Raw genomic sequence first — 144,179 nt, 5'->3', positions numbered from 1 at the left:
GGCCGGCGACAATCAAGGAGCGGTGGGAAGGCAAGGCTGAGGTCTGGGTGAGGAGAAGATCAATAGCATAGTCAGGCAATGCAGAGGTCTGGGCTTGGAGAGAGTCAATGGCGTAGTCAGGCAATGCAGAGGTCGTGTCCGAGAAGGCAATCCAATGAGGGGCTGGGAAATCAGGAATGAAGGAAAACAGGAACTGGAGCTAGCAGGGATCAGGAACCAGGAACGTAGGAGAATCACCAGGAGGCAACGAGTACTCGACCAGCATGGCAACCTGTTGTAAACGCGATCACTGGAAGCCGAGCCCGGCCTTAAATACCGGAACTTCGGCGATGTCATCATCCAGGGCCGCTGCCAAGTTCCTGCCGCAGGCCCTTCATAAGTGACACTGATGTGCACACGTGCGCCTAGGGAGGGGCGCGGGGCTGAACGGCGGTGTCTCTCCACGGAGCACAGGGGTCTGTAGCTGAAGCTGAGGCACCGGGGGCGGCCTGAGGACGGAGCCGGTGGCCCACCGCCACCAGAGATGAGGAACTAGGCCCTGGATTCGTGAGAGAGAGGTGAGGGGGCCGAGCCATGGGGCTGCCACAGCTGGCTCACACAGCAGTACCCCCCCCCCCCTTATGCCCCCCCTTGGAGGTCTGGGTTTGCCCAGATGGGCATGATAAAATTGAAGGAGGAGGTTTTTATCCAGGATGTAATGAGCTTTTTCCCATGAATTCTCTTCTGGGCCGTAACCCTCCCAGAAAAGGAGGTATTCCCACCAGCGACCCTACTGCAAACATCAAGGACCTCATAGACCTTATAGGTAGTGTCGGATTCCGCAACCAGTGGAGATGGTTCGGGAACTTTTCGTGAAGGCCAAGATAGGACCACTGGCTTCAGAAATGATACCTGGAATGTATTATGTATTCCTAACGTTGGTGGCAGCCGAAGCTGGTATGTAACTGGTCCAACACGACGAATGATTGGAAAAGGTCTGATGTACCTTGGTGCAAACCTTTGGGAAGGTATTTTAAGACGAATATACAGGATGCTTAACCAGACTTTCTGGCCAGGAAGAAACTTAGGAGCAGAGCGTCGATGGGTGTCCACAGACTTCTTGGCCCAGGATGCGGCTTGGCGTAAACGAAGATTTGTCTGATTCCAAAGTGCCTTGAGGGCATCAGCAAGCGATTCTCGCGAAGTCTCGGCAGCACTTTTGACATCTTCCTGATGGAATTGCAGGTCGTGAGAAAATATCAAGATGTCGTCTAAGTAGACAATGACACACTGGTAGAGTAAATCACGGAAAATATCGTTCATCATGTTTTGGAAGACAGCCGGGGCATTGCACAAGCCGAAGGGCATCACCAGGTATTCAAAGTGTCCATCCCGGGTATTAAAAGCGGTCTTCCATCCATCGCCAGAGTGGATGCGAACTAAATTATAGGCTCTTTTGAGGTCAAGTTTGGAGAATATCTTGGCTCACTGTAATCTGTCGAATAGCTCCGAGATGAGTGGTAGAGGGTAACGGTCCTTTATGGTGATCTCATTCAGACCTCTGTAGTCAATGCATGCACATAACGTTTCGTCCTTCTTTCCCACGAAGAAAAATCCTGTGCCAGCAGGAGACTTAGAAGGTCTTATGAAGCCTTTCTGGAGATTCTCCTGGATGTACTCTGACATTGCTTCATTTTCCACTACGGAGAGGGGGTAGACCCTTCCTTTGGGTGGTTCCGTATTTGGCTTCAAATTAATTGTGCAGTCGTATGATCTGTGTGGAGGCAACACATCAGCAGCAACCCAGGCAACAATGCTGTAGTTGGCATGCATGGTATTGGAGAGACTTCCATCAAGCATTTGCCATGACAATATGGACCCCAAGGTGGTCCAGTTGAATTCTGGCATGTGTTTCTGCAGCCACGGTAGCCCAAGTACCAAAGGGTGCATGGCCTTCTCTAGCACAAAGAAGGAAATAGTCTCAGTATGAAGAGCACCGGTACATAAGCTCACTGGTTCAGTAAGCAGGGTTACTTTACCTGGTAAGGGCTCTCCATGAATAGAGGACAAAAGTAATGGAGACATCATAGTGGTAGGGATCCACAAATGTTCCACTAGACGTTTCAAAATGAAATTTCCCCCTGCCCCAGAATCCACTAAGGCAAGGGTCTGATATTCTAGAAGTCCGCAGATTAAGGATACAGGAAGAGAGAGTAGAGGAGAGGGTGCAGTTAGACCTAAGAAGAGTCCTCCCACATGACTTAGGTCTGCCAGTTTCCCGGACATATAGGGCATGTTTGTACAGCATGACCAGCTTGTCCACAATACATGCATAGTCCCAACCTCTTTCGAAATCGTCTCTCTTTAGAAGTCAAATGACTGCGACCCAATTGCATTGGTTCCTGTTCGTCAGCAACAGGACCTGGGTGTGTAGGCCTGGGTAAAGACTTGACATGAGTCTCTCCCTGGAGTGGTCTTCTGGGACTCTTGACCTCTTGAACCTTGTCATGAAGTCAGCAATCAATTTTTGCTGCCAATTTCATCAGTTCTGCTAAGGTCTCAGGCATCTCACGTGTCACCAGTTCATCTTTCAACCGGGAGTTCAGGCCTTCAAAAAATAGAGTTTTCAGGCACCTTGGTTCCCAATGTAATTCAGAAGCCAACATCTTGAATTCAATGGCGAAGTCTGGTAAAGGTTTATTACCTTGTTTTAGATGAACCAAAGTTGATCCTGCTGTCGAGTACCGGGCAGGGTCATCAAAGACTGACTTAAAACAGTTCAAGAAACCCAGCAAGATCATTCAGGATAGGGTCATTGTGCTCCCACAGCGGTGAGGCCCAAGCCAGTGCTCTTCCGTCCATATACGAAAGGATATAGGTGGTCTTGGCATACGCTGTGAGGAAATGGTCAGGTTGCAGAGAAAAGTGCATGCAACATTGATTAATAAATCCTCTACATTTCCAAACTTCACCCGCAAAGCGTATCGGAGCAGATAGAGGCACTGTAGACTTGATCGTCACTTCCGGCAATATAACTTCTTTACCTGTGGTAATCGGTGTATTCATCTGTGCGTGTAACTGATTAAAGGCAACAGTCAAGTTGTCCAACGAATTCTGTTGTTCGGAGATTCGCTGGGCCAGGCCTGGAATGGCCTGTAAAGCGGTGAGCTGAGCCGAATCCATGGAGTTAGCAATCTGTTATTGTTTTGAGGTGTTGGAGTGGATTCTTGGGTACTGCAGTGATGGCCACTCCCATGGGGAGGAGCCCCGTGAGGAACCGCAGTACTAGGCTAGACTCCTTACATGCAGACACAGAGAATTTGTATTTATTATACAGCTTGATGATATTGCCCGGGTGGGCAGCAGTGAAGGTAACCCAGTAGAAGTAGTCCAGGGGTCCTCAGCAGAGGAGACCAGTCTCACACTTGAGTAGATGATAGGCAGCGCAGGGAGGCAGAGGCAGGTCCCGGATGGAGACTCTGAGAGCTGAAGCTGAAGCTGAGACAGACTGAAAGAGTTAGTACTCACTGAGTAGTAAGCTGTATTGATGAAGATCCTGGCAGGCAGAAGCAGATCAGATGCAGGCACCAGAGTAGGGAGAGCAGGCCCTCGAGGAGCAAGTACCGGTTTCCCAGATAGGTACCTGAAAGAGAACAGAAGGGCCCCTGAGGAGCGGGTACCCAGGTTAGTGAAGAAATATCCCGAAGGGCAGAGAGAGCTTCCTGTGGCAGCTGGGAAGCGGCAGAGCAGCTTAGACCAGAGGCAAGCCAATCCATACTAACTCAGTTTGTTAGCAAACGAAGGGCAGGCTAAATACCAGGATGTGATGACGTCACTCAGAGGGGACACCACTGAGGTTCTTGCCATGACATGGATATAGACGTGGGTGGCCTGCGCGCGCGCACCCTAGGAAGCCCTCAGGAAATTATGGTGAACGCCGTCACCGTTGCTGATCCGGAGACGCCGGAGAGAGTGGCATCAAGACGCGGCAGCAGCCATCTTCCCAAGGTTTGAGGAGAGAGAAGGAAGAAAGGTAGGGCACAAAAGTCGAAGCCATCTGAGACCGACCGAAGCAACATCCACTAAGGACTAGATTTAAAATAGTTTCCTCTCTTGTTGGTTCTTGTACCAGCTGCTCCATGAAGTGGTCACTTATTTCATCTAGGAACTTTACCTCTCTGGAGTGTCCTGATGTAACATTCACCCAGTCAATATTGGGGTAATTGAAATCACCCATTTCTATTGTGCTGCTGATTTTGTTAGCTTCCCTAGTTTCTTATAGCATTTCATTGTCTATTAATTCATTCTGGCCAGGTGGATGGTAATACACCCCCCCATTACTATTTGAATTTTATTCCCTTTTTCACCTGGAATTTCTATCCATAAAGATTAAGCTTTACATATTGGGGTGGATTTTAAAAGCCCTGCTCGCGTAAATCCACCCGGATTTACGCGAGCAGGACCCTCGCGCGCCGGCGCTCCTATTTTGCATAGACCGCCGGCACGCGCAGAGCCCCGGGACGTGCGTAGGTCCCGGGGTTTTTTGAAGGGGGCGTGTCAGGGCGGGGCCGGATGACGCGGCGTTTCGGGGGCGGGGTCCAGGCCTCCGGACCAGCCCCCGGGTCGGATGACGGCGCGCCAGCAGTCCGCTGGCGCACATAGATTTACGTCTGCTTCTCGCAGGCGTAAATCTAGGGACAAAGGTAAGGGGGGGGTGGGCGAAAGAAAGTTCCCTCCGAGGCCGCTCCGATTTCGGAGCGGACTCGGAGGGAACGGAGGCAGGCTGCGCGGCTCGGCGTGCACAGGCTGCCCAAAATCGGCAGCCTTGCGCGCCGATCCAGGATTTTATAAGATACGCGCGGCTATGCGCGTATCTTATAAAATCCTGTGTACTTTTGTTTGCACCTGCTGAGCGAACAAAAGTACGCGATCGCGCTTTTTAAAAAAATCTACCCCATTGTTTCTTGCAGAACTTTTATCCTGTTTGACTCAATGCTCTCTTCAACATATAGTGCTACCCCTCCACCAATTTGATTCATCCTATCATTCCGATATTAATTATTCCCTGGTATCACAGTGTTCGATTGGTTATCCTCCTTCCACCAGATCTCTGAGATGCCAATTATATCTATCTCTTCATCCAGTCTGGGCATCAAGTGCGAGGAGTGGATCATTTCTTCCCTCCCTCCCTCCCTATGGCATGTTTCATTTCGATGTGATGTTTCAGTGTTTTGTCGCAGTTCGGAGGCGGAAACCCGAGCCCAGAATATTGTTGATTGTTAATAAATGTGAGTTAAAAGGGGGCATTTGGAGGAGGGGGGAACTTGTGTAGTTGGGGGGCTGCTACATGAGACAGCTAATGAGCAGTGGGGGTTGATTTTCAGGCTATTGACTTACCCTCGCTGGGGCATGGCGGGGTAAGTAATTCTGGAGGACTGTTTAATTCTGCGTCTACTGGGGTACGGTGGTGTGTGAATTGGGGGAGGAGGGGGATGGGTTAAAGAGAGATGACGAAGTATCGTTTCATTGTTAGTGTCATGAGGGCTCGGGTTAGGTTGTTGCTTAATAAACTGCGGCCTTTTGTAAAGCCAAACTGGTGTTATGTATTTTGTGGAGGAGGTGGGAAGGTACAGAGGAGCAAGTCTCGTATCTCTATGCTACTCTCCTATCTTAGTTTTTAAACTTCTAGCATTTGTATATAGAAATTTCAAAGTATATTTCTTGTTTGTATTAACAGCTTACTCATCAATTGACAGGGGTAATTTGGAATCTTTCTGCACTTTACTTAAAGGCACCTGATCCCTTTGGCATTTATTGCAACCTCTCTACTGGGATGCCCTATTTTCCCTGCTCTCTTAGTATCCTTCAAAGATTCATCATTCTGAACCATAAGCTACCTTTCCTGCAATTTTACTTAAGTGGTATGAGAAACAATTTTTTTCTTCCTTTGTTTGTGAAACCCTATAAAACTCTTTTATTATATTTTGGAATATCTGTACTATTGCTTTGCTTGATTTATGTCTTCAGTAAAGTATATTTTTATTTTGGAACAATACTCACTATGTGGACTTCTTTTATTGAGAAACTGTATAGTGATTCCCTTGGGTCTTGAAGTATTATACTTCTCCCCCCCCCCCGCCCCACCTCCGCCATCCACCAGAGATCCTGATTCCAGGGCTGTGCCGAACAGGTCAGTGCTCTGCAACATCTGAAAGTGACCCCTTAAGGGAGGAATCTGAAGAGAACGGGTTACATTTAGCAATGTTTGATTTAGTGGTGTATATATATATATATATATTGTTCTTTTACATGAAGTTCACTGACACTATCATTCCTCGCATAGTCACATGATAATGAATTAACCAATTGGATTCCTCATTCCAACATTACCACAGCTACCATCATCCGCACTAAGAAAGGTACCATGGCCATCTCAAGAAAATTGCCTTGGCTTTGCCTGCTTTGACAATTTGACTCACAATCCACAGTCTATTTCCCAGTTCCTCTTCCTTGTTTTAGTGAAAATTATACCAATGCTTAGAGTTTTAATGTGCGATTCTCTCTGTTTTTTTGTGGCTCATGTGTAATTGTGTAGCATGATACATTGTGAAAGGAAATTTCTGCCTCCAGTCAGTCTCCTTCAGAGCCCAGTTTTCCAGCAAGTCCTCTGGAAAGCATTTTCTAAAGCAATTTCTCAAGAGTTAGGGCAAAGTTCTCAATATCATGTCATACCTAGGGAGAATGGATTCTCAGGTTGTAATATTTTTACTAAGTGATCATAAGAATAAGCCAAAGGTTTATTTGTCTGTATTACTGATCTGTTAATCAGCTTTTTGCTGATAATATTGTAGCCCTTTTTATGTGATTGCTTAATTATTGTATTTTTTATTATCTGTTTTGTTTCTGTTTTTTTCCTTTTACATTTTGTTCATTGTTCCTCACTTTGGGCTATGAAAAGCAGGCTCTCAGTTCAATAACAATTAGTGTGAACTTCCATAACTGTGCACAAAGTTAGATTTGTACACTGTTACATGCTGTCTTACTTTCATTGCTAAACGCGAGTTTTAAAATGAGACACATCTTGAACTGAACCGATAAGTAAAGGCAGACAGAGGCTTGTTTTAGGCAGGAATATTGATCTCTGATTTTCTGACACCATGTGGCTCCCTTCCGTACTAATGCTAGATCTTGTTCCCATTAATGAAATAAAGGTTTACCTGCTGAGACGCGCTGACACGACACCAAGTTAAGGATGCGTGTCCTGGGGAAAAGTAATTAGCACACCTGCATTCTTGAAAGATTTTCAAAGTTGGCCTTTGTGAATATGTGTTAAGTGTCTATTGAGGCTGGGAAAATTCCCTTCCTGAGCTGTCTGCAACTTTTCTGTGGTGGCCTCCGCAAAGACAAAGTTCAAAAAGGCGAGCATTGGAGCTTTAAAATGTACCAAGTATACACAAATTTCCTCTTTGAGACTTCCGTTTCTGTTCCTTGAATCTTTTCCCCATGCAAAGGGATCATACAACTTAATTAAAAACATAAAACAAACAAAACTAAGTCCTCAAGTAATAAGCAAGATAGTCTTAAATTCTACTGAAAAAATTGTACTGCATTGGGCAAGAAAAGTGAACAGTGACTTACTTCTAGCAGATATAACAGGGCCAGAGAAGGCTTGCTTCATCATTGTTTTCCAAGTTCAGAGCAGGGCTTCAAATTCTGAAAACAAGAAATGTATATAATGGTCCCTGGACATTTATTTAATGATCCATAGAACTTTATTAAATGAATGCAGAAATTAAAGGCTTTTTGCATGAAGAATATGAGGTTCATATACAGGTTTATAGCATAAGCCATTAACCGACTATTCCTTGTTTCAAAAGAAATTGAAGACTATGGGATATCTGAACAAAACTTCATAGGATGGAAGCAGGAACCACACTGACTCCAGCCTTCCTTCATACAACTTTCAATTTTATTATAAGAATCAGCATACGAACAATAGTAGACCTCTTCACTCCCACTTTAACCAGAGAGGGTTCAGGAGCTTCCTTGTCCTGGAGAAGCGGGGCCTCCTGTTCCTAGCTGGGCTCTACCTCTTATCCTGCCCAGTAGGATCCCGCCCTCAGAACTCTCTCTGTCTATGGGTTTAAGGTGAGGCAAGCATCTAGCCTGGTCTCACAGAAATTAAGGAGGGGTAGTAGGGCACTCCTTTACATAGATATTATTCTCAGGTTTTTGGGCTGCGTGTTTGGGGGGATGGGATTTTGGTTTTGAGTTGTTTTTAATTGTTGTTTAAGATGATTGTTTTGTGTTTTATGTAATCCATTTAGCATTACAGGTCTGATATAGATGGAATATACATATTTTAAATAAATAAGGGAACATAGCTCTATTTATATAACAATTTATTCATATGATATTCAGTTTAGTCACATAATATTCAATATAACATATACTCTATGGGGCAGATTTTCAAAGGGTTACGTGCGTAGGTTGTGCGCATAACCCGAAAACCTGCTCCTGCGCGCGCCAAGCCTATTTTGCATAGGCTTGGCGATGAGCGCAAGCCCTGGGATGCGCATATGTCCTGGGGCTTTGAAAAAGGGGCAGGAAGGGGGTGTGGTGCCAATCTGGGGGCGGGACCGAGGCCTCCGGCACAGCAGCCTTGCCTGGGAACGGGGCTCCCCTAGGGCTTGGCGCGCACAAGGTGCACGTGTACACCCCCTTGCGTGTGCCAACCCCGGATCGGATTTTATAACATGCGCGCGGCTGTGCGCGCATGTTATAAAATCAGGTGTACATTTGTTCGCGCCGGGTAGCGCGCACAAATGTACCCCACGCGCAGGTTATAAAATCTGCCCCTTAATTCATATTTATCCCTTTTCAGATGTGCAGAGTCATTTTCATGATGTCACCAGCATTAGGATTTGGACAGAAGAAATGCATGAAGCACGCTGCTTTTGAATACCTTATTTTCAAATCATGATAAACATTTTCTTTTTTTTTTTTTATGAATATCTCCCAAATTTCTACCTTTATGGCAGTTGCTATTCAGGTATTTTCTACTATTCACTCTCCAAAAACAAAAAATATTTGTTCAAAGCAAGTTGATGGAGTCTAGTTGTTTTTGACCTAGCAGTTTCTTCCTACCTTTTTGGACTTCCAGCTCAACTGGAAACAGGGCTGGGATCTGGCATAATGAGCCTTCCTTCACAATTAGTGGGGCACATATCCCCATTTAGGTCAATCACATTGGTTCTCTGTTGGTCATCAATGGAGTATATGTGCCCTGTATGGCAGAGGTTTACACATGCAATAAAATGACCAACCCAGTGTTAAGCCAATGAGGCAAAAGCATTACTGTTTGTTTTATGCCAACTAATATAGGCAGCCTCTACATCTTGGCCTCTACATCAGAAAAACAGTGGCTACTTGTGTGGAATGGTCGAATCAGTCATCTGTTTTACCAGCACATATCTGCTACCAGCCAGCTCAAATCACAGAAGAGTTTTATTACTACCATAGTATTTTTCAACTTAAATCTGGAGAGCACACAGCGCTTATTACGGGCGGCATGACTGCAAGTAACTTCAGCAGCAGCTAACAAGACTAGAAGTAGTGGAGATTCTTCCATTGGAATCAGAAGAATCACAGGCAATCTGGCCACACCTAAACCTCTTCAGAGGTACTGAATGCTGCAGAGCGAACTTCTAGAAATGAGGCTATTTTGTCCAGCCCCAGAACATGAACTGTATTTGTGGCAAAGTGCAGATTATGCCTTGCCTACTCTAGTGCTGTCTGTTAGAGGAGCTATTATACACAGTTGACTATTTAAGCACTATTACTGATTGTGCGTCATTGAACCAAGATGATATGATAAACATGAAATGATGATAAATAACAGTAATATGAACACGGACGCCTATGAATGAAAAAAGAATCATCCCTTGAGCAATGGATTCTTTTGTTGAATTGTATTTTGTAGAGTCTTACAATAAAGTCAATACAAGCCATCAGTCAAAAAATAATGGGAATAAGGGTTATGGACAAGCAGATATATTAGAGACCTATCTGGCAATAGTTTAAGTGGTTCATATATGGCTTTTCTTTTGGCAACAAAAAACACATTTCTTTCATTGTCCAAACTTGTGTAAAAGTCAACAAAACTTGTTAGATGTCTGCTATTACAGAACAGCAGCAAAATATACTCAGTGCTTGATCTAACTTGCAATCTGAGAGGGCTATCCATACCTGGCTGTGCAGCTATATATATTTCTCTTCAATGGACAACTCATTCTGTAGCTGCTGTGACTCTGCAAGTATGTCCTGAATTTCTTGTTCCTCAGGAATAGGCGAGCTTAGCTGTTTGAACATTTGTTTAGAGAATAGAACCCAAAACATTTTTCTTGAGATGACACTGTCTCCATTTCTCAATTTTGCAGTCTTAAAGGAAAGTCCTAGGTGCAGGCTGTAGCTATTGGAGAATGATGTCAGGTTGAAAACCACCCAGTTATTGAATGAATGGCTCATGAGTTATATAAATCTTACTTGTGTCTCCATTCTCCATCATTGTTTTAACAGTGAATGACAATGGTGTTTCTATATCAGGAGCCCTGGAAGGTGGTGTCAAAATTTCCAGTCAACTCAGAGAATAATACAGAAGAGTGGCTCCTTCTTGAGCCAGACACTTCTATTTAAAACAGACTCCTATTCTGATTAGTAGAAATTATGCCTTGTATAAGATGAAATTGCACAAGAGTAAATTAAAACTTGACTTTTCAGTTTTGCAGTAGTGTTACTGGAACAGCATGTGTACCAAATATGGGTTGGCTATGGTACTGAGGGGGCTGGGTTATTTCTTACTATATTGATGTCTGACAGTCATAATTAGACCTTGTTTTATAACTGTCCCAGATGGGAGGGGGGGGATCTGTATTTAACCACAATGTATCCTCTTCATCATTACTATAGGCAATTCTCATCCCCAAGAGCTGCAAACAGGTCTGATTTCAGGATATCCACAATCAATGTGAATGAGATATATTTGCATGTAAAAGAAGCATTCCTTATGGTTATCCTGAAAACCAGACCATTTTGCAACACTTGAAGAGCAGATATGCCTCATCTGCTATAGGCATTCTGAAAAGTCTATACCTTATGGGGTCTATTTTATTGATAATTGCGCAGTTGTATTTCTTATTGGGTTCAGCAAGTTGGATTCTTTGTCTAATTTTATGTTTTCTTGTGGGCTGTAATTGTTGGTCAGATATCACTATGGACTGGATTCATCATTCTTCGCAGAATGATGAATCCCGCGAAAAAGGAGGTGGGGGTGAAGGGGGAGGGCCTGCGAAAGGCCGCAGCCATTCGCACCGTGGCGGTGCGATTTCGTTGGCCGCGGTGAGGCCGGCTGCAGTTTTTCGTGCAAATAGCGTCACCGTAAAAGGTGGTGCTATTCGCCACGCTACTTCCGGCGAGAATGTTCCTCACATTAACGCCAGCAACGGTGCCGTGGCCGACTCCTCCCCCTCCCTGCCCCGACTCCTCCGCTCCTGATCATTTACATCCTATCGCACGCGAAAAGGCCTTTTTTGCATGCAATAGGGGTTTATCGCATGCATTAGGGCCTTATCGCGCCTTAACGCACACGATAAACCTTTAGAAAATAACCCCCTATGTTAGTTATTCCAAAAAACCTAATAAAGAATACAGATCTGTATTAGGATTTTTGGAACCAGTTTTGAGCATTTGCACAAAAAGAAGGGATATAAAATGAATTAATGAAATGAAAATGTGTATACCCTGAAAGAGAGGAGGTGCAGGAGAGATATGATACACACCTTCAGATACCTGAAAAGTTTTAATGATGCACAAACTTCACACTTTTCTGTCAGAAAGAAAACAGTAGAATTAGGGGTCACAAAATGAAACTCCAGGGAGGATGACTCAAAATCAACATCAGCAAATATTTCTTCACAGAGAGGGTGGTGGATGCTTGGAATGCTCTTCCAGAGGAAGGGATGAAGAAGAAAACAGTCAACAAATTCAAAGGGGCATGGGATAAGCTCTGTGGATCCCTAAAGGCTAGAGAATGGAAATGAAGAACGGGATGCATGGGGTAACCTGCATGGAGCAGCAGTTTCTGCCCTTAACAGAAGTCATGTGGATCACTAATCTCATTCAATAGCCGTGATGCATTTGACACAACTGCAACCTCATTCCCAGCTTTGATGGCAGGGGTGTGTGTGTGTGTGTGTGTGTGTGTGGAAGGGGAACTGGATAGAGACAACAACCAACATGGGCCCTGACTTTTATGGTCTGGAGTACTGACACACAGACATAAGGAGAAATGCCCAGGACGGCTTCTACAGCCAAGTCCCAAAGCAAAGAACACCAAACAGCATTGTCTGAATTATCAAGAAGGCTTCTCACCCAGTAAAAATGTTGCTAGCAGTAATTTATGAATTTGACAGTTGCTTGGCTTTGATTGAAATATTACTACTCTTATCATAAGGCTTGAGGACAGCTGCACAGAGTGTCAGTTACTAACCTTGAGAGAAATCCGGGGGTATCCTACACGGAGCAGCAGATACTACCATAAGAAGCTCACTGGGCAAACAGGATGGGGCATCTACTCCTTTTCTGCCATCATTACTATGAAATGAAATCACAAGTGTTCAGTCATGGTTTGCTTTTCAAGTCTCTAGAAACACCTGGAACATTTAACCATTCCTCCCAAAAATACAGAAACAAAGTGACCCACAGAAGTATTCTCTTCTTATCACTTAGCTTTTTCTTTGTAGGTTTTGATCCAGTGGGTATCAGCTGCATGTCAATTTTTTGGTATTTATGAAAAAAATACCTATTTTAAAATTCTATTATTATGTTTTGAAAAAGTAGTTTATATGAATGTCAAAGTTGACTGTACAAATAAATTAATGTTTGAAATTTTGAGATGTAACTTCTTATCCTATGCTTATTCTATGTTTTTCTACTTGTTTCATTGTAAACCGATGTGATGTGCAAATGAACATTGGTATAGAAAAGCTATAAATAAATAAATTGTTTTCAATCTCCAGAAAAGAAAAAGAAAATCACACTTTCTACTTTAATTTTTTTTTCTTTTTAGCCTAGCAGTTCCCTCATGTTTCTCTGGGCAACCTGGAAACAGTCTCTACCAAGGATGGGGTACCAAGAGCCTTTTTTTGCCCAAGGGGTTTCTCCATTTTTGTTTAACCTAGCCATCCTATCTAGCCCAACCATTGTAGAGAAAGCATAACTGTGCCCCCCCCCCCCCCATCAAGATTTGCCACTAGGTGGCGCTCAACTCACCAGCAGCTATTAACTCTGTCTGTTTGGGAATCAGACTTTGAACTCCCTCATGGCCACACTCTGCACTGCCACTGAGCTATGCCTTAGATATTTAATTTAGTTTTCAAATGTAGATACCATGCCAGTAAAAAACATTCAAAAAAAATATACTGATTTCCCAATTAAAATGCACAGATGGCACATGCTGTGGAAAGGCGCATGATGCCAAGCATTAAAGGAAAATTGCTCTTTCAAAACTGCTAAATAGCTAAGTGATTCTACCCCAAGCGATTGTTTTTGGAAGACCATGTTCCACTACTTCCCTTAAGAGTATTTTGACTTAAAATTGGATGCTAGTGTTAGATAATCCCGCAGTCTTTTCTTATCTAGGCAAAATAAAAACAATCCATTCAGCTCTTATGTTATATTATCTAGACTTCTTCAGTTCAATTTTCACCAAGCCAGCCCAGCGTAAACATATATATATAATCCAGATAAATTTGCCCAAATAACTTACGCTGGAGATGGACCCTTGGCCTGTGCAGGATTGGTACAGCCCTCTTGTCGGACCCAGAGAGCGCCTGCCACCAGGAGGCGGAGCACACAAGGAGACAGAGGCTAACTGGAGCTTCACCAATAACAGTCTGAAGTTTCCGCAGGTTGAGCCCTTGGGTACCCGCATCGCCTGGACTTAGGTAGGCCTCTGGTGGTCTCCCAGAGAGGTAGCGGAGGGGTGTGCCCACCACGAGCAAGGGTGCACGGCTGATGCAGGGTGGATGGACTAGACCTGAACTGGAAGCTCCGGAGATCTCAGGGAGGCAACAGTTCAGGAAGGTACTTCGGGTGAGACAGGCAGCGCCTGTGGGTCTAGCCAAGTGGAAGCCGCAGTTGATTTCCAAGCAGGTTGGTCTGAGAGTCACAGCAGGCCAGAAGAGAGAGTCCGAGTGAAGCGCAAGGGTCAGAGCCAGAGTATCAGTCCAGGAGAAGTCAGCCAAAGCAGGGGTCAATACCAGAATCAGTCCGGGCGGGGTCAAGCCAAGTGAGGGTTGGTTCCAGGCGGCAGACACGAGAATGGTCAGGCAGGCAGTGGTCAGTACCAAAGGTCTGTCCGAAGAGGTACTACCTGAGAAGGATACAGGAACACACAGAGCCACTGGGAATGGAGAGACACTGGAACATGGAGACGCTGGAACAGGAGAACACTTGGAACATGAAGGCAAACTAGTACACCAACGGTGTCAACCCGATTGCCGAGGCGGCCGAAGACGCAGAGCTCCGCTGCGAGGCCTGCAGAGACGAGGATGCTGAGGAAGGATGTGGTGAGTGACGGGAACATCGGGATTGGTGGCAGCAGCCAGGCCAGCACTTGTGGAAGGCAGCGCGAGGTGAGCAGGCCCGGTCGCGTCACCCACGCGGCCGGGACGCACAACAATAACTTTAGCCAAATATTCAGCAGGACAATCTCTAAAGTTGCCCGAATAAAGTTCTGAACAGGAGCTGGTCCTTTTACTGACAGCTGTCAGGGAACAAGCAGAGGCCAGTAAAGTGGATGAATGAATATTAACTAATGGTACAGCTCTCAGCATTTACTACCAGCATTGACTATTCAAGACAGTGGGAGAAGGAAAAAACCTCTGCTCCTCCGGCTGGGCTTACACTGCCTTTCTGGAGGCCAGGAGGTGGGGGTGGGACATTCAAACTGGGCCAGGTAACTTGAAACTATGAAACTATGCCCCAGTACACAGCTGGCCTGCCCCTTTTTAGCTAGCTAGGTGGCTTTAGATGTGTAATGGCCTATCCAGGTAAAACTAAGCCAATCAGCAGGGAGGGGATAACCCTGGGGGACTGTCCAGCTGAGTCCTGAACCTATCCAGACAAACACTTTTGAATACGGACCTCCTTGTTATTTTTACAAAAATCATCATTACATCCTTCTGGAACTATCAAACCCAAAATAGGATCCGCTACTCCAGAAAATGCCTTAACAGTGTTGAGGAGAGGGAAGAACTATTTCACTTGTCTTACATTTAATATTCCTATCAATACCTTCCAATATGGTGCTAGCTGTTTTTCTTTTTTTTTTGTGTGTTTAATAATATTACAACACAGATGACACATCTACAATTAGGTGTGCTAATGCCTAGATCCTTGTCTGCAGTAGTAATGCTTCGTCAGCCATTCGCTGTTTTGTATTTCTGTATTTGAGTTTTCTTTCCAACCAGCTTATGCCCTAAAACTTGAGCAAATCTTTTTTAGCATACATGAAGCAAAAATTTAATATGCATATTAAAACACTGATTTATGTGTGATGTACTAATTTTTTTTAGCAAACTCATTAAAGAATAGTCTCTAAAATGCATGGAGACTGTTAGCATGTACGCTAACCCAAATAGTGTAGAGTCTCTGCACTATATCCACTTATTCACTAAGTAGCATGTGGACACTACACTAAACTGAGCATGTGCGGTCCTCTTTCGCTCATAGCACCACCCTTTGCTGCAAACCTCTATAAAAGTAAGCCTATCACATAGGACTGGTTGTAACTACTGAGGGCAGAAGCGAGGGAGGCCCTGAACCTGGGGAGAGGAGGTGAAAGAAAACAAAGAGACTTCAAGGAAAGGAAAAAAAACCATACCAAAACTGCATGCCTCAGATGTCTGCTCAGGAGGAAGCGGATGGAGAGGAGATGGAGATGGAGAAAGTGTAAGGAAATTGGAGCAGGGAGATAATGACATTATCCTGGAGGCTGTGCCATACACACCCAGACCAACTCATATATCATCCAGACAGGAGAGTCTACACAGAGGAGATAGACTGACATTAGAAGGGTCCTCAGCCTGCCCCAGCAAGTCCATTCCATTTTTGCCTGAAAGAGAAATCTGTCAAGCTCTGTATTTGAGCATTGCCCCATCTACAAGCATTCTGTAGTAGTGGTGGTGGGGCAGCAATAGTACAATGACACGCTCCATGAGGGCCTCAGGACCATAAAGGAAGTGCTCCAGATTCAAACAAAAAGAATGGTTAACATCAAAGAAGCTATTTATGCCTTGGCATATTTTATTAATTAACTGATTTTATTCCTATTGCAGGTCATCGATAAGTACCCTCTCCTTAAGCATCTTTAAATAACTCTAAAGACTCAGAGATCCGGCAGCGAGATGGGAGCTATCCAGTCTTTTGTACCAGCACCTACATGCATGATTATCTAACTCATTCTTATGTGACAAAGGACTCCATCGTGCCACAAACCTGCCATGTCGATATAATTTATACCGTGATATCACAATGTCCCATTGGTTACCTTTTTTCCACCATGTCTCTGAAATGCCTATAAAGTCTATATCCTCATAAAATGCAATACGTTCTAACTCTCAGTATGTTTGTGTCATTCACATACATTTTAAAGTATGATTTTTATTTGTATTCACAATCTGCTTATTAGCAAAAGATAAGGCAGAGTAGAATCGTTTCACATCTGTGTGCTCTTTACATCCATCTGAGCTACTTCAGCCTTAGCCACAGCCTCCAGCACACAAAGTTTACTTCTACTCCTGAGGAGCAGTAAGTATCAAAAAAAAATCTGGAATAGTAAGAGATAGTTTAGGGATTTGGGGAGGAGAGGGGAAGAGGGAGGAAGGATAGGGTTAGGGAACTGAGAAAGGCCTACCTGCATCGCCGTACATATTTTTTAAAAATCCCCCTGCTGCATGCATGACAGACAACCGCTCGCACATGCATGCGCCGATTATAAAATCAGTCGCGCATGTGCGTGCATATATCGTATTTTATAACATGTGTACGGCGGAGCACGCATGTTATGAAATCGGTGCGTCCACGTGCGCACCCCGGGAAACGCATGCGCGCACCTTTTAAAATTGACCCCAATATGCGCAGACATAAAAACATAAGAACATGCCATACTGGGTCAGACCAAGGGTCCATCAAGCCCAGCATCCTGTTTCCAACAGTGGCCAATCCAGGCCATAAGAACCCGGCAAGTACCCAAAAACTAAGTCTATTCCATGCTACTGTTGCTAGTGATAGCAGTGGCTATTTTCTAAGTCAACTTGATTAATAGCAGGTAATGGACTTCTCCTCCAAGAACTTATCCAATCCTTTTTAAACATAGCTACACTAACTGCACTAACCACATCAGACAGTAATAGTTTACCCTCCAATAAATTTGATTGTGAGATAATTATTCTTTCCTAACAAGTCCAACTTACCACAAACAGATTCTGTTTCTGCTGTCAACACTCCTTCAGGACTCATGTTTACTAGGTTCTTACCTTCCAATGTATCTATGCTTCTAAGGAAATTCTTTAAAAAAAAATACAACAAAACAATCTCTTCTGAGAGATTCACACTATATGTAATTTAACAATTGACCCTCTCAGCTAATTTCCCTTTTTGTTCTAGCAATACTTGCCTTTAATACCTTTTCTGATCAAATATTGGCCTGGATTTATCAAAATGCACTAAATATTGCATGTGATAGGGAAGTGTTTTATGGTAATAGCCAGTTTATTGCAATTTGTGCTAATACCTATGCAAAGCACTATCTTAGTGCAAACTGAAATAATGTTTTCACACTTTGTGATAAGTGCTAATTGATGTATTTCCTACATACAACCACTGGGGTGGACCATAGAGAGAGAGAGAGAGAGAGAGAGAGAGAGAGAGAGAGAGAGAGAGAGAGAGAGAGAGAGAGAGAGAGAGAACCTAACCATAATCCCCTCACAGTAGATAGGTATTTATATCTCTATGGGAAGCCCACCTAGTCACTCGAGGTGAGGTTTAGGTATTAGTATAGGGGTTAGGGGCCACTTTGACATTCAAAGTGAGACGTACGAACAGAACGGTGCTCTCTTCGGAGAGCACTCTCTTTGGAGTGAGGAAACTCACCCAAAGATGAGATTTGTGCAATGTTCTCTCAACCTAGCTTGATGTAACATGAGTCCTGAAGGATGTTACATCAACCTAGCTTGATGTAACATCAAGCTAGGTTGAGAGAGCATTGCACAAATCTCATCTTTGGGTGAGTTTCCTCACTCCGAAGGTCATCAAATCTTCACAAGAGAGCACTGTTCTATTCGTACGTCTCACTTTGAATGTCAAAGTGGCCCCCTAACCCCTACAGTAGTATCTAAACCTCACCTCGAGTGACTAGGTGGGCCTCCCTTAGAGAAATAAATACCTATCTAGTGTAAGGGCATTATAGCTAAGTTCTCTCTCTCTCTCTCTCTCTCTCTCTCTCATAGATTGGCTGGCTCAGCTTTACACAAATGAAAAAGGTATAGTTAAACCTGTGCAATACAGCTTCACAAAACCATGAGCCCATCCCAATATCCACTCATTTGCATCACACCAAACATTATGGTGCTTTTGCACGTGTTAAAGGCATTTTTTTGCATGCGAAAGCACCATATAGCACTTTGATAAATGACCCCCATTATTGGCTACTTGCCAAGAACCAGTTCTCTCACCTTCTCAGATCAACAGAAAGATGTGTGCACATAATACCCACATATACTGGATGCATGCTAAGAGACTGTGATGAAGCAGGGGCTTCACACACTCTGAAGCAACCTGGAGAGACAGGGCAGTTAGAGACTCTGGTAAGCAGAGGGAGCTCTGAAGGGAGGTCTAGAGAGAACACTGCTTCAAAGGGGAAAGAAAAATAAACAAGAGTTGGCTAGAGGATCTGAAAGCCAGAAAGAACAGAAAACACAAAGCTGCTGGGAAATGTAGTTTGGAGACCTTTGGCAGAGGACCAGCTAAGGCAGTGGCTCCCAACCCTGTCCTGGGGACCCCCCAGCCTGTCGGGGCTGGGGGATCCCCAGGACAGAGTTGGGAACCACTGAAATAAGGTGAAGGCAGCAGCCACAAAAAGCTGTGCTAACACTTGGGAGATATAGATGAGGTTAGTTAGAAAGATGCTGCTTGCAGTGTGTCTGTTCAAAGAGAGGGAGCTCTGCCTTGAGTCACACAGAAACAGAGAGGGAAAAGGAAAGAACTAGGCGAGGAGCCAAGAGGGAAGATGTACCTGGACCCAAATGCAGAAATGCCCACAGCCTGCAGTTAGGGACTTAAATCTGCAAAAAGAGAGAGTTGGGGAGTAGGTACTACTACATGGTCCCAGGAAGGAGAGCTGGCCTATGGCTATCAATATTCCAGCTCTACTGCTGTCTCTTGTTTGGAGATTTATTTATTTATTATTTTTCAAGTCTTTTCTATACCGTCGTTTGGTGGGGACCGTCACAACGGTTTACATCAAGGCACATAAAAGTAATGATACTACAATTTGTCCGAGATGGACAAAACTTGTTTCTAGCACAGGAGCTCTTGAGACCACACAGATCTTTCCTTTAGATGTCAAGCTACAAAATTTCCTTCTCTCGATATCTTAAAATGTTCCCATTGACAGTTTGATGATTTTATGAGCATGGTGAGCACTATCATGGACTGTAGAATAAAAACATGGGATGGAAGTTATAGTACAAACACATATATGCATACATTTTGCTAATATTGAGGAATGTCTATCATTTTCAAAACATTTTAAAAAATATTTTCATAATCCCTTCTGTAGTTTGTAATGATGGCAGAAGATTTGCATGAAATAAAATGTGTGTGCTTTTCTCAGCAAATAGTGTGTGCTTTTATCAACAAATAATGCAAGAGTTGCAGCTTAACAGTGCATCAATTTGAGTTTGTTCTGTAAATATATAATTGCCTGTGGCAAATCACAAGGTTAAATATTCAGTGAAGTCAGTTACAAAAACATACTTCAGAAAAATGCAGTAGCTTACCTGTACTTTCAAACTGTCTTTTGGATTCCAGACCAGGGACTCCCATACTTAATACTTTTTTCACGGTTGACTTGATAAGCAATCAATTCATCTTTCAACACAATTTAAATATATAATAAAATGAACAATCAAGCTACAGGATGTATCAAAAAATATTTACAAGTCGGCCTCTCACTTGGCGTCTTAGATCTGTCTGCATAAATGCATCATTGACATACCCTAGCCATAACCTTTCAGTCTTACACAAAGTATTATTCCCTTCATTATCCAAACAATGTTTGCTACCTAGAACCGTTGTTGAGCATGCCATCCAAATAAATACTGTGCATATTACATGGAAATGCTTGTATTATTAAGAACATTGTAAATAAATATTGTAATCTCTCACCATAGGAGGTTGCGAGTTTGGGAATGGTATTTATATTTCTAAATTATTAATTTTTATAAGTATCTACCACAATACTGTGATAGTTGCTGCCAAAATCACAACCTTCTATGATTATTATTTTATTTACAGAAAGATCCTTTAAGATGTAACTATAAAACATTTGTTATTAAAAACAAATATACATAAACTGAAACTACCAACTCCTATATAAGGAATAGGCATCAGAAAGAGTATTGCTCAGACAAATATATAATCCACAGGCTCTTGCCCACAATGGGCTTCAACCAGTATCATCATATAGCTGTTGCGTCGTCGGTTGCAGATGGCTGTGACTGCTCTGCCTTACCTCTTTTCTTCCTTGTTCCTCCTCCTCCTTGGGCAAGATGGCTGCCTCCGGTGCCGAGTGCCGAGGGCCTCAGCATCTCCAACTTGGCATAGGCATTCCAGTCCGCCATGCTCACTCCCATGGCCTCCTAGGGCATGCTCGCACACATCTCCTACACTCAAATACACGTCATGGTGGGAACCTCGGAGGCATCCCCACCGCATGACGTCAATACCTCCGGGTATTTAAAGCCTCCGCTTCGCTACCACCTTTGAGTTAGCAAGGACTTCGGTTTATGCTACTCTGACTGCTCTAAGCTGCACGCTTAGACACAGCTCTACACTCCAAGGGCCTCGCTCCTCTAGAAGTTCTAGGCACCCGATCATCAGGAGTCTCTCGCTTCCAACCACCCTTCGGGGCCTCTACTAACTAAACAACTGCTCCTCGGGGGTCTCACTCTCTTATTCATTTCAGGATCTCCGGACTATCAGGTACTCACTCCTCAAGGGCCTACCAGTCTATGCATCCTGTACCACGGACCTTCGGTCCCACCATCTCACTACCAGGAAGACACCTATACTCCTGTGAGTACCTCTACAATCCGGTGCTCCAACTTCACCTACCAGGCTCGCGGGTTCCCACCTATCTTGAACATCTGGGTGAGATTCTACATCCGAGACCATTGAACGTATTGGCCCTTCGTGGACTTCAGTGCCTTACCTTCCTGCTTCATACCATCTACCTCCAACAGTACAATAAAGCTTTCCATTCATTCCTTGTCGCTATCTGAGTTCAGCCTATTGCTGTGGTTTCCCCACGGGGCTTCTCGCCATGGGCGGAGTCATCTCCACAGCGACTAAGGGTCCACAATGCCACAAACACAACAGATTGCTAACTCCATGGACTCGGCTCAGCTCACGGCCCTGCAGGCCATCCCTGGCCTAGCCCAGCGGATCACAGAGCAACAAAGTCTTTGGAGAGCCTAGCTACTGCCTTCAATCAGTTACATGCTCAACTGAACTCTTCAGCTCCTCCTGTGAAGGAATTGCTGTCTCCAGTGGTAACCCTCAAGACCACTGCACCTTTATCTACTCATACCAGCTTCATGGGCAAAGCTAAGATGTGCAGAGGGTTTGTTAATCAATGTAGCATGCATTTTTCATTACAGCCTACCCTCTTTCCCACAGAAGTTTCTAAAACCACCTACATCCTATTGTTCTTAGAAGGACGAGCCCTGGCCTGGGCTTCACCGTTATGGGAATGTGAAGATCCTATCCTGAATGATCTACCAGGATTCCAAAAGCTTTCTAAGTCTGTTTTTGATGACCCGGCTCACCAGACTGTCGCTGGATCTGCTTTGCTCAATCTTCAGCAAAGTAACAAGCCACTTACAGACTTTGCAATTGAATTTAAGACTCTAGCATCCGAACTACATTGGGACACTGGATGCTTACGTGCCATATTCATGGAGGATCTCAAATCTCGCTTAAAGGACGAATTAGTGGCTCGTGATATGCCTGATACCCTTGAGTCCCTGATGGAACTGGCTAGGAGAATTGACCGCCACATCCACGACCGAACTCAGGAGGCTAAGAGTCCATGAAAGTCTACGGTGGAGGCTAACCGTCCTAAACCTGTGCCCATTGCTTCCAGCTTACCGTCTGCACCCTTAGAGGAAGAAGAGCCTATGCAATTAGGCCGAAGTCATTTAGCCTCCAAGGAGAAACGATTTTGCAAACGCATGGGGTTATGCATGTATTGTGGCCAATCGGGCCATGCAGTCCAACCTGTCCCATCTGTCCGGAAAACTGACGGGCCTAGGATCTGCAGGAGGACTTCTCCTGGGCCTCACCTCTCCTACTCCTCCATTATCCTTACCAGTATCTCTGCTCTGTGGAGGTCTTGAATTTCAGACTCTCACTCTCATCAACTCCGGTGCCGGAGGTAATTTTATTCTAAAGCGCTTAGTTGAACATCTATGTATTCCTACCATACCAATAGCGAAGCCTCTGCTATTATCCTCTATCCACAGAGAACCACTTCCTGGAGAAGTTTCATTGACTACTCAGGCCATTGGCCTGTGCACTGGAGCTCTACATTCAGAATCCATCTCGTTTCTAGTATTAGAGAAAGCCATGCATCTGGTGGTATTGGGGCTGCCATGGCTTCAAGACCATATGCCACAATTTAATTGGGCCACATTGGAACTGTCCTGGTGGGGGCCAGATTGTCATGGTCGGTGTCTTGCGGAAGTTTCACCGCATATCTGCATGCCTACTACCCCATCATTACCTGGCTTACCTCCACAATACGCCTTCTTCCAGGATGTTTTCTCAAAGCAAGCAGCTGATATTCTTCCACCGCACAGAGGGGCGGATTTTCAGAGCCCTGCTCGCGTAAATCCGCCCAAAACCGGGCGGATTTACGCGAGCAGGGCCCTGCGCGCCGGGAAGCCTATTTTACATAGGCCTCCCGGCGCGCGCAGAGCCCCGGGACTCGCGTAAGTCCCGGAGTTCTCCGAGGGGGGCGTGTCGGGGCGTGTCGGGGCGGGCCCGGTCGTCGCGGCATTTCGGGGGCGTGTCGGCAGTGTTTCGGGGGCGGGTATGGGGGTGTGGCTACGGCCCGGGGCGGTCCGGGGGCGTGGCCGCGCCCTCCGTACCCGCCCCCAGGTCACGGCCCGGCACGCAGGAGGCCCGCTGGTGCGCGGGGATTTACGCCTCCCTCCGGGAGGCGTAAATCCCCTGACAAAGGTAAGGGGGGGGGGTTTAGACAGGGCCGGGCGGGTGGGTTAGGTAGGGGAAGGTGAGGGGAGGGCAAAGGAAAGTTCCCTCCGAGGCCGCTCCGATTTTGGAGCGGCCTTGGAGGGAACGGGGGTAGGCTGTGCGGCTCGGCGCGCGCCGGCTATACAAAATCCATAGCCTTGCGCGCGCCGATCCAGGTTTTTAGCAGATACGCGCGGCTCCGCGCGTATCTACTAAAATCCAGCGTACTTTTGTTTGCGCCTGGAGTGCAAACAAAAGTAGGCTATTCGCGCGCCTTTTAAAATCCGCCCCAGAGTGTTTGACTGCGCCATAAATCTGAAGCCTAATTCAGAACCTCCCAAAGGAAGAGTTTACCCTCTTTCAGTAGCTGAGACTAAAGCAATGTCAACCTACATACAAGAAAATCTACAAAAGGGATTCATCAGTCCCTCCAAATCTCCTGCTGGTGCAGGCTTCTTTTTCGTAGGGAAAAAGGATGGCACCTTACGCCCCTGCATCGACTACAGGGGTCTGAATGAGATTACCATCAAGGACAGGTACCCCCTGCCCTTAATTTCTGAACTGTTCGATAGGCTCCAAGGAGCCAAAATATTCTCCAAATTAGACCTTAAGGGAGCTTACAACTTGGTACATATTTGGGAAGGAGACGAATGGAAGACTGCTTTTAACACCCATGATGGACACTTTGAGTATCTCGTCATGCCCTTCGGTTTGAGTAACGTACCTGCAGTCTTTCAAAATATGATGAACGACATCGTATGGGACTTACTTTATCATTGCGTAGTAGTATATCTCAATGATATATTAATCTTTTCTCAAGATCTGCAATCTCATCAGGAGGATGTTAAGAAAGTCCTAAGACGCCTGCGTGAGTACCACCTATACGCAAAGCCTGAAAAGTGCTAATTCCACAAAGAATCTGTACCCTTCCTGGGCTACATTGTTTCTAAGAACGGGTTTCAAATGGTGTTGCGACCGTCGCTGCCCGATGTCTCCACTCCACCCTCCTTACCGCCTTGGCGACTCTCCCTTGCTGTAATGGAAGGATGGCTGCCGCGGCGTCATTCTGCAGACTCCCTCCAGCGTCCCCAGAGCGGCTCGATGCTGCAATCCGCCATGATTCACAAGAGCCTAAGAGCGCTCGTGCGGAACGGCCCCGACTGATGAAGCGAACCTCAGGGGTGTCCCCCTGAGATGACGTCATCCGTTCCGGATATATAAGGTCTTAGAAATCGCTAACTAATCGAGTTAGCAAGGAGTTAGCAAGGGGGTTCACTACCTAAGCTACTCTGTCTCCTCAGACTTACCAGAGGTACCCGCTCCTCGGAGGCCTCGCTCTCTCTTTGTTTTTCAGGTCACTGTCAGGAACTGGTACTCGAACCTCGAGGGCCCATATTCCCGGACTAGTTGCTGAATACTTATTCTGCCTGGAAGTCATCGCTGCCTAACACACCAGTGAGTTACATTCTCTCTCTCAGATGTTTCCCTGGAACTAGGTACTTGCTCCTTGAGGGCCTAACTCATTCCAACACCTAGACTACTTCTAGAGACTATTGTGTGAGTGTTACCATCAAGGTTCTGTTCCTGAACTCTGTATACCCTGCCTACTCACTATATTCAGTTTCTCTACAGCTCAGTTATCCAGGATCGCCTTTCCAGTACCTGAGGGATTACATCCCTGCCAGGCACTTCCAGCTCATTACTGCCACCTTTGGTAGTTCAGTATACTGTTTAATAAAAGAACTAGTGTGGGTCTGTGTCCATACTCTGAGCCTAACCGGTGGTCCCTCTCGGGATCTTCCCCCAGGGGCGTGGTTATCTGCCACCGGCCCAAGGATCCACCCACAACCCACAAATGGACCCCAAGAAATTAGAAAGTAGCTGGGACTGGCCTCAACGCAAGGGGCCTGAAGGCACTGCGTTGCTTCTTGGGCTTTACCAATTACTACCGATTTTTTATTAAAAACTACTCATCATTGACAGTCCCTCTAACTGCTATGACCAAGAAGGGAGCCAACCCTGCCAATTGGTCTCCAGAAGCCATCTCAGCCTTTATGACTGAATTAAACCTAAAAAGATTTATCAATAACACCACCAAGGATGGCTTCTTTAAATTACAAGTTCTAAAACGGCTGAGACTTCTCCATTTCAAAGACTACCGTTCAGTTCTACAAGCAATCATTTTCTCAAAAATCGACTATTGCAATTCTCTTCTACTCGGCCTCCCAGCCAACACCATTAAACCCTTACAAATGCTTCAAAACACCTCAGCTAGGATTCTGACTAAAACCAACAAAAGAGACCATATCACCCTAATCTTGAGGAACCTACATTGGCTCCCTATTAAGTTTAGAATCAAGTACAAAGTACTAACAATAATACACAAAGCCATTCACAAGCTCATTCCACTGGAGCTCAACATTCCTTTTCAACTACATATTCCCTCCAGACCAGTGAGAGCAGCATACAGAGACACTCTCCTTGCCCCACCCATCAAAACCTCCTTAGGAAAACAAGCTCTGTCTTCAGCAGGCCCTGCTCAATGGAACTCTCTACCACCTGAACTCCGGATGGAACAATGCCCAAATACCTTTAACAAGAGACTCAAAACCTGGCTGTTCAAACAAGCTTTTCATACTACCTAACAGGCTATCTTTCTGACTAGCATTCCATCTCTGTAGTTGATCATTAATACTGATGCACCTCGCACCTTGACCCCAAGTTAATCCAGTATGCTCTTAGATCCTGAGCTAGGATTAGTCTTGGCTCCATGTAAATAATCGTTTTTTATTCTATTATTTGCAGCTATCCTTATCCCCCTGTTCCGTTGATCCATGTTATATCCCTTGTTTAATGTATTCGCATTCTTACATGCTTGTTACTGTTATAATGTAAACCGAAGTGATATGTAATTTTGCTACATGAACTCCGATATATAAAAATGTTAAATAAATAAATAAATAAATAAAATGACGTTCAAAGAGGCTTTTCAGAAGAAGCAGTGTCTCTGCCACCCTGACCCAGACCGTCCTTTCTTCATTGAGGTTGATGCATTAGACGTTGGTGTGGGGGCGGTTCTAGGTCAGTATAGCGAATCCAATGTCCTCCATTCTTTCTCCTTCTTCTCAAGGCAATTCTTGCCAGCCGAGAAAAATTATGGGATCGGAGACAAGGAGCTTCTCGCAATCAAGCTGGCTTTTGAAGAGTGGTGTCCTTGGCTAGAAAGTGCACAACACCAAATAGTAGTGTACAATGATCAAAAGAATCTGGAGTACCTTCGATGTGCTCAACAACTCAGTCACCATCAAGCAAGATGGTCTCTGTTTTTCAACAGATTTGACTTCCTTCTGAAGTATCGTCCAGGAGAGAAGAACACTCAGACTGATGCCCTATCATGATCCTTCTCCCCTCAGGATGTGCCTGATGAACCCCATCATATTATAGATCCCGAAAGAGTGGTCCTCGCAGCCACCCACACGGTACCTACCAGGAAGACGGTGGTGGCCAGAAATTTAAGGAAGAAGCTGTTGAAGTGGACACACGATTCCCATCTACCAGGCCATCAGGGACAGGGTTGTACCCTTGCAATGTTACAAAGATACTATTGGTGGCCAACCATGAAAAAGGACATACAAGCCTATGTGGGTTCCTGCACTGTTTGTGCTAAGCAAAAACCACCAACCGGGCGACCTTGGGGTCTATTACAACCTCTACCATCGCCGGATGGACACATATAGCAAGCAATTTCATAGTAGACCTACCTGAATCCAACGGAAATAACACCATTCGGGTCACGGTTGCCGCTTCTCCAAAATGGCACATTTTGTAGCACTACCAGAATTACCCACTACTACAGAGTTGGCGAAACTCTTTATTAAACACATCTTCCACCTTCATGGGATGCCTAAGCGTATCCTGTCCAACAGAGGAGTGAAATTTACTGCAAAGTTTTGGAGAGCATTGTGTCAAAAATTTGACATCGCCTTGGACTTATTTATTTATTTAAGGTTTTTCTTTACCAACATTCGTCAGAGATATCATGCCGGTTTACAATGCAAAAACAGGGAGAAATAGAAAGAGAAATCAGTTACAAAATAATATGGATCTGCAAAATGGGAGAAAAGTGCGTTCAAAGGATGGGGAAATAGTGCTAGATGCATAGAGAAGTAGGGATAGATGCATATATAGGAGATCATAAATAACTAAAAAAACTAAGACAGCATTTTACAGCAGCAGTAGAGTTATAACAGTATAATCAATATAACAATATAATAGTAGATAACTATTTACAAATCTTGTGTCAATGTCTTGATTGGCGTAGGGGAGAGGCGTGTGAAAAATTAGATAGGGTGTTCAATACGTTATGTGTAAATAGATTGTAACGGGCAGGAAACATCCAGGGTGTGCAGAAGAGGTTGGTGGAGATGATCCAATGGACATTAAGTTGCATGTGATTAGGGGTAGACTTCTTTGAATAACCATGTTTTGAGTTTTTTTTTAAATTTCTGTGCGTATTGCTCCAGTCTGAGTTCAGGTGGCATGGAGTTCCAGGCATAGGGACTAGCAATGGATATGGCCCGCTCTTTGGTAGACTTGAGGTGCAAATGTTTCGGAGAAGGAGTGTGAAGGGTACCTTTATATAACTTTACTTCTGCCTACCATCCTCAGTCTAATGGTCAGACTGAGGATGAATAGAACGCTGAAACAATTCCTGCGATCCTATGTCAATTCTAGACAGAACAACTGGGCTGAATTAATGCCTTGGGCAGAATTTGCCATCAATTCACATCCTGCTACCTCGATGGGGTCTTCCCCTTTCCAACTTGTCTACGGAAGACAACCACTAGCTCCTCTGCCAATTCCATTGTCAGTGGCCTCACCTGCTGCCCAGTCTACCGCAGCAGAGTTAGCCCATCTGTGGAAACAAATGAAGGAGCTTCTCCTCAAAGCAGGACAAAAGGCAAAAAGAACCTATGATGCTAATCATCAAAAGGCACCACAGTTTCAGCCTGGAGACAAAGTCTGGTTAAGCACCAAGTGTACCTTCGACTTAAGCTTCCTTCAGCAAGATTTGCACCTCGCTATGTGGGACTCTTTGCCATCCTTCGGTGATTAGGGAATCTGACGTACAGTCCAAAACTGCCTCCATCAATGAAGATACACAATGCATTTCATGTATCTCTATTAAAGCCAGTGCTGCTCTCCGAATTCTCCTGGAAAACACCAGAACCTACTAGTCTGGATACTGAGGATGACATTGAATATGTCATGGACGACATCTTTGACGTATGCAAAAGAGGCAAGACATGGGAATAGCTCATCTCATGAGAGAAATATGGCCCAGAAGAGAACTCATGGGAACCACTGGCCAACATTACAGATAAAAAGATGATACATCAATTTCACCTGGCACACCCACGAAAACCCAGACCACCTGGAAGAAGTCTTGGAGGGGGCCCTTTGAAGGGGGGTATTGTTGTGTCCATCGGTCGCAGACAGCTGCGACCGCTCTGCCTTACCTCTTTTCTTCCTTGTTCGTCCTCCTTGGGCAAGATGGCTGCCTCCGGTGCCGAGGTCCTCGGCGTCTCCAACTTGGCATGGGCATTCCATTCCACCATGCTCATTCCCGTGGCCTCCTAGGGCGCGCATGCGCACACATCTCCTACGCTCAAATACACGTCATGGCAGGAAGCTCGGGGGCGTCCCCACCGCATGACGTCATTACATCCGGGTATTTAAAGCCTCCACTTTGCTACCACCTTTGAGTTAGCAAGGACTTCGGTTTAAGCTACTCTGACTGCTCTAAGCTGCACGCTTAGATGCCACTCTACACTCCAAGGGCCTCGCTCCTCTAGAAGCCCTAGGCACCTGATCCTCGGGGGTCTCTCACTTCCAACCACCCTTTGGGGCTGCTACTAACTAGACAACTGCTCCTCGGGGGTCTCTCTCTCTTATTCATTTCAGGATCTCCGGACTATCAGATACTCGCTCCTCGAGGGCCTACCAGTCTATGCATCCTGTACCACGGACCTTCGGTCCCACCATCTCACTACCAGGAAGACTCCTACACTCCTGTGAGTACCTCTACGATCTGGTGCTCCAACTCCACCCACCAGGCTCGGCATTGCCCGCACCGTGGGTTCCCACCTATCTTGAACATCTGGGTGAGAATCTACATCTGAGACCGTTGAACGTATTGGCACTTCGCAGACCTCAGTGCCTTACCTTCCTGCTTCATACCATCTACCTCCAGCAGTACAATAAAGCTTTCCATTCATTCCTTGTCTGCTATCTGAGTTCAGCCTATCGTTGTAGTTCCCCATGGGGATCCTCCCCATGGGCGGAGTCATCTCCACAGCGACCAAGGGTCTACAATGCCACAAACACAATAGCTGAGCATAGTGTTTTCACATCATTCCCATCTCCTGTACTGTTTATTAACTTACTTTATTCTTTCTCATTCCCATACTGTCGAGCAATTTCTAATTAATAGGAAAGTCCTTGTTGGCCAAAAAAACCCACTCTTTTCACATCAAAAAACCTTCCCAATTGCTCAGCATTTATTCCTTCCCGACACTGACAATGTTTCTGCACTTTCTGCCTGCTTCAGGGGCAACAAAATAATTCTTCCTCAAAAGCTGTACATGGCTCACAAATCATGTACGGCTTTTGAGGAAGATTTATTTTGTTGCCCCTGAAGCAGGCAGAAAGTACCGAAATTTTGTTAGTGTTGGGAAGTGATAAATGCTGAGTGATTGGTGTTACGGAAGTGGATCCTTGGGCTGAAGGGGATGGAATCACCAATGGGGAGGAACCCCACAGGCGCCCACCGTCGGAAGGCGAGGCTGGAGAGACGTGAGACCCCACTGGGATTTCACCACTACCAGCCCTCGTTCCCCTCCATTTGAGCCCTTGGGTACTGGGGCCGGCTGGATTTATGTGAGGTCTCAGGCAAGTGGTGATTCTTGAAGACTGGCAGGCAAGGGTCTTGGCAGGTAGCATACCTCGTAGTCAGGCAGGCAAGGGTCTTGGCAGGTGGCTTAAGTCGTAGTCAGGCAGGCAAGGGTCTTGACACGAAGCAGGCAGAAGACAGGAACTGGAAAAAGCAGGCGATGGTGTGTCCAAGGACAACAGGAGCCAGGAGAAGCCAAGGCAAGGCCTGAGGAGCAGGCCTTGTGTTAAATAGCTGAAGGCCTGGGAGGAAGAGTCCTGACCCCTCCCGCAGTGACCCCTGAAAAGGGGTCACGTGGCACGCGCGCCTGGGAGACCAGGGGTCAGGAGGATTGGTGTGGCGGCCTGGGAGGGAGGCTGCGGCGGAGCGCGTCAGCCATGTCTCCCGGCCGCGGTGAGACCTCCGGGGCCGAGGAGGCGGGACTGACCACATAGGTGAGTGAGGAAGACCGGTTGCGGATCTCCGCAGCCGGCTCTCACAACAATTGGAAAGGTTTTTTGATGTGAAAAGAGTGTTCTTTTGCCCAATAAGATAATTGGTCTTTCCTATTAATTAGAAATTGCTTGACAGTATGGGAATGAGAAAGAATAAAGTTAGTTAAATAATATAGGAGAAGGGAATAAGTAAATGACATGAAGATAGTGTGCTCAGCTATATAATGCTGGTTGAAGCCCACTCTGGGCAAGAGCCTGTGTATTATATATTTGTCTGAGCAATACTCTTTCTGATGGCCATTCCCTAGATAGGAGTTGTGGCTTCAGTTAATATATATTTGTTTTTAATAATTGAATCTCCAAGGCTTAGATAGCTCTTTGTATTTTTTATTTAATCATAGTATTTTTTGATTAATTTTACTATAACATATTTGTCCATAACAAACAGTAGACGTAAGTGTCATTACTCCTAGATTTATCAAGCTACAAGAAGCACATGGCCTTGAGATTTCTCTTAAAGGTGAATTTTCCAAATGTTTTGCACATTAAAATTATTATATATGTGTATATATTATATAGCCTTATAGTGTATTCAAAATTATTATATATATGTATATATAGCCTTATAGTGTATTCAAGCCTGCTGCAGCCACAGGAATAGTTCAGGAATATAATAAGACTTGACCAACTTAGTTATGGTATAGATATTTATTTACAGTGCTTCAAAGATAGAAGAATCAAGATAGTAGGTCACCTTGCATCAAGCACAACTAATAGGTAAACTTCCACCGTCTGGGTATATCATGAAGTCCAACCAGCTTCTTGGGGCCTCCTCAAGCCTTTCTAGGCTTAAGTTCTTATGGAAGGGTGAAGGGAACCTTATTTTACCCAGAATTCCTTGCAGCATTCAGCCTTAAGCAGGACTGGGTTAAAACCTTGAACCGGGCTCCTTAAGGTAGAATGAGGGAGTTGTCAATACACTCCATCACATACCCTACCCACTCAGCTCAGCCATGTCCAGTCGAGCATCCAGACATGCCTGCAGCACCCCCTGAATCTGTCTCAAGTGCCTCCCCCCTCTGGCTGTATTGACCCCGACACTCTTGAGTTCTCTCCAAGAGGTAGGAAAATGGGGATAATCTCTAACCAAGACTACTGGGTATGGAAGCTTGGACAGGATAATTGCTTCTAAAACAGTTTGTCCTGCGGCAATCATCAAGAAGACATGGGAAGTTGAACACTTTTGTTCATCCCCATGTATACATTTTACTCTATTTTCTTAGCATTAATATGTCCTTGAAAAAGTAAGTCCTGGCAAACGAGCATTTTGCTACAGTCGGAATCTACCACGGCCTGGGTAGAGGCTCCCTCCAGTTCCATCTGCATTATAAAGTCCTTAAGTTGTGCACGTGGGCCAGCCACAAAATTGCAGCTTTGGAGTTATGACAACTTGTGATGTCAAGCGTGTTCCCACTTGTCATTAACATTCTGGGGTTCTATCCTCTTTCTCTGTTCCTTCTCATATTGTTCTGCTAACTTGCATTCGAACTCCAGGTCCTTAAGCCAAGAATATTCATTAGAGATGTGTATCGTGTGATCGATCGTCTTAACGATCGATTTCAGCTGGGGGGGGGAGGGAATCGAATCGTCTCAGTTTTGTTTTTTTAAATATCGTGTAAATCGTAAATCGGGGAGGGCGGGAAAACCGGCACACTAAAACATAGAAACATATAGAAACATAGAAACATAGAAATGACGGCAGAAGAAGACCAAATGCTACCTTTGCCCTGTCATATGACAGGGCAAAGGTAGCGCCGGCGCCATTTTGGTTCCTATCCCCCGACGTCACGAGCATAGGAGATCGCTCCCGGACCCCCGCTGGACCCCCAGTGACTTTTGGCCAGCTTGGGGGGGCCTCTTGACCCCCACAAGACTTGCCAAAAGTCCAGCGGGGGTCCGGGAACGACCTCCTGGAAAATTGGGCATCAAAATGGCAGATGAAATTTAATGTGGACAAGTACAAGGTGTTGCACATAGGGAAAAATAACCCATGCTATAGTTACACAATGTTAGGTGCTACTACCCAAGAAAGAGATCTAGGCATCATAGTGGATAACACATTGAAATAGTTGGTTCAGTGTGCTGCGGCAGTCAAAAAAGCAAACAGAATGTTGGGAATTATTAGGAAGGGAATGGTGAATAAAACGAAAAATGTCATAATGCCTCTGTAGCGCTCCATGGTGAGACTGCACCTTGAATACTGTGTACAATTCTGGTCGCCGCATCTCAAAAAAGATATAGTTGCGATGGAGAAGGTACAGAGAAGGGCGACCAGAATGATAAGGGGAATGGAACAGTTCCCCTATGAGGAAAGTCTAAAGAGGTTAGGACTTTTCAGCTTGGAGAAAAGACGGCTGAGGGGGGATATGATAGAGGTGTTTAAAATCATGAGAGGTCTAGAATGGGTAGATGTGAATCGGGTATTTACTATTTCAGATAATAGAAAGACTAGGGGGCACTCCATGAAGTCAGCATGTGGCACATTTAAAACTAATCGGAGAAAGTTCTTTTTCACTCATCGCATAATTAAACTCTGGAATTTGTTGCCAGAGGATGTGGTTAGTGCAGTTAGTGTAGCTGTGTTTAAAAAAGGATTGGATAAGTTCTTGGAGGAGAAGTTCATTACCTGCTATTAATTAAATTGACTTAGAAAATAGCCACTGCTATTACTAGCAACAATAACATGGAATAGACTTAGTTTTTGGGTACTTGCCAGGTTCTTATGGCCTGGATTGGCCACTGTTGGAAACAGGATGCTGGGCTTGATGGATAATTAATACCACAAACGTTCCAGGAAAGTATACATGTACCTCGGCTAGTGTCGCGGGCACCTCTGGAGTTCTCACCAGCGAGATGTGGTTCCTTCACTCACAGGGCTGTCATCCCTCTAGGCATCGCTGCAAGGCTGAAACGGCTGGGCTCTGCTGCAAATTCAGACGTTCTGGCAATTCTTTAAAACAGTTTAGGAGTCAACCTTTTGAATGAGGTTTCCCATTCTGTCTCTGACTGGCCCTCCTCCAGTCAGGTATTTTTCCTGAGCTCTCACCGAGATGCAATTATCAGTTCTTCCCCCTCCTCCACTGAGGAAGGATTCACAAACAAACATATAATAGTTTATCAAAAATCCAGGTCTTTTTTCCTTTCCTAAGATTGTGCAGAAATTGCAATTCACTATTGCCTCTGCACTGAAACCGAAATGTCTGTAGTCAGGCTTCTAACCTTGCACTGACTACCCAGCGTGGGGATCCAGCATCAACTCACCCCTTCTCCCCTATAGTTGTGCTCCCCGTCCTGTCTCACCTCTATCTCTTGCGGTAATCAACCTTGTCCTCCTTGTAGGTGTGTAGTGAAACCAGGTAACACCAATGCTGCAGGACACACTCACTCCGTCTCCATGTCAGACGCAGATGAATCCTCGGAAGGCAGCTCCCAGTCCATCTCCTCCTCACTCTCCATGCTACTGCTCTCTGAGCTTTCTTCCTCACTCCTGGACCCACCCTCTGCTTCCCACAGCATGCTCTCAGCTGCCTCTAATTCCTCCAGATTACCCTCGGCCTTCACCTCAGCCTCCTTCTGGTTAGGAGCCTTCCCCTGCCGCTCTGGGATTCTGGGAACTGTAGTCCACACAGGGTGTCTCCACGCCCCCTGCTGTTTCCCCTTGGTATCTTTGGACCACTGCTTAACGGGGACCTGTAGAATATCCTGCCGTGCTAGGAGTTTGTCACTCTTCTCCTGACACTAGCCATGAAGATAAAGCAGTGAGGGCATCTGACTATTTGTCATACATATCGTGGAGAAGAGTGGCCCTCCCAGCATTGACCACTCCTCTGAGCTAGTGTTTCCAGCAGCACGCAAGCAAAGGACAAGCAAGAAACAGTTACATAGCCTAGACCCAACCACCCCCTCCCTGTCCCCCACCCCCCTTCCCTGTCCCCTGGGCCCTCCATTCCCCCATCCCTCCCCCTCCCCCCACCCCCTCCTCCCCTTCCTTCTACTATTCCTAACCCCATGAGATGAGATCACTAAGACACTATTAGCCCCCCACCCCATCCACCCAGCCCCATTTCCCGCCCCCCCCCCCCCCCCCCCCCCCCCCCCCCGCTTGAAGGAAGTCTCATGGAAAGAAACAGCATGACTAAACAATCCAAAACCAACCCAGAACACAGTAAAACAGAGTGTGTAAAACCAAATGTTGTGCTTAACAGTCTGGCCCCACAGCAAAAAACAAACTCAGTGGATGGTCGGCGAGTTGTTGGAAGGGCCCAGAGATATAATGAAAGTCTGCATGGGCAAAATGAAACCACGCTAGGGCTCAAAAAACAAAGCCAAAAGTTAGCAAACGTGGAGTGAGACTAAAAATAAACCTCACTGTCCTCCCCGTGCACCATCCATGCTGAAATTAACCAGAGAACTCCGGGCTCCGTTTCCTTCTCGCGCGCATCAGGGGACCCCAGGGGACTTGCTGAGGGCTCATCAGCAATGTAATCACGTTTCGCCCCCTCCTCCGAAAACCAGCACGGGCCTCCTGAGGTGTCACTCGGATAGCACAAAAGCCCAGTGTTGCATCTGTCGGTCTTCGGCGGCTTCGCCCCGCCTACCTCTCTCTATTTGCGGATCCTCCCGCTCACCTTGGACTGATGGTTGCTGCGGCGTCTGCTTGCCGTTCTCTCCGGCGTCCCCGGACCGGCTTTGGTGCTGCCTCCCGCCATTCTTCTTCAAGGTAACTCTAGGGTGCGCGCGCGCACGCCGCCCTCAACTTAACTCTACGTTGGCACGAACCTCAGGGGCGCCCCCCTCTTCTGACTTCATGTCTTCTGGGTATATCTGCCTACAGTATTTGCTAGTTTGTTGAGTTAGCAACAGGATTCTTACAGATGGGATTCGCTCTCCGTTCCTAAGCTACTCTGCCACTCCAGCGCTATCTGGAACTCTTACTATCCTTCGGGGTCTCTAACGGGGTACCCGCTCCTCGGGGGCCTCTTTGCTTCTTTCAGGTGCTAACAGGAAACCGGTACTCGCTCCTTGAGGGCCCATGTTCCCTGAGTCGCTGCCTGCAACCTCTACCCTTCTACTTGGAAGAACTAACCTACAGCTACCATCAGTGAGTACAGAAACCATCTCTCTCTACAGTACTGCTTCACTGGAACCAGGTACTCGCTCATCGAGGGACTGCTCTCTGCTCCAGTGCCAGACCTCTCATCTAGTGGAATCTCTGTTACTGCTAAATGAGTGCAACACTACCGAGTCTCTCTGCTCTAAGGGATCAGGTACTCGCCCCTCGAGGGTCTGCTCTCCCTGTCTCGGAGCTCTCCTATTTCAACATCGGGACTCTGAATGTTGTTCTCATTTTCTGCTCTTAACTCTCAGTCTCTTTCCACTACAGCACTGCCCTGCAGAGGATTCGCTGTTCCAGCGTTCTGTGTAAGACACGCCCAGCCGGGCTCTACAACCACTACTCACTACTGCCACCTTTGGTGGTTACTCAAACCTGTTTAAATAAAGATTCAATTCTGTGTTGTGTGTCCAGAGTCTAGCCTGACACCCTGGTCCCTCACGGGACTGCCTCCCATGGGCGTGGTAAGCTGCCACAGTGTCCAAGGATCCACCCAAACACCATTAACCATAACACCCAGGTTGCGCAACTGGGCACAATAGGGGAAAAGCGTGCGCCTCTGAGCGGAGAGGGCCACTGAAAAGTCCTGGAAGACCAAGATCTTCTTGCCATCTAATAATAGGGCTTTCCCCCCCCCCCCCCCCAAATACTGCCTGCAAAACGTTGGCCTTGTGAGTGAAATTTAAAATTTTCGCGATAACGACACGGGGGTGATCCTGCTGCAACTGCTTAGGGCCTAACCTGTGAGCGCACTCAACTTGCAAAGGGCTGCGCACCGGCGAAATGCTCAGTTCCTGGGTCAGCCACGTTTCCAGCAGCCTGGGGAGTTCTCTTTCATCCAGGGATTCTGGCAGCCCTACAAATCGGAGATTTGATTGTCAAGACCAGTTCTCCAGGTGTTCGAGACGATTGGTGTGTTGCGCTAGTGCCACCTTTAGAGCTGCTATCTCCGACTGTGAGGCCTGGAGGCCATCTTCAGTATCCGTGACTCTCTGTTCAACTCGGTAAGAACATAAGAACATAAGAAATAGCCATGCTGGGTCAGACCAAGGGTCCATCAAGCCCAGCATCCTGTTTCCAACAGAGGCCAAACTAGGCCACAAGAACCTGGCAATTATCCAAACACTAATCACGAGTAGATGTGACTCGGTTATTTACACTTTCTAATAATAGAAGGACTAGGGGGCATTCCATGAAGTTAGCAAGTAGCATATTTAAGACTAATCGGAGAAAATTCTTTTTCACTGAACGCTCAATAAAGCTCTGGAATTTGTTGCCAGAGGATGTGGTCAGTGCAGTTAGTGTAGCTGGGTTCAAAAAAGGTTTGGATAAGTTCTTGGAGGAGAAGTCCATTAATGGCTATTTTTTTCTTTTTTTACTTTGCCAGTAGTGATGGTAAAGTTATCACAATATGATAGGGTGTCCGGGTTTAAATTAAATACAAATAAATCTGAAATATTAAAAATATCTATTCCAGAAGGACTATCAACCCGACTACAAGATAATTTTCCCTTTAAATGGATTAGACAATATGTGAATCCCTTAGGAGTAAGGGTGATGCGAGATTTCAGGCCTTCCCAGAACCTTAGGATACACATTAGACGTTATCTACTCCTCTGATTACCTGGACAGCATGGATACCAACTCTAACATGTGGACTAACTCTAATCCGAACTATCTCTAGTCCGGAATTTGTTATTTCTCCTTTTAACTTAACTTTATCTTTTTTCTTCCAGCTACCTAAGCTTCCAAGTTCACGGTCCTCGTTTAATGTAACTTTGTTTCTTCCTTTACCTAGTTATTTTTTACCCCTGTTCGATGTAAACCGTCCTGATATGGTATTTATCCATGAAGGTCGGTATAGAAAAATGTTAAATAAATAAATAAATAAATAAATAATCAATTATACTTAGGGAATAGCCAGTGCTATTAATTGCATCAGTAGCATGGGTTCTTCTTAGTGTTTGGGTAATTGCCAGGTTCTTGTGGCCTGGTTTTGGCCTCTGTTGGAAACAGGATGCTGGGCTTGATGGACCCTTGGTCTGACCCAGCATGGCAATTTCTTATGTTCTTATGTTCTTACTGATGCAATTAATAGTAGTGGCTATTCCCTAAGTAAACTTGATTAATAGCCGTTAATGGACTTCTCCTCCAAGAACTTATCCAAACCTTTTTTGAACCCAGCTACACTAACTGCACTAACCACATCCTCTGGCAACAAATTCCAGAGCTTTATTGTGCATTGAGTGAAAAATAATTTTCTCTGATTAGTCTTAAATGTGCTACTTGCTAACTTCATGGAATGCCCCCTAGTCCTTCGATTATTCGAAAGTGTAAATAACCGATTCACATCTACTCATTCAAGGCTTCTCATGATCTTAAAGACCTCTATCATATCTCCTCTCAGCCGTCTCTTCTCCAAGCTGAAAAGTCCTAACCTCTTTAGTCTTTCCTCATAGGGGAGCTGTTCCATTCCCCTTATCATTTTGGTCGTCTTTCTCTGTACCTTCTCCATCGCAACTATATCTTTTTTGAGATGTGGTGACCAGAATTGTACACAGTATTCAAGGTGTGATCTCACCATGGAGCGATATAGAGGCATTATGACATTTTCCGCTTTATTAACCATTCCCTTCCTAATAATTCCTAACATTCTGTTTGCTTTTTTGACAGCTGCAGCACACTGAGCCGACAATTTTAAAGTATTATCCACTATAATGCCTAGATCTTTTTCCTGGCTGGTAGCTCCTAATATGGAACCCAACATCGTGTAACTACAGCAAGGGTTATTTTTCCCTGTATGCAACACCTTGCACTTGTCCACATTAAATTTCATCTGCCATTTGGATGCCCAATCTTCCAGTCTTGCAAGGTCCTCCTGTAATGTATCACAGTCTGCTTGTGATTTAACTACTCTGAATAATTTTGTATCATCCACAAATTTGATAACCTCACTTGTCGTATTCCTTTCCAGATCATTTATATAATGTAAAGCGCTTCTCGTAACCGGCTATTGAGGTGGTGAGGTCGAGGAGTTGATTTGATATTTTTTTAAATTATGGCTCCAGGGCCTCTACTAGGGCAGCCTTGATGTCGGCCCAGTTTGCTGGTACAAGCGACTCCATTGCTCCGATATCTTCATCGGACAGCGTGTCTGTAGGCCGCAGTCTCTCTCTATCTTTCTCTCGCTCTTTTTTGGCTGTCCGTGTTGACATCTCCTTCGGTAAACAACACTCTAGTGTATTAGGAGCCAGATGCTGTTTCCAGGGACCCTCGGAGGAGCGTTGGCTGATATAGATGGGGCTGGATGGGCAAATCGGGAGCCAGGAAAGGAAAGCTACATCCACTCCCCTTCACAGCATCACATAATCACCTGAACGTTTTTAATGATGCACTATCATCAATTCTTTTCCATTTGAAAGAAATCAGTAGAACTAGGGGTCACAAAATAAAACTTCAGGGAGGACCACCCAAAACCAACATCAGGAAATATTTCTTCATGCTGAGGTTGGTGGATGCCTGGAATGCCATTCTGGAAGAGGTGGTGAAGACGAAAACAGTGAAAGAATTCGAAGAAGCATGGGATAACCACTGTGGATCCCTAAAAACTAGAGGATGGAAATGAAGAAAAGATTGCATGGGGGCTAACTTGCTGTTGTGGCAGTTACTACCCTTAACCAATAAGCCTACATACTGTTGATACAACTACATCATTGCTCTCTGCGTCAATGGCAAAGAGTTACAAGGAATTGGATTCAGACAGTAACCAACAAGGGCCCCGACCTTTACAGTTTGGGAAACTGATAAGCATGGGGTAATCTGATGGTGTGGCAGACTTGCTTGCTGGGCAGACTGGATGGATCATTTGGTCCTTTTCTGCTGTCATTTCTATGTTTCTATGTTTTACTTTCTTCCCTAGAAGGTCCAAAGGCTGCAAGTCAGCACAGGTACACCCAAGAGGCCATTGAGCAAGTTAGGAAGGCTGAGAAGGCCACAGAGCAAGGCAAGAAGGCTTGGGAGGACACAGAACAAGGCAGAAAAGCCTGGAAGGCCACAGAAAAAAAGCATAAAGGCCTGGAAGACCACAAGGCAAGACAAGAAGGCCAAGGAAGGCCACAAGGCAAGGTAAAACTTGGCAAAGATGACCAGGTCAAAGAACCGAGGTGACTCAATGAAGAGGCAAGGGGAGAATGGACAGGCTGGGTTAAGTAGGACTGGAGTCACCACCTTATGGGATCAGCAAGAGGGAAGCTAGAGTGGTTATGAACAAGGCTTGCTGATGCCTTCTGCTGGGGGGGCAGCATAGCAGGTAGAGTCATGACAGTACCCCCTCTTTTAAGATCCTCTTCTGGGTCCCATTTGCCATGGAGGTTGTGGCCAGTAGGTTGGTTGTTCAAGGCAAAGGCAGAAACGTTAGGTGTCTGACCAGCAGGTACTGTGTTTCCTGGGGTCATATGTGGCATAGTCCAGGTTTTTTGGGGAAAAACAAAAGATTTCTTGGAGCCAAAGTGCTAGACTAGAGTCTCTTTGGAGCAGGGTGGCTGAGTCAGAGTCTCTGTGGCACTGGGTAGCTGGAGTAGACTCCCCCTGGAGCAAAGCTTTGGGAGCAGGCTACCCCTGATGTGGAGTGGGTGGATCAGGCTCCTCCTGGAGCAGACTGAGTATATCAGGTTCCTTCTGTAGCATAGTGGGTAGAGTGGGCTCCTCCTGGAACAGAGCAGGTGGAGTTGTATCCTCCTGGAATGGATCAAGTGACGGGCTCCTCCTGGATTGGAGTAGATGGACCAGGTTCCACCTGAAATAGAGCGGATGGACCAGACCCCTCCTGGAGGGGAGTGGATGGACCAAGTTCCTCCTGGAACATATCAGATGGACCGGGCTCCTCCTGGAGCAGAGTCACTGGGCCAGGGTATCTCTTGAGAGGACATAGTGGACCAGAGTCGCTCAGAAGTGGATCCACTGCCGGGACTGACTCAGCTGGCTACAGAGACTGAGCAGGAAAAGCTGTAATCAGGGAAACTGAAGGTACTACAGCAACTGGAAGAAGGCAGTTGGGGTCACCACAGAAGCTGCAGACAGAGCTGAAGCCAGGGTTCTGGGAAAAATTATTGAGGCAACAAGGAGTGGATTCTGAAAAGCTGGCTTGGATTTAGTTTCCTAGCGTGGTTCAATCAAGAGAGATCCTGAGAGGACAGGTTTGGGGAAGGCAAATACTATCATCCCTGGAGTCAGAAATGACCTTGTTAAGGTTTTACTGCAGGCAGCTGATTAAACCAGAGTTCCAGAGACTGAATTAATGACATCTATCTGAATTAATACTCCTGCAGTCTGACACAGAGACACTGGAGCAGGATTTCTTTGTACAGGTATTTGTCTCGAATAATTTTGGCTGGCCTTTTCTACCATAAGGGTTTCCTGTGCTAGTGTCTGAGTCACAGGAGCTGGTTTTAAAACTCCTGCAAGAAGAACAAAGGGCATGCTAGATCCTGAAGAATAATTTACCTTTATAAGTGCTGGTTTAAAATTGCTTTGGGCTGGTTTTAATTGTACCTAGTTGTAGTATGGTTTTCAGGGGAGCTTCATGAGTAGCAGATTGCAAGCTCACAGACACTGGTGTTTATAGTTTGGCTTGATGATTACAGGAACCTACCTCTTCAGAGGTTTGCTATGCTGTGACTAAATCCTGTGAATTGAAAGTTGGTTTGGTAGCAAAACAAAGTGAGCAGACTTGTTCAGGAGGGTTGTACCCCAATCTGCACTTTGAACATTTCCAGCAGGTAGGGTTTAGGGAACCATATCCACTATAGTCTGGAAACAACAGTGGATTCCTACCAGGCCATTCCAGAAAGGTATGCAGTATGGAAATGCTTCTGGACCTGAGGCTCCTAGTGAAAATGTTTCACTAGGAACTGGGAATTATATCTTGTGATCTGGCTGAGGTACAGCACAACTGTAGCAGTTTTCTATTCAGGCAGTAGAACAACATTCCATACACTCCCACAGGTCAAAATTAGGGAAATGATAGTTGATGCATTCTACGAAATATGGAGAGTTCCAACATTGACATTCATCACAGACTTGATAAAGAGCAGAAGTTGTTGCAGAATTAGCAAACTTTTTCCTTGGCATACTGGGCAAGGCAGGACAGGGAGTCCTGGACCCACTTCTGTGGGAGTTGTTTGGCCTCTTCATTCTGTCAGAGGTAAGGCAGGCTGGGCTGGGATTTCCCCCAGCAGGAGTAGGACCAGACTGGGTCTTCTGCCTATACTAGCCACCTACCCCACAGGTTGAGCCCTAGGGTTATGCTAGCCAGCAGGACTTAGATGGAATTGAGTAAGCTGAATCTAGAAGCATGGCTGGAACTGGAACATGACACAGACTGGGAGCTGGATACAGGCACAGGCTGGAAGCTGGATATAGGCACAGGCTGGGTCCAAGGACTAAGCTAGAGTTGGAGAAAAGGCTGGACAGAACAAGATAAGACAAGAGCAGGAAACAGGGACCGGAGAAACAAGACTAGATAATAGGGATGTGAATCGTGTGCCCGATCGTTTTAACGATCGGGTTCGGCTGGGAGGGGGGGGGGGGGAAATCTGATCGTTAGAGATGTGAATTGGGATTGGTTCCGATTCCAATTCACATCACTAATTTTTTTTAGTGAGGCCCGCGCCGATAAAAAAAACCCCCACCCGACCCTTTAAAATCACCCTTAGCCTCCCCCACTCTCCCGACCCCCCCCAAAACTTTTTACACATACCTGGTGGTCCAGGGGGGCCGAGGGCAGCGATCTCCCGTTCCCAGGCCATCAGCTGCGCTAAAAAAAATGGCGCCGATGGCCCTTTGCCCTTACCATGTGACAGGGCAAAGGTAGCGCCGGCACCATTTTGAATATTGACAATACGGCCCGAATGCAGGAGATCGCTCCCGGACCCCCGCTGGACCCCCAGGGACTTTTGGCCAGCTTGGGGAGGCCTCCTGATCCCCACAAGACTTGCCAAAAGTCCAGCAGGAGTCCAGGAGCGACCTCCTGCACTCAGGCCATATTGCCAGTATTCAAAATGGCGCCGGCGCTACCTTTGCCCTCACTATGTCACAGAGGCCGAAGGTCGGGGATCATAAGGAATGGGGTGAGAATGCGGAACGGTCTAAGGGACCAAGTGAGAGTAATAGCAGGAAGGATACAGCAAACTTACAACTTTGTTGAGATAGCAACTATATTACATTATATATTTACAAAAACTGTATGACAGTCAAAAGCCCTAGTGGTTGCAGCAAATTGTTGTGACAATGTATAATATTTGGGTTTACCAGAGATGGCTATAGGAAAGTTAGGTGGATAAAGGGTTAAATAGATGGAGTTATGGAAACTGGTAAGAGTGCAGAGACTAGGATGGGATTAAGTGAATGCTTGTTTGAATAACCAGGTTTTTAACTTTTTTTTAAAGGTGTTTGGACAGTGTTCCAGGCGTAGGTCTGGTGGCATCGAGTTCCATAACGGTGGCTATGATGTGGATGCTTACTGCCAATTGCTGCTCCAGATCAGAGGTTAAGGGGCTAATTTACAGGCCGATACAGTAATCTGGGATTTAACAACCTGTGCACTGGATTTCAGTGCACTTTTTTGATGCCCAGATTAATTTTTTTTTAAACTCCTGATGCAGCAAGCTAATGCTATGCAAATGCATCAGGAATTTTTTTAAAAGTGCATTGAGTGTTAAAAGTATGTTTGGTGCAGGCCGAATGCACATTTTAACTCGGAAGGAGGGAGGACTGCATCCCTGTCAGGCTGATCATGCCATTAGCCGACGCTACTACCACTTACCCTGATAAATCTAAGCTTATCTAAGTGGTGAGGCTGCGCCACTTACCTGGATAAATTTCTACTTGTCCGGGTAAGTGGTGGCGAAACAGGGAAGATTTGTTTAGTGCCGGCCCAGCAGCGCTGGAAACTTAGTGTTAGGATCCCCGGCTGTGTGAGACCCAGACCGGGTCCCCTCACCTGGGCAGGCAGGAGGCCCGTTCCTGCTCCCCCCCCCCCCCATTATTGCCTCCCGCTGCCGAACACCACTGCAGCGGCCTGCTCACGTGGCGTCTCCACATGCCGCTGATGCTGTGCTCCGCGCTCGGCCCCCTAGGCGTGCACATGCGCCTTGCAGGGAATTTAAAGGGACCTCAAAGTTAAGCTTCCAGTGCTAAGAGTGTATATTTGGCCAGCACACCTCTCTGCAGCTGGGAGTCCTACTTAATGCCCTCATGTGCATGGGGGTTTCCATGCGAGGTCTCTAAGCAGTACTCCCATTTTTACCTGCACATTTTCTGTGCACAAAACTCCTTGCTGCAACGGTAGTATGATTTACCTGCAAAAAACAAATGCACAACTGCAAGGAAAACTGTGTGCTGGGCCAAACGTATGTTTCTGCATTGGACTGTGAGATCATGAGAAATTTACCTGATAAGCCCAGAAATTTGGAGTCAACTTGAACTAAAATTTCACATTTAACTTGCTTAAAAAATTCCAACTGACTTCACTCCAGTGAACCCAGGCATATTCAAATTACTTTAGAAATGCAGATTTCATTTTTAATCACTTATAATAGATTTGGCAATCCAGACAAAAACCTGAACTGACAGAAATTCATTGCAGATGGAATTCAAATTGGAAGGCATTCAGCCCACTAATTCCCAGATTTAGTGCTAATTTATCTGTAGAAGTTGTAGGTAGGTTAAAGTCAGTGTTCACTTTTACCTATACAAGTAGGCATTTAAGATTCTTGTTAGATCAGCCAGGTTCGAGCATTGCATTCTATTAACTCTCCAGTGTATTTTGGCGTACCCCAGGGGCCATAAATGTATGTATAGCTTTCTCGGGGCTGGATCCACACACAATTCTCTTTTCCAAGGTCCTGTGTCCTTTGTTGGTGGGAGAAAGGAATTCTCCTTCTAGGCCCGAAGTGACAGGGGTACCTTGATATCTCTTTCCCTGAGAGAAGTGCAATTCTTTTACTGCTGCGACTACTGTAAGGTGCCAAAAATACACAGGAGACTTGGGTTGAGTGTCCAAACATAACTTTACTGAGAGGAAATCATAAGAGTAAATGGCATAGTTCAAAGCAGTCCTTAGCACCACAGCTGGTATTTTCAGTTTACAGCCTTTACCTTATCTGTACAAGAGTCTCTTTATTACCAGAGCAGAAAGTCACTCACCCTCCAGGGCATAGAGTAAGTGAGGTTCTCAAATGGACAGGATATCTGTGTGTGAGCAGGAAAAACCCGTCCAAGCTGACAGAAAATGGATAACACGGTCTCAGCACAGAGAGTCCCAACTTCCTCTCTCCTTAGGGGTAAAGACTCCAGTTGGATGTCCTCAACAGATCTCAAATTGGTCTTACTTTCAGATCCCCCACAATCTATTTCAATCTATCAAATCCCACGATGGAAGGGATCCACACTGGAACATACCACTCTCGATATTGCTTTCTCCAAAGAGGGAAGGGGGCAGCAAAAACTCTTTCCCAAAAATGGATCCAAACACCAGAAGATCTCTGCAGCAGGTCGCCACCATTCCTCTGTCCTCCAGGAGGTGCCAGGGGGGGGTCAGGGCTTCCCTATCCAAGGCTCCCCATGGAGACATTTTCCCACGACTTCTCTCCAGGCAACACTCAGAGGTTTTGCAGGAATTTTACCAAGAAAAATCCCAGAATCCCAAAGTGAACCTGAAAGCCTGCCAGCAGCCAAGATGTGGACTGCAGAGGCAGCTTCCTTGACCTTGCCCAAGAACTGCAGGCAGGTGGTACCTGAGTCCAAGGGTAGGCCCCAAAATCCAATGAAGTAAAAACTCCACCACCTCCTCCAACTTCAAAACCCTCAATCTCTCAGAGAGCTGCTTTTTTATCGTCTCCAGAGGATGTGGCCATCCCAGCACCCTCAGAGGGAGGGGCTGTACAGAATGGTTCCTCCCCTTAATTCTAAATGACCTGTCCCTATCTAAAGGAGTTAAACTAGGGTCACTACTGGGTTATTACACTCGTATTTATCCTTAATTTTTAATCGCTGCAGGATTACAAATACAAGAATGCATTGGAAAGTAACTAAACTTCCTGATTATCAAAAAAATTTCACGGAACCACTGGGCCTTATTTTCAAATTTGAAAATAGAACATATCATGTTATTCTAAGCTAATACTTCTAGGATTACTAATACTTATAGAGCATGCATCCCGAATCTGACAATTTATAATCCTTCTAAATCTGTCTTATTTTACATATATTGCCTGATTAGATTTAAGGATCAGGCAAAAAAAGCGCAAAAACCATTTTGGGGACAATTTTTCACTAAGTCATCTAATGGTTTTTTTGTACTTTGTAAAAAAAAAAAAAAAGTCAATGAAAACAGACAGAGAGAGTAAAAAATGTAATTGCCCCCTTTTTTTTTTTTTTTTTTAATGCCCTGCATGTCCTTTCTAAATTGTGAGATGAGCCAACTGTCAGGTAGTACTCTTTTTTTTTTGGAAGCTGTGCTCTGCAGTTGAATGGGGTTGGTTTTCAATCTGCCTGCTAAATCACCTGTAAAAAAAATACAATAAAATTAGGCCTTATAACCCACCTGGTCAAATGCTTCTCATAAGCACATTACTGAGAAACTTTTGTTTTCTGTTTTGGTTTTAAATCATCGCTAAAGAGCATAAGAAAGAAGTTATGTTCTTCCTGTTATATCAGGCCTGGGGGATGTGATGCTGTGCATAAGGAAACAACTTTTGATGTGGCTGGCGTATAGCATGATTATATAGCATGACATAATAATCATTCAGCATGCCTGAACAGAAAGCTACAAAAAAAAACTTTAAAAAACACCATATAATAGTGTTTTTAAACTCTTGAAAACTTTTAGATGATTTACTTATTTTTCAAAATATCTTTTGGACATTCATTTTTCTTAGTCTTGAATTTGGGTAGATTGAAACTATTGTGATTAAGAGGGCGATGGACTTGAAATGAGGATGTCGGTGTTGAGAAGAGAAAGTTGGAGAGATAAGATGATGATTAAGAAAGCACTCTGTGATGTTCAGCTGAGAACTGCAAAACAATATTTGATATAGTAATGTAAAGTTAGGATAGTTCATGGGGTGATTTTGCAGATTGGCAGCCCCCATGTTCCATAAGTGTAAGCCCCATGAGCTGTTTAACCTCCAGTTGCCAAAATATCAAAAAACAGTGCTCATTTAGCTGGTAATTTTCAAATGAGTAATGCATGTACCTGTAATATACTATCGTAGCAATATTCAAAAGCCCATTCATGCACTTATGTGTGTATGCAGATTAAAATCTATTCACAATTCAATAGCATATATCGTATATATTTATATGCAAATGAGGTCATTTTAAAAGGCATTACATGTATAAATGTTTCCCGTGGCTATGCACAGGTTAGGCAAACTGACACTCGTAAAATTGAGGATCCATTTCCTAACCCACTGACAGCCACCTCTCTTCGGCCAAGGAGGAGTTAGGGGCGCACAATTGTCCCTAGCACCTCCTTTTAGTGTGACCCCTCATATGCATGCTGTATCATGCACCCAGGAGAGGGGGCTGTGAGCAAGTTGCAAGAGTGGGCGCCAAAAAAAGACGTGCTTTTTTAGCATGTCCATGCTTTATCGTCTTATAAGAGCAGGAAACATGGTACCAACAGAAGCATGAACAGCACAAGGAACTATGGTGGGGCAAAGCAGAATGAACAGTGTCAGGAACAGGCCACCGTCAGAGGGGTAAAGGACACCAAAAACAATGGCATGAAGACTCCAAGGAACCATGAGAGGAGCAAAGCATTACCAATGGAGGAATGAACACCTCAAGGCACTGTACGAGTGGTAAAGCAACACCAACAATAGCATGAAAATCAAGTGACACCGTGAGGGGGACAAAGCAGCACCAATAGTGTCATGAACTGTCCAAAGCAGCAAAAGAGGAGCAGAGGAGTCCAACAACATTAGCAAGAATACCTCAAGACACTGAGAGAGGGGCAAAGCATCATAAACAGCAGCATGAAGACCCCAAGGCAACAAAAGTGGGAAAATCAGCATAAATAGTAGCATGAACACCCCAAAGCATGGACTAATTCAGTACCCCTTAACACAGAGTGAGGGGTAAGGCATCAAGAGGAGAGGCATCACCAACCAGCATGCCTAGTGAATGGGTATTCTCAAAGGCAGGCATTATCAGCCTACGTCGTTTACAGCTGGGACCAGAACTGGTGGAAACTTTTTGGTCTTCTTTAAGATTAAGCTCTCTCTGCTGGCTTTCCCTGAATTCCTATGTGAGTGGCAGGATGCCTGAGTGCACAGGCTCTCCAAACCAATGCCCACACATTTTGCCTTCATCACCGTGCTGTGGTGTTGCCAGTTGTCGCTCTTTCTGCAGCTGCCTAGTAAGTGTGTCTGCAGAGAATGTGAGCTTGGGGGGGGGGGGGGGGGGAGAGCATATGAGAGTGAGATCTTGAGTGTGTGAGGGAGTCTGTGAGAGAAAGCGTGTGTGTGTGTGTATGTGTGTGTGTGTGGAAGGGAAGAAGACAGTAGTAGAAGAAAGACACTGAAAAGGAATTAGGAAATGAGCAACAAGGAAAAAAATAGGAAAAAGAGACCAGGACCAACTGATTAGAAAAATACAAAGATCAGACAACAAAGGTAAAAAAAAAATTATTTTGAGATGTTAGATATGCCATCTTTGGGAATGTGCATTTCTTATATTTTTGTATTTTGCTCTTTCTTCAGTATTCCACTGTTCAGAGACTTTAGTTTCTCAAGCTTTCTATTTTGGTTTTATCTGCATGTTTCTGTTTCTAATTTGTGGTCTCTTATTTCTATATTAGGTAAAGATTGGTCTCTGTTTTGCCTGAGTGTGTGAAATGCAGTATTTCTGCTAGTGTGTAGCTTCTCTGTAGAAGTAGTCCAGATTGCTCTGTTGTTCCCATAGGTGATGTATTAATGTTCTAGGGCCTGGTGTAGTATTTGCATTGCTGATTTTTCATAAGGTTGCTGTTATTTGAATCCTGAGAGTCAGTGCTGTGACTGTAATGTATGGCAAGGTTCTAGATGCCTCTTTCTTTGTAAGAGTTTGTGTTACTTCACAAAATAGCAGTGGAGGGTTATTTTTTGCTGAGGTGACACCAGAATTTGAAATGTTTTTTTCATGTTAGTTGTAATGTGAATTGCCCTAGCTTTGCACTGCACCTGTTCTGATGATTAATTATATTTTATTGTATTTATGAAGATTTCTGGTTTTCTGCAAAAATGGTTCATGAAAGAATAGATTAATTTTTGTTTTATTGCATGATTGGATCTGATTGTTTTCTATACTTGTGCATTTCTAAACTGCAATAAATATTAAATAAATTCTGATTAATAAGGAATTTTTAATGCTGGTAACTGCTTGAAATAATTGAGGTAAAATGTTTTAAAGTTTCATGCATGATGCATAATGACTGTTGCAAATTATGTAGAAAGCCATTCTAGGGTGCAGTATATGGCATTATTTAACAATAAAAAAACAACTAGTAGGTCTCAGACCTGCATGCCTTCAGCCCACCCATGTTAACCTTTTGCCCATCCAAAAAATCAATTCTGGCTACGCCACTGCCTGTTGCCTCACTGGGGGAAGGGCCAGAGGGTCAATTTGGGAGGTGGATTTCCCCTTTTCTGCAGCTTTCCTGCTCATACTGCTGCTGCTGCTATGAATGGAGGATGGTACCATCATCCTCTGAAACTGACACTAGCAGAGGTTGTTTTTATAAATGATGGAGCATACCACCATTTGAAAGATGGCCAATTATCTTTCCTCCATTGATGGTCTTTTGACAGTGAATGCATTCTGCAGAATGTTTATTATCCATAACTGTAAAATGCCTCCACACCTCTGATGCCTTGTGGGATCCCCTCTCTGGATCCTTAGGATCATGGGATTGGGGTTGAGGGTGGACCAGGAGGTAACGTCCAGGGGTATCTCTCATACTCTTGACTGCCTGTTGTTCCTCGGCGATCTTGGCTGCAGCAGGATTGCTTACTGCCTGCAGTTTCTCACCAGATATCACTAGGTTCTCAAACCTTCCTAAGACTCTATATATCACCTTCCTCTAATTCTTCAAATCCCTCACATAATTCATCTGACTCAATGAGTTCTGTAAAGATCTTGTAAGGAAGGTTGACCCTTATGCTGTGGTGTGGTTGACACAGTCTAGGGAGCTGAACCCCTAGGCCCAGACTGACAGTTGACAGGTTTAACCTGGGACTACACTGGTCTGGAGCTTCACCTTTACCAATTCTTTTCCCTGCAGATTGAGCCCTTGGTCTCCCAGGGCAAGACTTAGGCAGTGATCTCACAGGGCAAAGGGAAAGGGCCTGAGGTCAAGCTAGGTCTGGGCAGGCGACGATCAGAGAAAGACATCAGAGGCAGGCCGAGGGTCAGGGCAGGCAGCGAGTAACTTGGTCCAGATCCAGGCAGTGGTCAGAGGCAGGCAGCAGACAAAGTGTAGTCAAGGTCCAGGTAGTGGTCAGATGCAGGAAAGACTGAACAAGTCAGGGTAGGCAGAGGAGACAAGGCAAGGCAGACTGGAGAGAGAGGACAAGACAGGATGGATGAGACGAGGCAAGGCAGGCTGGACAAGATGAGGCATGGAAACAATACATACTATACACAAGGCAGGTGACCTGTTACAGAGGCAGGGATGATGTCATTGGAGGGTGCCTCAAGAGAATTCTTGCTACAAGGCCTACATAAGGCGCGTGTGCACAGGTGCATAAGGGGGGGTGACGGTAGCGCTGATGTCATTGGGGTGGCTGCCATGAAGAGCCCATCTGCATGCGGTAGCATTCTTGCCATGCTGGGAGGCCAGAGGAGGTGCTGGGGTGGGTGCTGCCGGTTGCAGGATGACCCCATGACCGTCAAACAGTATAGATCAGCTGCAGACACAGGTCAGAATGGAATAGGGAGCACTGCACTGGTTTTGGCTGATGCCCTCCTTCTCCTAGCATACCAATGCTGCTGCAGCCCTCTAGTGAGTCTGCCTTTTCTTGCCCCTGTACCATACTAACAGTGGAGATGGGAAACAGGGTACTAGGCTTGATGGACCCTAGGTCTGATCCAGTATGGCAATTCTTATGTTCATAGATGGTAACTTTCAAACTGACATGTAGGCACACATATACAAGTGTGTCGGTACGTACCCAGATAAGAAGTCATTTTATAACATGCACATACATGCGCACTTATGTTATAAAATAGCCCCAGAACTCATATATGTGTGCCCAATTTTGCGAGTGGGCGCACTCAGATGCGTAAAGTTGGGTTTGAGCCCGGAAGTGGGAGAATTCTATAACAGTCGTGTATCCACTAGTTTAACCAGTTCGTCCACTAGTTTGCCCAGTCTATAGCTGGATCCTCCAAACCCCCCTGGTTTGTTAGCCTGAATCCCCCTCAGTTGACCCAGACTCCTCAAACACACCTGAGAGATGCCTACAAACATTTTTATTTGGACTTACACCTCCTTATTAGCAGAGGTTATGCGGCACTAGACCTGGGCACACAGATAGATACATAAGCGCACATCTCTTGGCCCACCCCAGAATGCTCACACCCCACCCATGCCACGCCCCTTTTTTTGTCTGATGTTCTGTATCTTTTCTGCAGCCATTGGCACAGCATCAGTGAATGACTAACAGCACACTTTGCTTTCTCCTGAAAATATATATATTTTTTACATTTTATTTTATTCTAAATATTTAAGCAAGGACCTTCAGAATCACTGCCACCTCTCTCTGAGATCCAACAGAGGAGTGACTGAGAACAAAAGAGTTCGTAGTTTCACTTTCATCTAAAAAAAAGTGAAAAAGTCATGACATGCAACTCCCGGCTGGGATAAGCTGGTTGAAAAAGTGCTGAAACTTGATTTGCTGTTCGTTTCTCTTCCTATCCCTTAACTTGCTCCACTCTGGCTTGAAGTTAAAAAAAAATGCATGCTTTGCATCCCTCATAGATTTTATTAGGACTGAACGAAATAAACCATAAAGGGTTCGTATTTTGGGGGGGACTGCAGCCAGTTGGTTCAGTTGACCTGAAGCAAACCAAAAAAAAAAAAAAATTAATTCATTTGTCATGTTTTTCCATTCAGATCGAAATTGATGCACATCCCTCGTGCTCATGCCATAAATGAAAGAGACGATTCTTGAACTCTGCAGTGAGAACAGACAAGACAGAATATCAAATTACACTAACTTTTCCAAAGTCAGTGCATAAAACATGTAAACAAAACAATTGGACTGTCAGATATTTCGATAAAGATCAGGTTCATATGCAAGTGTTGACAGAAGAATGCATTTCTTGAGGTATCTGAATCCATCACTTCCTGCTGAACAGGACAACCTTAAAATATTTTTATGAAAGTACAGAACTGAAATATGCTTAAACAACTTTAATGAAAGTATGAATGAGTACAAAGAAAGTTTTAAAGTGGCTAAAGTATGTGAAAACAAGTTCAATCAGAAGCTTCTTGAGATACAGCGCACAGTGATTTGTTAAACGTAGCCGCACGTATCTTATAAAATCTGGGGTCAGCACGCACAAGGGGGTGCACATTTGTGCAACTTGCACACGCCGAGCCTGGCGCGCGCTGCCTGTTCCCTCCGAGGCCGCTCCGAAATCAGAGCGGCCTCGGAGGGAACTTTCTTTCCACCCCATTTATTTTAGTAAAGATACAATTGCTTCTTTGTTAATATGGAGAAACTGGTTCTGTTTGTAGGGGAGAAGGAGAGTAGTGGGAAAGGGCAAGGCATCTTTCAGGAATCAGTGCAACATCATTTTTATGGAAAAACTATTGGGTTGCCAATGTAACCCCTCTTGGTTTGAGACCACATAACTGAAGGGTCACAGCAAAGTCTTTCTCCTCCTGGGCGGCTGGAGCCGCGCCGCTGACGCTCCCTGTGGAGGAATCCTCTCGCCAGGATTCCCTCCTCCTCCTCCGCGGCTCGAGTGCCTCCGCCAAAGTCCTTCTTCGCAGCAGAAAGCCGCCACAGCCGATCTCCTCTTCTTCGGGGCTTGGGACGCCCCGGTGCAGCTCCTCTTTAGCGGCAGGAGCCACCTCCAACTGTCTCCAGGCTTCACGACGCTGCTGAAGGCCCTAGCTCTGCCCATCTTCCTTCCTGGTCTCCCAGCCAGCGGGTTGCTGACGCGCCATCACCCGTCCCGGGGGCTGGTCCGGAGGCCTCGACCATGCCCCCGTGGTCGGCACCACGCCCCCGGTCCTGCCCCGAACCGCCCCCTGACCCCGGACACGCCCCGGACATGCCCCCTCCCGCCCCTTTTACGAAGGATATTACGAAGCCCCGGGATTTACGCGCGTCCTGGGGCTGTGCACGCGCCAGCGGCCTCTGCAAAATAGGCGCGCCAGCGCGCGAGGTCCCTGCGCGCGTAAATCTGGCCAGATTTACGCGCGCAGGGCATTTAAAATCCGGCCCACTGTTTCTTTACCTATGGTACAGGGTCTAATAGCTCGTTTATGTTCTTATGTTCTTATTTACCTTCCTCTGAATCAGTGTCCAGGCAAAAACCCTCCCCAAGAAGGGTGGGAACATTTTCTTCTTCCTCTAGCTTGTGCTAGAAGGGAACAATAAAGCAAAAATCCCTCTCTCTTCAGATGGTCCAAAATATCTTTCCAAAGTAGCAGTTTCAGCCCATTGTTGACTGGTCATGGGACAGCAACCACCATCAACCTCCAGTCCTTCTAGCAAGCGGAAAACTGGTCCTTGTGTCAGGAACTAGTCCAAAGACAGAAAAAATCTCCAAAATTCAGACAATATGATAACCGGTAAACTGTGAGGCTCACCCAAACCTCCTACTCAAAAAAATCTCCTACCTTGCAAGGGAATCTCACTGGGAACTCCAAGCAGCCACTCCAACCCCTTGGTCAATCAACTGGAGAAGAAGAAAGACCCTTTTGCACATGCTTCAAACACATTTTATATGGGGGGAGCTAACCAATGCCAAAAAGGTAGAGGACTGGCTATGACAAAAGGAAAATCCCAGTATGCAAACTACCACAAAGATGTGACATGGGGAAAATATTAGTAGCAGAGGCATAGCCCTGCTACACCAGCTAAAAGAATTTTCAGATATGAACACAGTCACGTTATCATATTTTATTATCAAGGAAACTCCTATATTTGGGAAGACTTTGAACCCCTTCAGTGGATCAATGGCAAGCAGTAGCCCAGGACTCTGCTACTTAGGCCAGCCAGGACTGGGAACAGAGGCACTACTAGGTACATAAGACTTGGGAAGGGGGCCAATATGGTCTCTCCCTCTCCCCCCCAAAAAAAAAAATTCTATAATTAAATTCTACAATCACGCTCAGTCTCCCCTCCCCCCTTCCCTAGAACAATCCTGTAAGAACAAAGAACACCAGTGTTACTAGGATCCTGCTGGTCTACTGGGGACAACTTAAGAAACTGGCACCAACCATATGGGAAGAGCCATGGGGATACACGCCGTCGAGTTCCCGGGCCTGGCCCCACCCACCGCATACGAACTCGCGTGAAGAGGCAGCCTTTATAGCTGCAGGCGCGGGAAACCTCGGCCGGCCCCCAGAGTGACATCAGACGCCAGCAGGGTATATATACCCAGGCCCTGCACCAGGAAACTGCCTTGCAACGAGGTTCACTCCTGTGTATCTAGTTGCTGTTCCGTTCCTGCTCCAGCCTTGATCCTGCTTCTGTTCCTGCTCCAGCCTTGATCCAGCTTCTGTTCCTGATCCAGCCTCCATTCCTGATCCAGCCTCCACTCCTGCTCCAGCCTTGATCCAGCTTCCGTTCCTGATCCAGCCTCCGCTCCTGACCCAGTCTCCGCTCCTGCTCCAGACCTCCGTTCCAGTTCCAGCCTTGCCTTGCCCTCGGACTGTCTTCCTGGTTCCTGACTCTGGTTCGTCTATTGGTTTCCTTTGTCTGCCGCCAGCCCTGAACTTGGACCGTTCTTCACGCTGCTGACCCGTCGTCCTGGGAGACCTCTCCCAAGTCCCAGCGGTTCGGGTACTCACGGGCTCCTCCCGAGGGGATCTCGGGCTTCCAGGTTGAAGATCCTGTTCGGTCTCCTGGCTCCGTGCTGCCTCCCGGCCATTCCATCTCTGTAGAGTCTCCTTCATGTTCTGCCACCTCTCCGCATGGCCAGCCCAAGGGTCCACTACCCCAGTCATAACACCTTTGTTATCTGGGTGGGGTTTCTTTTGTATTGGTCTCTTGTCTCTTTTTCCTAATGTCTTCATCTTCCTTCTCTTAACTCCTTTTCCATTGTCTCCTTTCCATTCTACTTTTTTATTTTCCTGTATTCATCACTTCCTATCCTCTGCAACATCTCTTTCCTTCATTTCTCTCTTCTGTGCTCTAAATCTCTCCATTACACCAGCATCACTTCACTCTCTCTTTCCTCTCACACCTGGATCTCATCCCTCCTTCTCTTCATCTCTCATTCTTCAGTTCTTCCTATCCCAAAACGTCACCTCCCTAACTGCCCCTCCATTGCTCCTCTCATCCTCCATCTCCCCCTCACTGGGTTGTTCCTTCCAACAATCTAACTGGTTCCCTGCTTCCTCAACAGCCACCCCCTCTCATACGCTCCCCATTATCCTCACATCTAAACCATTTCATTTTACTCAATTTTGTCTCCCTTAACCTATCAACCTTGCTTTCTCTCTCTTACCACCAATTATCACCTCTTATATTTCTCCCCATCACCCTTTCTCTGATTCACTTTTACCACCAGTCAACCCCTTGCATAATCTTTCCCCTGCAACACACACACACAAAATATCCTTTCGGCTTTCTATTATGCATGTTCCCCTATTACCCCTTATGTCTGCTACACCCCAAACCCCTTTCCCCCCCCCCCCCCATCCATATCCCATCACCCCTCTTTCTCTCTCAAACCCTTATCTCCTTTCAGACTCTGGCTCTGGCTGTATGTCTTTAGGTACTAGTGTCCAGTCTAAGCAAACATGCTACTCAGAGAGTTGTAACCTTTAATTCTAATACTGTAGTATGTTTTTCATTACTATTTATTAGCTTATAAATCTTAATCAATAAACTATGGTTTTAATTATGAGGATGAGTTTTATTAAGTGGAGCAAAAAATTGGGGGGGGGGGGGGCAAAGGAACAAATTATTAATACTTTGTTCTGTTTAGGGAAATTATGGCCAAGGGAAATACTTTGGTTGTATGCATTACACTTCTTACCTATAGAAACCAAAATGGGAAAAACCCTATAGTACAGGGATAGACAGCTCCAATCCTCAAGTGCCCTTAACAGGTTTGGGTTTCAGGATCTCTGCAATGAATATAAAAATGAAATAGATTCATATACAATAGAGGCAGTACAAGGAAACTTCTCTCATGCATATTTATTGTGGAGATTCTGAAAACCCGACCTGTTTGCAGCATTTGAGGACCGGAGTTACCTATCCGTGCTTTAGTACCCAGAGTAGGGATGTGAATCGTTTTTCAACGATTAAAATTATCGTCCGATAATGTTTATATCGTCTTAAATCGTTATAGAACACGATACAATAGAAATTCTAACGATTTATCGTTAAAAATCGTTAAATCGTGTTAGTGCGCACTAACTCCCCGTTAGTGCGCACTAACTCGATTTAGTGCGCACTAACTGAAAATGATACAAATAAACACTTTCCAGGTCACTGAAGGTCAGTTAGGAATGAATATGTGTTCCTATTGGCTGGCTGCCCTCTTATCTATTGATGTTACCAAGGTTACCACTGAGGTGATGGTTGGGGGGATGGGAAATGGAACTGGAAACTAACGAACACCAACAGAAAATGAAACAAAGTGTTCACACTTCCCAGGTCAGTAAAGGTCACTTAGGAATGAATATGTATGTATGTATTCCTATTGGCTGGCTGTGCTCTTATCTATTGATGTTACCAATATGGTTGGGGGGATGTGAAATGGAAACAGTTGGAAGCTTGACAAAAAAAGTAATGTAATGATCAGCACTCACGTGACTAGAACTTGTTTGTTTATTATTTTTGTTAGCAGGCACCTGAAATGCTAGTGCATGTTGAATTTGCCAATCACTGTGCATTTTAGAAAGGTGGTCCTGGCTGGAACTGTACACAGTTCAAATATATGTAATTGATTGTTGGTAAGTGTATTTTTTAAGTAGCCACACTGGCACCAGTATGTTTACTTTTCCTCCTACTTAACTCACTAGCTCAGCTTTGTAAGAAGGGCTTCTCTGCTTGTGTGTTGTTTTTGTTTGGTGTGAGGAGAGCAGAAACATCAGATCTTTATTCAATCTACTACAGTCATCTCTTACAGTGCCCTATCCCTATTAATACCAGGAGTGTTGTGATCTTCCTGCACACAGTGCCCTAACCCTGATACCAGTCTGAGACAGCTCCCTCCCTGCATTACTAGTGAGAGGCTGGCTTCACAGACAGGGGGGAGCTGCCTGACCCTCACTCCTGACTTCCCCCATGTCCCAGCTAGTGAATGGTGTGTGGGTGAGGGGGGGGGGGGAGGATGGTGAAGTCTGAGACAGCTCCCTCCCTGCATTACTAGTGAGAGGCTGGCTTCACAGACAGGGGGGAGCTGCCTGACCCTCACTCCTGACTTCCCCCATGTCCCAGCTAGTGAATGGTGTGTGGGTGAGGGGGGGGGAGGATGGTGAAGTCTGAGACAGCTCCCTCCCTGCATTACTAGTGAGAGGCTGGCTTCGCAGACAGGGGGGAGCTGCCTGACCCTCACTCCTGACTTCCCCCATGTCCCAGCTAGTGAATGGTGTGTGGGTGAGGGGGGGGGGGGAGGATGGTGAAGTCTGAGACAGCTCCCTCCCAGCTGCCTGACCCTCACTCCTGACTTCCCCCATGTCCCAGCTAGTGAATGGTGTGTGGGTGAGGGGGGGGGGGAGGATGGTGAAGTCTGAGACAGCTCCCTCCCTGCATTACTAGTGAGAGGCTGGCTTCACAGACAGGGGGGAGCTGCCTGACCCTCACTCCTGACTTCCCCCATGTCCCAGCTAGTGAATGGTGTGTGGGTGAGGGGGGGGGGGGGAGGATGGTGAAGTCTGAGACAGCTCCCTCCCTGCATTACTAGTGAGAGGCTGGCTTCACAGACAGGGGGGAGCTGCCTGACCCTCACTCCTGACTTCCCCCATGTCCCAGCTAGTGAATGGTGTGTGGGTGAGGGGGGGGGGGGAGGATGGTGAAGTCTGAGACAGCTCCCTCCCTGCATTACTAGTGAGAGGCTGGCTTCGCAGACAGGGGGGAGCTGCCTGACCCTCACTCCTGACTTCCCCCATGTCCCAGCTAGTGAATGGTGTGTGGGTGAGGGGGGGGGAGGATGGTGAAGTCTGAGACAGCTCCCTCCCTGCATTACTAGTGAGAGGCTGGCTTCACAGACAGGGGGGAGCTGCCTGACCCTCACTCCTGACTTCCCCCATGTCCCAGCTAGTGAATGGTGTGTGGGTGAGGGGGGGGGGGGGGGATGGTGAAGTCTGAGACAGCTCCCTCCCTGCATTACTAGTGAGAGGCTGGCTTCACAGACAGGGGGGAGCTGCCTGTCCCTCACTCCTGACTTCCCCCATGTCCCAGCTAGTGAATGGTGTGTGGGTGAGGGGGGGGGGGGGTGGATGGTGAAGTCTGAGACAGCTCCCTCCCTGCATTACTAGTGAGAGGCTGGCTTCACAGACAGGGGGGAGCTGCCTGACCCTCACTCCTGACTTCCCCCATGTCCCAGCTAGTGAATGGTGTGTGGGTGAGGGGGGGGGGGGAGGATGGTGATGTCTGAGACAGCTCCCTCCCTGCATTACTAGTGAGAGGCTGGCTTCACAGACAGGGGGGAGCTGCCTGACCCTCACTCCTGACTTCCCCCATGTCCCAGCTAGTGAATGGTGTGTGGGTAAGGGGGGGGGGGGGGGGGGGGTGGTGAAGTCTGAGACAGCCCCCCCCCTGCATTACTAGTGAGAGGCTGGCTTCACAGACAGGGGGGAGCTGCCTGACCCTCACTCCTCCGGGGTATTGTGATCTTCCTGCACACAGTGCCCTATCCCTGATACCAGGGGTGTTGTGATCTTCCTGCATGCAGTGCCCTATCCCTATTAATACCAGGAGTGTTGTGATCTTCCTGCATGCAGTGCCCTATCCCTATTAATACCAGGAGTGTTGTGATCTTCCTGCATGCAGTGCCCTATCCCTGATATCGGGATGTGTGCAAGAAGATCACAACACCCCCGGTATCAGGAATAGGGCACTGTGTGCAGGAAGATCACAACACCCCCAGTATCAGGAATAGGGCACTGTGTGCAGGAAGATCACAACACCCCTGGTATTAGGGATAGGGCACTGTGTGCAGGAAGATCACAACACTCCTGGTATTAATAGGGATAGGGCACTGTGTGCAGGAAGATCACAATACCCCTGGTATCAGGGTTAGGGCACAAGTTCTAGTCACATTGACTGATCACATTACTTGTTTTGTCAAGCTACCAACTGTTTCCATTTCCCATCCCCCATATACTGTCAGTAGGAAACTTGGTAACATGAATAAATAAGAGGGCAGCCAATAGGAATACATATTCATTCCTAAACTGACCTTAACTGACCTGAAAAGTGTCAAATTGTATCATTTTCAGTTAGTGCGCACTAACTCCCAGTTAGTGCGCACTAACTCCCGTTAGTGCGCACTAACTCGAGTTAGTGCGCACTAATCGGAAAAAAACGATTTTTAACGATTTTTTAACTAAAAAATCGTGCCTAAGACGATTTTCTTGCCCTGCCACACGATTTCTATCGTTAAGACGATATGGAAAACGATTCACATCCCTAACCCAGAGTAATTTACCAAATGTCATGCAGAGAAACAAAGTTGGGAAGAATCTAGATCTCAGAGCCTAGAATTGCAATTCTGCATCGCCTGGGCCCCATACTGATTACAATACTGATCACAATACTGATCTCAGTGGGGACTTGCACTGCTGCTGCTGCTGCTGCTACTGCAGCTAAATCTAAATTTTAAAAAACAATGAATTTTCAAAAACAATGGGGACAGCACTACAGCCTATGCAATATTGTAAGAACAAGGCCTTTTGAAGGCCATGCTAGTGATTCCTTCTCTGCAGCCCCATCAAGTCAGTTGCCATGTGTGAATCCATATTTTCTTGTCTGCTGTTCTGTCTGTACAGGAAATGCTAAGGTCTTCAGTACCAACACTGGCTGAAAGGTGTCAGTATCATCCACTATAATGATAGCAGGTAAAACACTGATTTATCCCCTGAAGTGCCTTGAAAATTACCCTCACAGAATCCAAAACCCATGGGTTCCATCAGTGCTTTTCTTCTGGAATAACTTCAATTCTTAAACACTGCGAGCTAATAAACTATTAGCTTTACATATTGATTGTTTTCCATGAGGTTTATACAGCTATTTCATACACAATTATTTGGCAGGCCATGTTCTAATGCACTGTTTGATAATTTTGCAAGAGTTTTGCCTGCCAGCAGATCATGTACATCCATGAGCCTGCAGTATTTTTAATTTGCACAGTTGATAGATAAACCTTCAGAGCTATCCTGCATTGACAGTAAGGATAAAGCTAGTGAGGACAACTTGCTTCCTGAGTCCTATAATGTTCATCATCCATGAACAAATCCTACAAATGTCAATATGGTTCAGAAGCTACATAATGAAACCTTAAAGACATGTTCTGTGAAGAACAACAATATCTACACCACAGATGCTGTTAATGTTTGATTTCTGCTAAAGAATTTTCCATCTTAGGCTGTTCATGTATTTGTGGTTGATGAACATTTTTAACTGGCATGTTCCTTCAAAGCCTTATCTTATTTTACATCAGTGCTTTCAGCCTTGTTCCTAAGAAAGTTGATTCTTATGGAACAGCAGTATCTGTTATCTACTAGTTGTCACCATACTCTGGCTGTAAACATGCTTGCTCTATATCTTATGTCCGATCTTAGTTAAATTATAATAAAATATGGATTTATTAATTTATTTCTCAAAATTTGTGAATCTCCATTTTAATATGTAGATTTGCCTAATTTTATGAGTCTATAGCAGGCACATTCAATACAGAGTCCAGCAAATCAGATCATATTTTCCTCAGATTCAATCAAAATGTTTCAATGAATTTTCCAATAGAACCTGAGAAAATTTAGAAAAGCAGACAAATTTGAATCAAGCTAAAAATCTGCCTGGTTCAGTTTCAGTTCTGAATGTTTCATTCATCTTTAGTTTATGAGATTACTAGACAAACCCCTCATTCTTACATCATAGTCAGTTATTTGTAGTAATATGGTTCTTCATACAGTACTTGTTACTTCAGACAATTAATTTTCAATATAAGTGCCTTTTCTGATCCAAATATAGAGCAGCTCTGGCTGCCTTAAGATGTATAGTAGAAATGTTTCTGAAGGTATATTTTGGGGTAAAGGCTTAGTGGGGATCAACATGGGAATAAATAGGGATTATATGGGTAGAATGACCGAATATGACTAAATGTCTTCTCAGCTGCCTAAAAGTACATACATACTTTTGAGAATAGAAGAGTAGCCTAGTGGTTAGATGAGTGGGCTGTGAACCAGGGAAGCCAGGATTCAAGTCCCACTGTTGCTCCTTGTGACCTTGGGCAAGTCACTTTACCTCCATTGCTTCAGGTACTAACATACAGGTAAATTTTAAAAGAAACACGCGTGCGCCCATTTAAAATACTCATGACACGTGTATGCCAACAACCTATACATGCATATCTTACATGCTCACATAAGTGGGGAGAGAGAGAGAGAGCACCTTTGTATAGGGTCAGTCTGACACTTTATATATAGGTACCACTGGAGAGGGGCACTTTGAATCAGAGTGGGTTTTCGGGAGGTGGGTTGGGGTTACAGACACATTCAGAGGTATTTATTGTAAAATTGACATCACTAAAGAATTTTAGTCCCTATAAGTGATTTGAAAAGGAGTTGATTTGTACAATGCAGCTAGCAGAGACTGCAGTGTACAAATCAACTCCTCTTAAGAACATAAGAATATAAGAAAATGCCATACTGGGTCAGACCAAGGGTCCATCAAGCCCAGCATCCTGTTTCCAACAGAGGCCAATCCAGGCCATAAGAACCTGGCAAGTACCCAAAAACTAAGTCTATTCCATGTTACCATTGCTAATGGCAGTGGCTATTCTCTAAGTGAACTTAATAGCAGGTAATGGACTTCTCCTCCAAGAACTTATCCAATCCTTTTTTAAACACAGCTATACTAACTGCACTGACCACATCCTCTGGCAACAAATTCCAGAGTTTAATTGTGCGTTGAGTGAAGAAGAACTTTCTCCGATTAGTTTTAAATGTGCCACATGCTAACTTCATGGAGTGCCCCCTAGTCTTTCTAATATCCGAAAGAGTAAAAAACCGAGTAAATAACCGATTCACATCTACCCGTTCTAGACCTCTTGTTAGATTTTTCATTGCTTGTAAGGACTAAAATTCTTTAGTGATGTCAATTTTACAATGGATACCTTTGAATGTGTCTGTAACCCCAATCCACCTCCCGAAAACCCACCCTGATTCAAAGTTCCCCCTCTACAGTGGTACCTATATATACAGAGTCTCTCTCTCTCTCTCAGCAAAGTTATGCAGGTAAATAACGTGCGTTGCCTTTGAAAAATTTGTGGTTACATGTGTCAGTCTTGGCCCTGCCACCAAAACACCCCTTTTTTGCCTCCTTATTCTGGATACTTGTCCTTCCCGGCTTCTTAAAATTTGCATGGTCCATGTATGTGGCCATTTTTGCACGAGCAACGCTTTTAAAATCTACCTCATAGATTGTAAGCACTCGAGAGATTGGGAAATACCTACAGTACCTGAATGTAATTCACTTTGAAAGTGACTGAAAAGTGGAATTATAAATAAAATAAAATAATAATACTGTCACAATGTGCATAATGTGTATGGTGTTCTGGATGGACGTAACTTGGTCAGGGCAGAAAAATTACACACGTACAAATGAGGACCCATTGTTTCCTTACCAAGCAACCTGTTATGGAGGACATGCCTAGTATCATGATTCTGCCTGCAACACAGCCCCCATCCCCCACCAGCAGAGGTCATCAGTGAGCTTCCCTCACAGCTGCTCTAGCCGCCTTCTTGTTGATTCCACGAGGTGGTATCTCCAGCCCTACTTAACCCAACCTTTCCACACAATCCTTGCCATTTCATTAAGTCACCCAGGATCCTTGACCTGGCCATCCTTGCCATGCTTTCCTGCCTCGTGGCCTACCCTGCCCTTCTGCCTTGCTCTGTGGCCTTCCCAGCCTTCCTGCCTCATTCTGTGGCCTTCCAGGGCTCCCTGCCTTGCTCAGAGGCCTTCCAGGGCTTCCTGTCCTGCTTTGCAGTTTTCAAGCCTTCTAGATTCGCCTAGCTCAACCTTGTACTCTATTTGGGCCTTCTTGTTTATTGCTGCTTGTTCCAGCCCTGTCCTTATCCAGTCCTTGTCCTGTCCTTAAGTCCAGTCTTTATTTCCAGTCCAGTCCCTGTTTCCAGTTCAGGTCTTGCTCTCATCTCAAACCCTTGTTTGCCTGTCTTCAGTCTCAGCATTGTCTCCTGCCTCAGCCTTGCCCTTGTTCCAGTCCATGTCTTCAGCCCTGTCTGTATACAGATCCTGTCTGCCCTCAGTACCAGCCATGTCTCCAGCCCAGCCTGTGCCAGGTTCCAGCTCCCAGACTGTGCTGTGTTCCAGTTAAGTCCTGACAGCCATCAGAATCCAAGGGTTCAACCTGCAGGGGAGGTGGCTGGTACAGGCAGAGGACTCAGTCTGGCCTTGCCCCAGAGTCTGGCCCTGCTCCTATAGGAGTAATCCCTGATCCCTGCTTGCCTGAACATGACAGAATGAAAAGGCCAAACAACCCCCACAGAAGTGGGTCCAGGACTCCCTGCCAGCCTGGTAAGTTCAGAAAATATTTATCTCATCCTGCTGTAGTCACGAATGACTATGCTCCTGCTCTAGCACCAAAAACCATCCCTGAGGCTGCCCTTTATTGGATATGCCTGGCTGCCAAATCTGGAACCCACCACCCGTTATGGAGTATTTTCACTGCCATTTCCCTAACCCTGCCAAGTGGGGGCAGTTAGGGTTGCCAACTGGCTCCAAATTTCAGGACAGGTAGATCCAGGCTTTAATCCTCTGCATTCAGATACTTATAGTCTTGATTATCTTAGTGAATACAATAAGTAAATTAGAATAAGTCCCAGCATACAATGGGGTAAAACCAGAACTGGATCAACATAAGAACATAAGAAATTGCCATGCTGGATCAGACCAAGGGTCCATTAAGCCCAGCATCCTGTTTCCAATAGAGGCCAATCCAGGCCACAAGAACCTGGCAAGTACCCAAACACCAAGAAGTTCCCATGCTACTGATGCCAGTAATAGCAGAGGCCATTCCCTAAGTCAACTTGAATAATAGTAGTTAATGGACTTCTCCTCCAAGAACTTATCCAAACCTTTTTTGAACCCAGCTATACTAACTGCACTAACCACATCCTCTGGCAACAAATTCCAGAGCTTAATTGTGCATTGAGTGAAAAAGAATTTTCTCCGATTAGTCTTAAATATGCTACTTGCCAACTTCATGGAGTGCCACCTAGTCCTTCTATTATCCAAAAGTGTAAATAACCAATTCACATCTACTCATTCAAGACTTGAAAATCTGGAGCCAGTTGACAACCCTAATGCAGGATTGCAATGCAAACCCTCCATTTTTAGATCACTTTTTTTGGCTGTGATTCACTGAAAATGGCTTCCCATCCACAAGCTCTCCTGAAAACCACAGCACATCCAGGCAAAATTAAACTAGCCAAAGCAATTTTAAACTAGCACCTGTAAAGATAAATTCTGCTTCAGGAACCATTGTTCTTCTGCCCCTGTGTCAGATTGCAGGAATTTTAAAACCAGCTCCTGTGACTCAGAACCTCACACAGCATACCCTTATGGTAAAAAAAAAGACTAGCCAAAATAATCTGAAACAAATACCTGCACAAAGAAATCCTGCTACTGTGCCTCTGTGTCAGACTGCAGGAGTATTGAAGCCAATAGATGACAGTTCAGTCTCTGGAGCTCAGGCTCAATCAGCTGCTTGCAGCAAAACTGTAACAAGATCTGCTCTAACTACAAGAAAAGAAGGATGTGCATTCCCCACAATGGATCTCTCAGGAGTCCTCTTGATTTGAACCAGGCTCTGAAGATGATTTTAGTCCAACTCCTCAGAATCTGGTTCAGGTTTCTTCAACAATTGTTCCCAAGACCACAGTTTTAGCTCTGCCTGCAGCTTCTATGGTGACCCCAGCTAACTTCTTCCAGGCACTAGTGAGATCTGCAATTTCCTTGACTACAGCTCTTCCTGTTCTGTCTCTACAGCCAGATGAGTCAGTCCTTGCCATAAGTCCACAACAGAGGGACTCTGGTTCAGTGCCTCCACTCCAGATAGGATCCACTTCAGCAGATCCACCTCTGAAGGACTCTGGGCCATTAAGTCATCTCCAAAGGGACTCAGGTCCAGCAGCTACACAGTAGGAGCTGGACCTGAGCATATGGAGACATTATGGTCGGGCTGACCACAGTACATGCAAAGGCCGCGCTTCTTCCGAAATCTTCTCTCTTTGGAGGTCAAGTGACGGTGACCGAGTTGTGTTACGGTCCCGGGCCGTGCCCCGGGACCTACACTCACCATGTGGCTGGTCCAGCCGCAGGAATGCATTCCTTCCAGCCTCCCAGGCCGAAGACACGGCCCTCCGCAGCGTCCTCCCTGCAAGGGAGACACAAGCGCCGATCCGCGGCTGGCCCCGCCCCCTAGGAGCGCACACGCGCCGGGGCCTCTGTCTTAAAGGGGCCAGCGCGGGAATACCCGGGAACAGCCCTTGATGATGTCAGAAACTTCCGGCCCATTTAAACCCGGCAGCTGCAGCTATACCTCACCTTGCAAAGAGGTTCACACAGTTCATCTGTGTCTCTAGTTGCTGCGTTGGCCTCTGGTTCGTCTCTGCTGACTCTTGACTCCTGGCTTCTGACCTGGCTTCATCTCCTGGTTTTGGTTCATCCTCTGACTTCTGGCTTCCGACCTGGCTCCGTCCCACGACTCTGTCTTCGGCTTTCGTCCCTGGCTTTGGTTTCGATCTCTGACTCCTGGCTTCGCTCTTGGTCTCTGACTTCAGCTTCTTCCACCTCAGGTATCCAGTATTTGCTGTCCCAGAGGATTCTCCAAAGTCCCATCGGCTCGGGCTCTCACGGGCTCCTCCTGGGGGAGCCGCAGGATTCCAAGGGTGAAGACTCTTCCAGCCTCCTGGGTCCAGCCATCTTCTCCGTCTACCTCTCTGGACGCTGCCCGGATCCTTGGTCGCATAGGATCCCGCCTAAGTCCAAGAGGCCCGGGTTCCTATAGGCTCCTCCCGGGGGACCTCGGGCTTCCAGTGGTGAAGTCATCTCCAGAGTCTCTTCAGCGCCGCCTCCCAGCTATGACGCTTCTTGTGGGTTCCCACAGCATTCCATCTACCGTCTCAGCTGGCCCAAGGGTCCACAACCGTAACAAGTTGCATAGGTTCATCTGTATCAGCAGCAGGGATTACTGGAACCATCCGAGGTGTAGAGACAGCACTGGCCTGTTTCAACCCAGGTAACACTCTAGACCAGGGTTCCTTCACCTTGTCCCGGAGCCGGTGATCAATCTGAGTAGCCAAGGCTATTAATTCATCCAGCGAGTCAGGTTTTTGGCGAGCAGCCAGCTCGTCCTTTAAACGGATATCCAGGCCTCTGCAAAAGAGTATCTTGAGACATTTGGGGTCCCAGCGAAGTTCTGCCACAAGAGTTTTGAACTCGATGGCAAATTCAGCCAATGATCTGCTGCCTTGCTTCAATTCCACCAAAGCAGAACCGGCTACAGCAGTTCGAGCAGGGTCATCGAAAACGGATTTAAATAAGTCCATAAATCCTTCTATGTCCTGCAAAATGGAGTCCTTGCATTCCCACAAGGTAGATGCCCAAGACAAGGCCCTACCATCCAGGTATGAAAGGATGTAGGTAGTCTTGGAGAGAGCTGTAGGAAATAGAGACGGCTGTAACGCAAAGTGCATGCAGCACTGGTTCAAAAAGCCCCGGGTCTTCTAGATTTCTCCGGAAAAGTGGATTGGAGCTGCCAGTGGTACAGCAGTCTTTAAAGTCACCTCCTGTGACTGACCTTCTTGGTTGGAGGCTGTGCCTTGAACCTCCTGTGTGTGTAGCTGATGAAATGCTGCAGTAAGTTTCTCCAAGGCATCTTGCTGCTCCACAATGTGCTGGGTCAGGCCTGGTATGGCCTACAAAACATTAAGTTGTGCCGGATCCATGGAGTTAGCAATCTGTTAGGAGCTGCTATCTGTTGGGAGTAGCAATCAGATAGGAGTTAGCAATCTCTTGTTATTTAGGAGAGTTGTGGGTGGATCCTTGGACCAGTGACAGATGACCACGCCCCCAGGGAAGATCCCGAGAGGGACCACCGTTCAGACTCAGAGTTAGGAGACAGACACACATTAGTTATTTTATTAGACAGTATACTGAACCACCAGAGGTGGCAGTAGTGAGCTGGAATGCCTGGCTGGGCTGTAGTCCCTCAGATTTTGGAACAGCGATCCCTGGAGGCTGAGCTGTAGAGAAACTGAAATATAGTGAGTAGGCAGGGTATGCAGAGTTCATGTACCAAACCTGATGGTAACACTCACACAATAGAAGCCCAGGAGCTGGAATGTATAGGCCCTCGAGGAGCGAGTACCCGGTTCCAGGGAAAGCTCTGAGAGAGCGATGGTAACTCACTGATGTAGTTTGCAGTGATGACTTCCAGGCAGAAGAGAATACGGAGCAAGTCTGGGAACGAGGGCCTCGAGGAGTGAGTACTGGTTCCAGACTGTCACCTGAAAAACAAAGGAGAGAGCGAGGCCCCCGAGGAGCGGGTACCCCTGGTAAGTCCGAGGAGGCAGAGTAGCTTAGGTAGAGTAACCCAACCCTTGCTAACTCGAGGGGCTGTCAGCTAAAATTAAGGACGAGCTGGCAGTCTGGGAGTTTCCATCTTCGCAAGACTCCCTCATCGAGCTGGCCTCTAGGCCGACAGGAAACATGGCAGGTTGCAGCATCTAGCCGGTCCGAGGACGCCGGAGGACTTCGGCAGAAGGATGCCGCGGCAGCCAATCTTCCCGCAGGTGAAGAGGGAGGCACCAAAGAGGTATGGAGGGTGGAGAGAGGGCGTCGGGAACCGACGGACACAACACCCTGCAAACGGTTAAAGAGCTCGGCTATCAATGGTAACGGGTACCGGTCCTTGATGGTAATAGCATTCAGCCCACGGAAGTCGATACAAGGACACAAAGTCCCATCCTTTTTGCCGACGAAGAAACCGGCCCCGGCTGGGGCCGTAGACTGTCGGATAAACCCCTTCTGAAGATTGTACTGAATATATTCGGACATGGCGCGGGTCTCCAGGGCGGACAATGGATAAACTCTTCCACGAGGCGGGGTGGCTCCAGGAGCCAGATTAATGGCGCAATCAAATTCTCGATGCGGGGGCAAAGTATCTGCGGCCTTCTTGGAGAACACATCGGCAAACTGGCTGTATTGAGTAGGCAGGCCCTCCAAGAGTGACATACAGAGGCAGCTAGAGGAGGAAGTTACTCACATAAGGCAGGTTTCATGGCATGCTGGGCCCCAGCGAGTTAGTCGCAAAGATGTCCAGTTGAACTGTGGGTTGTGGCGTTGCAGCCAAGGTATACTAAGTACAACTGGGTTGATGGCTTTTGAGATGACATATAGAGTAATGTGTTCCTTATGGCCGGTGTGATGTGACATTCCGAGGGAACCGTGTAGTGCGTTATTCTCCCCAGAAGGGGATCTCCACGGATGGAGGAGAGAGTCAAGGGTCTCGGGCATGGACGAGTAGGAATGAGTAGGTGTTCTACCATGTACTGCAGGATGTAGTTTCCTCCGGCCCCAGAATCCACCAGGGCCAGCATAGGGAATTTGTGACCTCCGCAAAAGAGGGTCACAGGCAAGATAAGCGGGGGAGTAGGTGAAGTTATGCCTAGGGTCACTCCCCCAGTGAAGCCTAGGCCTTGGAGTTTCCCGGATGAATTGGGCAGTGAGCAATGAGATGGCCCGATCCTCCACAGTAGAGACAGAGGCCCGCCTTGCAGCGTCTTTGCCGTTCCTCCGGAGAGAGAAGTCCTCGTCCTAATTGCATAGGTTCGTCGGCGGTCTCCTCAGTGATGGGAGGAGTTTGGGAGGCAGGTGAAGATTGTCGTGGAGGAGTAGAAGTTGCCATGCACCTTCTCAAGCTTTAAAACTCACAAGCCCTCTCCTGTAGGCGGCGGTTGATCCTGGAGGTCAGCTTGATGAGGGAGTCAAGTGAAGATGGAAGCTCCTGGACTGCCAGCTCGTCCTTAATTTTAGCTGACAGCCCCTCGAGGAATATAGTCCAGAGACAGCTCTCCTCCCAATGGAGTTCTGATGCTAAGGTTCTGAACTAGATTGTGTAGTCTGTGAGAGAAGTCCTTCTTGACGGAGATGTAGCAGATTGGATCCAGCTGCTACCTGTTTCTCTGGATCCTCAAACACGGTCTGGAATAGCTCCAAGAAACGAGGAAGATCTTGCAACACTGGATCTGAACGTTCCCATAGCGGAGAGGCCCAGGCCAGGGCCTCTCCTTCCAACAAGGACAGGATGTAGGTAGTTTTCATCATGTTGTCCGGAAAGAGGGAAGATTGAAGGCGGAAATGCATACTGCACTGATTAAGGAAGCCCTGGCAAGGCGGGGTTCGCTGGAATAGCGTGGAAGTACAGGCAGCGGAATTATCGGTCGAGTGGATTCCGGCATCACAGGAGGAGTCAGTGCTGGTGGAGGGGTTACGTGAGCCTGGACCACTGAATCCAAACGGGCGTTGAGTCGCTCCATTGGGGACGCCAAGGACTCTAGGGCCCACTGTTACTCCAAAATCCTCTGGGCCAGACCTGGAATGGCTTGCAGGGCTGACACCTCCGCCAAATCCATGGCCTTGATTTACTGTTATGATTCTGAAAGGTGGATCCTTTGTCTGAGATAGAGTTGGTGCTACCTGAGAGAGAAGACCCTCACAGGTCCCTACCGTCGGAAGGCGAGGCTGAACTGATGCAGGGGCCGACTGGAGCTTCACCAATTCCCCACGGGTTGAGCATTTAGGTGCGTGGGGCCGGCTGGACTTAGGTAGACCCCCGTGAAGACAGGAGCAAGATTGATGTTCAATCTGAGGTCAGAAGCCTGAGGGAGGTCGGAAGCCGGTCCAGGAGTCAAAGCCAGAGGAATTGTCAGAAGCTGATCCGGGAGTCAAAGTCAGAGGAATGGTCAGAAGCCGATCCAGGAGTCAGAAGCCAGAAGATCCATCCAAGGAGGAAAGGAGCGGGAGCTGGGATCGGGCAGGAAGACAGGAGCAGGTCCGGGGAAGTCAGGCAGCGGAGCACAGGATACAGGAACAGAACTCGGAAGCAGGAACTCAGCACCAACACAGCACCAACATAGCACCAGAAGCCAAGAAACCAAGGCAAGGTCTGAGGAGCAGAACTTGCCTTAAATAGCAATCAGGTAGGAGGAGTCCCCAGGGAGGAGCTGTGACAATTTCCTGTCGTGGCCCCTTTAAATATCAGAGATCAGTCACGCGCACGGCTCTTGGAAGGCCCTGCAGGGGAGGAGTCAGCAACAAGGAGGAAGGCAGGCAGGAGACGCGGCCATGTTTAGCAGCGGCTGGATCAGCCGCAAAGAGAGCGTCAGGGATGGCTGCCTGCTCCTGCCGGCACTTCATGGACTGCCTGTCCATGTCGGTCATTGGCCGGCCCTGGTCACGGAGCACCATGGCTGGCGGCCATAACAAGAGAGGCTCTGACCCCATAATTCAGCACCAGAGAGACCCTGATCCTCAGCTGCAGGTCCAGCTATGGTTGTAGTATGTATTGCTTGTTCCAGCCTTCATCTGCCCAGTCTGTTCCAATCTTCCTCTGCCTAGCCTGTTCCATACTTCATCTGTCTAGCCTATTGTTGCCTTGCCTTCTCTAACCCTATCATAAGAATATAAGATTGCCATGCTGGGTCAGACCAAGGGTCCATCAAGCCCAGCATCCTGTTTCCAACAGAGGCCAAACCAGGCCACAAGAACCTGGCAATTACCCAAACATTAAGAAGATCCCATGCTACTGATGCAATTAATAGCAGTGGCTGTTCCCTAAGTAAACTTGATTAATAGCCATTAATAGACTTCTCCTGCAAGAACTTATCCAAACCTTTTTTGAACCCAGCTACACTAACTGCACTAACCACATCCTCTGGCAACAAATTCCAGAGCTTTATTGTACGTTGAGTGAAAAAGAACTTTCTACAATTAGTTTTAAATGTGCTACATGCTAACGTCATAGAGTGCCCCCTATTCCTTCTATTATCTGAAAGAGGAAATAACCGATTCACATTTACCCGTTCTAAATATCTCATGATTTTAAACACATCTATCATATCCCCCTCAGCCGTCTCTTCTCCAAGCTCAACAGTCCTAACCTCTTTAGTCTTTCCTCATAGGGGAGTTGTTCCATCCCCTTTATCATTTTGGTCGCCCTTCTCTGTACCTTCTCCATCACAAATATATCTTTGATGTGCTCCAATACCTGATACTCTGCTTTTCAGGGTTAAGAAATGCCTCCTACAGACCTGTGTAGGTCTGGAGACATCAGGGAAAACAAAACTTTTCTGACCACAAAACAGTACATCTTTGTTCTTAAAAAAACTTTCAAATACAAATTCCTTATCTCTTTCTAAGGAAAAAGATACAAATAATGTAGCCCTCTTATTTATAATATCTAACGATTCTTCTAAAAAAGCAGAGATAGCCCTAGGTAAGGTCCCGGCTTCAAGCCTAGACCTAGGCCCAAATCGTTAGTTTAAAATAAAGCTAATAACTATGGTTTGCTTCATTCGGAGGGCCCCCCAAATGAAACGAATTAGACTTATTCATTGCATTTTGCAGTTTCATTTTAAATGAATGCACATCCCTATTGAATGGTCCACTTTGGAATTCATGCGTTGGGGACAAGGATAATCTGACTTCTGCTTAGTGTTTGTGGCACCGTCTGGCCTGTGGATTCATCTGGCCATCGTCTTCCCCGCAGGAGCCAGTTTCTTTTTCATTGCAAAGAGAGACTGATCTCTCAGAACATGCATAGATTGCCATGTTCTGAATGCTATTGCTAAGAAGGACAGATACCCTCTGCTATTTATAACAGAGCTCTTTTAACGCCTGCAGGACGCCAAGATATTTAAGAAACTGGATCTCCAAGATGCAAACAATCTCGTATTAAAGCTGATGACAAATGGAAGACCACCTTTAACACATGTGATAGGCACTAAGAGTATTTGGTAATGCCCTTCAGGCTTAGCAATGCCCCTGCAATCTTTCAGAATATGGTCAATGAGATCTTCCATGACCTGCTGTATAGCTATGTGGTCATATATCTGGACATACTTATTTTTTCCAGACCTTGAGATCCCATTGTAGAGATGTTCAGACCATTCTTCAGCACCTCCTGGAAAACAATCTCTACACCAAGCTGGATAAATCTCTTAGAGCAAGAGGAACTCCCCTTCCTCAGGCACATAGTCTCTTGAGATGGATTTCAGATGGACCTGGCCAAGGTAAAAGCCATCCTAGAGTACCCTTGTTCAGTTGGATTCCGAGCCTTGCAAAAGTTTCTAGGGTTTGCCAATTATTACTGCCAGTTTATTCCTAGTTACTCCACCTTTGTGCCCCCCCCCCCCTTACTGTCCTTACCCACAAGAGCACTAACAGAAAGGATTAGCTGCCAGAGGCTACTGAGGCTTTTCATAAACTAAAGAATGCCTTCTCTCATGGACCCTGTCTATGCCACCCATATCCTACACACGGCACTTCGTTCTGGAGGTAGTTACTTCTACCCTTGGGGTAGGGGCTGTCCTCAGCCAATACAGCTCTGAAGGTGCTCTTCATCTGTGTTCCTACTTCTTCAAGAAGGTCTCCCTGGTTGAGCGCAACTTCAATATTGGAAACTGAGAGCTCTTGGCAGTCAAGTTTGCCCTAGAAGAATGGCATCATCTTCTTGAGGGAGCTAAAAATCGCATCATCATGTATATGGACCACAAGAACCTTGAATATCTACATCAAGCTCAACATCTCAACCCTAGACAGCCTCGCTGGTCCTTGTTCTTTGCACATCTTTTTGTTTCTCTTTCTATGTTCCAAACCTGGGATCTATAGCTTCCACCCTTGTGGCCTCTGAAGTAGAAATACCCCCTGGGGCTTCTGATGCAATACCATGCTTTTAGTCCCTAGGATTTGGGAGGACAGTTGTGCCATTGAACTGATCTCTGGAGCCATGTTTCCACTTGGGTGGACATACCCTTTGTCAGGCCATGAAAGTAAGGCCATGTCTGAATACATTCAAGAAAATCTGGCTTGAGGCTTTATTCAACTATCAAAGTCTCCTTGCCTGCACAGGATTCTTCTTCATACAAAATTATGGATCCCTTGGGCCCATATCTACTAATAAGTTAAAGATCATTATCTCATGACACTAATCTCTGAACTCTTTCATGGACTTCAGTGTGCCCATATTTTTATCAAGTTGGACTTGATGCCTATATCTTCATTCAGATATGACAGAGTGATGTGCGGAAGACTGCCTTCAATACCAGGGACAGTCACTATGGGAATACAATCATACCTTTGGACTTTGTAATACTCATGCTGTATTCCAAGCCTGTGTCAATAATGTTTTTTGTGTACCTTGATGACATCTTAATCTTCTCCCTAGGCCTGGTCACCCAGTGTGAATAGAAGTAGGTCCAATTTTTGGGATATATAATCGCATCAAGGTTTTAAGATGGATGCAGTAGCTGCAATACTTAAATGGCCAGTACTTTTGAGGCTCAGGGTACTTCACTAACTATTATCAACACTTTATCCAGAAATTTTCTAGGATGGTAGCTTAACTTATGTCACTTACATTTAAAGGGATGCTATAGAATTCTTGGAACCCAAACTCAGAGGGCCTTCAAAGAACTGAAGCAACTCTATGTCAGCAGCAGTGGCATACCCAGAGCTGAATTGGAAGGGGGAGGGGGGGGGGCAAGATTAACATGGGTGAGCAGTAGGCAAACAGGTCTAGGCCCTACTAGTTGTACTTGTATGAATAAATGATGTCTTAGAGTACACCTGACAATGGATTTCAAAATAGTCTGCAACAACCATCATGCATCATAATTGACGTTTTAAAATATTTTAATTTTATTATTTCAAGCACTTAACATTAAAAATGCCTTATTTCTCTCTTAATGTATCTTATATTTATTGCAGTTTATAAATACATAACAATATCATGTAAAGAGAAAAAAAGAACACATAAAAGAAACATCAGATCAAATCACATAATTAAACTATTGATTAGAATGAGTGGACAAATAATCCATTAGCTTTAAGATTCATATTTGTATGACTATGCAGAATACAAGTACATGTATAAAAATAAGCTGTAATGCTGTGATATATATGACTTGTCAATTCCAGCACTATTCAAAAACTATATTTCTTTGTTCATGAACTTTTCCACTTTTTCTGTTGGTTTTCATAACCGCACAATTTTTCAATAACAGGCACCATTAGATTAATGGAGTCTATGAGACTGTGATTTTTTTCATAGAAATCAAGGTTGGTTTTCAGTTTTTATTATATCGTTTATATTTTGCACAGATTAAAAGACCACCATTGACTAATTTATGAGTATTGATATACCTATATAGATACGCTCCCACTGTGGATTATTTTTAAATGATATTGATTTACAAGCTTGAAGATTCCTTAATGCTCCTAAGTTCAAATGAGAGTCTAAGGTAAAATCAAAATTTATATAAAAGGAAACATCTTTTGTAATACGTTGCTGAACCTATGTTGTGTTATCTTCACAAAATATCAATATTTTAAGCTGAATCTATCCTTTATACATATAGGTAAACTTTACTCTTAATGATCTCTTGATGTTACATGTTCAGTTTTACTTAAATATCACCATTTTATTTAAATGTCACCGTTTTATGAATTATTGATTTTTATAAGTTATTTACTTGTATTTAAATTTTGTTTTATTAACCATTGTATATTTTTGTGATTCACTCATAGCCCCTGAGGCAGCTGTTGTATGAACGGAGAAACTCGGCCTGAGTCGGGCAGTTATTTTAAATACGTCGCCACCACAATAAAGATTGAAAAAGACTTTGGCATCTAGTCCTTTTTTGTTTTCCTAATGGCTTTTTTAGATCGCCTACCTTCTTGTTTTTTGGGTCCAAATATTATATAAGGCCCACCTAGCTTGTTGTTGCCCAGGTAGAGTGTCCATCAAGCTAGGTGGAGAGAACATTGCCCAAATCTCTTCTTGGAGTGAGTTTCCTCACTCCGACGGCCAGCAAATCTTCACTAGAGACCACTGTTCTTTCCGTACATCTCATGTTGAATGTGAAAGTGGCCCCCAACCCCCTACGCTCATACCTAATCCCCACCTCGAGTTACTAGGTGGCCCTCCCATAGGGATACAAATACCTGTCTAGGGCATAATCACTATAGCATGTCTATGTCTCTGTCTCTGTCTCTGTCTCTGTCTCTGTCTCTCACAGTTTCCAGATTCATTGGTTGTTTTATTGCGGTGCACGATGTTTTTGCGATTTGCGAATCCATTTCCGCAAATGGCGAAAACATCGCGTGATGCGATGTTTCCCCGCTGCACGAAAAATGCCTTATTTGCATGGGACACGCCCCCTCATGCGTTACCACTGCGATATTGGAAAATGAGGCCCTTAGTCATTTAAAAATATATTTTCTAAAGGCTTAAAAAAAAAAAAAAAGCAAAACTGTTTCAGATTGGAACTATTCTAGTCTTCATGCTTAAATTATGCTTCAAAAAAACAAACAAACTCCACCTGGCATCAGTATCTTATATTTGTGATTTTGCTGAGATGAACATTTTAAATACTTTAATTTTTTTTTTACTTTAGTATTTGTCTCTACCCACTTTAGTATTTGTCTCTACCCACTTTGTTAAATTTTATTTTCCAGCAGAGGGATTCTTAAAATTTAGTAACTTCATCTTTCATCCAACTTTTCAACAAAATCAGCACAAAAGTTGAGGTATATGTATTATCACACTTCATTTTTTAAAACTGGCAGATTCCTTTCTCACATACACATCACATACACACACACACAGAAGCTCCATTCCTTTCTTACATATACATCACATCACATACACATACACACACACACACAGAAAGAAGATCGGTGCAGCCGGTCCAGCTAATCACGTGGCCGAAGAAAGGAAGATCGGTGCAGCCGGAGACCAGCCGCCGAGACTTAAGGGGCGCCGTGGCAGGCAGCCAGCCCCCGACTCTCCCTGCCTCCCCCCCATTGCCACCCTCCCGACGCCCCCCCTGGTGGTCCAGCGGAGCTCCCGGAAGCGATCTGCCGCTCCCGGGCCTCGGCTGCCACTAAGCAAAATGGCACTGGTGGCCTTCATCCCCTGTCACATGGTAGGGGCTAAAGGTCACCGGCGCCATTTTGCTTAGTGGCAGCGGAGGCCCCGGGAGCGGCAGATTGCTCCCGGGACCTCCGCTGGACCACTAGGGGGGGTATCGGGTGGGTGACACTGGCGGGGCAGCAGGGCGAGTTGGGAGCTGGCTGCTTGCCGCGGCGCCCCCTAAATCTCGGCGAGTCGAAGGCTGGCAGAATTTTGAAAGGGCACTTTTTGCCCTTTCAAAATTCTGCTGCCTGCCGCGGCGCCCCCTAAGTCTCGGCGCCCTAGGCACAGGCCTAGCTCGCCTAGTGGTTCTGCAAGCCCTGCTGACAGGCGAAGGTGTAGCGTTCTTTCGGGAACTGAGCTGGTTGAAGCTGGTTGAAGGCATTAACCAGTGTCTCCAAGGTTTTTGTTGCGTCCGTCGGTCTTCAATGGGTTCGCCCCGCCTACCTCTTTCTACTTCGGCTCTTCCTGCTCACCTTGGATTGATGGCCGCCATGGCATCTGCTTGCCGTTCTCTCCGGTGTCCCTGGAGCGGCTTTGGTGCTGCCTCTCACCATTCTTCTTCAAGATACCTCTAGGGCGCGTGCATGCACGCCGCCGTCATCTTTAACTTTGGCGCGAACCTCAGGGGCGTCCCCCTGTTCTGACATCATGACTTCCAGGTATATCTGCCTACAGTATTTGCTAGCTCGTTGAGTTAGCAACAGGAATCTTACGGATGGGATTTGCTCTCCGTTCCTAAGCTACTCTGCCACTCCAGCGCTATCTGGAACTCTTACTACCCTTCGGAGTCTCTTAATGGGGTACCCACTCCTCGGGGGCCTCTTTGCTTCTTTCAGGTGCTATCAGGAAACCGGTACTCGCTCCTCGAGGGCCCATGTTCCCTGTGTCGCTGCCTGCAACCTCTACCCTTCCACTTGGAAGAACTAACTTACAGTTACCATCAGTGAGTACAGATACCATCTCTTTCCACAGTACTGCTTCACTGGAACCAGGTACTCGCTCCTCGAGGGCCTGCTCTCTGCTCCGGTGCCAGACCTCTCATCTAGTGGAATCTCTGTTACTGCTAAGTGAGTACAACGCTACCGAGTCTCTCTGCTCTAAGGGATCAGGTACTCTCTTCTCGAGGGCCTGCTCTCCCTGCCTCGGAGCTTCTCCTATTTCTACATTGGGACTCTGAATGCTATTCTTATTGTGTACTCATAACTCTCAGTCTCTTTCCACTACAGCACTGCCTTGCAGAGGATCCGTTGTTCCAGCGTTCTGTATGAGAAGTGCCCAGCTGGGCTCTACACCACTACTCACTACCACCACCTCTGGTGGTCAATCAAACTGTTTAATAAAAGATTCAAATCTGTGTTTGTGTGTCCAGAGTCTAGCCTGACACCGTGGTCCCTCACGGGACTGCCCCCCGTGGGTGTAGTTAGCTACCACAGTGTCCAAGGATCTACCCAAACACCATTAACCATAACAGTTTTTTGCTGTTCAGCCAGATGCTGGGCCAGGCCAGGAATGACCTGAAGGGCTGAGAGCTGAGCCGGGTCCATGGAGTTTGCAATCTGTTATGTTTAAGGAAGGGTGTGAACCCTTGGGCTGAGATGAGGGATGTCTCCGCCCACAGGGAGGAGCCCTGTGAGCCTCACCATCAGCAGGCGTAGTTTTAGTGGTGTAGCACACAGCTAAAGGAGGAGACTTTATTGTTAAGAAGAGAAAAGGAATGTCCACAATATTAGTAATACAGTCCTGAGCAATGAGGTTTGCCCAGAATGAGCATGATGGAGAAGATTCGGTAATGGCCCACAGAGTGGGGTACGCCGTAGATCCCCTCTGATGAACGTAGGCACCTCAGGATATAGGTCCGGTAGTGGCCCACGGAGCAGGGTATGCCGAGGTCGTCTGTACAGTAGATGTTGATAGCAATGTCAAGATCTGGAAGTGGATCAATGTAGATGATGAGCAGGACTACTGTAGAGCAGGGATGATGAAGGCTCTTTACTGAAGATAGGCGATAGTCGCCCGAGACTCTGGGTATGCTGCGTCGAGTCCTCAGTGTAGTCAGAATTGAAGGTATCAGAAGTACTCACAGTAGATGATTCCTGGAACAAGGTAAGATCTAAGAAGCAGATCCAGCAGCAGGCAGGCAGGATGGCCCTCCGAGGAGCGGATAGCCGAGAACGCAGGACAGCCCCCAAGGAGCGGGTACTCAGAGCGTCCAATAGCCAAGGCTGTGACAGGAATAGGAAGTCCATGAAGTGCAGAGTACAGCAAGACGGAACTCCTTGCTAACTCAATGATGGAAAGGGCAGGCTCGCTTAAATACGCTGATGGGTAGACGTTATTGGGTGGGGATGCCCCTGAGTTTCCCACCATGACGTATTCAAATAAGGCCCTTGCGCATGCACGCCTAGGTAACTCCGGGTTCAAGATGGCGACCGGCAGCACCCACACTGTCTCAGGGACGCCAAAGAGGTCGGCGTGTGCAGGCAGAGACTGCCATTCTTCCCAGACTAGATGGAGCAGGGAAAAAAGAGGTGAGCATGAGAGGTCGCAGCTGTCTGCAACTGACAGGCATAACAAGAGCATCAAGGATAGATAGCAGGAGGGCTTCAGTAGTATGGCTCCTCTGGATTGAGAATATGATGTTCATCCAGGAACTCCTGAAGCTGTACTAGCACTACCTGTTCAATCAATTTTCCCCAGAAAGGGAAGATTGGAAATTTGATAATTTTCTAAATCAGCAGTATCAAATGTGATTTCTTCTGCACTGGCCATACAATCACCTTCTTAAGAGTCATTGGAAAACACCTCACAGTAAATGATGTATTAACAATGATGTGAAAACATCACTCACAAGTTCTATAGACACTTTGTTCAGTCAGGTTGGACAAGGGTCTAAATAAGAAGTGGTATTGCTTGATTGAGTTAATATTTCTAGAACCTCAGCTTTGCTAGCTGAATGAAATTAACAATGGTGTCGGCCTTGGCCCGTCAGCACCTTCTCTAAGCATACTTCCGACGGGCAGGAGCAACAGGGGATTGCTTCTTCCTTAAGAAGAAATAGAAAAACATGGAAAGAGGTTGTTTCTTTTAGGGGGGGAGGGAAGGGAGAGAAATCCGACAGAAGGCTTTGAAAGTTTTTCCTGTTAGTAGCAAAATTTCAAAATGAAACTAATGGAAATGAACAAACTTTCTTTAGTTTTTCTTTCATTTTGTTAAAAAGAAATGAAAGAAGCTGGTGAATTTCATTACAATTTCACATTTTACTTCAGAAGAATGCACATCCCTACCCAGTACTGCGGTACAACATTGATCTTCCAGTTTTATCTTCCCTTCCGCATCACTAAGGGTCTTAAGATCATAAGAACATCCTGTGTGCTTGTCCTATATTTTCTTGAATTCTGTTACTGTTTTTTGACTGCCACCTCCCACGAGAAATAAAGCTAGAGCAAGCAATAGCTTTACGGAGGACTTCAATCATCTGTCGTCATGGCTTGGCTTGTCTAGGCCTCAGACCAGGGGGGTGCTCACTCAGTATGGGAAAATTTTGCAGTTAGAAGGGAGGCTGCCGCATGGCAAGCTATAAGGAACTGAGCAGTTCATCACTTAGACACACCAGAGCTTCTTTCACAAACACTTTTAGTGACGTTAACTGACATTTAATGAAAACACTGTCACTTAGGTAGCACAAACAAGAAAGGATGTGCCGAAAGTGCTTGGCTGGCACACAATAGATTTTGGGAAACAGCAGCGCTCATGTTCCGCACCTCCAAACATTACTCAAGGTGAAACTTGTTTGAGCTTTAATCAATCTTAATCAGGGCTGTTTCTGACACTGCTAGAATGCAGCTGACATCAAATCTCTTACAGCAAATGGCAGCCTGTGCTTTATCACTTCACTTTTTTTGTGGTGCTCAGGGTGCTAGGTATTCTTTCTTCTTTTTTTTTTTTTTTAATGTCAATGATGACAGAAATGCAGAATCTGAATGGCTTTGCTATCTTAAAAAAACCTATATACTATAACTTATGACTGCAGCACATTTAAATGAGTGGGCAGTATGGAATTTTAAAGGAAATACTCACTAAAAGTTAACTTAAAAGTCACATGAAGATCTCCATTATTATAAAGACTGCCTTGCTCAGTATTGTCAGATGCTCCCAAGTTTTGGGGGATTATACTATACAGTATGTCTCTGTGCCTTTAAGCCCTTGCTGGTTCTCTTGTGAGACTCCTGAGTTGCGCGTCTGTGATGAGACCTCTAGTCACTGGGCCCAGTCTGCAGGAGGAGGCTGAAGAATCATCCACCTGTTGCTCTGTGCTCCTGTTTTAGCATGCAGAGTTTCAGCTTTACCTCCCTGCTCCTTGGCTTTGCCAGCTATAGTAACCCTAGGATGATTATGCAGATCACTTTTGGAGAAATCTCTCCCTTAACCAAACACTACCCATGATTGATTAAGTTCAGAATTGTTACATTAACCAATGTAATTTATCTGGCAAGACTAGAGAAGAAAAGTGAGAGACTTTTTATCAGCTTACCAGCTATGATTTCCTCTAATTTTGCTAAGAGTCTGGTCTCAGCAATTCTTTTCTCTCCTCTAGAGAGACATATTTGAAGGAGTTTGGCTGCTGCTGTTTTCTAGTACAAGGGATGTAGTAAGTTCACTGTTGTATACCTCTGAATGTGGACTTTGTAAATATCTTTAGTCCAGTAAATAAAACAGATATCTGTTGGAACAACCACCTCTTATGTCAGCCTGCATTAACTCATAACCAATATTCTGGAGGAGAAGTTACAGGGTTTCCAGCAGGAACAGGGTATGGCACGAGAGGTGTTGGTGCTCATGGAGTCCTTGCAGCTGCAACTGCAAAATCAACTCAAACCCATCAACCGGCTGGATCCTTTCATGTGTGGCCCACGGGTGACAGGGAGTATCATCACCATTCAGTCCAACCATTTGACTTATGGAAAGGAGAAGCTAATGGCTTGAATGAAAGAACTGCAGCATCAGATATAGATGGGATGCAACAGAGAAAACCGGGCTCCCCACACATTGCTGTCAGCATCAGCAGCATCTTGAAAGCAACCACCTCTTCCTCATCTCTATCTGCTACCCCTCCATGACCAACACTGAATGGGTTGTCCTGCTACAGGGCATAGTTTCAACAATGTATTTAATTATTTATAAAGTCTTCTATTACACAAATTCACATCTTGTCCAATGGAGAGTACAACAAAACACTAGTAATATTTATTTATTTATTTATTTATTATTTAACATTTTTATATACCGAGATTCATGCAAGATATTGCATATCGTCTCGGTTTACATTGAAACTAAAACACAAGCATGAGAGCATGCTAATTACATAGAACATAAAATGTTAATGCTAATAACATAGAATGCTAAAGTTGCATGAAACTGTAATAAACAAGCATGATAGAATATTAAACCTAATACTAAATATATAATACAGGGTATGAATTTTGGGTTAGGGTAAGATTGGGTCAGAGTGGGGGGAGCAATAACTTGGAACAAACTAGAGAGGGAAGAAGCAGATTTGTCTTAATATAAACACAATATTACCATTAACATATAAAATACAATAAAAATTCCATAAACAATATATCCATCAAAGTGGAAAGATACTTCTACTAGCAACTAAAGCTTTATGCAAAATAAGCTTGTGTAAATAGAAATGCTTTAATCCATTTGTGAAATGTCTAATAATCTTTCTCATTTCTAAGCTCAAATGGGAGCACATTCTACTGCACGGGACCTAAGACAGAAAATTCTGTATACCTAGTTGTATTCAACTTATATTCAGCTTTATTGAGAACATGGAATAAAAACTGGGATCTTGAATGCAGGATACATTTATTTTTTATTTTTATTTTTTTTAATCTTTTATTAAATTTTTCAAAAAATGCCTTACATCATGAAAACAAGAAAATATGTATATCAACATAAAGCAACAAATATTAGAAATCAATTTCCCTTATTTCTGTTGTTACATATACGAATGCAGGATACATTTAGGTTCATTCAAACTAAGTCTGTCATCAAGGCTTTATCTAATATGGTGTAAAACTTAAAAAGTGTATGTCGCGCAATGGGTAATCAGTTTAATTCTTTCATATATCACATTACACTGTACTTTCAATGCAATCCATAGATGGTTTGTACTGTTGCATTCTGTACAAGCTGTAGAATTTTAATAAGATATATTTAGGCAGACCAATGTACAGAGAATTACAGTAATCTATGATATTAAGCACCATATTTTGAATGACCAAACAAAAATCCAGTAGGGATAAGATACTACCAAATGGACAAACAAGCCTCGATTTATAAAAGGCCATTCTTACAACATGTTTAACATGATTCTTCATAAACAATGTTGAGCTCACTATAATACATAAATTATGGGCCTCATCAGATGGCAATGGAAACTAGTATCTCCTCACAGCAAAGGAGATCCCCTGCACAAACTACAATCATGAGATATCTTGGAAAGCCTTTTGAGGTCATAGACACAGACACATTGCCATCCTGGATATACAAGTCTGAAGTCTGACTGAACTTTGCCAAGACTACTAGCATTTCCTTTCCTACCCACTAACCAGCATGCTTAATTTGTTTCTTTAAAAACATTTATATTTCGCTTATAATGGACCTGCCATGCTAAGCAGCCAGTGAATGGTATTCTCAAAGTCAGGGGACATGATGAGGCCACATCATTCATAGCTAACACAAGAAAATTGGTCTTCCTTAAGATAAATCTCTCTTTTATTTATTTATTTATTATTTATTAAAGGCTTTTATATACCGACTTTCTTTATACAAATCAAATCAACTCGGTTTACATCGAACTAAGCAGTAACTATAACCAACCAATCAACAGGAGATATATTAAACGGAGCATAAAGTTACATTATAACAAGGAAGCCTTAACTGGGAGTAGGAAAAAAAGAAAGGGAGAACGAAGATAAAGTACTATATACAATAGAGTATCAGAGGGAGGCAAGGAGCCGACCTTTTCTGGGATTCCCTGAATTTCCAAGTGAAAGGCAGGTTCCCTGAATTTCAGATTTCAGAAAGGTTCAGATTCCCTGAATTTACAAGTGAAAGGCAGGAGTACGAAGTGCACAGAACATCGAATCAATGACCACACTTTCTGGTCTAGATGCTTTGCTGGGTTGTTGCCAGTTGCCTCTCTTGCTGTCAGCCTGGCCTGCTCTTCATGCCCTACATCTCACCTGGTTATACTAGGGTATTTTGGCCCCTTAAAAACACATAAAAGAAAAAAAGAAGGAAAACTTTTCCCTCCCCTGCCCCTTTCTAGATGCCTTTAGGAGTGTTGCTACTGCTATTGCTGCCCACTGCCCAGTCTGCTTCTCATGCCTTTCCTGGTTCAGTGCTTTGCTGGACCACAGTTGCTGCCTGGCCTATTCCATGTCTTTCTCTTGATTTGGTGCTTTTCTGTGTCGATACCATTCCTCTTGCTCGTCACGCTGCACTCAGTGCCTGTGTGTGTGGTTTGCAGCCTGTTGCTCTAAGCAGTAGGCTATTCCTAGGGTTCTAGTTTTGCTCTGTGCCCATTATTAGGGAGTTTCTCTGGATGTGTGGTGCTTGTTTGCAGAACAGGAGGTGCAAGATTTCTATCTCATTCTGTGTAATTTGGGTGTGATGACAGATCTATATCCTCACTTACATATTGTTGTGTCCGTCGCTGCCCGATGTCTCCGCTCCGCCCACCTCACCTCGTTGGTGACTCCCTTTGGGGTTGATGGAAGGCTAGCTGCTGCAGCGTCTCCAGGCCGTCCTCCTCTGGCGTCCCCGGACCGGCTCAACGCTGCAAGCCGCCATGTTGACCAGATGCCTAAGGGTGCACGTGCAAGCGCGGCCCGACTGATGTACCAGCGTTGGCACGAACCTCAGAAGCGTCCCCCCTGAGATGACATCACCAGCTCCAGATATTTAAGGTCTCAGTTTTCGCTAACAAGACGAGTTAGCAAGGGATTCGTTACCTAGCTTCCTCCTGGTCGCTGCGAATGGGATTCGCTCTCCGCAACCCTAGCTACTCTGCTTCCTCGGACTTCACTAGAGGTACCCACTCCTTAGGGGCCTCGCTCTCTCTTTTTCTTTTCAGGTCACAGTCCGGAACCGGTACTCACTCCTCGAGGGCCCACGTCCCGGACTTGCTCCGGGATACCACTTCTGCTAAGAAGTCATCGCTGCTTACAACATCAGTGAGTTTCCATCTATCTCTCAGAGCTTTCCCTGGGATTAGGTACTCGTTCCCCGAGGGCCTAATGCATACCATCTCCTGGGCTGCCTCAAGAGACTATTGTGTGAGTGTTACCATCAAGGACTTGTTCCAGAACTCTGCATATCCTACTTACTCACTTTCTTAGTTTCTCTACAGCTCAGCCACCTGGGGATCACTGTTCCAGTACCTGAGGGACTACAGCCCAGCCAGGTGCTTCCAGCTCACTACTGCCACCTCTGGTGGTTTACTATATTGTCTAAAAAAAAGAACTACTGTGTGTCTGTCTCCTACACTAAGCCTGACCAGTGGTCCCTCTCGGGATTTCCCCCGAGGGTGTGGTCACCTGCCACTGGTCCAAGGATCCACCCACAACTATTCTAAATAACTCATATAAGAGGATTTGTTAATTATGCTATCAAATCATAAGAAAATAAGAGCATAAGATTTGGCATACTGCTGAGAACAAGGGTCCATCAAGCCCAGTATTCTGTTTCCAACAGTGACCAATCTGGTCATAAATAGCTGGCAGGATCCCAAGATTCCAAACTGCTTATCCACAACTCCACCTTAATAATGGTTTATGGACTTTTCCTCCAGGAACTTGTCCAATCCTATTTTAAACACATCTACACTAACAGCTTTCACCACATGCCTGGTGCCAAATTCCAGAGCTTAATTAAGCGCCAAGTAAAAAAGTTGTTGTTATTACATGTGTTTTAGTGAATCCTTGGATGCTGTGGAGATGGCCACGCCCATGGGGAGGAGCCCCATGAGGAGACACGGCACTGGGCTAGACTCTTATACACAAAAGACCGGAATTTGAACTCTTTTATTATACAGCTAGATGTAGCCACCAGGTGGCAGTGGTGAGTTGTAGTCTCAGGGACCTCGGCAGAGGGACCCTTCGTTCATAGATGACGTCAGGAGGTTCCGCAGCAGGTTACCCAGCAAGGAGTTACTTATGACCAACTCCTTGTGAAGGTGAAGACTGAGTGAAGGAAGGCCCTCTTTATAGGGCTGAAGAGGAAATGCCTAGAGGACATCAGCAGGAGGAGCCCAGGAAGACAGCCCACTGCTGGCCCTTTAAAAGAAGAGAGGAGGCGTGGCTGCACACCTAAGGAAGAGGCAGAACCATGGAGAGCGGCTTCCTGCAGCACAGGAAGAAGCAGGTACCAATGTGAGCGGCTCCCTGCCGCGAAGAAAGAAGATTGATGGCGGCTCCCTGCCGCATGAAGAGGAGCTCCAGAGCGGCCTCCAGGCCACAGAAGGGGACCCGGTCGATGGTGGCCTCTGGGCCACGATAGAGGAGCTTCAGGGTGGCCTCAGGGCCACAGAAGAGGAGAGCTGATAGCGGCCTTGCCGCGAAGAGACAGCGATGTTCGGCGGCGGCATCCAGGCCGCATGAAGAAACAACAACAGCTCCCAGGCCGCATGGAAGGCCTGGTCGATGGTGGCTCCCGGGCCACGTAGAAGGACATCTGTGGCGGCCTCCAAGCCACAAAGAGGAGCGGCGGCCCCAGGCCTGAGGAAGACGGGCGTCGGTGGCCTCCAGGACGCATAAGGACCCGGATGGCAGCAGCTCCCCGCCGCAAGCAGCAGCGGTGAGGGCGGCGGCCTCCCGGCCACGAGGAGTGACAGCCAGGCCGCAGGCAGGATATCAGCAGTGTCGGGTTGGCAGCGGCCTCCAGGCCGCAACAGAGGTGAGAGGCTGCGTGTGAGATTAGCTCACAAGCAGAATCGTAACACCTCTTGCATACAACACTGTTATGCTTTCAAGTCACTTGCCCTGACTCATCCAGTAAGGGCATACCAGATGCGTGAAACAGCGGCATCAATAGTGCACTTACGTAATGTGCCAATCAAAGAGATCTGCAAAACAGCTACCTGGTCATCTGTGCACACCTTCACATCACACTACTGCTGGACGAGTTCTGTGGGGTAGGCAGTATTTTGCTAGTTAACATCTACATAAAGTACTGACCACGAAGAATGCACTGCAGGGTGCAAAAAAACCCAACAAAAACCTACCACTTGGCGGCAACCCTACGCATGGGACTCCTCACAGAGTGGCCGATGTAATAAAATATGCTCAGCCTAGCGCACAGCTTAACAAGGGGTTGGACATGCATTTTGGATACATTTTAGACACGTGACCATAACCCCCAATGAAATAAGGACATCAATGCATCCAAAATGCACGTCCAAACTCGCGCGTAGCTAATAGCACTCATCACGTGTAAATTCCATGTAGATGAGGCTATTAGCTTTTCTCCTCGATGCAATAAATTACAGCTCGCCCAACATACCCTTGTTAATGTGGTAAATTTAACGCCAGCCCCGGAGTTGAGGTTAAGCCTTGCCACGCGTCAAGGGCTCACAAAAACCCAAAAAATCCTGCTTTCTATGGTGCCTCCTACTTGTGACAATACTAAGATGGAGGAAACACAGAATGCTATATTATGCCAAAATGAAAAGGGGGAAAAAATGGAAAAGGGAAAAAAAATTCTGGGGGCACAAAATAGAGGCACAATATACATGCTCCAGGCCGTTTATATAGTGCTTGTATATTATGCCGGTAGTGGGATAAAACAGACGCTCTGTTTTCCTAACCCACATACAACCAATGCCAAAGACGCGCTAGGGACGTTCAATTTTCCCTAGTTAGTCCTTTTCAGTGTGGCAGCTCATTTGCTTATTGCATCAGATGCTTCGGGGCTGTGGATGTGCATGCATTAGGACAACGGGCGCTCAACACGAGTGACTGTTTTACTGCGCACTTCTATTGCATCGACCCCTCAGCATGGCTAATTCAGCCTGCTTATCGATGGAAAAAAGCAAGTTTACAAACCTTAAATGGTGTTTCCCATAGAAAGCAGGATGAATTAGCCATGCAATCGTGCCCTCTTCCCTGGACAGCTTTCTTTACAATGAAGATTGCTTTGATATGGACTGAGGAGACTTCTAGAACACTGGACCGTGCAGGAACTGCCGCGCATGGCCAGTGGAGCTAAAAGCTCTGTAAGCTTTGAGAGACAGCTCCATCTCATGCTGCCTGATGACGTGATCCACTCAGCATGGCTAATTCATCCTGCTCTCTACGGAAAACACCGTTTAAGGTAAGCAAACTTGCACACTCCACTTTTCATGGAGTCACCATTTATATTCCAACATACTGACCCACTCATTGAGGGATTGACCCACCCGTCATTCCCATTAACCACCACTCCCTGGAAGCCTCCCATTGCTGCAATTTTCCTAATAATATACTACACAGATTTTAAGAAATAGGCAAGTTGATATTTTGAAGAATTCAACTAATACTGCTGCTTGAAAGCAACTGAAAAATCAAAGACTATTTACAATGAGACATGCACTGAAGAAAACAGGAATCCACATTCAGAGGGCTACTTTCAAATAGTCTGAAGAGTCGCAAACTATATAGACAGTTGCATTCAAATTTTCCAAGAGAAATTACCTGCATTATTTTTCTTTGAAAATTTGCAAGTGGAAGTGTTAAAAGCATTCATGTGCTTTGCACCTGCTATTTTCATGGGTGTTGGCAGGGGCTGTCCAAAGAGCACATGTACTTTGGAAATTGAATTTATTTATTTATATAGGTATTTTGAAATCTTAGATTCTGCTGTCTTCCAAAGTTTTGTTCAATGCAGAGCACAAATATACAATCATAATAGTAAATGGTTCACAAACTGACAAACCAACAGATAACATAAGCAGTGATGTGAATCGTTTTTTAACGATTAAAATTATCGTCCGATAATGTTAATATCGTCTTAAATCGTTATAGAACACAATACAATAGAAATTCTAACGATTTATCGTTAAAAATCGTTAAATCGTGTTAGTGCGCACTAACTCCCAGTTAGTGTGCACTAACTCGAGTTAGTGCGCACTAACTGAAAATGATACAAATTGACACTTTCCAGGTCAGTAAAGGTCAGTTAGGAATGAATATGTGTTCCTATTGGCTGGCTGCCCTCTTATCTATTGATGTTAACCAGGTTCCCACTGAGGTGATGGTTGGGGGGATGGGAAATGGAAATGGAAACTCAGGAACACTAACAGAAAATGATACAAATTATTGACACTTTCCAGGTCAGTAAAGGTCACTTAGGAATGAATATGTATTCCTATTAGCTGGCTGCCCTCTTATCTATTGATGTTACCAAGGTTCCAACTGAGGTGATGGTTGGGGGGATGGGAAATGGAAACTGTTGGTACTTGACAAAAAAAGTAATGTGATCAGTCAATATGACTAGAACCTGTGCCCTATTCCTGATACCAGGGGTGTTGTGATCTTCCTGCACTCAGTGCCCTATCCCTGATACCAGTCTGAGACAGCTCCCTCCCTGCATTACTAGTGAGAGGCTGGCTTCACAGACAGGGGGGAGCTGCCTGACCCTCACTCCTGACTTCCCCCATGTCCCAGCCAGTGAATGGTGTGTGGGTGAGGGGGGGGGGGAGGATGGTGAAGTCTGAGACAGCTCCCTCCCTGCATTACTAGTGAGAGGCTGGCTTCACAGACAGGGGGAGCTGCCTGACCCTCACTCCTGACTTCCCCCATGTCCCAGCTAGTGAATGGTGTGTGGGTGAGGGGGGGGGAGGATGGTGAAGTCTGAGACAGCTCCCTCCCTGCATTACTAGTGAGAGGCTGGCTTCACAGACAGGGGGGAGCTGCCTGACCCTCACTCCTGACTTCCCCCAAGTCCCAGCTAGTGAATGGTGTGTGGGTGAGGGGGGGGGGGGAGGATGGTGAAGTCTGAGACAGCTCCCTCCCTGCATTACTAGTGAGAGGCTGGCTTCACAGACAGGGGGGAGCTGCCTGACCCTCACTCCTCCGGGGTATTGTGATCTTCCTGCACACAGTGCCCTATCCCTGATACCAGGGGTGTTGTGATCTTCCTGCATGCAGTGCCCTATCCCTATTAATACCAGGAGTGTTGTGATCTTCCTGCACGCAGTGCCCTATCCCTAATACCAGGGGTGTTGTGATCTTCCTGCATGCAGTGCCCTATCCCTGATACCGGGATGTGTGCAAGAAGATCACAACACCCCCGGTATCAGGAATAGGGCACTGTGTGCAGGAAGATCACAACACCCCCGGTATCAGGAATAGGGCACTGTGTGCAGGAAGATCACAACACCCCTGGTATTAGGGATAGGGCACTGTGTGCAGGAAGATCACAACACTCCTGGTATTAATAGGGATAGGGCACTGTGTACATGAAGATCACAACACCCCTGGTGCCAGGGTTAGGGCACTGTGTGCAAGAAGATCACAACACTCCTGGTATTAATAGGGATAGGGCACTGTGTGCAGGAAGATCGCAACACCCCTGGTGTCAGGGTTAGGGCACTGTGTGCAGGAAGAACACAACACTCCTGGTATTAATAGGGATAGGGCACTGTGTGCAGGAAGATCACAACACCCCTGGTGCCAGGGTTAGAGCACTGTGTGCAGGAAGATCACAACACTCCTGGTACTAATAGGGATAGGGCACTGTGTGCAGGAAGATCACAACACCCCTGGTGCCAGGGTTAGGGCACTGTGTGCAGGAAGATCACAACACTCCTGGTATTAATAGGGATAGGGCACTGTGTACATGAAGATCACAACACCCCTGGTGCCAGGGTTAGGGCACTGTGTGCAAGAAGATCACAACACTCCTGGTATTAATAGGGATAGGGCACTGTGTGCAGGAAGATCACAACACCCCTGGTGTCAGGGTTAGGGCACTGTGTGCAGGAAGATCACAACACTCCTGGTATTAATAGGGATAGGGCACTGTGTGCAGGAAGATCACAACACCCCTGGTGCCAGGGTTAGGGCACTGTGTGCAGGAAGATCACAACACTCCTGGTATTAATAGGGATAGGGCACTGTGTGCAGGAAGATCACAATACCCCTGGTATCAGGGTTAGGGCACAAGTTCTAGTCACATTGACTGATCACATTACTTGTTTTGTCAAGCTACCAACTGTTTCCATTTCCCATCCCCCATATACTGTCAGTGGGAACCTTGTTAACATGAATAAATAAGAGGGCAGCCAATAGGAATACATATTCATTCCTAAACTGACCTTAACTGACCTGAAAAGTGTCAAATTGTATCATTTTCAGTTAGTGCACACTAACTCCCAGTTAGTGCGCACTAACTCGAGTTAGTGCGCACTAATCGGAAAAAACGATTTTTAACGATTTTTTAACTAAAAAATCGTGCCTAACACGATTTTCTTGCCCTGCCACACGATTTCTATCGTTAAGACGATATGGAACACGATTCACATCCCTAATAAGCACATTGTTTTCCCTCCCAGACCTAAATATGACTGAAGGAATGCTTCTTTTTAAATTTGCCACAAGGATGTGTGCTATAGAACCTAGGCATAATTTCAGTCAGGCCATTTTACTAGCGTAAATAACTATTTACCCAGATAAAACTTTTGAAAATTGCCCTCCTCATATGCAATGTAGCTACATTGTCAAAAGAAAGCATGGTATCTGCAAAAGCTGTTGCGATCAAGTAATAAGTAAATTATTTTTTCTTGCGTAATACTTTTATTCTTGCTCCTTTGAAAAAATAAAAGATAAAAAATACACAACAACCACCAAATCCTACTTTGTCCACAAAAATGAGCCAGGAAAAAGTGAATTTTGAAAAATGCTGCACTGCAGCAGCAAGTAACAATAAGATAAATGTATATGCATTAATTCTTTGCTTCCAAGAAAGCTACCGCGATAAAGGAAGAATGTTTAAAAAGTATCACGTAGAAAAATCATAAAATTCAATATATCTTCATTGTGACTGATATGAGTGACAAAATGGCCGAGAAGTGGAAGGCACATAAGGGATGTCTTTAGAACCAGAGAATAAATGACCTTGTTGAAAAGTTCAGTGTAAAGATGATGGATGGATTTTACTTTAAAAAGCAGGAATAAAGAATACTGAGTAGAGTTAAAATAGAAACAATATCAAGCCTTTTCTCACCATGACTGAGGTAGATATAACATAATAGCACTACATATGTTGGCAGATAAAGACCATTAGGCCACCCAGTCTGTTTAGTTTCTTCTGCTACACTGTTCTAACCAAGAATATCTCTAGCTATCAGTCAGACAAGCTTAACTGACTATAATGAACAAAACACTCATAATAAATGAAAAAGAAAAGAATATTGTGCTAAAATAAAAATTTATACAATTATTTTGCTTGCACTGTCTTGTTTCAAAATAATAACATTATTCCTATAGTTACTACTGCTGGAAAGGTTTCAGACTTGTCATATAAAGAGGGCACTTTAGAACTGAGTGTACAATTTGTCAATTGGACAGAGCTGGATAAACTTTTGTATGCTTTCATGAAGTAGTAATTTTAGGTGTGTATTGGGTGTTGTATTCTTTTTTTTTTTTTTTTTTTTTTTTTTTTTAAATAAACACACATTTTTTAAATTAAAATCCCAAATTCTGAGAAGTCAGAATAACAACCTGGATGATAACTTAAAGCTCTTAGCACAGAAAAAAAAACCCTGCATTCCAAAATATAACCAATCTTTCTGCTCCATCTGCTGGGCAAAGTATTTTATGCTTCCGCCTTTCTGTATTCCATATACCCTGAATTTTCAAAAATATAATTTATAAAATTATAATAAACCTTTGATCTTGATGAATCAATATTTTAGAAAAACAAAAAGACAAATTTCTGAGATGAATGGATAAAATATTATTTTGGAATTAAAACTGTTTGAAGATTATCTATTTTTGGTGGTTTCTGTTTCCTGTAAATTTACTGTATTGTGGTTCAGTACCTGCTTTATACTGGGCTAGACTCGGCAAAATTTGTCTGTCATTGAATTGTCTGAATATCTGGATATGATGCCATAAGATTTTTAAAGTGACTTAAAAATGTTCAGTTCTGGCTCCTATTGCTTTATTCCAGAAAAAACATGAGGAAAGATCTAGTGAAGTTTGAGGAATGGTCTAGAACAGCAGTTCTCAACCAATGTGTCGGGACACACTGGTGTGTCACAAAGGGGTGGAAGGTGTGTCACCAAAAATTTGATATAGCAAGCCGATGCTTTCTATAACAGCCACATGTGCTTGCTGCTTGAGGAGAGTGCAGAGTGAGAAGCTGGTACTTAAAATTCCTCATCGCTCCCTGTTGTTGCTTTCCCCTCAACCCTGGCAATCACTGCCACCACCAATCCAAGCCAGAAATGTTGCAGACATGCTGTATCCTGCCCTGATATCACCACCACACCTCCCCCTCCCCCTTGTTTCTTGGCATTTCAGTTTTTCTCTGATTGCTTGTTTATAATTTATGGTCTTTTATTCTGTATTAGATAAGTCAGTCTGCATTCTGCATGATTGACAGAGGTGAGGGATTCTGCTAACTAGGATGTAGCTTCTGTGTAGGAATCTACAGCAGTCTGGCTTTCATTGTTTTTCCAACAGTAAGTGTTCTGTGTTCTGTATTTGCAGTCTTGCCTTCTCATAGGTAAGGTTGTTGCTGTTCAAGTCCTGGGTGTTTGTACTCTTCTGATATGGCTGGTATGCTATATAATTTCTAAATGTCTTTTTAGCAGGTTTTCATGGTTATTTCACAAAGTGGCTGGCAGGGAAGGGATTTTTAAAGTACTATTACTGAGGGGATATCAGAATTTGAATATATTTTTTTTGTATGATGAGTTGAAAGGGGAAACTTTCAAACTCTGGTCTGTATATACTCCAGAAGGGGTCAGAACTTTCTGACGTTGACAGTGAAATGCATGAGAGTTTGTCTGTATCGAAAATCTGTGTGCTGCATATGCATATCAGTCCCAGATTTCTCATTGATGCAGTAAGCAAAGATTAATTTTTTTGTGAATAAAATAACATTTAATAGATATTTTATAAGCAGTTATTGAAATTAAAGAATATGTTATGTTTCTCCAGCATCATTTTCAACAATAAAATATCTAGGATTTTTTTTTATAGTATAGCTGTTAAAAGTAGTGTGCAATGTGTCATGCATGTGAGCATCATCTGTCAGGTGTATCATTCTTATGTTTTTGTAAGGATGTGAACCCTGGGCCGAGGTGAGAGGTGTCTCCACCCACAGAGAGGAGGCCTGTGAGCCTCACCGTCGGTAGGCGCGGTCTCAGCGGCGTAGGACACAGCTGTATGAAAGAGACTTTATTATGAAGGAATGAAAAGCAGAGCCTGCAGAGCGGGAGATGCAAATAAGTACAGTTCTGAGCAATGGGGTATACCCAAGGTGATACCACTGATGTGAAGATCCGGTAGTGGTCCATAGAGCGGGGTACACCAAGGATGTCTGTACTGAAGATGATGATGATGAGAAGACTGTGGTGCAGGACTCGGAAGTGGATCTTGTAGCTGGTGCGGCAATACCCTGCAGCTCAGGGTATACTGGAACAACTTCTACTGAAGAGGAAACAATAGTGGCCTAAGACACGGGGTACACCGCAGAGAAGCTTCAGTAAAGCTAGTATCGTTGAAGTCTGTAGTAAGGTACTCACAAGTGGTAGTTCCAGGAGAGTGTCCCGAGAAGTGGGTCAGGTAGATATCCAAGGCAGGAAGGCCCTCCGAAGAGCGGATAGCCAGGAACACAGAAGGGCCCCCGAGGAGCGGGTACCCAGAGTGTCCACATGCCAAGAGAGGAATCTGGATCTGGAAGTCCAAGAATGAAGCGGATTCAGCAATGAGGGAACTCCTTGCTAACTCGTAGCAGCAGAGGGCCGGTCAGCTTAAGTACAGCAGCGAGTTGACATCATCTGGAGGGGACGCCCCCGAGGTTCCCGCCATGACATGTACAAAGGAGGACCTTGCGCGCGCCTGCCTTAGGTGATTCCGGAGACAAGATGGCGGTTGGCAGTGTCCACACCGTCCCGGGGATGCTGGGGAGGTTGGTGTTGGTTGGCGGAGGCCGCCATTCTTCCTAGGATTGACAGTGCAGGGGAAAAGGAAGTGAACATGAGAGGTTGCAGCCGACTGCAACTGACAGGCGTAACAGTACCCCCCTTCTTAAGGCTCCTCCCCAGGGGTTTTGGTTTCCTAGGATATGACATATGAAATTGTCTCATCGACTCCTTGTCAAGGATGTTGCTTGCAGGCTCCCAATTATTCTCCTCAGGTCCAAATCCTTCCCAGGATATGAGGTACTCCCAGCATCTTCCATGTTTCCTTACATCAAGTATATGTCCCCCCTGATAAGTAATGTCCTTTAGTGCAGTGAGAGGTTGAGGTTCAGGTGTCTTCCTCGAGAATTCTGACAAGATGAGCGGTTTTAAAAGGGAAATGTGGAAGGCGTTGTGGATTCGAAGAGAGGATGGTAATTGCAGGCTGTACGTGACTGGACCCAGGCGACAGAATATCATAAAAGGCCCTATGTGCCTGGGCGCAAATCAAGCAGAAGGCAGTTTTAGGTGGATGAAGTGGGTACTGAGCCATACCTTGTCTCTGGGTTGTAACTGCGGAGCTGCTCTGTGATGGGCATCATAGAACCTTTTAGCCTGTTGCCCAGCTTTCTGGAGAAGTTCTCTAGTGTGTTCCCAAAGCTGATGCAGTTCTTGCGCCAAAGTCTGGGCTGCAGGAGATGATACTGACAAAGGCAATGGTAGAGGAGGTAGAGGTTGACGTCCATAGACGAGTTGAAAAGGCAACGATCCTGTTGAAGCTGGCTGATGAGAATTCAGCGCAAATTCGGCCCAGGGGAGCAAGTCGGACCAGTCGCTTTGTCTGGAATTGACATAAGCCTGGAGAAACTGTTTTAGCGTACGATTCGTCCTCTCTGTCTGTCCGTTGGCTTGCGGATGGTAAGCTGATGTGAGATCCAGGGATATGTCAAACATTTTGCAGAGGGATCTCCAGAATTTCGCTGTAAATTGAACCCCTCGGTCAGAGAGGATGTGCTTTGGCATGCCATGCAGACGGAAGACATGACGGATGAATAACTTTGCTAATTCTGGAGCTGATGGTAACCTGGGTAATGCCACAAAATGAGCCATTTAAGAAAAGCAGTCTACAGTGACCCAGATGGTGTTGTTGCCGTTGGACACGGGTAAATCAACAATAAAGTCCGTGGCTATATGTGTCCATGGTTCACTAGGAGTGGGCAGAGGCTGGAGAAGTCCCCAGGGATGACCGGCCGGTGGTTTCTGTCTTGCGCAGGTAGGACATGACTCCACATAGGCCCGTACATCTTCTTTCATGGAGGGCCACCAGTAATATCTTTGCAGGGTGGTCAGCGTTCTGGATTGTCCAGGATGACCTGCAAGCAGAGAGTCATGGACCTATCTGAGGATCTTCTTCCTGAGTGTCCGGGGAACCACCGTCTTCCCGGCTGGAACTATATGAATAGCTGAGAGAAGTACTATAGTAGGGTCAATGATATGACGCAGAATATCAGGAACATCCTCCAGTGAAAAGGAACAGGAAAGAGGGTCCGCGCAGGTGTTTTTGTCTGCTGAGCGATACTTCAAGAGGAAATCAAATCGGTTAAAAAATAAGGACCAGCGGGCTTGTCTGTGGTTCAAGCGTTGCGCATGACGTACGTATTTGAGGTTTTTGTGGTCAGTGTAAACCGTTATCTGATGTTGTGCACCCTCGAGTCATGGGCACCATTCCTCAAACGCCAGTTTGATTGCTAGTAGCTCCTTGTCTCCTATCTCGTAGTTTCGCTTGGCAGGGGGACGCACCGAGAGAAAAAGGAACAGGGATGTAAGGTGTGGGTGTCACTATGTTGACTAAGGACAGCACCAACTCCAACGTCCGAAACATCCATCTGGACGATGAAAGGTCGTCGGGGATCTGGGTGGCATAGACATGGTTCTTGAAGAAAAGACTTTGAGTTCCTGGAAGGCGATCACGGCTTCTGGAGATCACTGAGAGGGATTGGCTCCCTTTCGCATCATGGCTGTAAGAGGCGCGGTCAAGGTAGAATAGTGATGAATGAATGATCTGTAGTAGTTAGTGAATCCGAGGAATCTTCGCAGAGCTTTAAGACCAGTGGGTTGGGGCCAGTCCCGAATACTCTTGGTTTTTTGCGGATCCATCTGGAACCCTTGGCTGAATACCATGTAGCCTAAAAATGGAACTGACTCCTGGTGAAATGAGCATTTCTCTAATTTGGCATACAGGTGGTTATTTCTTAGTCTCTGTAGAACATTAACGACGTCCAATTGATGGCTCTGGAGATTTTGGGAAAAAACCAGTATGTCGCCTAGATATACTATTACACAGCTGTACAGCATGTCCCTGAAGATTTCATTCATCGTGTTTTGAAATACGGCCGGGGCATTGCAAAGGTCTAAGGGCATGACTAAATATTCGAAATGGCCGTCGCTGGTATTAAATGCTGTCTTCCATTCATCGCCCTGGCGTATTTGGACCAAATTATATGCCCCTCTGAGGACCAGCTTCATTAATATTTTGGCTCCTTGGAGCCTAACAAAGAGTTCAGAGATCAATGGCAATGGATAGTGGTCTTTTATGGTGATCTCATTTAAGCCGCGATAGTTTATACATGGGCGAAGGGATCCGTCCTTCTTACCCACAAAAAAGAATCTGGCTCCGGCAGGAGACTTAGAAGGCCGAATGAAACCCTTCGCCAAGTTCTCTTGAATATAGGCAGACATAGCCTTAGTCTCTGACAGAGAAAGTGGGTACACCCTTCCTCTGGGAGGCTCGGAATTGGGTACTAAGTTTATGGCGCAGTCAAAGGATCAGTGGGGTGGTAGAGTGTCTGCCGCTTTCTTAGAGAATACATCTTGATAAGAAGAGTACTGCTGAGGTAGGCCCGGAAGGGAGGTGGTAGTAGTCAGGAAAGGCATAGGAGTTACCTCCTCTAAGAATTTTCCATGGCAAGCTTTTCCTCATTGCGACAGTTCTAGGGTACCTCAATTGAATTGGGGTGAGTGCATTTGTAACCATGGCAGTCCGAATACCACCGGATGTACTGCCTTATCCAGGACTAGGAAAGAAATGGTCTCCAAGTGTAGAGACCCCGTGCGGAGACGAATAGGTTAAGTAGAATAAGAGACCTCACCAGTTAATGGCTCGCCATATATAGATGACAATAGCAGTGGGGTAGGTGTCCGAACAGTGGGGATTCATAGGTGTTCTCCATGTTCTCTAAGAATGAAGTTCCCACCGGCACTGGAGTCCTCTAGGGATAGTGTGTGGAATTCGAGGGCATTCGAGTTAATGGAGACTGGAAGTGTCAGTGGAGGAGATGGAGAAGTTAGACCTAGGAGGAGTCATCAGGTGGATCCTAGGTCTGCGAGTTTCCCAGACAGATAGGACAGGAGGGAACAGCGTGGCCAGGTTGTCCGCAGTACATGCAGAGGCCTAATCTCTTTCGGGGATGCCTCTCCTTAGCTGATAGGTGGCTGCAGCCTAGTTGCATGGGTTCTTCCTCCTCCATACTGGGTGCGGGAATAGTCTGAGTAACAGACGCTGGACAAGAGTGTGGAACCCCTGGTGGCATCTTTTTAGGACCCTTTACCTCTTGTGACCGCTTACGCAGAAGACGATCAATTCGCCCCGCAAGGTCAATGAGAGAGTCCAGAGTATCAGGGAGTTCAAATGCTAGTAATTCGTCTTTGATGCGAGAGTTAAGACCTTCCAGAAAAATAGCCCGCAGGCAACCCAGGTCCTAATGTAGCTCTGAGGACAAGGTCTTAAACTCAGTAACATAATCAGTCAAAGGTTTGGTACCTTGTTGTAGATGCAGGAGTATAGATCCAGCGACAGTCTTGTGAGCGGGGTCGTCAAATACAGAACGAAAGAGAGCAAGGAAGCCTGTCAAATCATTGAGAATTGGATCATTATGCTCCCAGAAAGATGAAGCCCAGGCCAGGGCTTTCCCGTCTAAAAGAGACAGTATGTATGTAGTTTTGGACACTACGTCTGAAAAGTAAGTGGGTTGTAGTGAAAAGTGCATGCAGCACTGATTCAGAAAGCCCCTACATAACAGGGGATCACCTGTAAAACGAGTAGGTGCTGGCAAGGGCACAGAGAGCCGTGCAGGCAACACATGAGGAGAGGAAGTGGCCTTGGCAGGCGTCGAAGTAGAATTCAGATGAGAACTTAGCTGATTGAAGGCGTTAGCCAAAGTCTCTAATGTCCTTGTTGCGTCCGTCAGTCTCAGACGGCTTCGCCCTGTTTGCCTCACCTTGTTCTCGGCTCCTTCCGCTTACCTTGGGAAAATGGCTACCACCGTGTCTGCAAGCCGCCCTCTCTGGCATCCCCGGAACGGCTATGGCGTTGCCTCCCGCCATGTTCCTCCCAAGGGCCTACTAGGGAGTGTGCGCGCACGCTACCCACGTCTTTATTCCAGCAATGGCGCAAACCTCTGGGGCGTCCCCCTCAAGTGACGTCACGCCATCCGAGTATATAGCCTGTACTTGTTTGCTAGTTCATTGAGTTAGCAACGGATTGGTCTTGGCCAGTCTAAGCTACACTGCCGCTTCCGTGCTCCCGTTGGAAGCTCCCTCTCTGCCCTTCGGGGTATTGACTAACCTGGGGCCCTCTGCTTTATTTCAAGTGCCTTACTGGGATCAGGTACTCACTCCTCGAGGGCCTGCTCTCCCAGCCTCAGTGCCAGTACCATCTACTTCAGCCTGGTGGAATCGCCAACCTACAGATACCATCTAGTGAGTAATATAAATCTCAGTCTGCCTCATCTACAGCATTGCCTTGCCTGGGAAACCTACACTGGAATCCCCTATACCAACGTGGTGAGACGGGTTCCCTCTGCCGAGGGTCCCGGGACTGTTACCTCTGGATCACCTCACTACTGCCACCTCTGGTGGTACACATCAAGCTGTATAATAAAAGAGCTAAAATCTGTGTTTGTGCATCTGAGTCTAGCCCAGCACTGTGGCTCCCCACGGGGTCCCTCCCCGTGGGCGTAGTCATCTGCCACAGTATCCAAGAATCCACCCAAACACCGCTAAACCAGAACAGATTGCTAACTCCATGGATTCAGCTCAGCTCACCGCATTGCAGGCCATTCCAGGCCTGGTCCAGCGAATCTCCGAACAGCAGAATGCACTGGAGAATTTGACTGCTGCATTCAACCAGCTGCATGCACAGATGGACTTACCCACCACCACAGGTAAAGAAGTTATACCGCCAGAAGTGACGGTCAAGATAATTGTACCTCTATCTGCTCCAACGCGCTTCTCGGGGGGAGTTTGGAAATGTAGAGGTTTTATTAACTAGTATTGCACGCACTTTTCCCTGCAACCTAGCCATTTTCCTACAGCTTATGCCAAGACCACCTACATCTTGTCTTACCTGGACGGAAGAGCGTTGGCTTAGGCCTCTTTGCTGTGGGAGCACGATGATCCTATCCTACATGATCTAGCCAGATTCCTTGAACTGTTCAGATCAGTTTTTGAAGACCCTGCCCGGCATACCATTGCAGGATCTTCGTTGGTTTACCTGAAGCAAGGTACTAAACCTTTAGCTGACTTCACTATAGCATTCAAGACACTGGCGTATGAATTACATTGGGACCCTAAATACCTGAGGACCCTCTTCTTTGAAGGACTGAACTCTCATTTGAAAGACGAGCTGGCAGCTCATGAGATGCCTGAGACCTTGGCTGAACTGGTGAAGTTGGCAAAAAGGATTGATCGCCAACTTCGTGACAAGGTTCAAGAGACCAATATTCCCAGAAGACCCTTTCAGGGTGAAGCTCGAGTTGAGTCCACACCCAGGCCTGTTCCCTCGAGACCAGTTGCTGGCGAGGAAGAACCAATGCAATTAGGCCGTAGTCACCTGACGTCAAAAGAGAGAAGAGCGCGGAAGAAGTTGGGGCTTTGCATGTATTGTGGACAAGCTGGCCATGCTGTTCAAACATGCCCTATATGTCCGGGAAATTGGCAGACCTGCGGGAGGACTCTTCTTAGGTCTTACTGCACCCTCTCCTCCACTCTCTCTTCCGGTATCCTTGATCTGCAGACCCTTAAGAGTATTAGACTCTTGCCCTAGTGGACTCAGAGGCAGGAGGTAATTTCATTTTACAATGATTAGTGAAGCACCTGCGGATTCCCACTACCACCATGATGTCTCCACTACTCCTGTCTTCAATTCACAGAGAGCCCTTACCGGGCGAAGTAACCCAGCTCACCGAACCAGTATGTGTACGGACTGCTGCTCTCCATTCTGAAACTATCTCCTTCTTTGTTTTAGAGAAGGCAATGCACCCTATAGTACTGCGGCTACCATGGCTGCAGCAGCATATGCCTCAATTGAATTGGGCCACTCTGGAACTTTCATGTTGGGATCCAGATTGCCATGGTAAATGTCTGATGGAGATCGCTCCTATACCCTGCATGCCAACTACCTCATTGATGCCTGGGTTGCTGCCTCAATATGCATCTTTTCAAGATGTATTTTCCAAACAAGCTGCAGACGTACTACAGTCACACAGACCCTATGACTGCGCCATCAATTTGAAGCCTAACACTGAACCACCCAAAGGACGGGTCTACCCCCTCTCCGTGGTAGAAAATAAAGCCATGTCCGAATATATATCCCTGTCCTAATCCTTCCCCCATAAATTATTTTACCTGCTGCGCCTGCCTAGGGGCAGGCGCAGGTTGTGCATGCTAGCTCCCGGCTGGCACGCAACCCTCCGACACAGCGGCAAATGGCCGCTGTGCCGGAGGCCACTTTCTTGCCTTGTCAATCGGGTCGGTTTGCTCTGAGATTGCCTCTGCGCTAGTACTTGTGCTTGCTTGTCCTACTCTTGTTCCAGGATCCTTCTGTTCTAGTTCTGTTCCTGACTCATCCCTGCATCCTAGTTCCTATTCCTGCTTGTTCCTGTGTTCATCTGTCTGTCTTCCCAGGTAGTACCCTCGGACTGTCTTACTGGTACTGAACTCAGCCTGTTCCTGACCTGCCTGCCTGTCGCCTGCCTCAAAGACCACTGCCTGTTCCTGACCTACCTGCCTGCCTGCCTGCTGCCTGTCTCAAGACCTCAGCCTGCCTTCGACTTCATCTGACCTCTGGTGACTGACCCCTGCTTTGCCTGACCACTCTCGGACTGACCTCTGGACATTGACCTTTCGCCTGCCTGACCTTGTCTCCAGATTCTGGCTCTGTTCCTCGCCTTGTCATCACCAACTCTGTTCTGGTTCTCCCTGCTCCAACCAGTTGCCATCCTTGAACTCGATCGCGCACCCGCTGTCTCCGTGGGCACGCCAGACTTTCACTCTCCTAGGAGACCCTGCGAGGCCCACCTAAGTCCAAGTGGTCCAGGTCCCTACGGGCTCCTCTCAGGGGGACCTTGGACTTCAAGTGGTGAAGCTCTTACTAGCCTCAATGTGCTCTGCCCCTGGGGGCAGTTACCTCCTGTTCCATTTCAGGAGGTGTTCCATCTCTGCCCCAGGACATGGGTCCACCCCCGAGCGCAACAGGTTGCCAAGGCCATGGACTCAGCGGAGTCTCTCGCCTTCAGGGCCCTACCAGGACTGGCCTCCACAGTGAAACATCATCAAGCTTTAGAGACGCTGACTTCTTCAGTGGAAGAATTGCGCTCTCAGCTCCAAGATACAGCAATGGTCAACCTGGTGGGCCTCTCGGCCACTATGCTTCCCAAATCAACACTGGCACTTCCTGCACCCCCCAGGTATAATGGGGATCCACGCTTCTGTCGTGGTTTCCTTAATCAGTGCTTTATGCAGTTTGCACTGCAACCCTCATTGTTTTTGAAGGTGTAATTAGTGAGGTTTGGGTGGACCCTTGGACACTGTGGCAGCTGACCACGCCCACGGGGGGAAGTCCCGTGAGAGGCCACAGGTCAGGCTCAGCTCCGGACACACAAACACGGATATATCTTTATTTAGACAGTTTGAGAAGCCACCAGAGGTGGCAATAGTGAGTAGAAGGTGTAGCCCTGCTGGGTTAGTATTCCCCAGGGTGCTGGAACAGCGGTTCCTCCGGTAGCAGTGCTATAGTGGAGAGAACTGAGAAAATGAGTACAATAGAACATTCACAGAGTCCCAAGAATGGAGAAGCCTCGAGGTAGGGAGAGCTGGCCCTCGAGGAGCGAGTACCAGATCCCTAGCAGAGAGACTCGTTGGCAAAGTACTCACACAGCGGTTCCATGTAGGAGATGGCACTGGTGCTGGAACGGAAGCAGGCCCTCAAGGAGCGAGTACCTGGTTCCAGGAAAACAGCTCTGAGGAGTGGATGATAGTAGTACTCACTGATAGTGTCTGTAGCGAATTCTTCCAAGTAGAAGAGGAGATAGATACAGGCAGCGGGTCAGGGAACATGGGCCCTCGAGGAGCAAGTACCGGTTACCTGATAGCGACCTGAAAGAAGCAAAGAGGCCCCTGAGGAGTGGGTACCCCGTTAGCAGAAAGAGTCCAATGGAAGTTGGAGAGGCAGAGTAGCTGGGTATGGAGAGTGAATCCCATCCGTAAGAATCCCCCTTGCGAACTCAACGGCTAGCAATAAAGTGTAGGCTTAAATATCCGGGCAGGTGACATCATCACAGGGAGATGCCCCTGAGGAACGCGCCAATGAGGAAATAAGAATGAGGGCCGCGCGATGCGCACGCCCTAAGATACCTATAGAACATGGCGAGAGGCAGTGCCCAAGCCGGTCCGGGGATGCCGGAGAGGACGACAGGTGGATGCCACTGCAGCCACGCATCCGTGAAGAGCAGGAGGAGCCGCAGAAAAGGAAAGGTAGGCGAAGTGAAGCCGTTGGGAAGTGACGGTCGCAACAGGAGATCATTAAAGTCACCTTCATTCTGTCCTGGTTAGAAGGGAATGCTCTGGAATGAGCCTCTCCCTTATGGGAACGTTCTGATCCCATCCTTTCCAAGCTGTCTGACTTCACTGCCCTCTTCAAGCAGACCTTCGGGGACCCAGGTTGTATGGCTATCACTAGTCATAGCTTACTCCATCTCCGTCAAGGGTCAAGGACCCTCTCCGAATACACGGTGGAGTTTCGGACCTTGGCCACAGAACTTGGGTGGCAAGAAGATCGTCTGCAAGCCATCTTCTTAGATGGTCTCTCCTATGCTCTGAAAGATGAGCTCACTGTCCATGAGACTCCCAAGTCTCTAGAAGACTTGATTTCTCTTGCTGGAAGGATTGACCATCGCCTCCAGCAAAGACGCCTAGAAGTAAAGGCTCCATGCCCTCCTCCAGTATGCCCCACAAGTGCACCCAGCTCTCCAGTGAGGACTCCTGTACCATCACCTACATCCATGGTAGAACCCATGGAGGTGAATCGTGGGCGATTGTCTCCAACTGAAAATCTCCGACGACAAAAGGAGGGGCTTTGCCTTTACTGTGGCACTTCTGGACATCGTCTGCAGTTTTGCCCCATCCGTCCGGGAAACTGCAATGCCTGAGACAGCGGGGGACCCGAGCTTGGGTGCAACTGTTTCTGGCCCTCAACTTCTGCTTCCTGTATCCCTGGGTATCAAGGCCCACACCTTTGCGACCACTGCTCTCATCGATACCGGAGCGAGCAGTAGTTTCATTACGGACAATATCGACAAACTCTTGAAGATACCTCTCCAACCCCTCAAGGCGAGTCTTCGGATTGCCTCCATTCAGAGGGAACACCTTCCAGGTCTCATTACTCACCAGTCAGTGGCTATCCATCTCACTGTAGGTACCCTCCATGAGGAAGAGACAACTTTCTACGTCCTAAAACGCTCAACCCATCTGGTAATCCTGGGGTTACCTTGGCTCCAGGTCCATGAACCCCAGTTTAATTGGCAGTCCCTGCAGTTGGTACAGTGGGGCCCTAAATGCCAAAAGACTTGTCTGCATCTGGTATCCCCCCGATACCTGTCTTTAAATCTTTTACCCTTCCAGGGTTACCCCCGCAGTATTCTGACTTCAGCGATGTGTTCTCTAAGCAGAAAGCGGATACCTTGTCTCCATTACGCAAGTTCAATTGCCCTATTGAACTCCTGCTGGGCACTATGCCTCCCAAAGGCAGAACCTATCCATTGTCTCAGCCTGAGTCTCAGGCTATGTCGGAATATATTAAAGAGAATCTAGAGAAAGGTTTATCCGTCCATCTGATTCCCCCGCAGGAGCGGGGTTCTTCTTTGTGAAGAAAAAGGACGGTGGACTACGTCCCTGTATTGATTACAGGGGTCTCAATGCGATAACCTCTAAGGATCGATATCTGCTACCCCTCATCAGCGAACTGTTCGATCGCCTTGAAGGTGCACGAATCTTCTCTAAACTGGACCTGAGAGTTGCATACAACTTGGTAAGCATCCATCCTGATGACATTTGGAAGACGGCATTTAATACTAGAGACGGCCACTACGAATATGTGGTAATGCCTTTTGGGCTATGTAACGCTCCAGCCATCTTCCAACGCCTCATGAATGAAATCTTCCGAGATCTCCTGTACAATTTCATAGATATATACCTCAACGACATTTTGATCTTCTCTAAGGACTTAGAATCCCACCGTGAACACGTCCGCATCATTCTCCAACGACTGAGAGAGAACCATCTGTACACTAAGCTGGAGAAATGCCTGTTCGAGCGGAATTGCTTACCCTTTCTGGGATATATCATCTCTGATCGTGGATTCTCCATGGACCCAGAGAAACTTCAGGGAATCCGTGACTGGCCTCAGCCAGTAGGCCTTCAAGTGTTGCAACGCTTTCTAGGCTTCACTAATTATTGCCGGAGCGTCATTGCAAATTACTCTTCCATAGTTGCCCCACTCACTGCTATGACTAGGAAAGGGGTCAACACCTGAGTTTGGACACCCAAAGCAATTGCTGCCTTCCAGAGGATTAAAAACGCATTCAGCTCCGGCTCTTGTCTCTTTCATCCGGATCCCAAACGTCCCTTCATTGTGGAAGTCGACACAATCGGCCCGGAGCCGTTCTGAGTCAACACTCCTCCACGGGCAAACTGACTCCCTGCTTGTTCTATTCTCATACGTTTTCCCCCATGGAACAACGTTACACCGTAGGTGACTGCGAACTCCTTGTGGTCAAGCTGGCGCTTCAAGAATGGCGCCCTTGGTTAGAAGGGGTGCAACATAAGTTTACCATCTTCACTGACCACAAGAACCTCGAACATCTCAAAGAGGCTCAACTTTTGAATCCCTGTCAAGCCTGGTGGACCTTATTCTTCAAAAGCTTGACTTCAAACTGTGTTTTCATCCTGGTTCCAAGAATCTACACGCAGATGCGCTATCAAGGTCATTCGAGCCTGAGGACGTTCCAGAAGTCCCTAGCTTCATCATCGACCCTGCTTGTATTTCTCTTGCTGCAACTACCACCGTCCCGGTTGGGAAGACTGTCGTTCCTCGATGGCTACGCGAACGAGTCTTAAAATGGGCTCACGACTCTAAACTGGCAGGCCACCCTGGTCGTGCCAGGACTTTGGAAATGCTGCAAAGGCATTATTGGTGGCCTACGATGGTGCAAGATTCACGAAACTATGTGGACTCATGACCCATTTGTGCCCAGCAAAAGCCACCAACAGGGAAGCCTTGGGGCTTGCTTCAGCCTCTCCCAGCACCTACAGAGCCATAATCCAGCATTTCGACGGACTTTATTACTGACCTACCTCCTTCCCAAAATAACACGGTGATTTGGGTCGTCATCAACTGCTTCTCAAAAATGGGTCATTTTATCCCTTTGCCGGGCCTTCCTTCAGCCCCGGAACTGGCAAAGCTCTTCCTGAAGAATATCTTTTGCCTCCACGGACTCCCCAAGGAGATAGTATCCGATCGGGGACCACAGTTTGCTGCCAAATACTGGCATTCCTTGTGTCGAAAATTCAACATTTCCTTGAGTTATACGTCGGCCTACCATCACCAGGCCAATGGGCAGGCCGAAAGGACCAATCAGACCTTGAAGACATTTTTACGCTCATATGTAAATGACCAGCAAGACAATTGGTCGGATCTTCTCCCCTGGGCTGAACTGTTGCACAATACCTATGTCGCAGTAGCCACCGAAGAGGCAGTCTTTGGACAGCAGCCCCGACTGCCTCTTCCTGTTCCTTTGACGGTTCTGTCTCCAGCGGCTCAAGCCATGGCTCAAACCATTCACCAAGTGTGGACCTGGGTAAAACAGTGACTGTCACAAGCTGCTGAACGTGCCAAGCGCACTTCTGGCCTTCACAGACGACCTGCTCCACTCTTTGACCGGGCCAGAAAGTGTGGCTGAGTGCTCGACACATTCGACTGAGACTTCCCTCTCACCGTCTGTCTCCGAAATACATCGGACCATTTCCCATGATCCGAAGAGTGGGAGCAGTCTCTTATTAACTCCAGCTACCTCGTTCATTGGGTATCCACAACATGTGTCCCTGTTGGAGCCGTTGGTCCTTTCCTGGCCCTCATGTAAAAGACCCTCCTGCTCCACGAGTCTCCACAGAACCTGACACTTCTCTCCAGGTAAGAGAGGTCCTTGATGTCCGGCGACGCCAAGGCAAGTGGGAATACCTCTTAGCCTGGGAGGGCCATGGGGCCGAGGAGAATTCGTGGGAACCCTCCCAAAACATCCTTGATAAGGATCTTCTGAAGACCTTCCATAGACTATACCCTGAGAAACCACAGCCGCTTAAGGGGAGGCCTAGAAGGGGGGGTACTGTTACGCGCCCTGCCGCAGCCATCCTGCGTGCGGACCTACTCACCTTCATGGTCCCACAGCAGGCTCCGGGACAACCTCCCTCACGGTAGTTGCCACTCCTGCCAGGCTCCGGCGTCCTGCGGCGGCGGTTGCCGGGCCTTCCACTGCGCGCCGGGCCTCATGCCGAGGCTCGGCGTCCTCGGTCATCTTGGCCACGTCCGGACTCATGCCCAGACTCAGGAAGGGCCAAGGGTGGGTCCTAGCTCCACGGCGCACCCTGATTGATCCCCCGATATAAGGAAATCCTGTCTTCACTTCCTTGCCTTGGCAATCGGGTCGGTTTGCTCTGAGTTTGCCTCTGCGCTAGTACTTGTGCTTGCTTGTCCTACTCTCGTTCCAGGATCCTTCTGTTCCAGTTCTGTTCCTGACTCGTCCCTGCATCCTAGTTCCTGTTCCTGCTTGTTCCTGTGTTCATCTGTCTGTCTTCCCAGGTAGTACCCTCGGACTGTCTTACTGGTACTAACCTCAGCCTGTTCCTGACCTGCCTCAAAGACCACAGCCTGTTCCTGACCTGCCTGCCTGCCGCTTTCTTCAAAGACCACAGCCTGTTCCTGACCTGCCTGACTGCCTGCCGCATGCCTCAAGACCTCAGCCTGCCTTCGACTTCGTCTGACCTCCGGTACCTGACCCCTGCTTGCCTGACCACTCTCGGACTGACCTCTGGACACTGACCTTTCACCGGCCTGACCTCATCTCCAGATTCTGGTTCTGTTCCTTGCCTTTGCAATCTGCTGGAGCAGGTACTGCACTCAGCAATATCAGTACATACACAACAAGCGCAGAATAGTTTCCAGATGGTCAGTTTTTAATATACATCAAGTAATTCATATATGGCAACTCCACTGTATGTAGAATGATATTTTTTAAACGGGTCCCCTGACACGGACCCCGTGTTTCGCCAAGCAGGCTGCGTCGGGAGGGACAATTTCTAATGGCACCAATCTGTAAATACAAACAAAGGTATAATATGACCAAACATATTATAGGGCCAGCCAAAGGAAAAATTCTTAACAGTAAAACATTGTAATGCATAATACACATACCGGTGTTCCAGGCTGTATTACTTCATAGGGAGCGCGTATAACTTACAGCATAGAGAGATTTAAACGCTGACAACTTTTGGCGCGAAACAACGTGCCAATCAGAGAGGCAGACATCTCATCCAATCAAAGAGTGGAGTCTTTTGATTCAGGTGAAATGACTCCATTCAAGTTCCATATTTAGACCCTTTGGAGCAACAGTGTCCAAAATGTAAATCCACCTCTGTTGTCAGCATTTAAATCTCTCTATGCTGTAAGTTATACGCGCACCCTATGAAGTAATACAGCCTGGAACACCGGTATGTGTATTATGCATTACAATGTTTTACTGTTAAGAATTTTTCCTTTGGCTGGCCCTATAATATGTTTGGTCATATTATACCTTTGTTTGCATTTACAGATTGGTGCCATTAAAAATTGTCCCTCCTGACGCAGCCTGCTTGGCGAAACACGGGGTCCGTGTCGGGGGACCCATTTAAAAAATATCATTCTACATACAGTGGAGTTGCCATATATGAATTACTTGATGTATATTAAAAACTGACCATCTGGAAACTATTCTGCGCTTGTTGTATATGTACTGATATTGCTGAGTGCAGTACCCGCTCCAGCAGATTTCATTCTCGGATTCTCCTGTTGTTTTTGGAGCCATATAGATGGGCACTTCAGCCGACGACTTAACATTCAGCTACTCCGAAGAGGCATTTAATGCTGTTTTGACGGTTACTCCATTCTTTGATTCTTCTACTGCTCCATACCCTCCTGTTTCATGGTTGGACGCCATTAACTTACAGAAGAGGCTGACATGCGCAGAATTACATGCGGCAACACTTATTGAATATTATCGAGTTAGATGAATTACACAGGGTCTCAGAATCCAAAAGGAGCCAAGATTACATGTGGAAAATAAGGATTTTTTAACTCGCTGGAATGAGATCTTGAACAAGTGTTCATTTGATCTTATGCTCCTTATTATTGAGACCACAAAGCAGTTGACCACAACACTTCAAGACGAACCTGAAGTGCAGTTTGAAGTGATTAAGAGCAGTTCATCAGTAGAACAATTTGACCAACAATTGTCTGAGTTTAAAGGGAATTCAGAAAAATTTAAGAGCGATTTAAAAGCCACTAAATACAGGAAGTTCCAAAGGGACGAATTTGACTATAAAAAAGGCTACGTATACACATGGATGTCAACAAATCGAATCTCAAAGAAATCTGTCACATTCGCTCAGTCATCCTCGGATGACTCATCAGGAGAGGAGATGGGCTCCAATCAAAATCGAGAAGAGCATATGGGAATGACAATACCGCGCAATGTTGATCCACCTTCTGAACCAGTTTCTTCTTTGCCTTCTGCTTCTTTTTTAGACCCAGCACCACCTTTTCGGAACATTCGAAATACCCGCTCTCGCGGACAATTCCCACCTTCACAAGCTCAAAGAGTCACTCGATCGACGCATCACTATCAAGACCCTTGGCAGTGAATAATGTTGAGACCAATATAGTATTTAATCTTTCATCTCGTTGTCTTACAGACACTGACATGAAAGTGTTAGCAAAAGGTTTGTTTTTTGTTCCCACAATGACCTTCAATTCTTTTGATACACAAGTTCACTTGTTTCGATTCTTCAGAATGTTGAAAATATAAGCGTTTTTTTCTGATTCTCCACCATGCCAGGATTTATCATTAGTGTATCCTAAATCAAGATGGATTCCCCCGGGTCCGATAGATCCGTCCCTCATTGTTTTTGAAAAATTAGTCTGCTCTGAGGTGGACAATTTAAATAAAAATCAGGGTTATAAGTTTTATAACATCAAAGGAAAAAAGTAATGTTATTAAATCCCTGGCCAATGATTTAGACGTGGTAATAAAACCAGCAGATAAGGGGGGTGGGGTGGTTGTTATGAATAAATCTGACTATGAAACAGAGGTCTTTCGACAATTGAGTGACACTATATTTTACTGCCCACTGCCCCATGATCCAACAACTGAGTTACAAAAAAGGATTAAATTTTTGGTACAGGAGGCAGCTGATTGCAGATACATCACTGCTCGGGAGGCACAATTTTTGGTAGTAGAATATCTGATTATTCCAGTTTTTTACACTTTGCCCAAAATACATAAAACCCTAAAAAGACCCACCGGGTCGACCAATTGTATCAGGGATAGGCTCAGTTTTGGAGCCTTTATCTAAATTTGTGGACTTATTTTTGAGACCATTTGTTCCGTTGAGTAGATCTTATGTTAGGGATTCCTCACATTTGATCTCTATCTTAAACAATATGGTTTTTCCAGCTGAGTCTTGCTTTCTGGTTACTTTGGATATAATATCTTTATACACAAATATACCAAGATGAGGCCCTGATAGTGATTGAAAAGACACTCAATCTTTGGACTGGTCATATTCGTGTACCTACCCATTTTCTACTGAGTTTAGCACGTTTAGCATTGACTGAAAATAATTTCATGTTTAAATTAGATTTTTTTCAATAGATCAAAGGAATGGCTATGGGTGGGACTATGGCCCCTAGTTTGGCTTGTTTGTTTGTTACAGACTTTGAGGAAAAATTCATATACACATCTGAGTGGTCGCCCCATATACATTTATGGTTGAGGTATATTGATGATATACTGTTGATCTGGTTAGGTATGGACAATCAGTTTTTTATGTTTGTTGACTGGTTGAACAGCTGTAACCCCAATTTACAATTTAATTTTTATATTCACTCTAATCAGGTACCGTTCCTTGATATTTTAGTTGTTCTTGAAAATAATGAAGTGTTTACCTCAATTTATAGGAAAGACACTGACCGAAACACCCTCCTTACATTTGACACTTTTCATCCTAGAAATTTAAAGAAGAATATACCTACTGGTCAGTTCTTGAGACTGCACTGGCTGTGCTCTACTAAGGCTGAATATGTTAACCAGGCTAAGCAGATGATGTTAAGGTTCTGTGAGAGAGGGTACTCGTTGAAAGTACTAAAGAAGGCTTTTAAACGGACTTTATACATTAATAGGGATTTACTTTTTTTGCCACAGGACCGCTCTTCAGCTCCATCAATTAACTGTATTCTATCTTTTCCAACACTTAGTAGGACAGTTATGAACATCATTAGGAAACACTGGACTGCTCTGTCACTTGAGGAGTTTTTTCATAGCCCACTCCGGTTTACCTACCGAAGAGGGAAAAATCTCCGAGATGCTTTAGTACACTCAGGTTATAATTTTCAGAATGTCTCACCAAGTATGGGAATACATAGACCTTGTGGTCATTGTTCTGTATGTTCACACACTTCTACACTATCGTCCTTTGTTAATCCGACCACAAAGAAAACGTATTCATTAAACAGTGAATCGGACTGTGCCTCATCAGGGGTTGTATATGTAATCAGCTGTTGCTGTAATAAACTATATGTGGGAAAAACCTCTCGCATGTTTAAAACCCTCATTATAGAACATTGCTCGAACATTAAAAATCATCGGGAAAATGCACCACTTGTGGAACATTGGACTCATTTATCTCACTCGATATCAGATTTAAAGTTCTTTGTACTTGACGTGATCACGCCTCCCTTGCGAGTTGGGAATTATTCTGATATTTTGATACGAAAAGAACAGAGGTGGATTTACATTTTTGACACTGTTGCTCCAAAGGGTCTAAATATGGAACTTGAATGGAGTCACTTCACCTGAATCGAAGGAATCTTTGATTGGATGAGATGTCTGCCTCTCTGACTGGCACGTTGTTTCGCACCAAAAGTTGTCAACGTTTAAATCTCTCTATGCTGTAAGTTATACACGCTCCCTGTGAAGTAATACAGCCTGGAACACCGGTATGTGTATTATGCATTACGTTTTACTGTTAAGAATTTTTCCTTTGGCTGGCCCTATAATATGTTTGGTTGTATTATACCTTTGTTTGTATTTACAGATTGGTGCCATTAAAAATTGTCCCTCCCGACGCTGCCTGCTTGGCGAAACACGGGGTCCGAGTCGGGGGACCAGTTTAAAAAATATCATTCTATATATAGTGGAGTTGCCATATATGAATTACTTGATGTATATTAAAAACTGACCATCTGGAAACTATTCTGAGCGTGTTGTGTATGTTCTGTTCCTCGCCTTGTCATCACCAACTCTGTTCTGGTTCTCCCTGCTCCAGTTGCCATCCTTGAACCCGATTGCGCTCCCCCTGTCTCCGTGGGCACGCCGGACTTTCACTCTCCTAGGAGACCCTGCGAGGCCCACCTAAGTCCAAGTGGTCCAGGTCCCTACAGGCTCCTCCCGGGGGGACTTCGGACTTCCAGTGGTGAAGCTCTTCCTAGCCTCTGTCTCCTCCAGTGCTCCGCCCCCTGGGGGCAGTTACCTCCTGTTCCCTTTCAGGAGGTGTTCCATCTCTGCCCCAGGACAAGGGTCCACCCCTGAGCGCAACAGTTTACAATCTAAGGGCCTTAAGCCCAAATTTTCAAAGCCTGGCACGTGCAAAAACTGTGGGATATGTGCATTGCTGGGCCATGCGCACGTCGAGCACATTTAAAAAACTGCCCAGCCACGTGGAAGAGTGGGTAAATTCTAAAACAAAAATAAATTACGATAGTTAAGATAGGTTTAGGGATCGGGGAGGAGAGGGGAAAAGGGAGGAAGGTTAGGTAGGGGGATAGGAAAGTACCCTCCCAGTCCGCTCTTTAATTGGAGCAGACTGGGAGGGAACTGGTGTAGGCCCGCACTAGCGGGCCTACACCAGTTCCCTCCCAGCGGGCCTACACCAGTTCCCTCCCAGTCTGGCACTAGCGGGCCTTTAAACATTTTTCCCATAGACACAGAATGGGAGAAAAGCCTTAGTAAATCTGGACTTAAATTTGTACCTGAGACAATTGAGTGTGAAGTGACTTCCCCAAGGTCACAAGGAACAGCAGTAGGCATATTTTCACTGCAGGGGCCAGGTGAGTCTTTCACCTCAGGAGCGAGGCTGCAATGCAGAAATTATGTATTTATTTATTTGATTTATTTAGTCGTTTTATATACTGTCGCTCCAAAATCAGATCACAACGGTTTACAATATAGGCCTACAGTTGCTGGGTCAACATTCCTATTCTGTTTCAATGCTCATATTCTAGGTACTGAAGGGCAGGTCAATAGCAATGAGTGGGTTATGCACCTCTGCCAGCAGATGGAGATGGAGCAAAATCTGATGTCAAGGCTATATAGTCCCGCCCCAACATCAGCCCTCCAGTATTCTCTGGAAAAGCCAACCTGAGGACAAACCTGATTAAACTTAAACATTATTAGCAACAGGCAACCATTCATGTTTCTCAACCAACAGGAACACTGAGCTCAGCCAAAAGAAGGAACATATCTAGCAAATCAAGGGGCCGATGCAAAAAATAATGCGCTGGGGGTGCCTTGTAATATTTTAATTAGGGGTAGCGCCTCCTTGACAACTGGCGCCTGTGAGTGGTCAGCTGTCCGCCAGCTTAGAAAGCGGAAGCTGAATTTATCGGCGTCCGTTTTCCTAATCAGCACACAGCCACAGGTTCGGAAAATAGACACTGGTTAACTGAGTATCCATTTCCTGAACCTGACCACCGGCACTTTTTTAAAAAGTTTTTTAAATCTTTCGTTCCTTCGACTTAATATCACCACAATATCAAGTCGGAAGATGTTTAGAAAATCAGTATTTTCTGCTTTTCTGTACAACTTTTTTGGGTGCTCAGAAATTAAGGCCTGCTCCGGGCAGGTCTTAATTTCTGAGCGCAAAAGTGGACGCAGTGGACGCACCTTTTTTTTTTTTTTGCATTTGGAGTGAATAACTAATAGCCTCATTCACATGCATTTGCATGTGATTAGTGCTATTAGTTTCTCAGCGTGTTGGACACGCGTTGTGGAGGTGCTAATCCCCTTATAGCATAAGGAGCTGTGGTCGCGCCTATACAACCCGCGTCCAACTGCGGGTTAAATAGTGTGCTCAGCTGAGCGCACTGTATTGCATTGGCCCCTAAATGCTAGAGAAGCTCTTAATTATCAAAGAAGACCAGGAATTAGGGATGTGAATCGTTTTTTGACGATTTAAAAAAATCGTCGATATTTTTTAAATTGTCAAAAATTGTTAGAGTGCGCGATACAATACAAATTCCCCCGATTTATCGTCAAAAATCGTTAAATTGGGCACGGGAATTATTTGGGGGGAGGGCGAGAAAACCGGCACACCAAAACAACCCCTAAACCCACCCCGACCCTTTAAATCCAATCCCTTACCCTCCCCCACCCTCCCGAATCCCCCCAAAATGTTAAATTACCTGGTGGTCCAGTGGGGGGGGTCCCGGCGCGATCTCCCGCTCTAGGGCCATCGGCGCCATTTTGGCTGCCACTAATATAAATGGCGCCGATGGCCCGATAAAAAAAAAACCCACCCGACCCTTTAAACCGACCCCCTTAGCCTCCCCCACCCTCCCGACCCCCCCCCAAAACCTTTTAAAATTACCTGGTGGTCCGGGGGGGCGTGGGGAGCGATCTCCCGCTCTCGGGCCATCGGCTGCCACTCATAAAGATGGCGCTGATGGCCCTTTGCCCTTACCATGTGACAGGGTATCCGTGCCATTGGCCGGCCCCTGTCACATGATAGGAGCATTTTTGTTTTAGCGCAGCTGATGGCCTGGGAACGGGAGATCGCTCCCCGCGGCCCCCCTGGACCACCAGGTATGTGTAAAAAGTTTTTGGGGGGGTCGGGAGAGTGGGGGAAGCTAAGGGGGTAATTTTAAAGGGTCAGGGTGGGGTTTTTTTTATCGGCCGCGGGCCTCACTAAAAAAAATTAGTGATGTGAATTGGAATCGGAACCGATCCCAATTCACATCTCTAACAATCAGATTTCCCGCCCCCCCCCCCAGCCGAACCCGATCGTTAAAACGATCGGGCACACGATTCACATCCCTACCAGGAATCATAATCTGCATCATTTGCCCTAAGAAAGCTAATCACAAAATCCAAATCCAGCAGCCGAGGGTGGGTCTGGGATTGACTTACCCTTCACTAAAGGAAAGGAAATCATCAGGTAAGTAGTAATTTCTCCTTCCTTAGCATTTGAGTAGGTCAATCCCAACGAGTGGGATGTACAAAAGCTAATCCTGAAAAAGGCGGGAGGCTGCCAGCAGCCCAGTCAAAACCGCCAGGTCAAAAGCAGCATCCTCTCTAGTCTTCACATCCGAGTGGTAATGCTTGGAGAAAGTATGCAAAGATGTCCTTGCCGCCGTTCAGCAAATTTCAGCAGGCAACAACAAAAGAAGCTCCGCCCACGATACCATCTGAGCTCTCGTGGAATGCAGTCTAATCTCCTTTGGTAAGGCAACCTCAGCAACTACATAGACTGCCATAATGATCTCCTTAACTCGGCGGGCAATTGTTGCCCCTGTCACTGGTGTTCCTTGCTTACCTCGACCATGGAGCACAAACAGGCGATCAGACTTCTGAACAGTCTTAGTCACCTCCAAGTACCGCAGTAAATGACGCTTGACATCCAAGGAATGCAAAGGCAGTACTCAGCTTCATCTCTGTCCCTGTCCAAGGCAGGCAGAGAAATGGACTGATTAAAATGAAAGTCCGAAACCACTTTGGGCAAAAAGGAAGGCACAGTCCAAAGCTGAACCGCACCTGGAGTCATACGGAGAAAAGGCTCACAGCAAGAAAGAGCCTGCAGCTCAGAGGCCCGATGGGCCAAACAGACTGTCACCAGAAAAACTGTCTTCAGAGTGAGCAGCTGCAAGGAAAGAGCACGCAGTGGTCAAAAAGTCGGACTTGCCAAGAACTCAAGGACCAAGTTAAGATCCCATAAAGGAACTGGAAGCCATGACGGGAGACAAAGATGTTTAATTCCCAGCAAGAAACAGGACATGTCCAGATGGGAAGACAGAGGCCCTCCATTGACGATTCCCCCATTATGGCAGAGTGCATCATTTCCATCGTGAAATGCATGACTCTTAGATGTCAGCTGATGCCATTAAAATCCAGTATGGGACGAAACAACCGTTCTTTCTTGGAATGGGAATCACCGCTTACAGAATCAGCAGACATTGTAATGTTGCTTCCACTTTTACCCTCTTCTGAAGGGAATAGCATGGAGAGACCATGAAGGCATCTGGAGGAATGCAAAGAAATTCTAGAACATAGCCATTCCAAACCACTTCAAGAACCCATTGATCCGAAGTAATCTGGGTCCAGCTGAGATAAAACCAGGATAGACAACAGCCTATCTCCCATACCATAAGGTGAGCCCACAAACCTTCATTGGGAAGACTGAAGTGCTTTGCATCCAGAGCCTGTATCCTTTTGAGGACCTTGGAGCAAAAAGACAGATCTGCGGAAGAGACGGGGGTCTCTTGGAAAAACCTCCCCTATAAGGCCGAAAATGCCAGTAGTCTCAAGAGTGGCCACTCACCTGAGAAGTCCGGAAAACTGGCTTCTTATTCTCTGGCAAATGCCAAACCTCGGTCTCTCCCCATTTACTTGCCATTTTTTCCAATTCACTGCCAAACAAAAGTAAGTATTTGAAAGGCAGCTTAGTCAGATTGGACTTGAAATAGTATCCTCGGACCAGTTGCGCAGCCACAGCTGCCACCTGGCCGCAATAACTGAAGCAGCTCCTCTGGCAGCTGTGTGTTCCAATTCACAGCCTGCATCAGCCAAGAAGGTGGCCCCCGGTTCTACCATAGGTCCTAAATCGGACCCGATGCCACCAGACTCTTGACAACGGTAGCCTGAGCTACCAAGGTGCAACAAGAAGCAATTTGCAAATTCACTGTCACTGCTTGCTTCAGGATAGCTTCGATCTTCATATCCTGAGCATCCATCAGAGCCACACTTCCCTCTCCTGGGTTGGTGGCATGTTTCATAACAGAACACACCAACACATTCAACTTAGGGAAACACAACTGCTCTCTGGTCTGCGGATCCAAGGGGTATAAACCCGCTAAGATGCGTCCTCCTTTAAAGGACACTTCTGGCGCATTCCATTCTAGATCAATCAACTCCTGGATTGCATCTAAGAGGGAAAAAGAAACAAGAAGCCTTGCGCAGGGTGACCAAAATAGGATTCTTCTTTTGCATCCCCAAGGAGTCAAGTCCAGCCACTCAGAGGGTCTTCAGGATCTGAGATATCAGATCTAGCAACTCATCTCTCTGAAAGAAATGTAGCAGAATTCTATACGCTCTAAATCTGGGGGAATATCCCCTTTCTCACCAGGAGAGTCCACACCAACATCATCAGTATCATCTTGATCCACCTGCATTTGAGCTCTGTCAGAATCCACTATGCTACGGTGTTTGACAGTAGAGACAGCCGGAGGAGCACTCACAGCACCTGGACCTACCTTACTAGGAACTGCCGTTTCAGCAGATTGGCCCTGTAGAAATGTCTGCAATCCCTGGAAGAATTCCACCCAGGAAAAGGAGGCTGATTCCATTCCAAGCCCCATAGGTCCAAACCTGATGTCCTGCGAGCCACTGTCCCCTCAGAACTCGATTCGCGGACCAACCGGGGAGGAGACACCCCCTGCAGTGTCTCCCTTGGTCCCACTCCCCTCAAACTGAGGAGATGGACCATCGTCGGCAAAATCAGAAGGAAGAAAATCTCCCCATGCATCCAGGCAGCACTGACACAGGCTTAAGGAAAGCTCCAGCTGAATGGCTCTGATATAACAGGCAGCAAAGATAGATAGGCGCTTAGGTTTCTTCGCCGTGGGTGCCATACTATAAGCGCACAGCCCGATGAAGGCTTGCGCCTAGCTTTTCCGCACGTACACACATGCCTAATATGAGTGCACAAAAAATGTATGTCCAAGACCGTGCACCTAGGCCACTTGTCCTAATGGACGCCCAAACTGGATGCCCAGGACTGATGCCTAAACAGGGCGCACAAGATGTGCATCCAGAAGGAAGAATGCCCAATTGCATGCACTAATAAGAATGGGCACACTCCTGGATGTGTAAGTGCACGCCGACGGTTTGCAGCAAAAAAGCATGCAAAAGTACCCCCACGGGCTACTACGTGCCAAAATGGGAGGAAGTGGGGTCTAGCCAAATGGCTGCTCAACCTGCCATGCCTGCAATCTCTCCTTACCTCACAGAATTCCCTAGAGACGTGAGGGGGACAGCCGAACGCTGAGGAAACAGACCCTACTCCTGCTATCGCTTGGCTTTTTTTTTCCAAAAGTTAAAAAACTTTAACTTGAGCTCTGCTCTCCCTCATTCAGATTAGGAATGGGTCCCGGCTAAGGGGGGAGAGGGCTAAAGCCTTTAGGGCCAAGCCTCTCTCGACATGTAATCAATTGGAATTTAGGTCCACACCAGACAAGGCTACCTGAGTCACTCTACTGAGGGAGGGACCACATGGTATCACCTCAGGAGGCAAGCGGTGTTACTTAGACATCTCCATTCCAACTTCTTTCCTCTTTTCTTTTTTTTTACTCACAGGCAATCCCTCGAAAGGAAATGCATCACCATCGGCTGGAGATGGAGAATACTGGAGGGCTGATGTCGGGGTGGGACTATATAGCCATGATGTCAGCTTTTGCTCCATCTCTATCTGCTGGCAGAGGTGCCTAACCCACTCGGGATTGACCTACACAAACGCTAAGGAAATTCCTATTTAGCTTACTAGGTCACAGTCCACATCAGGAGATTCTCGCCTACTCTCTGCTGGAGACACAGAAAACTGGGAGGCTGAGATCTGCAGATACCTATAAAGGGTGACATTAGCAATCCTGTTGATCCACTTGTCTGGACTAGTTGTAGAGGAGTATGTCTTTTTTCCACTGCCTCCTCTTCCCACCAATCACTCCTTTTTCTGCCGTTGTGTATAGTAATTCCACCACCTTCCTTTTGGACTACTGACGCCTCTGGCCCATTTCATTGCCATAAGCCACTTCTACAAATACACCCTCTCCCTCCCCTTCCCACCATCGTCTTCCACTCCACCCTATCCCCTTTTCCTGAGTTACATGGTGCAGACATTAACTCGCTTCTCATCGTGAATCACGCTAACAGTTACTGTCTGTACAGCAAAGCTCGAGTTTTTGTTTTTTCTATACCCTGTAATTTTAGTTTCTATTATTTTGTAATTGTTTCCCTTTTTATTTGAAATCACTTTATGTATTACTTTGGCAACATATGTGAAACTGTCATGCCAATAGTTATGTGATGAATAAACCAAGCCATTTCGTGGCTACCTGGATAGACGACATGAGGGCAGCAGTTGAGAAAAAGGGGTCGTGTGGTGGCATAATGGACTGAAACGAGGACGGGAAGCTCAGATTAAGAAAAGCGAGGACTGAGAGAAAAGACCGGGAAGACAGGAAGGATTGAGAGCAGAGTGAAAAGAAGAACTTTTGGGAGAAGGCCAGGTCTATTGTAAGAAGAAAGAAAAGGCAAAAAAGGATGAAATACAACTTTACAAAGAGAAAAGGTGCGCAGCGCTACCAAATCAGCAAAGCCACAAACTCCACCCCGCCCCCTCCTGGAGACTGCGCCCAACCTCGCCCTACGTCATCGCGCACCTGCCAGAGAGCGAGAGAGGGAAATCGTGCACGCCCCACTCCTGTCCGTCGATCAGGCCTTGGCTTGTACCCCATGCGCAGGCGCTCTTCGTTGTTGCCAGGGAGACGAGTCACAGAGTGTCCGGGTCCCCAGCGAACGGTGGCCGCAGCCCGGGCTCTTCCGCACGCAGCCGGCGGCCGGAGAGGCAAGTACGAGCGCTGGGACAGGGGGAGGAGGCGCCTGGGTCCCGCTCATTCCCGCGTCTCTGGAACTGTACATACCGGGTTTAATGTATCCTCCGTTATATGGCGTGCAACGGGCTTCGAAGAGGTTAGGGGGCGGGGTAAATTAGGTATGAGGATGGGCCCCAGCACGGTGAGCGGCGCTGGCTGACAGGTGTAGGACCGCCGCTGCTGCTGCATAGGGTTGATGTTTGGGGAGTTGATGGTGTTTAGAGCAGTGTTTCCCAAATCTGTCCTGCTGCTCTCCAACAGCCTATGGTATTTTTCCCCCCGCAATATTTACAGCGCATATACGTGAGATGAATTTGCATGTCTTGGAGACCCAGTATATGCAGTTTTTTTTATCCCGGGGACAGGTTTGGGAAGCCCCTGGTTCAGGGGATGGCTTGTGGCAGAGAGCTGCAGACCGCTTCCGTTTTCACTATCACGGCCTCTGTTCCCGGCCTGGACAGGAGCACCAAACTGTTCCTTCTCATTAACAAGAATTGTTGCCAAGGGTCGATGAATGAGTGCTTTGTAGCCTTCATGCAATAATTTGTCTCATTTGTATAAGTAGAGATGTTTATTTAGCTCTGTATGGCCAGTAGAGAGCCTGATGTTATCCTTTTTATGCTTGCATTTGCCGAGATATATAACCTCTTGTCTTAATTCTGTCATTCCTAGAAAGTGCTGATGTACGTCACTGAATAAAAATACTAATAAAAGATGCATATGTATAGTGAGGAATTAGCCAATGTACAAATCAATGAGTAAGAAAGTTAACATTTAAATATTTACAAGCAAGTGTTGAATTTAAAATGTAATCATTTCACTTTCCATACACACCATCCTGTAGTCTCTAGTTACAACTCTCATGGTTCAGTGCACCCATTGATCTCCTCTAATTTGTTAGTGGAGCCTTCTGCTTATGTTACCAGTTCTCATTTATGTCCGTCATCTTTTTTTTTTTTGTTTGGAAAACTTAACTTGTTTTTTAATCAAAAAGCTCTTTTGTCTTTCTGATAACATAGAAGAGGCCAGAAATATGATGATTATTTTTATTGTGTCTTCTTAGTTGAATTACTAAGTATATACCTTATGGGCATTCAGATTTGTATTATAGATGAATCTAGAATGCTTAACATGGATATCCTGCATACAGAAATATTCTGTAATGACTAATTAAGATGAGACAAAATTTGTCTGTTTATATTTTTTTCATTTGTATTGGCATAGCTTTTCTAATGCATGTTATTTTGGTTGTTTTGTCAGATATTGCTGAGCATTTTGTAGCTCAGCTCTCAAGTCTTTCATGTTAAGTAATGAAAAGATAGTATGCCAGATTACTAGGGGGCTTCACATAAGTAGACCAGTCCAGACAGATGGGGTTTTTCCCTCCTACCAACAGAGAGAGGCAGAGTACCAATTCTTTTGCCTTTACGTGTTCTCTATATATAACGCACTCCCATTGGAGGAGGTATCAGTAATCCTTTGCCTCCAGCAGATGGTAGGCAGAAGGTCTGGCAGGAAAAAAAAAAAAAGGACAGAAGTGGGTCTCAGAGTTTAACTGCCCAGGGAGTGAGTAGCTTTCCTTTCTGGTAGGCTGGGAGCGAGGCAGGGGATCGGTTGCAGGGACAGCCAGCAGTGTCATCTCTTCTCTACCCCTGGGGCAATCAGAGTGTCTGCTTTGGTATTTCCCAGCACGTGGAGAAGCTGTGCTTAATGGAGGACTCAGCCCATGTTTCCCCAAGCCCTCGGAGTCCCAGTTTGGAGAAGGGGAGGAAGTGCAGGTGGTGTGGGGCATGGTGCACGCCAAGTATCGCAGGTTCCTTTTGCAAGAGCTGCGATGGGGATAAAAGGCAGCATAGTCCCCAATAGCAAGGGGAACGTTATTGTCATAACCTCGGGTCCACCGCGCTCAGTACCTCCAGCGCAAAGGCCCCCGGGAACATCAGGTTTGCAAATATCATCCTATATAGGAGCCAGGGCAGGAAGCAGAGGTTGCTGGATTTGGAAGGGTTGAGGAACCCAGAATTTTCAGTGCACTTCATTAAAAAGATGCAAAGGCCTGTTTAGAATTAAAAGGGCAGCAGAGTTTTCAGCCCCAAGGCCCGAGGAACAAGAAGCAAAGTCCCTCCAGGAAGAGTGCAGTTTGGGAACCTGAGGGGAGAATTTCTCTCTGGGGTCCAGCCCCTTAGGGGAGGAAATCTTTTCCGCTGAGGAATCAGAAGTGGAAGAGGAGTTGGAAGAGGGAGAACTGCGTTCACAGATCAAGGACTTTGCGGATAGGCTGTTTAGACAGCAGGAGACAAGTGCTCTCATTTCTAAAGTCTGTAAGGCTTTTCAGTTGGAGGAGGGGCAGCTAAGAGGATATGCCCAAAGGTAACCCAGTCCTTACAAGTATTAAGAAGCCAGCAAAAACATTCGTGTGGCACTCGGCCATCCATAATATATCAGGCTTGGTAGTGTGTCCGTCAGTGCTCGCGCATGTTCCCCAGCCCGCTGATAGATGGCGCAGGCGGCTCAAACACACCGTACAGCAGCCATGTCATAACATCAGCTATAAGAGGTACTTCTGGGGGAATTCAGCGCTATGCGGAATGCAGAATTCCTCCTTCCTGCAGATTTCCTCCCTCACCTCGCCGATTTCCTCCCTCTCCGAAAGACTATTCAAAACCGGAAGGACAGCGGCCATCACGGGACAGGCACAAAATAGCAGAGGAGACCCTGGCGTGCTGCGAATGGAGCACGTCCCGCAGCACACGCTCCATTCGCGGCGAAAAGGGAAGGCCCTCGTGTGCCACGATCGGCGCGCCCGGGCCTTCATCTTCGCTGCGAACGGTGCGTGTGCTGCGGGACGCGCTCCATTTGCGGCATGCCGGGGTCTCCGCTGCTATTTTCTGCTTATGGCAAAAATGGAAAGCCCCCGTGTGCCGCGACCGGCGCGCCGGGCCTTCATCTTTGCCGCGACCGGCGCGGGTCCCGCACCATGCCGGTGAGAGAGAATGTGTGTCGGTGGGGGAGGGTGAGAGAGAGCAGGAGGGTGTGAGAGAGCATTGGGGGGGGGGGGATACCTGTGCGAGAGAATGTGTGTGTGATAAAGGGGGGTGACAGAGAGCATGGTTGGTAAGAGGGGGTAGGGAGGGTATGAGAGAGCGCATGGGAGGTAAGAGAGGGTGGGGGGGGATGCTTGAGTGTGGGTTTCAGAGAGAGGGAGCCTATATGAGGGGAGGGGGATGCCGGTGAGAGAGAATGTGTGTGTGAAAGAGGAGAGAGGGTGTGGGGGAGTGTGAGAGACAGCTTGGTAAATAAACTTTGCCAGCCCTGGCTTTAACAAATGTGCCTCCACGTCCCTTGCCCTGGGTGAAAACAATTTTTCCTTTTCAGCTAACGCTTCCATACAAGAGCATATGTGCCAATAAAAAGGCTCGCTGCCTGGGCTTAGAACGGGTACAGTTGCTAGTTCAAGATATGATGGCAATGGAGTAGGACACTCTGGAGCTGGTGCTAAAAAAATTTAGAACCACTGAAGGTCTGTATCCATTACAAGGGAGAGAGAAATTCTTTAAAATACCTCAGGTGGATGCTGCTGTGGCAGTGTTTTCAAGAAGAACCACAATTCCAGTGGAAGGAGGGGTAGCTCTCAGGGATCCGCAGGATCATACGCTGAACACATCTACAAAAAGATCCTTTGATCTGGCTTGCTTAGCCCTGCAAGTAGCAATTTGCATGTGCTACATAGCAAGTGCAATGGTCTGTTGGTTACAGCAAGGGCAGGATCAGGGAGTCCCAAAATAGATTCTCATGGAATCAGGAGCAGCCTTTTTGGTGGACACCTATATGACATCATAAGGATCTCTTCTAAGCAGACAGCCGTGGCAGTTATCTCGAGGTGGTTGCTATGGCTAAGAAATTGGTCAGCAGATTCAGCCTCCAAAGCAAGGTTGACCAGGCTGCCCTTCAGAGGGAACCTGTTATTTGGTGAACATCTGGCCACAATGGTGAAGGAGTTTGGGGAGTCAAAGCTGCAGAATCTGCCAGAAGACAAGAAGCACATAGTTAGGGGCCCTGGCTTTAAACCTCATCTGAGGGAGGTCACACAGTAAAGGCCGGGATCAAGGGGGGACCCCAGAGGGCTAGGTCTGCTGGGTGGTTGCGGTTCTTTTGAGGCAGTAGGCAGGGAAGCCGCGAGGGTAAGTTCAGAGCAGCACCTGTAAGTAGAAGGGCATTCTGACAAATGCAGAAACCACTCTTCGATACTACCTGTGGGAGGCTGCCTACAAATATTCTACAAGGAGTGGGCCCGTAACACAGATGAGAAAAGGGTGCTAGAGGTGGCTCGCCAAGGCTATGCATTGGAATTGAAAACTCCAATACGCAAAAGCTATATCAGATCCCCGTGCAGGGGTTCAAAGAAAAAGAGGTCTGGAGGACAATAAACAGGTTGCTACAGTTGGATGCCATTGTCCTGGTACCGAAGCAGGAGCAAGGAAGAGGAAAATATTTGATGTATTTTATTGTGCCAAAGAAGGAAAGCAAAATTCGGCTGGTACTAAACTTAAAAGGAGTAAACAAGTACTTGAATATACCCCATTTTTGATTGGAGTCATCGAGGACTGTAATTGTGGTAGTTCGCCTAGGGGAATACCTATCCTCCTTGGACCTCACAGAAGCATACTTGCACATACTGATCAGGCAAAGCCATCAACATTTTCTGAGATTTGCAGTAGAAGGATGCCATTTTCAGTTCAAGGCACTACCATTTGGCTTGCATCAGCTCCCAGAACCTTCACAAAGGTGATGGTGCCTTGGAGGAGGAAGGTCTCATGATCAGAGAGCATCAACCTGGTGCAGCAGGAAATGATCCTGTAGCAAGGACCTGCTCTCCAGGTCCTCTCGTACAAAGGATGTTTCTCCCAGGGCTTCTGCCAAGGAGGGAAGGGTTAGGTCGGCCGTCATAGTTGGTGGCTGGTGGGCGTGAGGACTGCCTGGTAACAATCCTACCTGGTGCAAAGGTGGCAGACCTCACGCGTCACTTAGATAGGATTTTAGACAGTGCTGGGGAGGAGCTGGCTGTCATGATACATGTGGACACCAACGATATAGGAAAATGTGGGATGGAGGTTCTGGAAGCCAAATTTAGGCTTTTAGGTAGAAAGCTGAAATCCAGAACTTCCAGGGTAGCATTCTCTGAAATGCTCCCTGTTCCATGCACAGGTCCCCAGAGGCAGGCAAAGCTCCGGAGTCTCAATGAGTGGATGAGATGATGGTGCAGGGAAGAAGGATTTAGTTTTGTAAGGAACTGGGGAACCTTTTGGGGAAGGGGGAGTCTTTTCCGAAGGGATGGGCTCCACCTTAACCAGGGTGGAACCATGCTGCTGGTGCTAACCTTTAACAAGGCGATAGAGCAGCTTTTAAACTAGAACAAAAGGGAAAGCCGACAGTCACTCAGCAGTGCATGGTTCGGAGGGAGTTATCTTCAAAGGATACTAATGAAGCTTTAGAGTTAGGGCATCCCAACAGAGAGGTTCCAAAATAAGAAGAGTAGTCCAAGTGCCTATAATTAAAAACTCACCTGAGCTAAAAGATTCCAATTTATCCCTGTCAACTGAAAAGCAGAATGTAAATACAAACAAAAACTCACTTTGAAATCTTTGTATGCTAATGCCAGAAGTCTAAGAAATAAGATGAGAGAATTAGAGTGTATAGAAGTGAATTATGACATAGACTTAATTGGCATCTTAGAATCATGGTGGAAAGAGGATAACCAATAGGATAGTGCTATACCGGGGTACAAATTATATTGCAGTGACAGAGAGGAGCACCCGGGAGGCGGTGTAGCACTTTTTTCCCGTCGATAGCAGGGCTGAATTAGCCATGCTGTCATGGGATCTGTCCATCAGGTCCGGGAGGCGGAGCTTGATAAAGCAGAGGTTGATTTTTGTATCCTCTGCGCCTGCGTGTGTGTGTTCCCGCGTAGGCAGACCTACTCTCCTCAGTCTGTTTTTTCCGCGCGCGGGATCGCACGCGGAGCTACAACTTTCCTCAATGTCGAAATCAGGTTTTAAGCGCTGCCGCTGCAATCGAGTGATGTCTGTCACGGATGGCCATGACAGATGCTATCGATGTCTTGGTAGCGCGCACGATGTCTCTAATTGCGCTTTTTGTTCAAAAATGTCCCCCAGGGCGAAAAGACAAAGGGCCTACAGACTTCGAGAGCTCTTGAGTACTCCTGAAGCGTCTGAGGCCCACTCTTCACCGGGACCGGTGAAGAAGGTAAAATATTCGGCTCCGAAGGCTCTTTCCGATAGCCACATTACAGGGGAGCAGGGCCCTGCAACCCTTCAAATTCAAAAATCGTCGACTCAATCGATGTCCGGCCGAGATTCGAAGCGGGGAAGATCGCCTCATAGGAAAACGGAGAGTGTGCGCCGTTTGACGCCGACACTCACCCCCACTCCAACACGCCCTACGGAGGGAACGGCACAGGAGCTGCAAAAACGGCGCCACAAGGCTCAAAAACCTAAGGGTACAGCGCCGTCCGTTCAAGACGCTACGGCGCCGAAACCGAAAGAGCGTACAATGGCGCCGAAGGACAAGAGGCCTAAAGACACTGCCCCTAAACAACACGTGGACCGTCTCAGCCACACGGCGCTGCAAGTCCTTACGGCGCCGGAAACTCTCATGGCGCCGAAGACCCGTAAGGAGCCACACTCCCATAGCACGCTTGAAAGTCGTGCGGCGCCAAACATCCACACGGCGCCGAAAGACCACACGGCGCAGACAGGCCGCACGGCGCTGACACAACACACTGTCCTCCCTTCGGCTCCATACGGCGCCGAAACGCAGCACGGCATCAGAGAGCCGTACAGAACCACGGCGCCATTCGGAATCGAAGGTTTTCACGGCGCCGCAGCGTCCCACGATACCATCCCATACAAACCGGGGGACCCCGGGTACTTCCAGGGATGCCGGATTCCTTTCGTCATTGGAACCCACGAGAGAGCGCACGGGATCGTTCATAACCACATCTACGAACAGAGATCCAAAACTGTACTCTTTGTCTGTACCACAAAAGGAATCTCACAAACGTAGACGATCGGCTGACCACAGCTCCACTTCCCGTAGCTCCCACCATGGAAGGTCAAGTTCCTCTTCACATGATTCTCGAAGATCTCATAACCCACCAGACGACCCAATTTCTCTTCATACTAAGAAGAGAAAACTGGACCGGGACCGGGACCACAAGAGAAAACATAGACGGCATAGAGAAGCTAGCCATTCGTCGTCTAGATCATCACGAGTATCCCATCACAGAGGCAGCACCTCTCCGATATATATCACATCATCTCACCCTTCCCCGGGTTCAGTGTCTGTACCAGAGCACACACATCATGCTCCTAGTCCTCAGAAAGATCAACAAGGACACTCTACAGCAATTGTGATGCCGCAGACTACAAAGGATGCCTTCTGGCAATTATCACAGTCCTTGTCAGGCTTTTATGAAGCCATTCAATCATCCTTTATCTTGGAAAAGGATAAGGCGGAATCGATACAAGATCAGGAACATCCGGATATAAGGGAGGACGCTAGTGTCCAACAATCTCCACGGAGTGATCGAGTTCTTCCGCATTCACCTACCTATTCAGCATCTCATGATCATGACGGGTCTTTCTCTGATTCACCTACTTCATCGACTGGATTTCCATCAGACCCTCCAGAGGGTCAACAAGAACCCTACTCACCGCCTGAAGATCTTTCCTATCCGAAGTTTTTGGAAAAGATAGGAAACATTCTTCAGTTACAAATTCAGAAGGATCCAGACCCCAGAGCGGAGACGTTGGGGCTCCTAAAGATTTTCGATGTTCCGGGTGAACCGACTACGCTTCCACCTCAGGACCTGCTGCATCGGCTTCTCTTGAAGTCTTGGGAGACCCCTCAAACCATACAACCAGTATCCAGAAAGTCGGATATAAAATTTAGAATCAAAAAGGAAACTCCCTATGCACTCCCACAACTACCGCACGAATCAGTAGTGGTCGAGTCCGCTATGCAATGCTTCAAAAAATCGAAGATACACACATCTTACCCACCAAACAAAGATCATAGGTATCTCGATGAGGTGGGGAGGAAAATATACCAAAATCCGATGCTCACAACCAGAATTATGCACCACCAATTTTATATGGTGCAATATTTGTATGACTGCATCCAAGCAACAAAAGACCTCTTTTCCACCGTCGGAGGTCAGACACCTCAAACCCTGTATGATATGGAGGAGTGCTCCCGGCACCTGCTCCGCTCAGTTTATGAAGGCATGGAGACCTCCTCCAGAGCTTCCGCGACAGCCATAGCAGCGCGTAGAACAGCATGGCTTCGCTCCAGCTCCATCAGGGAAGATGTACATGGCAAGCTCGCCAACCTCCCCTGCACAGGTGATAACCTGTTTGGAACAAAATTGCAGGAAACGGTGGGTAAACTCAAAGATGAGGCATTGGCAGTACAGTCGCTTCATTCTCATTCGACGTACCATCCGTCAAAACGTTTTTCTCCATATCAACGTAGATCCTCCTACGGACGGAGACCCTTCCGACAATATCAAGGATACCGGTCTCAGGCATATAATACATATCAACCATATCAAAGGCAACAACAACAGCAACAACACTCTACCCTACCTCGTAGAGGTAGACCACGAGCGCCACGTCAACAACCGCAACAACAGTCGACGGCTCCGAAGACCTCCCAATCTTTTTGAGCCTGCAGCCACCATCACTCCAACCATTTCCGCCAGGAAGAATCCAGGCCCGGGTTGCGAGTTGGAACCAGATAACATCAGATCAGTGGGTACTGGATATTGTAAAACAAGGGTACCGTCTTCAATTTCAGACCAAGCCTCACCTTCCGCACATTCCTTCCGTCACACACTTCAGGGATCATCCACAACTCCAACAGGAGATACTACACCTATGCCATCAGCGGGCGGTAGTGAGACTAACCTCGAACAACTACAATCGAGGATTTTATTCCCCATATTTCCTAATTCCCAAGAAATCGGAGGGCCTACGACCTATTCTAGACCTCCGGGAACTCAACAAATGTCTAATGAAGGAGAAATTCAAGATGGTATCCCTAAAATCCATCCTACCCTTGCTGCAACCCAACGATTGGATGTGTTCAATAAACCTCAAGGATGCATACACTCACATTCCAATTCATCCTTCTTCTTGGCGATACCTTTGCTTCACTTACAGACAGCAACATTACCAATACAGGGTACTACCCTTCGGGTTATCAGCGGCACCCAGGGTATTTACCAAGTGCATGGTGGTGGTGGTGGCTCACCTCCGGCGGCAAGGGATGACGATTTTTCCTTATCTGGACGACTGGCTAGTGGTAGCGCCGTCACAGGACACCCTACTCTGCCACCTACATCAAATCCTTCAGTGTTTACACCACCTAGGTCTGGTGGTCAATTTCAAGAAATCCCACCTGACACCGACACAGCAACTACAGTTCATAGGGGCGTCCCTCGACACCACCCAATCCAAGGCTTTTTTGCCACAGGACCAACAGGCACAGATGCAGACCCTTCTCCGCGATATCCTTCCGAAATCAAGCTCGTCGGCGAGGCAAATTCTAGTCCTTCTGGGGCATATGGCAGCGGCCAATTTCCTAGTGCCGAATACCAAGCTACACATGCGGAGGCTACAGTGGGGGCTCAAGCGACAATGGTGCCAACACGCTCAGCTGCTCACACAATCGATTACCCTTACCACAGAAATGAAGAGGGACATAGCCTGGTGGCTCCTTCCGTCCACACTAATAAAAGGAGCATTGTTCAGACAACCAATGCACGACGCGGTGCTCACTACAGACGCCTCACAAAAAGGCTGGGGGGCACACCTGGAGGTCCACGAGACACAAGGTCTATGGTCCTTACCGGAGCAGTCGATGCAAATCAACTTACTGGAACTTCGGGCGATTCGCAACGCTCTGCAAGCTTTTCAACACCTTCTGAAGGGACGAAGAGTCATGGTCTACACGGACAATCAAGTGGCCATGTTCTACGTCAACAAACAAGGGGGCTCGGGCTCATGGACCCTCTGCAAGGAAGCGTTGCTTATCTTCCAATTTGCGCACCAACATTGCATACATCTCCAGGCCACATACCTGCCTGGGATAGCAAATACGAGAGCGGACAGATTGAGCAGAATCTTCCACCCACACGAATGGTCCCTCAACCGAGAGGTAGTGATCAGTATTTTTGCCAGATGGGGCACACCACTGAGACTTATTTGCGACGGAAATCAATGCGCAGCTTCCGAAATTCTGTTCACTTCGTCCAAGCAAATGTCGGTTGGTACAGGATGCCTTCCTCATTCCGTGGACGTCGGGCCTGCTATACGCGTTTCCTCCCATTCCGTTGATCACCAGAACTATTCAGAAATGCATACTAGACAAAGCTCAGCTGATCCTCATCGCCCCAGCCTGGCCGCGGCAACCCTGGTACAGTTACCTCCTGCACCTTTCCTGCGACACGCCGATACGACTACCGCAGCGACCAGATCTGCTACTGCAGGACCAGGGAACGCTGCTACACCCCCTGCACTTGACGGCGTGGAGATTGACAGGTGGTTACTAACTGAGCAGAACGTCTCTCTCAAGGCTCAACGTATCCTGCTGGAGTCTAGGAAACCCTCTACTAGACGTAATTACCAATATAAATGGGAAAGATATTCCAGATGGTGTATAGCCCAACAAGTATCACCGGTGGACTGTACACCGCAACAGTTGCTAGACTATCTGCATACATTATTCGACACAGGACTGGCCACCACTTCAATAAGAGTGCACCTCAATGCCATTGCGGCCTATCATAAACCATATGGGAAGGCCTCTATAGCGACTCACCCTTTGCTTGCTCGTTTCCTCAAAGGTCTACTACATATCAGACCTCCTACGACCAGGCCGCCAGTTCCGTGGAATATTAATATAGTTTTGGAACAACTTATGCTTCCTCCGTTCGAACCTCTAGAATTGGCTCACGTAAAATTCCTTACCTGGAAGGTAGTGTTCCTCGTAGCAGTCACTTCAGCTAGACGAGTGGGTGAACTACAGGCGTTGGTACACTATGAACCATACTTGCAGTTCTTTCATCAGAAGGTGGTCCTTCAAACTCATCCAACGTTTCTCCCGAAGGTTGTTTCCCAATTTCACCTTACTCAAAGTATAGAACTACCAACATTTTTCCCAAAACCGCATACCACGCCACGGGAAGCCCTACTGCACACCCTGGACTGTAAAAGAGCTCTGGCTTACTACAGAAATAGGACGACGTCTGCAAACCGTCCTTCCCAACTTTTCCTATCTTTTGATCCTAAAACTCCAGGACTAGCAGTCTCGAAACGTACAATATCAAGCTGGATAGTCCAATGCATTCAATTCTGCTACCATAAAAGAAACGAGATTCTCTCAAGCAAACCAAGAGCTCACCAAACGCGAGCCCTGGCGACGTCTTGGGCTCACCTCAGAAACATACAACCCATTGACATTTGTAAGGCAGCTACTTGGACTTCCTTACACACGTTTACTAAGCATTATTGTCTAGATCAACAAACATTAGCAGATGCAAGCGTGGGTCACACAGTCCTGCAATCTGCCACAGTGCATAAACAGTGATTGCCACTCTATATATAAGTTGGGAGCTTGGGACTCCCATGACAGCATGGCTAATTCAGCCCTGCTATCGACGGGAAAAAACAAGTTTGCTTACCGTAAACGTTGTTTCCGTAGATTGCAGGATGAATTAGCCATGCTGACCCACCCTCCGCCCTGGCAATCACTGTCTACCAATCAACTATACTGCTTTATTACAGACTGAGGAGAGTAGGTCTGCCTGCGCGGGAACACACACACGCAGGCGCAGAGGATACAAAAATCAACCTCTGCTTTATCAAGCTCCGCCTCCCGGACCTGATGGACAGATCCCATGACAGCATGGCTAATTCATCCTGCTATCTACGGAAACAACGTTTACGGTAAGCAAACTTGTTTATGTCCAGGATGGCATAGAGTCCAACAGGATAAGCATCCTGCATGAGACTAAATGCACAATTGAATCTTTATGGGTAGAAATCCCTTGTGTGTTGGGGAAGACTATAGTGATAGGAGTATACTACCGTCCACCTGGCCAAAATGGTGCGACGGACTGTAAAATGCTAAGAGAAATTAGGGAAGCTAACTAAACTGGTAGTGTAGTATTAATGGGAGATTTCAATTACCCCAATTTTGATTGGGTAAGTGAAACATCAGGGCATGCTAGAGGTAGTCAGTAAATGCCTTGGAGACTAGGGCAATTCAACTGGCATTGCTGGAGTTTCAGCAGTGGCATATGTGAAAAAACAAGGAGGCACAAAAAGCAAGCAGGCCTAAAAAGAAGCCCAGTTGCTATTGCAATGGGCAGAGAAGTACTTACAAGACATCTCCGCAACCCATATAGCAAGATCGGAGAATGTTCAAGCAGATTTCTTAAGATGCCAACAGCTGGATCCAAGCGAATGGGAGCTGGCAGATTTTGCCTTCTATCAGATAGTAGTAAGATGGGGGCATCCCGGTTGGGACTTGATGACATCCCATAAGAATACAAAGGCAGAACAGTTCTTCAGTAAGTAAAGAAGTGGGCTAGTCAATGTTACGATTCTGCTCGCGGGTCTAGCCGCGAGCAGTCTTTCACCTTTTTCAGTCAGCTTCTTCGTCTGCCTGTCTGCTTCATTGCCGCATTCTCCACACAGCTGTGGCCGCTGGCGGTGCTCCTTTGCGGTCAGGAGACCGCCCACATCTTTCCCTGCATGGCGGGCCGTGCCACCATGTCCTGATGCGGCCAGGAGGCCGCCGACGCTGTCTTCTCACGGCAGGGAGTGCCGCCATTATTCCATCTCTTCTGCGGCCGGGAGGCCGCCCTGGAGCGCCTCTTCACAGCCCAGAGGCCGTCGACACTCTCCATCTTCCAGCGCTGGAAGAACTGCCGTCTTTCGCTCCTCCTGGGCAGCATGGAGTCGCCCCCAGGTTCTCTTCAGCGGCAGGAGCTGCCTCCTATGCCTTGGGTCTGCTTTCTTCTTCCTTGCAGCATGGCTGCTCTCCAGGGTCCTGCCTCCTACCTCTTTAGGCGTGAGGTTGCGCCTCCTCTCTGGATTTAAAGGGCCAGACCTCCTTGTACCTCCTCATGATGTCATCCTGGGTGTTCCTCTTCAGCCCTACTAAAGGGCTCCTCCTTCAGTTCCTCTTCGCCTTCGCAAGGAGTCAGTTCTGGAGTTGGACTGCTTCTGGATCCTCCATTCCAGCTCTTCGGTCCAGGAGTCTCCGATGTCCAGCTCCGCTTTTTCAAGGCCCTCTGTTCTTCGTGGGAATTCCCTCGTCTTCCTCTGTGGTTCCTGATCCTGTGTCTCATCTTTGTTCCATGTTTGGTCTCTCGCCGGATCCCAAGTCCTTGTCTTCAGATGTCTTCGTCGTCCGAATCTCCTGATGTCGTCACCTTCAGATCTTCCTGAAGTCCTCATCTTCTGATGTCCTGTCCTTCCAGAAGTCCGTCATCCTATTGTTCTGCCTCTTGGAGCCTCCTCGATGCTCTTCGTTGGGTGACTTGGGGGTCCAAAGTTCAGATGTCTCCGATGTCTTGTTCTCCAGTTCACTTGACACCTCTGCGATGCTCTTGACTGAGTGTCCTGGGGGTTAAAGTCCAGAGATCCTGATGTTCCAGACGTCTTTGTGTCACGTTGTCTTCATCTTCAGAATCCTTTTGACGTCCTCATCTTCAGTCCTTTTCGCTGTCAAGTGTTCGGAACCTTTGGGCTACTTCGTCAAGGAAGCCTTCTGACTTGACATTACAAAGCACACATAGCGAAAGACCTCTGGTCCCCGCAGGAGGACAAGGACTCTCTACCTGGGTAACATCAAGCTACCTGGGTAACATCAAGCTACCTGGGTAACATCAAGAGAACATTGCACAAATCTCATCTTTGGGTGAGTTTCCTCACTCCGAGGACCATCAAATGTTCACAAGAGAGCACTGTTCAGTTTGTACGTCTCACATTGAATGTCAAAGTGGCCCCTAACCCCCTACACTAATACCTAAACCTCACCTCGAGTTACTAGGAGGGCCTCCCATAGAGATATAAATACCTATCTAGGGTGAGTGTATTATGGCTAGTTTCTCTCTCTCCCTCCCTCTCTCTCCCCCTGAGGTCTCTGATAGCTAGATGGATGCTCTGGGAGCTTCAAACTACCAAAACCAGCATCTGTGAAAAACATCGCAACCGGTGATACAGCCGTAATGCAAGCTATCGCATGGCTCAACGCTCCTGAAAATGTTGTAGCTAAAATCGGCATTAAAGCCAGGTGATAGGGCTTTGCAAAACGGTAAATCCCACCCCTAATTCCTCTTCTTTTTCGGATTTGCATCGCACCATAGGATATGGTGCTATCGCATGCGTTAACGGGGCTTTTTGCATGTGATAAACCCTTAACGTATTTTGATAAATGAGGGGGAAAGTTAGGAATTATTAGGAAGGGCAAGGCTAATAAAACGGGGGATGTCATAATGCTTCTATATCAGTCCCATGGTGAGACCGCACCTTGAATACTGTATGCAATTCTGGTTGCTGCATCTCAAACAAGATGTAGTTGCACTGGAGAAAGTACAGAGAAGGGCAAACAGAATGATAAAGGGCATGGAATGGCTCCCCTATGAGGAAAGTGGATAGGGTTGTTCAGCTTGAAGAGACAGCAGAGGAGGGATATGATAGAGGTCAACAAAATCATGAAAGGACTTTTAACATGTAAATGCAAATATTTTATTTACTCTCCCAAACAATAAAAGGACTAGGAGGCAGTCCATGAAGTTAGCAAGTAGCTCATTTAAAACAAATCAGAGAAAATTATTTTTCACTCAATCCATAATTAAGCTCTGGAATTCATTGCCAGAGGATGTAGTTACAACAATTAGTGTAACTGCATTTAGAAAAGGTTTGGATAAGTTCCTTGAGGAGAAGTCCATAAACTGGATCTATTTAATGTTTGGGTACTTGTAACTTGGATTGGCCACTGTTGGAAACAGGATGCTGGGCTTCATGGACCCTTGGTTTAATCGAGTATAGCATTCTTATGTCTTATATTTCTATAACTGAAACTGTAGTGTGCTGCATAAATCAGTGCAGTGGCGTAGCCATGGGTGGACCTGGGTGGGTCGTGGCCCACCCATTTGGGCTCAGGCCTGCCCAATCAACGTTGCCCAGCAGCCCAAGAAGAGAGGCTCTATCAGAAGGCCACAGTGGGCACACCAGGCAATAGGAGAAAGAGGCCCGCAAGGCCGCTAGTGGAACCCATCCCTTCAGTGGCCGAGAAGAGGAGAAGGCCCGCGATGCTGCCGAGAGGAGGATGACTGGGAGGCTGGCGGTCAAAGAAAAAAAATATTTTACCGGAAGGTGCCCATTCTCCTGCTTCTCCATGTGAGCCGGCCCTGCACATTCAAAACCCATGCGACCAGTAGTAGCTACTTGAGTTTTGAATACCGCGGGGCAGGCACATGATTAACAGCAGTAGAACAGGCTTCCCCTTTTGCTATCGATGGGGAGCTTGCCTGTGTTTTGTGTTTGTGTGTGTGTGTGTGTTTGTGAATGGTAGCCTGCCTGGGGGTGGGGAGGGTGTGTATGTGTGTGAATGTGGATGGCAGGCAGCCTGCCTGTGGAGGGGTATGAATGGTAACCTGTCTGGGTGTGTGGGGGGTGTGTGTGTGAGAATGGTAGCCTATGTAGGTGTGTATGTGTGTGAATGAGAGGATGCCTGGGGGGTGGGGGGAGGTGCGTGAATGGGGCCTGCCTGGGGGGCTTGGGGAGTATGAATGGGAGTCTGCCTGGGTGTGTGTGTGTTGTGTGTGTGAAGAGAGCCTACCTGAAGGGTGTGTGTGAAGAGAGCGAGCATGTGGGAGTGAGAACTTGTGTATATGGCAGTGGGAGCCTGCATGTGTACGTATATATGGAAGTGGGAGCAGGAGCCTATGTGTTGTGTTTGTGGGAATGGAAGCGTGTGTCGGAGCATATGAGAATGAGAGCCTGTGTGTGTGTGTTTGGTGGAGTGGGAGAGCCTGTGTGAAAGAGCATGTAAGAGTGAGAGCCTGTGTGTTTGGTGGAGTGGGAGCCTGTGTGCATGTGAGAGAGAGCATGGAAGAGTGAGATCCTGTGTAAGAGAACATGTGACAGAGTCTGTGTGTGTGTGTGAGTGTGTATGAAGGAGGAAGAAAAGAAGACAAACAGAATAAAAGAGACTCTGAAAAAGGAACAAGGAAAAGACAGACAAGGGGGTAAAAAGAGACTGGGACCAAGTGATTAGAAAAATAAGATCAGACATAGGTAAAAAAAAATATTTTGCCTTTCAGCGATTGGAATATACCATCTTTTGGGAATGTGCATTTCTTACATATTGTATTTTGCTTTTTCTTCAGTATTTCAGTATTCGCATAGTCTGTTTTCTCAAGCTTTCCATTTCAGTTTTGTCTGCATGTTTGTTTCTAATTTGTAGTCCCTTAATCTGTTCTAGCTAAGGGTCTGTCTGTGTTGTGCATGTGACAGGGATGCAGTATTTTGGCTAGTGTCTAGTTTTTCTGTAGGGATTTGTAGCAGTCTGGTTTATTCTGTTTGCCCATTAGGTAGTGTATTAGTATTCTAGGGCTTGGTGTAATGTTTGCCTTGCTGCCTTTTCATAGATAAGGTTGCTGCTGTTTGAGTCCTGAGAGTTACTGACTGTTATGATATGGTAAAGTTCATTATTTATTTATTTTGCTGGGTTTGTGTTACTTCACAAAGTGTTCGGCAGTGAAAAAAATTTGTTTTGTTGTCACTAAGGTGACACCAGAATTTGAATTTTGTTTTTGCATGTCCTACTTCTGTTCTACATCTTTTGCAAATCTTTTTATGATGATTATTATAATTTGCTGTTTTATTGTAGTTTTATGTATTTTTGGAAATAGGATTCATAAAAGAATATATTTAATATTTGTTTTATTATGTGATTGGATCTGATTTCTGAAGTGTTCTTTGCTTACTTTTTACTTGATATTGTGTATTTAAAAACTGCAAAAAATATAAAATAAATTAACATAGATTAATAAGGTATTTTTAATGTTGGTAAGTGCTTGAAATTAAAGAATTAAAATATTTTAAATTGTCACTAATGCAAGATGGCTGTTGTACATTATTCAGAAATCCATTGAAGGATGCATGCTAAGGCATTATTTATTGATAAGAGTACAACTACTAGGGTCTAGATCTGTATGTCTGCTGCCTACCCATGTTAACCTTGGGACCTCCAAAAATTCAGTTCTGGTTACGCCACGGAATCAGTGAAACAAACTTCCATTTTAATGTATTTTGATTTGTATTTTTTAGACAGCAGATTGTGAAAAATGTAAAAGAGTGTAAAGATTTGTATCAGGGCACTGTATTAGAAAGCTTGGTGGTAGGACATGAAAGGAGAGGCTGTGTGTTAGATTAAGTATGGGAACTTGTATGCTCATCTATCCAAACTGACTTGGATAAAAAGAAATAGTCTAAAGAAAAAAGTTGAGCACAGAAAGATCTGGCACATCATATTTGCTAACCTTTGTAATGAAGAGGGCATCTTATGGTAATGGTGATAATGATTTATTTAAAAATTACTTGCAGATTGATTTTAACATTTTAGGAGGAGAAAAAATATTTTGAAATTGTTGACTGAATTGTGCCTTTGTAATTACAGAGAATGTCTTTGTCCTCTATTTGACTTTTCTTTAATCCTTTCTAATCCTCTTGTTCTTAGTGACATACACTACTAAATCTGTTTACAATAGGATTTCTCTAAGCTCTGTAGACACCTGGAGGCATCTTAAATTGATGTTCTACATTTAGTTTATGGGACCTAATTTATGGAAGGTTTTCCATAGATATGGATTAGGATGAAAACTTTAATAGTTTAGACCAATCAACATTTCAGGACATTTTACTTTTAAATGTGCTATAAAGAAATGCATCTTTTCCTAGGAGCATTCAGTGTATGTAGTGGTTACATTTTTTGAGGCTGCCTTGTATATTTTGGCTGTAAGGTATTTGAGATATACCTATGAACTCAATGATAGCGGTAACTAAAAGCTGCCTGAATGCCAGGTTACCAGAAAAGAGCATACAGAATAACTTTCAGTTGAGAAAAACAAATTGAACAGAAGGTGCATGTGAAACATTTTTACATTGACTGTGTAGTGGCTTAAAGTTCTTTCTGTGGAAGTATGAGAAAAATAAAACTCATTGAGATTAATTTATGATGGTGCTGCTATTCATACTGGTATAGTGCAGGACAATTTTTGGCTCTTATCATTCAATACTAAATTCATGAGACGGCAATTCTATCCTAAATGTTTTGAATAGCATTGACCTGAGTTGCCCTTTAATAAATGAGATATTAAATACAATGAGAAATAGATAATAATGTGAGTACATGAGAGAATTAGCAGATGTAGAGTATAGCAGATATGATTTATGTGTGTGTATATATACGGTATATATATATATATATTTTTTTTTTTTAATTTTTTTTTTGTTTTACACAGACATTGTATACTACTGAATATCTGATGCCACTACTTTTCTCTGCTGAATGTAATTACAGTGAATGCTGAAATATCTAAAACTTGATATCTGTTTATAAATACCAAGATATGGCAGAAATGCCAGATTGTAGTTTAAAGGCAAAGATCTGTTCATAGGTTGTGAGGAGCAGAACTGAAGCAGCAAAGGCAAGAAAAGGGAAAGAGACAGAAGAAAATAAAAGGCCTCAGTAAAAATAAAAGCAGACAGAGAGAGAGAGACACTCGGAGAGAAAGGGGAAAGAGGAGAGGCAACAAGAGAGGATAATTTAAAGAGAGAGTTCTATTTGTAATACACAATATCTATGAATATTTAAGAGTCCAGATTTTTGGGAAGTTTCTGCACAGAACTCGTCTTTTCTTAGTTGTGCTTGCAGGACTCAGACTTTCAATCACATAGTCTCTAAGTTATGGAACCCTTTGGACTGTTCCGCTAGGGATACAAATGACTGTTGCACTTTCAGGAAACTGAAGCATGTTCTCTTTACTTCTGCATATCCAAGATTGTATTCTTGAATTGAATCGGGTGGGCAGTTGTCTATGGTCTAGTTTTTTTTTACTTATCAGTTTTATTTATGGGCTGTTTATTGAATTATTCAAAGGGTGAGGTGTTGTCTCCAAACTAGTCAGTAATGTGGGTTAGGTCTTATGTTTAGGAGGAAAAGTTTATTTTGTTGATTCATTTTGAATTAAACTGTTAGGGGAAGATAGGTTTGAACTGTGTGCAATTTGCTCTGTCATTTTGAGTATTGGATGTGATTTGATGCTAATTTGCTTATATTTTTGTAATTTTAATCACTATTTTTTCCATTGATAAGCAGGCTTATTTAGCCATGCTGTCTGGGTGACATCATCCGGGCATCACGGGGCACAGCAGTCTCTCCTAAGCTTAAAGAGTTTTCTGTCTGTGCAGCTCTTCCTGCGTGTCTTGAGCGATTCTCCTGTTTGATTTTTTCTGTGCTCTGCATGGACATATGGAGATAGTCTCTCACCAACTTTTTTCTCCTCAGAATTTTTTTTTGGAGGGAAAAAAAAAGGCACTTTTAAGTGCTACCATGCCAAAAACCCCTGGCTTTAAGTACTGTCAGTGCAGCAAGATCATGTCAGTGACCAATGGGCACAATTATTGTTACCTGTACCTCGGTCCTGAACTTGACCAAGCGGCCTGCAGAGACCGTGAAAGAATGTCTCCCAGGGCCCAATGCCAAAGGGCCGCAAAAATCACAAGATTCCAAGAGGAAACGACAGGATTCTAACCCCCTTCGGCAAGGGAAGGAAGATTGACACAATCCTCTCCAGGCCCAGTAAAACACCACCCAGACCCAGTAAGGCAAGCTTCATCAGTGGATTTGGAGGAAAGCAGAAATAGGCCATTAAAATTTCTAGAAGTTTGTCATCGATGCTAAAGAAAGCATCTGACTGACCGACAAATGAAAAGGTGTTGGAGAAGTCGATGCAAGTTAAGGCATCGGAATAGTTGATACGACTGAAGGCGTTGAGAAAATCGCATGCTAAAGTGTCGAGAAAATTGATGCACATCGAACCGTTAGCCTGTTCGAAACACGACAGTGATTCAGAAGCGACACATATCAAAACGTCAGAAGTTGACGCAAGTGAAAGCGTTGTCACCTTTGACTAAGACGACTTCAACATACTCAAAATAGTCAATGCATTACTCGCCGTATGGAACAGTTTTGGTCAAGTCTCTCCAAAAGGAACAAGTGTCATCGGAGGCATAATATCATGAAGCTACCTCAGTCTTCTTCACCTCCTGAGGATTTAACCTACTCAAAATATTTAGAGAAGGTGGAGGCATTCTTGAAGGTGGAAACCCTGAAGATCCCTGATACTAGAGCGAGGATGATGTTCATTTTAAAGATCCTAGAGGTTCCATCAGAACAAACTGCTCTTTCTTCACATTCACTGCTAGATTCAGTCATGGATAAAACATGGGAATCCCCCCATACCAAAGGGACAGCATCCAGGAAATTAGACCTAAAATACAAGATGCGAAAATATACTCATTACGGCACGGTCCAAATTCTTCATGCCTCTGGTGTGGTTGAATCAGCCATGAAGAAGGCAAAGAAGACAAAGTTCCATTCAGATATGCTCCCTGGGAAGGCAACATGTTATTAGATGAATTTGGACAAAAGGTATTTCAAGGTTCCATGCTAAATGTGCATATACAGCAACACCAATTTTACACTACATACTACCTGTACGAATGCATCCAAAACCTAAAATCCTTCACCTTTATGGGACAAGGGGACACAGGAACACCACAATCCTTAATAGACCTGCAGGAAGGTCTACAGCACCTGCTAAGAACCATCTACAAAGCTTTTGACAGGTCGGGGGGGGGGGGGGTATGTAGGTGGGGAAATATAAACTGGAATGGAAATTTTAAAAGGAAAGAAAATGAAGAAAGGAAAGTGGAAGATGGAGAGAGGAAAAGAAAAGGCAGTAAAAGAGAAAAGGAGGGATGAAAAGAGAAATGAAAAACTGGGGAAAAGAAGAAAACATGAATAGAATAAGGGAACGGGAAAAAGAAAGCAAATGCAAAGTGAGCCTAGCTTTTTCAGAGCTTTAAGAACATAAGAACATGTCAGACCAAGGGTCCATCAAGCCCAGCATCCTGTTTCCAACAGTGGCCAAGCCAGGCCATAAGAACCTGGCAAATACCCAAAAACTAAGCCTATTCCATGTTACTGTTGCTAGTAATAGCAGTGGCTATTTTCTAAGTCAACTTAATTAATAGCAGGTAATAGGCTTCTCCAAGAACTTATCCAATACTTTTTTAAACAAGCTACACTAACTGCACTAACCACATCCTCTGGCAACAAATTCCAGAGTTTAATTGTGCGTTGAGTGAAAAATAACTTTCTCTGATTAGTTTTAAATGTGCCACATGCTAACTTCATGGAGTGCCCCCTAGTCTTTCTATTATCTGAAAGAGTAAATAACCAATTCACATTTACCCGTTCTAGACCTCTCATGATTTTAAACACCTCTATCATATCCCCCCTCAGTCGTCTCTTCTCCAAGCCGAAAAGTCCTAACCTCTTTAGTCTTTCCTCATAGGGGAGCTGTTCCATCTCCTTTATCATTTTGGTCGCCCTTCTCTGTACCTTCTCCATCGCAACTATATCTTTTTTGAGATGCGGCGACCAGAATTGTACACAGTATTCAAGGTGTGGTCTCACCATGGAGCGATACAGAGGCATTATGACACTTTCCTTTTTATTCACCATTCCCTTTCTAATAATTCCCAACATTGTTTGTTTATTTATTTATTTATTTAAAAGTTTTTATATACCGAAGATCATGTACAAGTACATATCGCTTCGGTTTACAGATAACCAGAATTAGAAATACCATGGACATGGTGTACATGGAACAATAAACATTAAACAAATAATACAAATGTAAATTATATAATAAAAGTAATAATGTTGGTAATAATAATAATAAAATAATTAATAATAAAATACAATAGAACTCAATAAACTGTGAGCATTCAACAAACAGGGTAAACAGAGAATGTGGTGCATTGAAGAATTATGCATGGAGGACATTAAATATGTACATATGTAGATTTTTTTTAAATAAATGTATGTTACAGTTAAGGTAGCATATAACTTTATTTTTATGTTTGCTTTTTTGACTGCCGCAGCACACTGTACCGGTGATTTCAATGTGTTATTCACTATGACACCTAGATCTCTTTCTTGGGTGGTAGCTCCTAATATGGAACCCAACACTGTGTAATTATAGCATGGGTTATTTTTCCTTATGCATCACCTTGCACTTATCCACATAAAATTTCATCTGCCATTTGGATGCCCAATTTTCCAGTCTCAGAAGGTCTTCCTGCAATTTATCACAATCTGCTTGTGATTTAACTACTCTGAACAATTTTGTATCATATATTTATTTTTTTATTTAGGTTTTTTATATACCGGCATTCATGAACAAATCACATCATGCTGGTTTACATACAAACAAGGGGTGCAAAGAACAGTAGAACTAAACTGGTGCAAAGGGGAAGCAGTTACAAAAAATCAGGGGTGGAATAACTGGGATAGAGAAAGAAGAGGAACAGTGAGGAGTAAAAGAATTGTATGGGGATAAAATAAATAAATAACTTAATGAATATTTACAGTCACATTCTTACAGGAGTTGGAGGTTATTATGAGTTGTCCGGGAAGGCAACTCATCATCTGCAAATTTGATTACCTCACTCGTTGTATTTCTTTCTAGAACATTTATAAATATATTGAAAAGTATGGGTCCCAATACAGATCCCTGAGGCACTCCACTGCCCACTCTCCTCCACTGAGAAAATTGTCCATTTAATCCTACTCTCTGTTTCCTGTCTTTTAGCCAGTTTGTAAGCCATGAAACGACATCGCCACCTATCCCATGACTTTTTACTTTTCCTAGAAGCCTCTCATGAGGAACTTTGTCAAACATCTTCTGAAAATCCAAATACACTATATCTAGCCTAGTGGTTAGAGCAGTGGGCTACGAACCAGGAGATCAGGGTTTGAGTCCCGCTGTCGCTCCTTGTGACCTTGGGCAAGTCACTTTACCCTATATTTCCTTAGGTACAAACTTAGATTGTAAGCCCTCTGGGGATAGGGAAATACCTACAGTACCTGAATGTAAACCGATGTGATATCTCAGATAGAATGTCGGTATATAAAATAAATAAATAAATATTAACTCCTTCAAAAAAGTGAAGCAGATTTGTTAGGCAAACCATGTTGACTTTGTTCCGTTAAACCATGTCTTTCTATATGTTCTGTGATTTTGATATTTAGAACACTTTCCACTATTTTTCCTGGCACTGAAGTCAGGCTAACTGGTCTGTAGTTTCCCATATCACCCCTGGAGCCCTTTTTAAATATTGGGGTTACATTAGCCACCCTCCAGTTTTCAGGTATAATGGATGATTTTA

General features: G+C 46.0%; 1 long non-coding RNA gene across 1 annotated transcript; it reads right to left on the bottom strand.

The window, feature by feature from the left end:
- Positions 1-51,920: 51,920 nt before the first annotated feature.
- On the bottom strand, positions 51,921-120,418 carry LOC115085071. The gene is made up of 3 exons (XR_003854705.1): positions 120,346-120,418; positions 113,668-113,771; positions 51,921-52,232 (listed from the first exon to the last, which is right to left on the bottom strand). It is a non-coding gene; the product is annotated as an uncharacterized LOC115085071 (long non-coding RNA).
- Positions 120,419-144,179: the final 23,761 nt, after the last annotated feature.

This window comes from Rhinatrema bivittatum, chromosome 2, assembly GCF_901001135.1.
Source record: "Rhinatrema bivittatum chromosome 2, aRhiBiv1.1, whole genome shotgun sequence".
Taxonomy (NCBI): domain Eukaryota; kingdom Metazoa; phylum Chordata; class Amphibia; order Gymnophiona; family Rhinatrematidae; genus Rhinatrema; species Rhinatrema bivittatum.
The sequence above is the reverse complement of the archived record's forward strand: the minus strand, read 5'-3'. Positions and strand labels throughout refer to the sequence as shown.